Genomic DNA, 123,851 nt, shown 5'->3' with positions numbered 1-123,851 from the left:
GGAAAAGATAATTCAAGCAGTCTGAAGAAAAACTCAGCATCCCAGATCCTTCTAACTAGACAATAATATGACACATACAGCCAATTCAAGAAATAGTGGACGAAAAACACTGTGGAGTGGCCAAGTCTGATGGGGAGGAAACCTTCAAACCTTAAAGACATGGAGATAATTGCAGAACAGGAGTAGTTCCATAGCCTCTGCTGAAATCTGATCAGTACCATGAGTGCCTATGACTAGATACTTGTGGCTTGGCTCATTACGGATGAGTAAAACTTTCAAATTGTGGCTCTTTAAAGAACTCATGCATTTTTTGTGATGCTGTGTTTGTATCTTGTGGGAAATAGGAACACAAATCAAATAAATCTAATCTATCTTTGATGTTGATAAATGAGAATCTGATGTTTCTGACAAGATATAAATGCAGCAGTTCTGAATGGACTGGACAGCAGCATGATGGCATATTCCATCTTTACCAATGAGTGCAACTTTCCAACTTCCCAGTCAGAAAAATAAACTGGAGTGACCCCCAAAGAAAGTTGACTAAGACTGAACTCAAAATTCCAACAGGAGTGGCTTCAGCTTAAAGTGGTGATAGTTGCACTTATAAAGGGTTTATTATCATTTCAACCAGTCTGTGTCGCATTTAATTAATCAAAATAAAAACTATATTGCTGGCAAACCCCTACTGTAACAGCGAATATGTTGCTTTGGTGTTATCTGAAAAATACAGCGTAATGTGTTGTTATGAGCTTCTGTCAAAATTCTGATCTCACTCTTGGTATAAAATGCATTTTCTAAAATGCCAAAACTGCTCCTGAAGTTCTCATCCATCTCATGAGTATGAGCGCAGTGCGAGCAGTAAAGAAGGGTCCTGTTCAATAGCTGGATGTCAGCCTGCATTTGTAGATAAGAGCCTAACTTGTTACTAACCAGAGCTGCCAGGAAGCTTGGAGAAAACAATCAGCCTCAGTTGTAATTAGGCCTGATTGCTCAGAGGGGAACACAGCTGTTATCTATCCTTTGCTGACGTGAACCATGCTTCTCTCAAGCTGTAAATATCTATGAGGAAATATGCTTCATGCTATCAGAAGAGGAGTTTGCAACACGTTGTCATGCATTACTGTGATTTGACCATCATTTCAGGGATGTCGATCGTATCAATAGAAATACACTCATTTCACAAACGCCTCAACCGTGCAAGGGACCGTAATGATTCAGCTTGTACGTGGTTTAGTGGTGACTGAGTTCACATCCGAGAAAAGTGGGTCAGAGACCAGTTTAGCCAACCACAGCAGTGAGCTAAGGGGCATCTGAGTGATTACACCAGGACCCAAATATGGCTGCAGTGTCATGAGAACACTCAAATCAATCGCAAGCCTTCCGGCACATTTCCCACCCAGAGCAGAGTTTCCTGGAAGACTTGAGTGAGTGACTGCATACCTCGTGTGAGCTTTGTGCTCTAAGCCAGACTGATCACCACAATCAATTTCCAATTTAAAACCAAGAGGCTGTCAAGGTCTCACTCACACACATACCACATTCAGAGAAACTGAATGACCTGCACATGCAAATACTGGCAACCCAACACAAATCCTCTCGAAATACTTGTTGGGAAATTATCTGCACATTTGTGAAACCATTCTTTAGGTTTTCACCTCATTTTCAACAGCTCGTCAGCAGAAAATTAAGTTGTGATAACCAATACTGCTTCTATAGTATGCAACACACGGCACAAGCATGTAGAATGTGTCCAGGCAATTAAACAACACTAAAGTCGTAAAAAAATAGAGGGGAAATTCCCTTTAGAAGAACTACAGGACATGGGGTGATTGCAAAACATTTACTCAACACAGCATCTTCTTACTAAATCTTAACTGACATGTCAGAGGAGTGCTGGCAGACTCCACTCATCTTATAACTGCATCAAAATGAAAGCAAGTATGAGATGAGAACTAGGTCGCTGCAGTTGAAATGAGCAGAGCTGCAAGATCTTACCTTTTGGCTTGCAGCATGTTCGGAGTGGTCAGAGTGAGGAAGTGGCAGATTTTATACACAGCGCTGCTTCCTTCCTTTCTGTGTTCACACAGACTGCTATTTTCTGGAGGGGGCTCACAGAGCAACTGCTGCTCTGTTACAACCTTTTCCTTAGATGCTATGCTGTGTGAAGGTGTTTTCCACAGCACTTATTGGTGCAAACAATTTATAAAAAAGAAAACAAAGTCACAAGGTCAGTGTAGAAGAGTTTTTATATGAAATTGTGTATTTGTCCACACCAGTTATTCCCACAATACTGAAAAGAAGTTGTGTAACACATAATAGAAACTTCCAGAAAGTCGATATAAAAAAGGAACAATCAAAGACTGTGTTGATCGAAAGATAATACCTGCACACACGCACACAAACATTATTGGACGGATTACTGAATGCACTGTCGAGGCACAGATGACCTCCATCCATCCATTTCCTATACCCGCTGAATCTGTCGGTTGGGTTGTGGGTGTTTGTGTGTGTGTCGGGGGGGGGGCTGAAGCCTATCCCAGCGGTCATCAGGTGAGAGGCGGGGTACACCCTGGACAGGCTGCCAGTCCATCAAAGGGCCACACAGACACAAGCAACCACACACATGCTCACACTCACTCCTAAGGAGGATTCTTAGAGACACCAGTTAACCTAACATGCATGTTTTTGGACAGTGGGAAGAAGCTGGAGTACCCAGAGAGAACCCACACACACTCACAGGGAGAACATGCAAACTCCACACAGAAAGGCCCCAGCCGGGAGTTGAATCTGAAACCTTCTTGCTGTGAGGTGACAGTGCTAACCACCACACCACCGTGCAGCCCGCACAGATGACCTGTTTTAGCTAAATGTAAAGTCCAGCTGCTGTTTTCAACCAACAGCTGCAACCTGAGAGTTACACTTCCTGATACAATTTCACTGAAAGAGACACAATGAAAGAGCAAAGTGACAACAAAGACACAAAGAGTCAACTATGGCTCAGGAAGTAGTGGGTATCCACCTGTCGGAAGGTTGGTGGTTTGATGCCTGACTCCTTTTGGTAAAATGTTGAACCCCAAACTGCCCATGTTTGTCATCAGCGATTGAAAAAGAATGGGTGAGTGGAGCTTGTATTGTAAAGCTGCGAGAGGTCAATAGGTTAACTGTTGCAATGTTTGCGGTCCGAATTTCGAAACACTTTATTTGAATGCATCTAACCGCTGGAAAAAAAAAAAAAAAAACACAGCAGCTAATCAGAGATTTTAGAAATCTGTTTTTCAGACTTAAAAACCTCTTACCTGTTACTGTAGTTAAATTTCTTTTTGAATCATCTTACCTAAACAGAAAATTTTAGCGGTCTTCATTTAACTTTGAACCAAGACCTTTTTGCCAATGGCTGTTCTCTATTTGGTTTTGAATCTTTTACTTTACTCAATGATTCAATACCTTCTTCCATATAAATAAAGGTTTGAATAAATAATGTATACTTCTGAGCAAAAGGGGGTCGTGAGTCTCAAATAAATCAGGTTACAAGGTCCAGTGCGTTGTAGCCTTTAGTGACATCTAACAGGATACAAATTAAAGACTGCAACCAACTGAATATCCCTCACCTTCCCTAGTACTCTGGGGACAAAATTAAACTCACAATCTAGACATGACTTTCTATTGAGCTCAGTTCATTAACATGGGTGTGCAACAGGGCAAAGGGGTGAGGAAGGCAACCAGCGGCATCTTTGGATATAAATTGCTTGCTATAAGGTAATGAAAACATGACGATTCTTACATTTCTGTCAATAGAATGCCGTGAATGATACACACTGAAACTTTCAAATCTCGCATGCATATAGTATACACACGGACACACAGACACACACTGAAAACTGCAAAACAATCCAGAAATTTACAAAAACAACACTGGTGTAAAAACATGACAATTCAAAAACATTTGGCAGGAAAAAAACTTATTTGTGAATGTGTATCCAGATGTGTGGAGAGATTCCTTCAGCAAAGGGTTTCCAGATGTTCAGATCCCAGCATCAAATGTATCCGTGTGGATCCAAGTTCCTCCATCAATACATGTTTTCTTTTCCCTTTTATTTCACTCTGACTTTGATGTGTGAGAAAAAAAACTTGGAAGCCATTAAGTTTTGAAACAAAATCCTCTCTGTACAATTATCTTTAAAAACATGAAACGAAAGCATGGCTTCCACACCAAGAATAATATTTTCAAATTTGTTCTGTAATTTAAAATACAACCATAATGAAAAAAATGGATGGAAGCATTTGTAATACCCACTGTTAACTTTGTGTCCCAACAGCCTGTTGACCAATATGGCTGTCTTTGGGAATCAAAGCCTCATGTAATAATGTCTCTGACTTTACTCCGTGTGTAGAAATGTCTTGAGCTGTAGCGTCTCTTCAACTGATAACCTGTCGTGATAGAAGCTGAGTCCTGTAAGCAGCTCAATGTCTCTGACTCGAGCGGTGTGAAACTGCATCCACTCCTGCACAAACTCAAATTTATCCGAGTCCTGAAGAGCAAAGATATATATATATATGAGAGACATGTTTCCAGCAGGTTTCCAGAGAAGAAGATACAAACGTGAATCATGAGTCAGTGGTGTTACTCACAGCACAGACTTCTGTGTAGTCAGGTCTGTGGGGCAGGATGAAGGACCTGGCCTGAAGTGGACCCTCACAGTTAAGAGGGCTAAAGGTCGAGTTACGGCAGCTGGTTAGGATCAAAAAGAAATGTGTCGGGATGGGAGCTTCATTCCTGTGGAGACCAGAGATGACAGTTTTTACAAACTGCTGTATTTAAATCTACAGCTTTATATGTTCATAAAAACATCTGAATACCTTATTTAGATCAGCTGAAGTCAAACAAAAAATACTGCAGGCATGAGACTTCTAACTACTGGTTATAGCACTAAAAAACCCAGCTAATCTGCCTCTCTGCAGCTGAGCATTTTGATAACTAAAAGTGATAAAACAACCCACCGACTATCATCAAATACCGGTTTGCACGATTGAGCACCATCTTGATTATGTTGGACATTATCACACTATTCAAAACTAAGTCCAAAGTGCTAAAGTAAAAAAAAAAACAAAAACAGAGACCTCCTACAGCCTTAGTTTTGGTCAAAGCACAAACTCTGTCCTCATACTAAGAAGCTGATTGAGAAAAAATATTTCCTGTACCACCTTACATTTACACAAATACATAGATAAACTCAAATGTTGCTGTGGGTTTAAACACGAAATAGTTGGGCTTTCAGACAAGACACTTACATGCAAAGGCTGAACAAATATTTCCATGTGGGCTTGCAAAAGGAAAGGTGTGGATGTGGTGGTTCTAATTATACTACTATGTATTCAGCTGTCTGCTCAGCTAAGAGTCATAAAAGGATATGGTTTAATACAAGTATAGTTAGTGGAAGCTGTGGCCCAGGATGGAGAGAGGGTCATCTACTAATCTGAAACTGGTAAGCTCAAACCCTGACTGTATTAAACAGAAATGAAGAATCCTTTCTGATTAGCCAAGAAAAAAAGTCGAGTTGCCTTCTTATGACAATGAGAATCTACACAGACATTGGACTGGAAAAGGGGTAAGGTTATATCTGCCATTGCTGCCACACCTTTGTCGTTTTCCAAATTCACATTCCCTTCAGAAATGATTGCACATTTATTTATTTCTTCACAACGCTTCACTTCAAATTCAATCCAAATTGTTTTTCCTGTGACTGCTCAGACGATAGTCTTGTAGAAGGTTTACACATAGATAAACTTACACACACAAAGAGCCCAGCAGTTGTTTACTTTAAGGCCAGTAAAAGCTAGAAGGCGGCAATGGCATAGCAAATGTACACTTATTTAGTTCAACTATTATCATAGAAGAAATCAAAATTATTGTTAACCAGGTACATGTGTCCAGCTGACTTACTCTGAAACTTTTCTGAGTGGATCCACATTTCCATCAAAGTCTTCATCGAATATTGGCCCACTGATGATGTTGACTCCATTCAGGTGATGTGAATAATTTGTAAGTATGGATAAATGGAAATGGGTCCAAACACCTGAGAAAACACACAAAAGATTTTAATGTCCCAACAGTACATCACATCGAATATGATACTACTGCTACTATAATGCTGTGATCTATCTATGATAAGATTATTACATTTAGTATTTTGACTGTACTCTACACTGCGTTGTTAAGGTTACACAGTGATCTCCTTCTCACTCATGCACAGAGGATGATGAGCCACCAGGGGGAAGCATGTGTTAGCTTACTGTTAGTCAGGCTTTAAACACAAAAGCTACCAAGTAGCTAAGCATTCAAGGGATTTCCGTCAGAATTAAAGAAAAAATACTGAGTCTCCCAGAAATGTATCCTTAACTTAATGAATAATTTCTTCTTTATATATGATGTGTAATTAAAACAAAATTAACAACATTTTAACTGAATATTTTTGTGATATAAAAAGTGTAGCAGGGCTGACTTGGGAAAATCTCCCCAGACTAAATTTTTAATTGGGATTTACCCAGGGTTAACTTAACTTAGTGTAAAACATGAGCATCAAATCAGGCTAAAAATATCTCCTTAAACAAGGTAGGTACAGGTACCTGCAAAGCAGAAATCAAGAAATATTTGAAATAACCGACTAACTTTTAAAAGTAGGAAACATTGGTGCCATGTTGCTGCTGAGGAGAGAGTCTGTCTCTGGACCATTGGCATTCAGATCTGTAGAGATAAAAACAGATGATGTGTTGAGTATGGGATTCAGTCATGAATTATAACACAAATTTCTAAAAGTGTGACACTAAGAAGGGATATAATAATTTGTGAGCTCAGAAGTAACTAAGAAATTAAATCCACAAGATGTTGGAGCTAAAATCAGGTAGTGAAATTGTCATTTAGGGTTGCAACTGATTCTTTATATCGGCCAATCACCTCTGTGTTTAAAATCAGGCTGCTTTTAACCCAACAAACAGTCGAAAACCCAAAAATTATGATGAAAGCCGGAGCCATAAACAGTTTAATCTCTTTGGTTGAAATTACAACTTGGTTGCTTATTAATTGACTAACAGATCGATTAATTTAATCTGTCACTAAATTGCACAAACCAGTGTCTGGACTGACTCTGTCAGAGAGAAAAGATATGAAAACTTTAATACAGCAATAACTTTTTGTGGTCACTCTCGCAGCTGTTGGAGGGCATTTCCTTCACTGTTTCACTTCCTTTATGGATGCCACATGTAGTTAAAATATTATTCACCCAAAATACACTGACTGTAAACCATCTCAATCAGAAGCAGCAGGATGTGTATCCCTCTAAAAGATGGCTACATTTTCACAGAAGAATTTCACTGAAATAACTTGAATCTAAAACCTGGGTGGGGACTACAAGCTGTGACCCCCTGCAACACAAACATATACAGCCACACACACTCACAGTTGGGGTGCAGCAGGCCATAGGACAGAGCAGAGTTGTCTCTGTAACGCCGACACAGCTGGCTGGCGGAAGGTGGGACGCGTACATCAGCACGAACACACGCCTCCAATTCTGCTCTTGGGGATCGGGTACTCATCTGAAAGAGGGAATAGGTCAGTAGTAGACAGTGTAGAACAGGAGTCCAAGCCAGTGCTCCAAATGTTGTGCAAGATCACTTGGCTCGGTTTGTTTTATTTGTGGATGTGGGTCAGCGAGGGTATTGCAGTGATTTTGTTTGCAGAGCTCTTTAAAAATAATAATCATTTCACATTCCACTGACATAGCAGAAAAACTGTATTTTTGTTCAGTCAAATTCTTGATAACGCTATGGTCTATGCTATGTGGTATCACTTTTATGGAACATTTGTATAGATTCAGAGAACACAGCATGTAATGGGGGAAAAAAAAAAGCTCAATGAAACTCTCTGACACTGTGGATCACAGTATACTGCTGAACAGGTTGGAAACCTGGGCAGGACTCAGCGGGACAGTCCTAGAATGGTTCAGGTCCTACTTGGAGGAGCGGAGTTATTTTGTGACCATTGGAAGCAATCAATCTGATCGAGTGGCTATGACATGTGGAGTTCCTCAGGGGTCAGTTCTTGGACCCCTTCTGTTCACCCTATACATGCTGCCTCTGGGTCAAATTCTGAAGAACTCTAGAGTCAACTACCACAGCTATGCAGATGACACACAGATATATCTCGCACTGTCTCCAGATGACTGCAGTCCTATAGAGTCATTGTGCGACTGCTTAGAGCAAGTCAAAAAGTGGATGAACCAAAATTTCCTTCAGTTAAATCAAGAAAAAACTGAGGTCATTGTGTTTGGCAACAAAGAGAAGAGGTTTGCTGTCAGTAAACACCTTGAGTCACTGTCTCTAGAAACTAAAGACCAAGTCCGGAACCTCGGCGTGCTGATAGACTCAGACCTGACCTTCAACAATCATATCAAATCAGTCACCAAATCAGCCTTTTATCAACTTAAGAACATATCCAGAATTAAGGGTTTCATGTCCCAAACAGATCAGGAGAAGCTGATTCATGCTTTCATCTCCAACAGACTTGACTACTGTAACGGTCTTCTGACTGGACTCCCCCAAAAGAGTCTCAAACAGCTGCAGCTCATTCAGAACGCTGCAGCCCGAGTTTTAACCAGAACAAAGAGATCAGATCACATCACCCCAGTTCTCAAGTCTTTACATTGGCTCCCGGTCAGATACAGAATAGATTTTAAAGTTCTGCTGCTCGTCTACAAATCACGGAATGGTTTAGGTCCAGAATACATGAATGACATGCTAGCAGAGTATAAACCCAGTAGAGCTCTGAGATCTGCTGACTCAGGTCAGATAGTGGAGCCCAGAGTTCAAACTGGACACGGTGAAGCAGCTTTTAGCTGTTATGCTGCACACAACTGGAACAAACTACCAGCAGAACTGAAATCAGCCCCAACTGTAAGCACTTTTAAATCCAGGTTAAAAACATTTCTCTTTCCGTGTGCTTATGGTTGAGTTTATATTTTTCTTTTTCCCCTCTTCTTTGATTGCTTTAATTTGTATTCTATTTTTAATTTTTTTCTTTAAATTGCTTGTTTTTATGCTGCTTTATGCTGTTCTTTTAAATGCCTTGTCTTTATGTAAAGCACATTGAGTTGCCTGTGGTATGAAATGCGCTATATAAATAAAGATGCCTTGCCTTGCCTTGCCTCAGAGCTGTGGTCCAATAAAAGGAAAACCTCATTCTAATTCCTGCTGACATTTGTACAACACTGAAAACTATTCAAAGCCTTTCATTCAGAAAATGTCAAATTACTCTGCACTATTACAAAATAACATTTTCAAGTTCTGCATTGAGAATAACTTGATAGAAAGGATGTGTTATCCAAATTAAAACAATTAAAAGGATGCTTTATTTATTGTATCGATATCTTTTTATATAACTACATATGCTGTAATCTAAAAACAGAATGTTGTTGATTGAATGTGGCTAATTTTAAACTGTTTTGTCTTCTTTGTTTTCGTCATGTATTTATCTGCCAATCTCTTATAAACTGACCAACTGATTCACTGGCTCATTCAGCAGCACTTGTATAACCTATGGTATAGTATTAAAGAAAAAAAAACAAAGAAAAAATGAAAAACCTTTTCATACGTTTGTCATAATATTTTGTAAACTAGAAACAGTTACTAAGGTTTAATTTTTTAACAACCAGTGCTGTATTTAATGTTCATGTCAGTTAGAATAAGATAATAAAATATCACATAAATTATATCAGACACGAGGAAAGAAATTTGCATCAAATCAAATCAGTTCATGTTAATTTGAATTTAAATGGACACTCTTTCATTGATATCACACAACTTTCCAGAAAACTAATCAAAAATATTTCAAATTAACTTATGAATAAGATAAAGTGTTTTTTGTGCCTAGAAAAATGTAGAAAATGAACTAAGCATGCAGATCCCTCCCCCTCCCTCTCTGCTGTGCTTCAGCTCTGTCTCCAAAGCCCCTCCCTCTGGACGAGGCTTGTATGTACATGCAGGGTAGTATCTATGGCAACAATATAACTTCTTCTGGCTCCAACTGGTTGTTTCCGGTTTACTAGAGCACGTAAACCAGATTTAACAGAATATTTGTCACATGTATTAGAATGTCAACAAATATTTTCATTTAATTTCCTTCAAGTTATTGTGTTTTGCAGCAATTGATTTTCAAATAGAAAAAGTATCTCTAAGATAGCTTTGTTTTGTCTAGCTGTTACTTAAGCTATGAATCTTTTGAGCAGGCTTAATTTTGCCTGTGCTGTATTTGGATAACACATCTACACTTACTCTATCATTCAGACAAGATAATACAACAGAGTAAACTTTCCCCGGAATGTATTACTCTGCCTGAGATCATGATTTACATGAAAGCTCAACCGCACAGTGAGAAAGACAAGAGCTGCTCGAGCAACCATAAGCAGAGGCGATGAGTAACAGCTGCTTCAGATGCTAAACAACATCTTCCAATCTGCTGCCAAGCCGTAACCACAGAAAAAAATATAACTGGGACAACCTCAACTGAACATGCTAAGTTTAGAGATAAAAGACAGATCCAAGCGGTACACTAACCAAAGGCTGGATGGTGTACGACACCCAGAGGGGCATGAGGCGGTCTTTACTGTATCCGTTGAGGTAGTCAGAGTGGTGCAGTAGACAGAAGGAGGCATCTGACTGGACAACGCGAGGGGTGCCAAAAGGTTGGTGGAGGCGACGTAAGTTGGCTTTAGTTCCTAAAGAGAAAATGTACAGTGTTACACAATCATTTCTCCAAAAGTCATAATGAATGCAAAGTTAACTTAGATAGAACTCACTTGAATTAGTTGTTGTGAGATTTCTGTTCATTTCTGTCTCCTGAAAAGAAATTCACCCATCTTGTAAGTAAGATTAGCTTGATTGTTAGTTAATTGGTTCAGGGTATTAGGAATGTTGAGAGTAAAAACGAGTTGTGTTGAGTGAGTTTTTGACCATTTGATGTCACTTTTAAAGGTTTAGGAATTTAGTTTTGTTAGAAAACAATGTTCATGGTAACACATCAAATATCTGTCAAAGACACTAAAGAAAAAGTTCGGACTTTGAATACACGAAATTTTGATTTCTATAAAAATCTGAGGCTCTCCAGTATCTCTGTTTACGATGAATGTCTGTACTAAATGTCAAGACAAACAATCCACTTTTCTCTTTGTACTGACCTCACTATATAAAGAGGCAAAAAGCAGTCTGGTTAGAACATACCACAGCCATGGTTTGGGATGAACAGTTGCAGTGCAGGTTGTCAGTGGGGGCGGGGTCAGTTGCCTCACAGGTAGTGTCATGGGAGAGCTGAGCCGGGTGCACTGGCTGGTTGACGGGATGCTTCAAGAGATGGTTTAGACTGCCGTGGGTCCCGTTGTTTGGGGCCGGACGAATACCGAGAAGATCTGGTGGACAAAGAGAGAGGAAGACATCACATATTGTACAGAACAAAGGACCATCACACGGTACAGACCAGAACATGTAGAGTTGATCGGAAAGAAAAGAAATTCTATAACCATCACAGATAACTAATATAACTTATTTAGTGAAGAAATCATGGATTACATATACAGTGATTCAGTAAAACTAGGCTACTGTGTCAAAGGTAGCAAGTAACACACACACACACACACACAAAACAAGCTTTCTTTGCTAAACAAAACCATAAAGTTTGTTTTCACTATCTTGAAACCCTTCAGGGTGCTACCAGACATGACCAAATATTACTTAAACCATATGTAGAGAAGTATAAAGACACATAAAAGAAGCATAAAATATGCAGTCCATAAGTAAACCATACTACCTTAATAAATCATCTAGAGTAGAACAATGAACATCATCTGTTGGCTGTAAACACGTGGAAGCAGCTTGGTTGTTTTTCACTGCAATGGTGCACATATTGTCTGTCTTTCCTCATTCTGACTTTCAAATAGCTGCATCTAAAATGTACTGGATTTTCTGTGCATTGTACTGAACCTGCCATTTTATCCAGTTACTCATGCTAGTGTCTCTTCTTTTCCCCTCACTTTGGTTGATGTGGTTGCCTTTTATTCCTGCTGTGCTTTTTTTGGCAGCCGAGCAGCAAACAGAGATTCGGAGAAGCATATCTTTTTCCTCTTCTAACCTGAACCTAAACTGTCAAGTATCTTTTACAGTCAAGCAGCTGTTTTCATAAAGGAGATGAAAAATGTCTCACTAAGCCATCAAAGTCAGAGAAAGGAGCAAGATTTAGCCTAACATCTTATCATGTTGAGTCAAAGAAATGTTTTGGTGTCTTTATTTTGTGGACATGAATTCATGATGATTAATGGTGATGATTTTGGCTTGTTTTGAAGCCACAGAACCTGGTCACCTTGCAGTCATTATACTGACTATGTATTCCAAATGTGAGAAGCTAAAGTTAGGCCAAAATTGAGTCACGCAACAGGACGCTAAGTACAATAGCAAATCTAGAACAGAATAGCTGTTACATTGAACCAGTCAAAGTCCAGACATGAACCTAACTGAAATGTTGTTTTAGGAGAGCTGTGCATGAATGAATGCCCACAAACTTCAATGAATTTTAGCAACATTGCAGATGAAATTGTTACAGTATGTTATTGTTATAGTTCTGTGGTGTTGCTAATCTGAAATTGTTTTTACCTCATTTTAAGAACTGGCATGGACCAGATGAGTTTTTATTAAATCCTGATACGAAGACCCTTATAACTCAAAGAGGGTGTACTTTCTTTTTCGTATGATTAAAGATTGGCATAAGTGTCTTCCTGAGCCAGTGCATTTCACAAAACATCTACTGACTAAAGAATCATAGTGAAGTTACAGGAGGATGAGGTAAAGTGAGAAGCGTACGCTCGCAACAACCACAACTCACCACACATGAGGTTATATATTTCAATGTTTTCAAAGGGGCGCACAACTGTGTTCTCTTTAAATCCTGGACCATAGCCGATGAAGATTGCCTGAAAACAACAGATAACATGATAACTTTCATAAAGTTCTTTCCAGAAGTTTTGAAGATAAAGTCTAACATTTAGGAAGCGTACTTTCAGTCAACTGCAGTCTCTAAACAGCACCGCCCACAAGTTTGTGAACTAAAAACCGTCATCTAAACTCTCTCTGTAAACAACAACATGCCAAACACTCATTACCATAATTAGATCGTGCGTAAATATTTGAAATGGACAAAAGCAGTAAAAGGGTTTTACATAACCTTGAAAATGCTATAGGTTTCTTTTCTAGGACAGATAATGGGGTGGCATTCAGCGATATTTGTAGGTGAGTAAACTATGTCTATTTCAAGCACACTTTGACTGCCCTTTTTTTTTAGAGAATCAGCAGGCCTGCAGGCTAATTATACCAAGTCAAGTTCTCGTTAAAACCATGTCTGGAAATATACTGTGACACACTGCACAGTGATGACTAAGATTAGGTGGAAATCAGTAAAGCTTAGCGTGTGTTGGCAGTAAGAAAGTGCTGAACTCAGAGCTTCTGAGTTCCTGTGTCTCATGTGTATTTTAGACATTTTTCAAAGTATTAGCTCCGATGTCTACTTTGCATTTGGTTTTCAATTTGTACAAAGTAAAACGGAAATAGTCCAGTAGGATGTGGACTCAAATACAGTGGCAAGACAAGTCATTGCAATTGTTTTAAAACATGGTCTGAAGGATCTAATAATGTCAACATCTCCATCTTGAGAATAGGATTTTACTTTTATCCTTATTAAGAGCAATTCAGTCCGATCATTAGACATACCAAATGGTCTAGTTTTGGAACAGCTGTGCCAAATTGTCATTTAAGAAATCATTCAGAAACTGATTTCTGCAAATAAAGAGTTGGTAACTTTAACACTTGTTGTGTTGAAAGAGTTTGAACAAAAAACTAGGAATCAACAGAAGGGATGAACGTTAATTTCCTATTTATTGCTAAGCATACTTGAACTGCTGAATATAAAATATATATGTGTGTGTGTGTGTTTCCCTCTTATCAGTGTTAATGATCACAACTTCCTGTTCTCTTAGAAACACTGTTATATGAGTTAATCATCAGTTATAAACACATATCATTCCTTCCTCTGACCTGCATGTTGGTGAAGATGTTATCAGAGCCATGGAAACCACCAGAGCAATACTTGATTTCCCCCTTGTTGCTGAGGAGAGAAAATAAGATTTTTTCCTTAGATGAAAGAATACGGGAATAAAAACACATAAAAAGTTACTAAAACACTACCCTGATAGCTATTCATGTGTATTCGTGTATTTCATCTCATTTTAAAGAAACACCTCATCCCATTACCCATCGAGTCATATTACAGGGCAGTTTATTGTCTGTCAAGGCAATGGATTTATTTCTCCAGCCTAAAGCAATTTTCCACAATTACATGGTTGCTATCCTTCAAAGGTTTGGACAACCTCTCTCCCCCATACTTTATTCATTATATATAATTGCAATCACTAATTACTGTAAATGCTTCAACCTCTGTTTAGGTAAATATCTTTTTCTTGTTAGACATCTAAACCTGACACCTTCAGAGATTTTACATAAAATGTGTCAGCGCCTTAAGAGTTGGTATAAAATCTATCAAACACTAGAGTTTCTATAAACTATTTGAAATAGCTAGTCTGCAGAAAACAGTACAATGACACTAAGTGCTGCATTTATGACATTTTAACAAGCTATTATTAAAATAAATACAGCTGCAGGCTCTTGATATCAATTTGAATATTATTCCTTCAGGAACAGGCCCAATATTAGCCAACTATTATGAAACCGGGTTAAACTTGAAAAAAAAAACACATCCTCTTACACTTCCAAGGTTTTACGTATCAGAAAAAAATATACATCATCTAGTGAATACCACCACAGATTAACAACAACAAATCACATATTATACCGTGGTATTATTCAATTACTATAAATGATTCTATTATCTATTATAAGTACCTTTGTTGCTTTTAACAAAACTAAGCCAAAATAGGTAGTGTGTGAAAGCACAGCCTTGCTGTTTCATTAGGTATGAAGACATTTAGTAGCAACCAGGTGCACATTCTTATTTCATATGACTGCACATCATGATAATCATCAGTTCAGAACTTCTTGAAAATACTTTATCTTGTCAGTTATTACCTGACTCAGCTTACCAACACTAATTTTCAGGCTTAATTATACTCCAGTAAACTGTCTGTGTTGAAGAGTTCCTGGCACAACCAGTTGCCACGATGCATGGGGAGGGAAAATGTCTAGAGAAGACAACACTCCAACAACACTTGCAGTATATAGAACAATCTTATAGTTGACGAGCTTCTGTTTGACTTTTTGCCTCTAAACACCACAAGTGTTGTTGGAGTTCTGACCTCACATAGAAGGGACTAACATTTTTTTTATTTTTTTTATTTTTTTTATTAAAGGATCCCCATTAGCTTGTGCCATAGCAGTTCGCTAGTCTTCCTGGGGTCCTAATTCAAAATACATCACATAATTTCAATTAAAAACCATACAGATATACATGCATTAAAAGTTCAAAAAGTCCTAGTAAAGTAAAATACATTCACAAAACAATTATAGCAAATAGTTCTAACATGCAGTGCTGCCACATTGCTTACGTCCAGCTTTGAACACTTAATAAAACAATATAAAAATACAGACTATACAACTTGAGCCATTCAACCATTCAAAAGATGCACTCTTAATCTCTTTTTAAAGGATTTTTTGCATTTGACTTCAGCTGATTTCAGAGCACAGTTGGATGAACTAATAGTAAAAATCTAAACAAAGATCACTGACGAGTCACTTACAGTGCTGCCTGCCAACCTGCCTTCATATAAAGGTGACCCCTCTCTATGCGTTTGTTGTTAGCATAGTGCATCCTTTTGGGGAGGTTTTCTTTGAGGTAAGGTCTCATTGGCTGGTCAGGGGTCCTGCACTTCAGAACAGACACAGATGAGGAGAATCAACACGCAGCAGAGAGAGAATGGGACTGTTTGTCACGAAACCACGCAAGCAGATAATTTTTCATTCTTCTTATCAATACAAAAGCCGCATTTGGAATATTTGGCATACCGACAGGTTCTTCACCAAGCCCTCATAGTTGACTGGGGAAAGAAACAAAGGACAGGGTCAGCCTTCCTGGTTTCAAATAGACTCACACCCAGTGATGTTGCAAAGTTGCAAGGAAGGTAAGGAGGGCGTTTATGACCAGAACTCACAGGAAAAGTAATCCTCTGGGAGGCGCTTGGGTCTGATGCGAGCAGCTGGGCCTTGGATGACAGTAAAGTCAGACGTCTGTTGCTGGTAATTTGCAACAAACGATGCCTTTTCACATGAAGCCTGCTCCATGCCTGTTTAAAAAGAGAAAAATACCATTTTGCCTCAGAAGGAAGTCAAATGTTACATGGTAATGAGTTTGTTAAGGCTTCTGATCAGATCATAGGTGCATTATTATCCCTTACAGTCTATGTTTTTGGTTCCTCTGTTATGATGTCATGACGCTACTTTAAAGTAGTGAAGTTTCTGCTAAGATGACTGTCTGAACTCTCAGGTTTTAAACTGTTTGCATTAAGTCCCATAGTGGTATTGTTTAACTTCATGATTGACATGTGTTGACAGTGTTTTGGGCGTGACATGTGAACCCCGTTGAGTCTGTCTTGTATTTTGTGCCTCATGACAAACTGCAGATTAAAAACTACTAGAGTGCGTTAAAGTTGAAACCTTCTCTTGGAAGTAATGCCTTTGATGAGGATGGCTGGGCATCGCCCTGGGCCACATTTACTCCGACTCATTGATCTTTAATATAATTACAAGGCTAAACATATGGTCCCCAGATATCCAGAGAATCTTCTCCTTGGAAAACCAAAAAAACCTACAAATTTTCGGCTACTGAGAGCAGCTTTAGCTCTCACATCTCGTTTGTTTATTATTGCTGACAGTGGCCTGTAGTTTTTCCTGGAAAAGGTGCATTGTCTCAACCAAGTTAAATATGTGAAGCTGACGGTAAACAATCAAAGAACCCTTCTCTGTTAGATAGTGATGCCATGCCTTCCTACTGTGACACCACAAAGTCTAAGTAATGCAAAGCTTTTAAAAAAATCAAGTTTTTTTTTTGAGTAAATGAGTTGTTGGTCTTTTATCCCCTCAAAAACAACAATTTTCTCTCTTTGTATGAAATTGTGTTTCTTGTACTTCAAAACCACCCTATATTTATTCAAATTTCAAACAATGTAAGTTCACACTGTTCACAATCTATCCCAGCTGTGTGGACACTGTAGTTATCTCACCGTGGTCAGATATGATTATTATGTTGACACACTTATGCAAGTTTCTCGCTACAAGGCCATCCATCATCCTGCCAAGAATCCTGTCGACCTTTTCCAAAGAATCTATCACCTGAGGAGAGAACAGCGCGTTAAACCTTAACACGGTCAATGTGCTGATCTGGGTGAAAAACAGTGTTTACATACAACGTGGTTTTGCACTAGAATTCCCCACAGCTTACTTACGATAATATGTAATTGACAAATATAATGAGCCAAAACGATTTGTGGGTCATTATTTTAAAACATGAAAAATGTATAAATGGAAAACCAAAAGTTGCTTAAATTTTGATTGAATGTCAATACAAGATGCATTCAATGACAAGACAGTAAACTGGCAACTATTTGAAAATCATTCTCATTTGCAGAACTAGTGTGTTTTTTACTCAAATCAGAGAGATAAGTACATATTTCAAAGCAATATATAGCAGTTTTCTAGACTTATTGACCAGTCAAAGCACGTTTACACTACAAGCCAAATTCACACACACTTTCAAACAGGACTTCTTTGTTTACATAGTTATACGTGCTCTCACATGCTGACGAATGCATCATAGGTATTAATCAGCCTCTGACGCATGGGGTTCTGAATGCGAATAAACAGTGGACTTCCTCTCAGCGAAGATTTCAGTGAGAAATGTTGATACTTTTTAAACTGGTTTGTTGTTCTTTCAGTTAATCAATAACCTGCTTACAGTTGCAGGTTTAGTGAGTAACTGACCTGTCGACTTCCTGGGCCATAATAATGTCCTGAAGTGTCCGGTTCATCCAGATACAAAGTGTAAAAGTCAGGTCTAAAATCAAAAACACAACAGTTAAGCGTGGTTTTCGTAATTCATTGTAGCCAACACTGGAAGGGTCATGATGAACAGGTTGTACCTTTCACCCTCAGGAAGACTGAGCCACTCAAGCACTGTTGACACTCTAGTCTCAAATGAGAGGCTCCTGCACACAAGAGGCTTAAAGTGATTTATGAAGGCATTACTACTTTCATGCATTATTCCTTACAGTTTAACCTAAAAACAAATATATCATAATGACATTGCTCTTACTTATCATAAAGCTTGTAGTAATTTGGAAAGGTGCCATTGATGGCTACATCAGAGCCAGGCCAGAACAAAGTTGCCGTTCTCAGCTTCTGACGCATGGCAGTGATCCAAACCTGAGGAGAGGAGAAATGGAAGTGAAGGAGATGATAGAAGAGGAGCAGTGTCATTCAGGATGATGATTAATTCAGAGCGAGCTGTAGTAGAGTAATGACAGCAGGGTTTAGTCCATTAGTATAAGTGTAATCCCTCACAGCCAAGTCCAAACTGAAGGAAATCTAACAGCCTGTGTTTAGTCTAAATCAGTTTCTATTAGATCAGTCTGTAGGTACAAGTGCTCTATTTATGCAGCAGAGTTATGAACAAGGTTTGGCAGATGCACTTTGTTGTATTGGTATAAAATTAATTTAGTCCTTCTGAAGAATTCAGTCCCGCACAGTAAACTGCTCGACAGATCTGTCTCTCCTTCTCTCCTTGGAAAGCCATAAGGCTGCTGCATGGGGGACTTTTGAGAGGAGCAACTTGTCACACAGTACAGGAATTAGATTTATGAAGCCTCTCATTCAAATGGAAACCACAAAGCGTTTCGGCAAGCACAACTTGCAGCCCCCACAGGCTGTCATTTAGCACGAGCTGAATCCATAATCATATCAAGAAGCTCATAACTGGGAGAGCAAATTACAGCACGACCTGAGTATGTTCCACAGTTCTTACACAAGGACAAGTGTCTTCTGAATCATGTTAGGTTTTCCATAAATCAGGGTGTGTAAACTTTCACAACCCAGTGACTCAAACTCAAACGGGAAGAGGAAATGTGACATATGTATTGCTCAAAATGCCAATTTGACACCTAGCTCCTTTCCGGGCTCATTTCTCCTTCCCAGTGTAAAACCTCTTTATCAAAAATTACTTTTGGCCTTCATAATGCTAATAATTACAGGACTGCAATTCCACTTTTATACAAAATATCTACAGATCCACTTACTGGTTCTCCAAGGTACCAATTTGAGTTGATTTTCTCATTAGTTTTCAAGCTGAAAAAAGCGTTTCGCGTGACATCGTACATCTTGTTGTCCACAATCCCATGAGACTCGGGATAAAGACCCTACAGGAGTCAGAGGTAAAATAAACACACAGTCACAGTGAGTCGCTTTGATACTGTAGCTACACCCTCTCCATCTTTCTAATCTAAATGTTGCTGGCAACCACAGCAGTTGATTTAAATTACAGGATTCCACTGTGTAAGACCCTCAGTTCAGTGATTTTTCCATGCATAAGTAAGCTATTGGGCCTAAACAGTGCAGAAACTTTGTACTATTTGGGATAAATACACAGTGTATTGCAGAGAAAAGCCTTGAAGTTTACTCTTAAACAGAGCAGCAGTAGTGGGAAGCCACTTTTATTAAAGCAGTGCTTTTAATTAAAAGCTACTTTCACTTCATATTTTACACTACTTTATGCTTCTACTTGACTACATCGAAGGAAAACATTTATTTGACAAATTTAATGAACAGAACTTAAAAAATATTCAGAATCTTCAATGATTAAACTAGTTGTTTCTAACATTTTAAAGTCATAAACCCATATAAGTGCTTGCATACTTTCTGTATATCTCCTGAAAGGATTTCTGTTTTCTGTTTAACCTATTTGGGATTTTGACTTAAACTTGATGAATGTTTACATTTTTACACTGATCCTGAAAGACAATAAGAGTCTTTTCTTCCATAACTCACAACCAAGCAGACAAATCCTCTCTTTGTTACCAACAAATCAACTCATGACTCCCACTGGAAAGACTTACAGTCACAATAGTGTAGTGGTTGGGGAAGGTCTTTGTAGGATAGGTAGGCCTCAAGTATGGTGTTGTTGTTCCGGCATTTCCTGCAACACAATAAAGTTCAGTCATACCAGGATATCTGGTAAAACATTGATAGAGCTTGGGAGTCGATTATTTCTATCACTTACGCAACTTGTTGATGATGGGCAAGTGGCTCTCGTGATCTTTGAGATACTTTGCCCGGAAACCGTCCAAAGACACCAGGATGAGAGGAGGCTTGGAAAACCTGAGCAGGAAAAAACAGCTGATTAATGGAACCTCTTGAGGGGAACTCTGAAGTTGGTTTGAGAAAAGGAAGTGAAATAATCAGTCACCAGGAGACGCAGATATGATCAAATTCCATCTCTTCCGTCTTTAGTGACTAAAAACTCTGCTATGACTACCAGCATTTAGCAAACTGTTCTTCTGCTGTTTGGCTGTGAAAAAAAGTTTGATGTTTGTTTACATAAACGGATACAGGTCGTTTAGGCCATTGGCGTTTAGGCCGCAGTCGTTTAGGCCCCCCTGCAGTCGTTTAGGCCGACAGAGGAGTCGTTTAGGCCACAGGGAGCAGTCGTTTAGGCCAGGCTACCTGAGCAGCTGAAATCTTTATTATTGTACATTCGTTATTATAAGATATAAGTCAGCTCTACTGGTCTGTCTGGGTAGCCTACATATCTATGGTAAATTATTTAATAACCAACTTTAGTGTGGAAACGTTTTTTTTATTTAATAAATGGTGATTTATAAATTCATAAAATTGTGGAAATAATCACATGGCCAATATTTACCATAGATATGTAGGCTACCCAGACAGACCAGTAGAGCTGACTTATATCTTATAATAACGAATGTACAGTAATAAAGATTTCAGCTGCTCAGGTAGCCTGGCCTAAACGACTGCAGGGGGGCCTAAACGACTCCTCTGTTGGCCTAAACCACTGCGGCCTAAACGCCAATGGCCTAAACGACCTGCTCCCACATAAACCATACAGAGATCTAAGTTTGAACTAAAACATAAAGTTATATGTTAAAAAATGTTAACAAAATGAAGGCTTTAGCTGATCAGAATGGGTCAATACTAGGCCTGTCACATCTAGTTATTCAGTTTAAGTTAATGGAATCAATCAGTGCCTCTTTAATAACATTAATAGACTAAAGTTTGAAAGGCTAAATATAGGGAGGACAAGATATTGTAGAAAGGTTTACAGTGAAGACGTTTCCATAACTTTGTCTCTGAACATCAAAAAAACTGTTTTTCAATCAAACATCTGAAGTGCATGTTCTCAGCTTTAATCCAGAGTATAATTTAGAAGCTATTTTCAAAGCCAATCTCTTATTTGTAAGGGGTTCAAATGTGTACAACTTAATTGGCATAACCATAAAGGTTTATTTTGGATTGGCTGCCTGAAATCTGGAACTTATCGACTCATCACCAAAGGCGTTTCATCCTTTTCTATCCTTTGCGATGATTTGTTAGGCCTTTACTGCAGTTATGTTCAGTTGTTGTTTGGTTCTTTTTGGTTTTTCTGTCTGAAGTTTTGTCTTCCCAGATGGGTCTGTTTTTTATCTTCATAAGTGAGGAATAAATCAAGATTGGTTAAAGTTAAAACTTCCAAATCTCAAAGAGTCCTATAAGTTATTGAAAGATGTTGCCAATGAATTGCTTTTACAACTGTAATGATGAATAGTAATTTTATATAATTATGTTGTGCTTTTTTAGTCTTGTTCACCACACATTGTCCTTTTGTTATAGATAATAGTATTGCTCAATTGATATCTTTTTCAAAGAAATGAGGAGATTGAGGGATTGGTACTCCTCACTACATTTCCTATTACAAACCTGAAGTGGGTGTGGCTTGTAATGAGAGTGTGGTCTGAAGTGGGTGTAAACTGTGTTCTTACACGTTGCAGATGGATCCTGTTGGAATATTTCACTTCTTTATCTTCAAAAACTTAGTTGCTTTCATGGTATCTTTTGAGTCATTGTTTATCTGTGTCGTACATCAGTGTTGCTGCATGTGGCTGAATCTGAGAGGACAGTATCTTTCTGTTAAATGCAAATTCATCTGGCTGCTTCTGTCTTCTGCCACATCATCAGTACACACCACTGACTCAGTACCACTGAAAACCATGCATGATCCAACTGGCTGCTCATGCTTAACAGATGAGGTTGTTTGATTCTGAACACGAACTGTTCCAAACTGTCAACACACTTATTTCTTAACATCATTCCAAGGCAGTTTCATCTTTTATCTGATTTTTTTTTTATCTGTCCAAAGACTCTTCCAGGACAATTGTCTTTTTTAGATGATTTTGGGAAAAGTCTAATCTGGCCTCTTTATGCTTGAGGCTATGAATAGTTTTCACCTTCTGGCGAACCCTGTATTTGCTCTGGTGAAGTATTCTCTTTATAGTTAGCCTGCCTCCTGGAGAGTGTTCTTCACTTGGCTGGAAGTTGTGAAGCAGTTTTTCTTTACAATGGAAAAGTTCACATGTTGTCATCCGGTGCTAGTGAGGCCTTTTTAAAGTTGCCATTTTACACCAGTACATTCTATTTCTTTCTTTCTTTCTTTCTTTCTTTCTTTCTTTCTTTCTTTCTTTCTTTCTTTCTTTCTTTCTTTCTTTCTTTCTTTCTTTCTTTCTTTCTTTCTTTCTTTCTTTCTTTCTTTCTGTTGATTTAGGAGTTCCTGATATTTCATTTGACCATGTTGTACAACTTGCTGAAGAAAAAGCTGCACATGGAATCAACTCCAGACCCTTTATCTGTGAAAAAAGTCTAAAGACCGAACCAGACATAAAAAAAAGAGTGTGGTTTACCACTAGAAAGCAACGTAATGAAACCCAGCAGAATGAGTGACTGATGAAAAAGGAAAACACAGACGACATTCATGGATCTGATATTTTCAGACCCAAAATAACTTCAGCCATACTATGATGAGTCTGTTTGGGGTTACTCCCATACCAAAGCAGCAACACACTAATGTGAGCTCATCTCATCCAAACATACAGACACTCACACTATTCACCAACACATGCCTGATTAGTCAGAGTCATTAGCCCAGTTTCCATAGAGACAGCTACTTGTTTTCCCAATAAAATGACTCCATCAGAAAAAAACACAAGCCATGTATTGGGGTTGTTTACACACTTCTAAAAACACAAAGAAGTACAGACTAAACTGCCAGACAGCGACAGGAAAACCTCTACTTCTCTCTGTAGTCACAGTTTAATTTCCACCAAGAGCTGCCTGCAGGGAATAATGGTTCCAACTGAGGATAACAGTGGGCGACACAGCTGATTTGTTTCATTCACAGCAGCAAAACATGCAGCAGCATATCCCTCAGAAAAGAGAGGATGAGCTGACATCATCCAAAACAGGCCCTCTACGAGCTGAGACATTGCATACTTTCAAAACTGCACCGTTTCCCACATTATAGCAATAAAACAGGAGTATTTCATTACCCAGGTGGACACTGTGGCTGTTGATGTTCCTCAGAGACCTGCATCCAGTCGTCTCCACCTGGTAGAGAAGAGGAAAGTTATGGGTGAGAAGAGCAACGTTTCCTGCTGTGCATAGTTCAATTAAATGGAATGGTTGAATCATATGACTGCCATCCAACAGGATGTAAAAGTGCACAAATGAACAGTGAAGCCAAATTTTCTATCCACAGTCATGTGATGAGGCAGAGACAGACGATGACTGAGTGCCCCATGTGCTTTCAAGCCAGTAAAGTCTTTACTTTATTTTTTTAGGAGCAAAAGAGAGCTCTTTGCGAATGAAGAGTACAGACAGACTCCATCAACTGACTCCATGAACAGATGGGGGAAAAAAATCTCAACTTTATGCCAGATTTTGCTCTGGACAGCATATGCTTACATACAATGGAAAACATCTGGATATGATTTTCTTAGTAACAAACCAGGATGAATCAAACTTTTTCCTGAAAGCAAAACACAAAACAAGTGATCGCATGATTTTGAGCTTTAGATTTGAAACCGCCTTACATATACTCATCTTATTTACTTTATCTATGTATGTATATGCACGTTAAATATAGTGAACTACAACATACCAACATTTGCTAATGTTTGAATCCTGCATTAGTGGAGTTTTTGGGAACGTGGGGGCGGTGCAACAAGCTGTAACACAATACTGCCATAAAGTAACAGTAAAATGTTTGGACACACCTTCTACTCCAAATTAATGCAACGTTTTTCCTGTAGGAAACACATGGTCCTTTAGTTCCCAAATGCTACTTTCTCTGGATTTATAAGAGCTTTTCCATGTAAAAGTTCCAGCTACTGCTACAAGACATGGTGACTGTGGGAAAATTAAGAGAAAATTAACACTAAACCTAACCATAGAAGTAAAGTCACACTTATTGAAACCAAACTGTTTAAAAAACTTAAGAACTACTAACATATATATATATATATATATATATATATTTAAATATATATATGCAAATAACATGCATGCCACATCAGAATTTATTTGTCAAGGGTGTTTCCATTTTTTTTCCAAAGAGGCAAAAAGTCCCTAAGGTGCTTGGGTTTGTGGATTTTTTGGACTTTGGATATGTTTTTCTCTTGCCTTTGTTTGTTTCTATTCTGTTTTCTTCTTGGTGTGTTGAGTTATCGGTTTAAATGAGTATCTATGTGTATTTGTATTTGTCTATTTTTTCTCTTCATTTAAAGTTACTCCAAGTTTTTTTTGTTTTGAGTTTCTGGTCTTTTCTCTGGTTTAATTATTTCTTAGTTCTTTGTATTACTCTTCTGTGTCTAAGTTGGTTGTTTCTTTGTACTCCTTGTACTCTCTGTTCTGTGTTCTTTGTTGGCATTTTGTTTGAGCTCATAGTTTGCCAGTGTTCTGGAGTAGTGTTACTTTGGTCAGTTAGTCTAGTCTTGCTTCAGTTCATTTTAGTTTCTTTCCTGTTTGGTTCTTTGCTTTACACTCACCTGTATTCAATCTATCTCAGTTCAATCAGTTTTTCCCCACAGTATTTGTGCTCCTTGTTTGGTCCCAATCTTTGTCAGATCTGTCACTCCCTCATGGTTTTCTCAGTCATTCTGTTCTACTCTGTGGGTTTCTTTTGTTGTTGCCTTCAGTTTTGGTCCTGCTTTATTTTTCATGTCATGTTTGTTTTTCCTCCCCCGCAGTAACTTTCTTTGGTTAATTTTGTAAGGTAATGAAAGTTTTCTTTCATTCCACACCTTCCAGCCTCCTGTGCAAGTCTGTGCCTGGATCCTCGCCTTTACTCAATACCAACTGTTTATTTGAATTTTGCAGTTTCTATCAGCCTTTTCTGGCAGGCAAATTCAAAGTTGGAATTAAAGAAATGATGGAAACATGACAAACATGACAACATGCTTCTTTTATTTTATTTTATGGCCAGTGGGCCCATTGCCATTCTTGGTAGCTTTTTGTTTCACTTCTAACTATAAAAGCCCTTAAAAGTTCAAATAAATCATGATTCTGAATTTAACAGCCCTCTATCAGAAAGTATTGGATGGACACACAGGACAACACTGAGTTTGGGACAGAAGTGTCAAAATAATGACTGGGGAAGACCAAATGTTGGTTTTGCAATGAAGTGTGAGCTAAGGATAAATCCTCTAAAGCTGTTACAGAGACAACAAGTTGACACAAAACAAAAAACAAACTAACTTTCTCAAGACCCACAGACAAGGTGACACCAACCAGGAAACTCTGGGCCTCCTCTTTCACCTTTCAAACAAAATCCTCCCCAACCCATCCGTCAAGTCGCCTGCTGACTGGACATATGACAGAAGGAGTCTTTGCATGTTGGTGAGAAGGCCCCTCCTCGCTGCCTGGAGCCAGCGGTGCGGTTTGGACCGAACACGGGGATGCTCTGTCTCAAGAGACAAGCTGCTGTGTTTTGTAATCCACAGGAAAACCCGCTCTCAGCATTTTGCACAAAACAGATTGAGTCTCTGGGAAGAAATGGGATCCTGGGCTATTTCTACTTCTTTTCATCTGTTTCCAAAGGCCACACCAAGAAAGCAACCTTATGAAAGAGGCAAGACGTTCCAGCGGCCCTAGATGTGTATAAGAAAAAACTGAATGTATTCTTCCCATATGGCTTTCATGTTAGCTGGGTTGGAAAAATAAGTTAGAGGAAAATGCCACAGCAGAGGGAGCACCCCACCCATGGAGACAGCTGCCCACACTCACCACCGCTGCCCCAGAAAAGGAAGAGGGGTGTTTTGGCATGGCTGTTTGCAACAAAGAGCATACTGACGCTGCTGCCCACGTTTAACCAGAGGCTGCAGAAAACATTCCTGTCTCATGAAAAAGTGTGTTTATGACATGCTTTGTAATAGTGGACAAAAAAAGCCAGACGGAAACGTATCCTGTGAACAAATCAGGAGTTAACGTTCACCTCTGTTTCTCTCTTTCGCTCGTTGCTCTGTAACATGACCCACCGCCGCTGCTCCTCTAAATACTCCCAGTTTCAGGTTTCTGAAGCATCTGCGGTGGGACTCTAGCCTCAACATTAGCTGCAGATGCAGATTTAAAATCCAGAGAAAAAGTATTTCTATTGATGCGATATGTTGATGCCTGCTTATGGAAGGTTACATTGTAGGGTTACTGGACTCTCCAAAAAATGAAAAAGGCTGCCACTGAGATCCGTGTGTACACTGTTAGGATTTCAGCACTAAAAGCACAGTACATATATTTCTATCATTTTTGCTGATTATTTCACTAATAACCTCAGCATTCTGTCTGTGGGTGTGTGTAAGTTTGCTTTTCTCATCAACCACTAACTCTGATTTCTTTCCAACTTGGCAAGGTGCAGAGGAGATATAGTACTGAGACTGGGTGTGCAGTTATCTTGTCTTAGGCACGCACTACAGCCGCCTCTACACCCACCACCACATGTTAGTTCTCAATAAATGTATAACACTGCACTGAAGTGTGGACACACTGTGTGGAAATTTCCAAACTGGATCATGATGTGGACATGGAAGATTCTGCAATGAGCTTGCCGTATGTACATTTTTTTTTCTTAAAACCAAAAATTTAGTAATTTCACAACCCAGAGATTGAAATTGTGAGAAGACAGTTCGGTAGGCAGTTGTTTTGTGTTGAGCTGCTTTGCGTTACATGACAGGAGCTGTGATAAATGAGAATTGAACCATGTAGTTCATGATATTTAGTTTTCCAACCTCAAACCTTGTATTTGGTGTGACATGTAAACCTTACTATACACATTAATTTTAACCTTAACCACTTGCAGGGGGGGCAGAGTAGAAAAGTTAGTAACTGAAAAGTGACAGTATGAAAGGTAATCTCTATCTTTGAGAGTCAGAGGTTTAACAGCAAGCCCATCTCATTGATCTCATTTCAGCTTTCTCATCTCCTCTCCCCTCTGTCCTGACTGTAACTTGGGAATTATTCGCAGCAAAAAATTCTGAAGGATTTCTCAATTCCTAAAACGCACCCAGAGGAGAGAAGAGGGGTCCACAAGTGGAGTGAGGAACTTTAATCCAAAAAATGTAAATGGAAACGGTAAACTGTTAAAGTAAATATGTGCTTTGTCACAAACAGATCTAAATACAGCTGTGTGCTGCTACACAGCAATGGTGCTGCTGTGTCTCACGGTATATTCAATGCAACGACGCCTCATTTTGTGAAATGCCTCGCACCTTTTCTCCTCGTGTCTGTCAACGAGTCCGCTGCTCACGTCGCTGCTTTGAGACATATAATCACATAATGATGGCTGTATTCAAGGCTGTGAAATTGCAACATTGAATAGTGCTGTGGACCAAAAAGTGCATTTCACTATCTGTCCCGGGATCATGTTGCACTCGCACAAAAACTTAATCAAGACTTTTGGGCCACTGTTATTGATAACTGGTAGCCTTGGCAGACCAGTCAAGTTGCTGTCACATTACATCTAACTGCAGCAAAGCTCCTTTAAGAAGATGTGACTTTACTCCCATGCATTGAATTTCGGTGGAAGTTAACATTCCTCTGGGCAAAATGGCAGAGATCAGCAGCGAGTTACAACATGTTTGAAAATGGATTTATCGAAGTTGTAAATTGTAATAAATGTTCAAAAATAACAAATATAATTCTTATATGAATCATAGGAGAATCATATTTTCCCTCACACCCCTAAGTAAGTCTTTTTTTTCAAGAAACATACTTTAAAATCAGTGTGTTTGAAAACCGAAAGTCAGTAATAGTTAAGCTTACCTGCATTAGGAGCGCCCATTCTCACTGAAATTACTACAGCCAGCAGGATAACCAGTAAGCATAGCAGCAGAACCTAAAACCCAGACAACAAATGGTTGTTTGATACACTGGAGATAATGGTTTATCAATCATAGCTGTCAAACATGGCTGAAATCATTTATTTTGAAATCCAGGCTAGAAACACACAGCCACAATCAATGACAATTGGCACAGTTTAAGAGTGACCACCATAATGCTTAATAGATGTTACCAACTATGTTCAAGCTTCAAGTCAATGAGAAGTGATAAAAAGACAGAGAAAAAAAAATCAGTTTTCAATATATTTGGAATGATATTGTAGTGAAAATAGCCTTGGCCAAAGTTTGAGTTTGAGCTAGTGTCAGTCCAGAGACACTGTCAGTTAGATGCCTTTGCAACCATAATTTAGAAATACCGCAACAAACTTTTGGATCCCTGAGAGGAGGCATAAATCACCTCCAGTAAATACAACAGAACACATGCTGAAGACACTTCTGATCTGTACACATATTCATGGTCTCTTGGGTTTGAATGGTTTTGGTGGTTCTTTTACTTTTCTTTTAGCACAGCTTAAGGTTGCCTTAACAAATGTTGGATGGATGTTGGATCATTAAAACATCCGTCACCCTGATTTCCCTCTCTAAAATAACCAAATCTTCTTTTTTTTTAAATTTACATCTTGAGGTAGATATTTGTGGTTTAGAGACTGCTGGCCCACTCAGAATATGTTGAGTTAGTGATGGGGAGGTGTACAGCTGTGTTGTCAATGACCGCAACGCCTACAGCTACAGCTGGTTATTGAGGTTGTTTACTTATCACGAACTCTGAAATAGTTTGGGAGTTTCTGTGTGGCCAGATTTAAATTTGGCTTGTGACCCAAAATTGTGACCCATCGTTACAGTTTACTGTAGGTGTCCTTGAAGGTCGAGTGTCCGTGATATGTGCAGACATTTTTTAATCCATCTTATGACCCCTCCTTTGGGAAGGTGGCAGTGAATGTTTACTTATTACATCACATGTTGAACTTTAATGAGGAGAGTCCCTGAAAAAGATTCACTTTATCTGCAAAATGTTCTCCTCCGAGGTCATAAAATGATGACCTTACTTTGTTTCAACAAGTGTCATTCTATTTTTTCCTGCCATTTCCTTTTTCATCTGTGGTGAAACCCATCTTGTGTAAAGTGGAAAAAAAGGGAAATCTGAAGCGAGGGAACGTTTGTCTTTCAAGCACAGACTTAAAGTTGTGCTGAGTAACACAAATCCAACTATCTTACAAACTTTTCTTCAACACGCGTAAAAAAACAAACTCTGTTGTTGTTGTTGTTGTGTGCTATTTGGGACCGTTTTACTTGTTCTAAGACAAAAATAACGCTCCGCATCATAAACTGGCTGTCTACCTCTACCCTGCAAGAAAGCTGTGGTGATGTGCTGTTAAGTCTCAAAAGCAGGGCTGTGGGAATCATCAACCACAAGAAATCCACGTAGTTTGATTCACACACACAAGAATTAGAATTCCTAGACAGTTGTGAAAATATGCCATGTGTGCACGGTGTCTGGGTACTTCTTTTCTTCAGCTATAGGTAAATTGACAGGAAACCTGGATGGGCTTCTCAGGAGAGACTTAATATGTAGTCTTTGTAGGTTGTGAAAGTAAACAGACTGTCTGGTTGAAACCTACGAGTCTGACTCAGAAGTAAACTTTATAACTGCAGTTGTAATTACAAGCTTCTGCCTCTGCATTCACCGTGAAAATGAACTGGTTAAACCTACGTTTGAACTGGAACATCACAAAAACAGGCCACAAACCCGAACACGGTCCTTCTAGAGATATCAAAAATCAGCAAAAGTTTAATGATTAATCCCCATGTTATAAAAAAAAGCAAATCCTGTTGTTTGTTCTTTTGCCAAAGGCTGTTGCAATAATTCTACTCAGAAAGATCTTTAAAAGATCTGAAGTTCAACAAGTACCAGTGTTACAATTACTAACAGACATAGTGAGGTGGAGCATAGCATTGTCTAGACTTTGGCTCTTGTGTATCCCATCAGTGCCAAGCAGACGGCAGTTTGTTCCTGTGGTTTGCGAGATTAAGTTTGCTCAGGAAGAGTGTGAAAGATGAGTGAACTGTCAGGTAGTTTCGAGGGCAATGACATATCGTTTTAATTTCAAACTTGCCATTTGGCGTAATAAGTCCATTTGCGTTTGTTTTAAACTTTCATAGCTCTGACCACGGCAGCCTAAAAATAAGAAAGCAGTGTGGTGTATTTCCTTGTAGTTATTTCAGTAACTGTATGATTTTAATGCTGCTATGAGTAGTCAGTTATACACTGCTGGTATTGTTGCTCAGTCAACAAACACACACAGTCAATTATTTTATCCGAAGGACAAAACTAATAAAACGATGCACTTCTTCATTTAAATCTCCCAGTTTATCAACATCTTCTCCCCTTTCCAGTGACCCAGCGAGCATCAAGACGAACTCCAACTACAGGAGAACGAGGCAGTTGCAAATGTCTGCAATTGAGCAATTGGAGGCAAACATTAAAACAGCATTGTGGGCTGGAAGGTCCAGTCCTGATTTACACCTAAAACTGTTGGTCATGTCCACCTGCAGACACACTCCTGGCCTCTGTCTCTTTGCACCAGGGTGAAAACATTTAGTTTCCAGGTTCACACTGCCAGCACCCAGAGTCTCAGCTGTGTGACAGCTGTGGATTAATGACAGTGAGAGTAAACAGTGTAAAAAGCAGAAATGAGGTTGCTGTTTTTTTTTTTTATTTCTGATGAAGTATTTTCCTGATGAATTCTGTTACAGGGACTTGGGCTGCTTGTGAAGAAGTTTTCCTATCATTGAATAAGTCTATGAAGTCTGAGTCTGTGGCAGAAATGTATTCAGCTTTTAATGTTATACAGCAAAGAAAAGCAGAAAGTTATATCTTAAAGATTCTGAACCAAAATATGTTCCATATTTGCACTATTTTTGTTTGAAAAAAAAGCTGCTGAGCAATTATTATTACTTTATTACAATTATTACATTTTTAGCTTGTTTTCCAGTTCATCAAAGTCACTATAATACAAGTATTTCTGACTGCTGAATGGAGCTTTGAAATCTGTAGATGCAGTGTAAAGGCCACATAGATCCATGGGAGATATAAAGCCAAGTGGAGCTTTCCAGTCTGGACAGAGAGAACCTACCCCAATAATGATTTTACTGTAGTAAATCCGTTTCTTTCTCCGCTCAGCGGTGATCCTCTGATTCTCCACATCTGATGTCCCAAATAAAGACGACGTCTGTTCGGACGAGCGCTCCTCTAGTTTGGTTGCGTCCATGCTGCTGAGCACAAACCTCCTGCCAATGTTTTCCAGCACGGACTGAGCGGCAGGCAGGAGATCCCTGGTGAGGAGCAGGATATGACCCACCACTCAACTATAGCACCGCCTTTTTTTTTTTTTTTACGTCTTTGAGTTGGAAAAGTAGCGGCTACAGACAGTCTATGGCAGAAGCCTGACTTTGATGTGGAGGTGTAAGGGGCTGACTTAAACAGAGGGTTTCTTTTCTCTTGGTACTGTGGTTAATTTTCTCGTGAAGTCTGTTCAACTGAAAAAAACTTCAAACGAGCTGTAGTCTCATTTCAGAAGTTTACAAACCTGGTACGGATAATTATTCTCAGAAATGCCAAACGGCTTTTAAATCCTCACGCAGAACTCCGCACTGAACTTGCTGAGGCCCATGAATTAAGATTTATAGTAAAAAGTTCTGCAGCTGCTGCCACCTTGTGGTCAAAGCACAGTGTTGCGCTCAGACTGCAAAGAAGTTCCACATTTATGTTTTTTAAATAGATAAGCTTAATACGTTGAAAAAAAAAAAAAACTAAGATATCATTTTGCACCCTTGAATGAAAGCACAGATGTTTTCTTCATTTTTCTTAAAGGTCTTTATCACTCTCATTTTCACGCACAAATTTTTAGTAGAAAGGTTTCCCTCCAATTTTCCTGCTGTAGCTCTACTGTTGTTTATTTCACCAGCTGTTATCTATCATCCCAAAATGAAATACTTCTGTCTGTCAGGAGATTCCTGATGAACAGAATAGTTTGTCAGTCTGGGAGAACTAATGTTCAAGTACTCCAAGATGTGATTCTCTTTGGTCTCACTAAATGATGATGATATCGCAATTTTTCAGTTTTAGACATAAAAAAGTTTCCCTCCAATATTTATGTCTATCCATTAAAACGCCATTAGTTCATTACACAGATGTTAGTCCGACACGATGGTTTTCACCGATGCTTGTCCCTTTTTTACATCAGTATTTGTCATGACATCAAGCAGTAAGTCCTGAAAGTGTTTCGCTGAATGATAACAAGTCCTAAATTCTTATCAGCTTCCTGTCATGACCATTATGATTAACATGCTTAAAATATTGTCCTTAAACAGAGGTCAAGTTTTCTACAACCTCTCAAGCAGCCACCTAATGGATGGGCTGGGTTTGTGCGGATTTTTGTTCGAGCTGGCCCTTATTTACCAGAAAAAAACCCAAAAGATATTCACAAGTCAATTCTTGCGCTCAGAAAATAATCAGGCTTTTCCTACAAGCACAGTTAAAAAAAACTGAAACAGTCCTTGACTGTGTGAAAGTTTTTTTTAAACTTTTTTCTTGTATTTTTAATTTTTAGGTATTGGTTAACCTGATAGCATGTTAGTATTGATGACCATTTTGACTTAATATCGTCTCAAATGCTTTCCTTAGGAGAGTTTTTGTCTAACCAGTCGTTTTAAATCATTTCACAATTATAGTAAAACGACACACAGACTTTTCTTCTATCGTCCCCCACTTAGGACACATTACAAAACTTAAAAGGAACTCAGAAATAATGTTTTGTATGTATGTAACATGTCATTATGTATGGGAGAATTAGTGCTTAATGAAGATGTCCTGCAGAAATCTGTGCATGAAAGAATCCACAAGATGGTGTTGTTGCAGCACTTTTATAATGATATTGTGTCCCATAGTAGGAATGTTTTATGTCATTAAAAGCAGTGCTATAGCATCTATTATTGCTCCTGATCCCTGACAGCTGCAACAGATTTCAGCCATGTGAGGTCCAGCTTTCCTCTGAATCTAGCGTGTCCCGTGGAGTGATAATAGAAAACACATGTGGCTGGTACCCCTGACCTCTGTGCTGTCTTGCACTCCTACACTGCCCGGAGTCACATGTTGTCGCTCTCTGTTTATCTTTGTCCCCCAGTGAGTGTGAGTGTGTGCATGTAGACTGCATACAGTACACGATTCTCATTTTGTGTTTACATTCACAGCTATAATGAGCGTGGGTGTGTGTGTGTGTGAACTGGTGATTTTTATGTTTGGAAGTGACTGTGTGTGTTTATGTTCTGAATACCTCTCAGCAGTGTCTCCCCACAGCTGTCTCCACCCCTGCTGGACATTACAACATGACCTTTAATGTTCACCTACACATATGGCACTTACTGTCAATTTACATTTTACATGAGACCCTCACAAACAATTAAATGCAAAGAAGCAGAAACAAACATATACGGTATGTGATTTTGCTGCACTAGATTTAAAAGATGTGTTTAAAGTGACCTTTTGAACTATTTTTCTCCACAGTAAATAAAAGCGTAATTTCATCTAATTTCATTTTTTCCTTAAACAAGTCAATTTTGATTAGAGTCCCCATAACACACACACAAAGCTGAAATTTTCATTCACCTGTAACAAGTTACAACAACAAGTGATGCCCTTCATCATTAGATCTGCAGTAAAGGCTGAGACTGACGAAACAATTCAAAGCATCTGGCATTACTTCAAGAGAGTTGGAGTGGCTTTAACCCAGACTCAGGCTTGATTTATAAATAATGCATCTGTGAAAAGCAGTGGTAGGTGTGCTTAAAGCACATCCGCTCCATGAGATTTACGGAAGACACTTGTAAATCTTCCATAAATTATTCATTCAGCGTGTCTCAGTCCTTGGCACAATATCGTGGAAAGCTTGTGTCTTTTCAGACATACCTGTCACTGATTACCTGTCAACCAGGATTTACAGAGGAGCTTGTAGACTGCTGTTTGCCTTTGCTGTTGGCCTGAAATAATGAGCACCTTTCAAAGATTTTGATTCCCACAACTGGGAAGAACAGCACTGCCCACACAGAGACTCATATTTACTGTATGCAACATTATTGGCTGAGGTGTTGATATAATAACTGAGGAGTTCACATTTGTGATAGCTATAAAGATATGTGGTTTAGAACTACACTGCATTACTATAAATTAGCAACAGAATACTGATAGCTTTTATCAGAACATTTCTGTACGATTTCCTTTATGTTCCCTTATAATGACTATCAAAACTCTTTACTGTAATATTGTTGTATGATTACCACTAATATTACCATCTAGAGAGGATCTATCCTATCTGCCACAAGGCAAGAGGTGGGGTACATCATAGGGCTAACAAAAAGAGACAAACAAGTATGCCCACACTCATTCCTATGGTCAGTTTAAAACTGACCTGACATGCACTGTGAGCTGGTCTGTGAAAGGAAATGTGAGCACAATAGCAAACCCATGCAGGCACAAGGGGAACATGAAAAATGTCCCATGATTTTCAAACTGTTCAGTTGCTCACTGTAAAATTTTCATTGAGTTATCGAAAATAATGTCACCTGTAATACATTTTTTTTTGTCAAAGATCGCAGTATGACACTGTTTGGCAAAGGCAGAGGTGAATAATGTTCAGATTTCACTGCAAATTTACATCAGAAGTCTATTAGACTGTGTTTTTGGGAAAGGTGGGGCCAGAATAAGCTATTTCATGAACGCAGCAAATTAGATGAATATGTTAATAGAAATTCATTGTGGTGCCGACAAAATGCAGCACAGTGTTAAAACCTTCTCTGAGCTTTGTTGTTATGATGATATGTTAGATTAAATTTGAAAAACAACAGAATGTGAAGAGATACTGTCCAGTTTTATTTGTTCCTTTATCAAATCAAATCAAATTTATTTGTATAGCACATTTCATGTACAAAACAATTCAAAGTGCTTTACATAAAATAAAAACATTGCAGCAGGGAGTGGAAGAAACATTAAAAATACATAAAAGAATATAAAGAGAAACAAATAAAATAATTTAAATGAATTTAAAAACAAGCAACTGTCCAGATAAATTAAAAGATATCGTGCAGATTCCATGCATAGACACAAGAGAAAAGAAATGTTTTTAACCTGGATTTAAAAATGTCTACATTTGGTGAAAGGTTACGAACTTGGTCAGTGATTGTAAGTTCCCGAGTCTCAAGATATTTACCAACGCTGACCCTCTTCTCTTTGCTACCAAACAGAATGATCTCAGTTTTGTCTTCATTTAATTGTAGAAAATTCTCTCTCATCCAGGTGTTTACTTCCTCCAGACACTGACACAGTATGTCTGCTGGGCTGCAGTCGTCCGGTGACAGAGACGCATAAAGTTGTGTATCGTCTGCATAACTGTGATAATTGATGTTAAAGTTCTGTAATATCTGACCCAAAGGGAGCATATACAAGTTAAACAGAAGAGGTCCAACAATTGACCCCTGGGGGACTCCACAAGTCATGGCCACTTGCTCAGATTCATAGCTGCCAATTGTAACAAAATAACTACCACTTCTAAGTGGTACCTGAACCAGTTAAGGACCGCTCCAGAAAGTCCAACCCAGTTTTCCAGCCTGTGCAACAGGATTCTGTGATCTACAGTATCAAACGCAGCTCTGAGGTCCAACAGAACCAGGACTGAAACATTACCAGAATCAGTATTCAACCTGATGTCGTTTAACACTTTGACCAGAGCTGTTTCAGTGCTATGATGACGTCGGAAGCCTGATTGAAAGTTATCAAGACTTCCACTTTCATTCAGAAAGTCGTTGAGCTGGTTAAATACAACTTTCTCAATAATCTTAGATATAAAAGAGAGATTAGAGACAGGTCTGTAGTTGTTCATCATAGAGGCGTCTAGAGTTCTCTTCTTTAGGAGTGGCATAATGGCAGCTGTCTTTAGTGACTTGGGAAAAATGCCTGATGCCAGTGAGTTGTTAACTATTCCTAGAAGATCACTTTCTACTGAGGTAAAAACAGTTTTTAAAAAGTCTGATGGTATTATGTCCAGAGTGCAAGTTGTTGATTTCAGATGCCGCACTTAAATCAACAATATTAAATTGTGACATAACATCAGAGTTATTTCTAGGTTTTAGACACAGATTAGTTTTCTTGTTTGTCTGTGTGAATGTTTTGTCAAATTGTTTTGATTTTTTGGCTAAAAAAGTTGGCAAATTCGTTGCATTTCTCTGTGGAGAGGAGGTTTGACTATTTCGGAGGATTTGTGAGTTTTTCAACCATAGCAAACAGACTTCGAGAATTGTCGACATTCTTATTAATCATTTCAGATAAATGCAGCTGTCTGGCCTTGCACAGCTCATTGTTATAACTACGCAGGTTTTGTTTGTACAGCTCATAGTGAATCTGAAGCTTTGTTTTCCTCCACTTACGTTCAGCTCTCCTGCATTCTCTTTTCAGGTTTTTGACCATAGTAGTGTTTCTCCATGGTGTTTTCTGTTTGCTCAAAGTGCTAATTCTTATCGGTGCAACAGCTTCCATTTATTCCTTTATCCAGCTTCCTTTATGTATTGTAACTTTTAGGAGACTACTCATACTTTGTTCATACCTGTCCATGTTTTTCTTTTCTTTTTTAATGTATTCATTCAGCATTTTATAGCTACTTTTGGATCATGTCAATCACCTCGTAAACTGTCACCTTGGGTCATCATCAGGTCGAAATTCAATCAACCGCAGCAGCACTTTATGTTGATTTCTAATTAGCAAGTGTTTGCATGCTGCCATATTCACTTAAGATGTTAAAGATCATCAGATAACATACTTCTGTTATGAAAGAACCTCATATAGCTTCTCACAGCATTGGCTGTTTGTGTTATTCTGCCATGCTTCTGTTTTAGTCATAAATCTCAATATTCATGCTATTTAAAGTTTTTTTTTTCCAGCATATTGTACAACTGGCACTGGTAGATGCACTGCTAATGTAAATGTTGCCCACAAAGATGGGAAAGTGTCCTCCTAGAAAAACAATATTCAAGGCACACAGCCTCATGAAAATAAAAAAGGGAGCTTCACATATCAGCTTTTTCAGGCTCTGTGCTGAACACCATGGCTGAGGCAAGCTATGTTCTGTGTCCGGCATATACAGTAGTAACGTGTTGTGCAATATGCGTCCATTTAAAAAAAAAAAAACGTTTGTGCAAGCATGTATCTAATGTATTGTTTGTGACAGAATAAAAGCCAATATTCTTTCAGTGCAAAAAAAATCTCCTGAAGTTCATGTCAGTTGAACTTTCTGAGTGTGGTTCCGTAGACAAACCCCTGCACAGAGAGAACAGCAGGAACTGTAATTCAGAGAGAGCAAGGTGACAGTGTGGGACGTATAATAACAGACAGCGGCGCACACACATCTCTCATGGGCCTATGGAGGCATTTTAGGTAAGTGTCTGCAGATGTGAACCTTTTCAGCCCAAGATGAAATTGTGCCATGTGGACCGCCAACTCTGCTCAAAAGTAAAATGCAACACCACTGTGTATCAGCCACCCTCAGTGTTCTCACCTGTTTATCTTGGTCAAGGTTTTTTCTGTTGTTGTTTTTTCTAAGCTATTGGCTTTTCAGAGACTTTACTGTCACTGGAGGGAAATCAAAACATGTCAGTATGTGTTCGTGTATGTACAGATAAAAACAAGGAAAAAGCCTGACTGCATTTTTCCTGTGAGAAACAAAATCAACACAGTTTTTTTTATTAATCAAGCTTTTAGATACGGAGGCATGCTATTAGAAAATAAAAGACATGTTGAACTTGTGCAGTGCAGCATGAGGGGAATCAAGAAAACAGCTAAATCAATTGCATGCAGCAATCAAGGCAATGAGTGTGACTCAGTCACACAGTCCCATCAGTGGAGAATTAGATGCTGCAAAAAGTAAAGAGCACTGAAAAAGAAAACAGACAGAATTTAGAGAATAAAATATCTCTGTTTTACAGATTTCTGATTTTATATTTAGGTTTAAGTTAACTGGAATTTTGTTTGGTTACAGCTGGTCATGCGCTTTCTAACCACTATTTTTATATATGTTTATCTTTTGCAGTTTTTCTGCTGTTTTAAGATAAAATGAAAAACTAACAGTGATTATGCCATTTTTTATTTTATTTATCTATCTGTTCTTTATGTATTTATATATGTATGTATACTTATACAGTGGAGGGGAAAAGTCCCTTTTTAGCAAGAAGAAACCTCTGACAGAACCAAACTCAGGAAGGGTGGCCATCTGCTTCGACCAATTGGGGGTACAGAGGTCAAGAAAGAGGCATCAAAAAGCAGCATAGCACCTGGGATACCTGCTGAGACAGATACATAAGTTACTGACAAAAATAATGTCATATGTACATGGAAAGTAAAAGAGAGGTACTCAGTGCATCAAGGGAAGTCTTCCAGCAGCCCAGGCCTATAGCAGCATAACTAAAAGAGGTTTTAGGTTTTTTCATCTGAGCCATCCATAACTATAAGCCTTATCAAAATGGGAAGATTTAAGCTTAATCTTAAAGCTAGAGAGGGTGTTTGCCTCCTGAACCCAAACTGGCAGCTGGTTTCAGAACAGAGGGACCTGATAGCTAAAGACTCTGCCTCCCATTTTACTTTTAACTCGAGGAACCACAAATAAGCCTGCAGTCTGAGAGCAATACTCTACTATGGAAAATATGGAACTATTAGGTCTTTAAAGATATCATGGAGCTTGGTCATTAAGAGATTTATATGTAAGAAGAAGCATTTAATATTCTACTCTGGATTTAACAGGGTACCCATAAAGACAAGCCAAAATTGAAGCAACATCTCTCCTAAATCTCATCAGAACTTTTGGTGCAGCATTTTGGATCAGCTGGAGGCTTTTGAGAGAATTTATTGGACAGCCCAAAAAAAAAAAAAAAAATTAAAGTAGTCCAATATCCAAGTTACATGCACTATCTTTATAGCCCTCGCAAACCTGAATTCTGAAAAGGAAACATTTTAAGAGCTCTTTATTGAAACTGACATCCTCTCATAAGTGTAAAATGGAAGAAGTAGTGTTGTGTTACGACCCATGGTCTAGTTTCTAAGTATTTCAGCTCTGCAGTTTCCCATCCAGGACTGATTGGTTTTCTCTTGCCCCACCCCTTGTTGCCCGGCTGCCTCGGTCCTCTAATTGCGATCAGCAAGACCTACACATGATATTCAAACCTTGGTTGTCTGTGGTTCAATGGGCAGCTGCCAGTCTTTATGTCAGCAGCTTGCCCCTGTGTCTCTCATAACATTGTATTAATTGTCTGGAGACGCTTGTTTTAGAAGGTGTATTACCTTTCTAGTGTTTACTTGTTTGTGCATGTGAGAGGACACTTGTTAGGGCTTGTGTTTTTGTTCTGTTAAACACTTGACAACACTTGGTTTTCTCGTTGCTCTTGCTGGTGTACCTTATACCTTATATCACTTATGACCAGGGATAGTGAGATTTTTAGAACATTCTTTCCCAAAGAATCTAAATTTTGTTCTAGGAGTGCTACTCTTGACCGCTGGGATAGGTTCCAGCCCCCCACGCGACCCGACCGACGGATTCAGCGGGTATAGAAAATGGATGGATGGATGGATGGATGTGCTACTCTTTCTGTATTTTGGTTTTTGGCTAGCAGGTTTAGGATTTTGATTTTCCTCTTTGGTTATAATTTTGTTTTTTGTATTGATTAGCTCCTTTAGCTTCTGTAAACTTTGTACTGCTTTTGGTTATTTTGTCATTTGATTTTATTTATGAAAAGATTATTGTTGTTACTTTGGAAAACTGCCTCCTTGTAGTTCTTTTCTCCTTTTCTCCAGGTGAGCTGTGTAACACATTGTCACAGATTCATACGTTTAGAGGACTCATCAATTATTTCCTGTCAGCTACATTTTCAGTATGTAATCATACATACACATGTATACAGTGGGTATGTTCCAAATGCATCTAAAATAACTTTCTCATCACTAATTGCTATTAATTATATCTAACTGCATAATGAACTATCTTAATTTTAGCAATTTATTATTGCCCACATGCACTTTTATTTTTATTCTCATTCCTAAGGACCTCCTGGTGTCTTCATCTGTGCATGATTTATAAATAAATTCCTGGTGCTTTACGTGTCATCGATCCATTCCGAACTAATTCCGAGTCAACGAGTGACCTTTTTCCCTTTAGTTTTAATGAGGGTCCTGCTGTCAGTGTTTACCATGAATCTATGGGAGGAAAATCTGGTCACATGGTTATTAATCATGGCTGAAATATTCATATAAAGAGACAAGTATTATGTAATAACACCAGACATGTGACGAGTTTCATTAGAGCTGATGTGGATAAACAGGCAGCAGGAGTGACTTGTTATGAGGAACATACGGTGGGGTGGCATCACATGTGTGTGAGTATATGCTAAAGAAGTGTTTGCCTTGAGCAGGCAAGTAGAGGTGGATGTTGTTAGCAAATAAATCAACAGCTATTATCACAATCAGTCATCAGTACAGGCATTTTTCAAAGCACAATTTTGCATATTTTTTAATGCACAACACTTGCATTTCCATTTTCTCACTTCTGTGGATGTGTTGCTTGTAGTCCCATCTACATGGTTAAAGACAATTGTTTGAGCAAAATTAGCAAAACAGCGGTTTTCTTTCTGAAAGGAACTTTACACTAGGAAAATTTCCATTAAACTGTTATTCTTATAACTTCACTGAAATTACATTTATGCAAGTATTAAGTTACAGCTGATTTTAAGGTATTTTTAACAGATTTTTGGCATTTTGTAATCAAATAGTTAATTGTTTAATCAAGACAATGATAGTTACCATTATCAATACTGAAAGCAATCCTTTCGTTGCCTAATTTTCCAATATCTGAAGATAGAAACAGGCTATCCTACAAAATACAACGACATGCATCGTTGTTCTTACAGGAATACCAACGTGTTATATAAAAAAAAATGTGACCTCAAGCAGTGTGAATCACCTTGGCAATGGGTCACCTGGGCAACCAACCAAATGGCATCCTATAACATAACTTTAGTGTTGTGAAAGAATGTTTCACAACATGCATTATTACTTCAGATTTGACCTCCCTTGATCCTGTGGAACACCTCATCTGTAATAATATACCCAAAAATGTACAGGTCAGAGGTCAAGACACATGACTCAGAACCCTTTGATCAGCCTACTTCTAAATAATACAAATGTTTAAGATATTGTACATCAGCTAATTTCATCCTACAGGACAACACAGGTGTATCTCATAATAAACAGATTCACCTCTAATTGAAGGGATGTTTGGAATAATTAGTAAATGACAGCAGGAGCAGCAGCAGAGTCACAGAGGCATAGCAAATGATGGGAAAATGAAAGACTCTAATTGAATGTCAGCGGGAAGCTGTAGGCCGCATTGAACTGCATGTAATGAGATGTGGGCAGTTGAAGGGCACCCCTCCCAAGATGCTTTCAGGGTGTAGAGAAGAGGTGGGGGTGGAAACTGTGGGTGGGATGGCTCCTGTCTCCATGGCATTGCCCTTAATAATGTCCTCATATGATGGCATTATGTAATGTGTTCTCCAGTAAAGTTTAGTCAGCTTTATGCACCCTAAGCCCTGCCAATGAGTTCAAAAGCTAACACAGTGTTGTATGTGTGCAGGACTTGTTGTGTGTGTGTGTGTGTTAAAAGATGTAGGCAACAAGTATGATAGTAAGACAGCTGCAGTCATTTTTTCCTGGATGTGATTGAGCATAATTTCACACAGACTACATAAAGAGGTAAACATGCCAATTGTGAGACAATTTGATACAGTGCAATATTCTTTTTCTGTATAGGATTTCAGCTTCACAGTCATGTGCAGTACTGAACTCCACTTTCATTAAAAGTTGTTGAACTTTTTCCTCTCAATTGGGGTCACCCATGGTGACTGATGACCTGCCTGCATCAATTGTTTGTCCTCCTAAACTTCCTGCTAAGTGCTCTTAGATTATCTGACTTGTGGCTATGTGTCTTTACACATCACAGAGAACATATTTCAAAGAGGAGGTCATCAAACCAAAGGCCTATTCAACTGAGGCCTATTGAAATGTAAGTCACAGTTTAGACATGAAGATCAAGTAGTGTGATATTCTAACTGATGTTTTCTACTTTTTACGTACTACAATTAGTAAGAAAGAAATGAGCAAAAACTGATGCATATTTCAAAAGCCCAGAGCATGAGTAAAACTTACCTATTTACAATTTGCTACTTCTTAAAAAGTGCATCAGTGTTCTTTTTGGAGGCTTCCTCTGTGATCACCCTTGAGGTTCAATCAAAGCTCTCAAAGTCTTCAGTACAGATTTTGCAGCCTCTCCAAAATCGCAGTAATGAGGGTCCAGGCTTGATGCCCTGTCCTGCACAGCCAGGGGTCAGAGCCAGAGTCTGCCATCACAAAAGATGGTCTGATGGGCCTGTGACTTCATAAAGTGCTTGATATCACGCGGATGTATCGGTGATCATACAGCGAAGGAACAAAAGATCAGTCTACAGCCCGAAAACCCTGCAGGTCTGCAAGACTCGACAGCTGAGACTGATTTTAAAAAATGACCAAGAGCCAAAAATAACAGCAAACCAGAGCACCGTGTTAAAAACTGTTTTCATTTCTGTCATTTCTTTCAGTTCAGTGAGTGGTTTTTCACTTCAGTTTCACCATCTCATTGCATCTTGTGATATAAAATATCAGCATGTCAAAAGTGATAGTGCCTATACTTATAACAACATCAAACAAAAACTAACAAATCCCATGACTAGAACTAAACCGTCAATCAAATAAATGTTGTCTTGTTTAGAGAAAAGCCTGTAAATATTGCACTGTGCCATTCATCTCAAATTGTATTATACAAGACAACAGACAAGAGACATGCTGCAGACTTGCAACTTAGCTGTACTTTTTTGGATTTGGGTATTTTAATAAAGTGGGCAGCACTGTTGCTTCATAGCAAGGCGGTTCAGGAGGAATTTGCACATTCTGTCTGTGTCTGGGTTAGTTTTCACCATGTCTTGGGGTTTCTTTCCACAGTCCAGTGACATATATTTTAGGTTATCTGTATTGGTTTTATGTTGCAAGTGTGAAAGTGAGTGGTTGTCTATGTCTCTGTGGAAGGCTGGGCACCTGTACACGCTGTACCTAAACTCTAGCCAAATGCCAGCTGGGGCTGCAGGAACTCATGACTCTGCAGGACAGAGCAGGTACAGAGAAAGGCTGAATAGCAGCCTTCTTGCACAATGTGGAAATCGTTGCTAATACCTTAAAATCATATACAGTTAGATAGTGCTTATACATAGTTATCACAGAACTGGTTATCAGTCCACACATAAAATCTGTCTTCAGGATTAGGTCTACTACAATATGATGGAGTAGAGAAGGCAATAGATGGAAATCTCAGACAATTCAGACACGGGACTCGTCAAATAGTTTTGACCATCTTACCCATTCATTTAAAAAAAAAAAAGTATATCCAACCCTTAGACTGATACAGGTATAGAAATCACTAAATCATTAAGACATCTCTCTTTCTATATTCAGTGGAGCCATCTGGTGGTTACACTCTGCACCAGCTGCGTTCGACTTCATTTAAGTCTTTTCCAGGTGCATTTGTCCCACATAATGTCTGCCCACATTCCTACAAGAAAAGGTTCTTCATGATGCTCTACATTCTTAATAATGTCTGCTTTTTTTCGCCTTTTCTGCGGGTGGTGCTTTACAGGATGCCACCATGAGCTGCATTAAGGGTAATGAACAAACAATTCTGTTGGAAGACTTGTCAGGTCGAAAACTCATCTCATACTCAATTGTTCCATCATTACTGTGGTCCAGTGACCCTCCTGCCTTCCCTTGCTTCGAGTAAATCAGTGACTGATTCCCATACTTCAATACTTTCTTTATTTTATTATTCCTTTTTATATTTTAGTTAGTTTTCTCAAAGTTAGTTTGAGAAATGGTTGTTAACCTAACTTTGGTGCACAAATGAATGTTGCACTCTGCTTCTAGCTGATCTCTGCTTTTTAAGATAAAGTTTACTATGAACAACACCTGAAGAATAGTTAGTAATGGGCTTAACGTTGTGCTGGAATGTTAGTTTTTCATAGAATAGACTGAAGAATAAAGGCTTTCTAACCCTTATAAAAGTACCTTGATCCTTTTTCTATTTAACACTTTGTTGATCTTGTTATTTCATCTTGGATCTACCAATTAACACGAAAACTAAATAGACCCTTTTTCATAAAAGGAGCAATATATTGTTTGTATGTGCTTTTATTCTGTATTTAATTACATTACTGTTGTTCATAACTTGATTCATTAAAGACTGTAAACATAATTTTTTTGTGACTGTTAACACACAATGTTGAATGTACTGTAAACAATATAACACAAAGACTTAACAAGAAGGAAATTAGAAAGGCCACATTTTGGATCTAAGTTTCGTGCATTAATTGTTGCATTGATCGACTGAGGCTCAGTACTTCAATTTGTGAAGGGAGAATAATGCAGGCTCAGTCACAGTTGACTTCACTGACCTGTTTATTGAAGCCAGAGTTATTTTTGGCCTGGCTCATAGAGAGGAACTTGAGATTAGCCAAGATTTATCAGTAAGGCAATAGAGGCAGTGAGGTGCAGTGGAGATTTTTGTCACAGGTTGCTAGATGTATAGTTTAAGATACATTACAGATCGCAAAGGATTGTGTGTTCTTTCTCAGTAATGGGTCAGGGGGAATGAACAATCAAGCTCGCATCAGACGAAAACTGACTCACTCAAAAATAAACCAAATGCATTTTGTTGTGCATGAAAAACAGAAAACATGTTTATGATAAAAAAAAAAAATGAAAGCATTTTGCTCCAAACCAATCTGTGTCTCCATCTCGCACTGACGCAAAACACAACAGGGAACTACTTACTGGAAACCAGTGACTCTATAGGTCATCAGTTCTGGCCTCACTTAAACTTTCACTTGACATTTTATTTCTATGCGTCATCATCATTTCTCTTTCTTTCTCAGCTTGAAAAACATTAAACTACCCACTCAAACACTTCATGTGCCTGCATTACTCATCGATGTAAATAATATTTTAACAAGGAAATAAAATCTCCAAATATGTTTTATTTCCCATCAAGTTTGAGAAGAAGCTTCTGGTGTTGACTTTGCTGAACTGTTGGAAGCTGAGGTCCAAGGATAGACATCTGAGTTCCTTTTGAGCCAAAGTAACAGCTGGGCTCAATAGCAAATTTGGAGTAAGTTGTGTTGATGCAATAAAATCATCTCACAGCACACATCAGTGAATGAAAAAAAAAGCAATGTTGACCCTCAGCTGCAATGATGAAGTAGGTCCGTGGCCAGCAAAACAAAACTGCAAAGCTGTACATGAAGTCTCACAGGAGTTCACATGAGTTATTCCAAAAATAAAATATCTTAATGATCCACTGAAAAATGGCCAAATGCGTGTGTTACTGTTTTGAGCATGGATTTAAAGTGAGGTTGAACTATGCTTCATATGGTTGAGCCTGTGGGTTCATGACTATTTCCTTGATTAATCAGTTATGCTTTAAAGAATAGCAAATTGTTGTGAATTCTCATTAAATTGTCCCAAAGCTTCTTATGATACATTAAAACACAATACACAATACAATACAATTATAGCTAAATTTGAAAATTTTTTTGCATTTTTTTGAGAAATTGGATCACCAGAATATTTGTTAGATTTGTTGTGAACCAAAACATTGTAATTTTTCATAAGCTTCCCATTGAATTAACTTTTTTAACTCTGTCTCCTACAAATTATGTTTCGAACAAGTTGTAACCCCCCTAAGTTAAAAGATTGAACCATGGAGCTGTATGCTTTAGCTCTGCTGGCAAAATACCTTTTTTTCTTTTTTTTTAAAACAAAAATGATAAATTTTCTTTATGTATTGTTATTGCTGCTGGCAGGGATGATCTGCTGTATTTCTTTGTATTACATCATAGCTAAAAAAGCCTCATTCTGATTACACTCAGGGTGGGTATTGTTGTTCTTTATGTTAATCAACTTGTGAACCAGGGGCTCCAGAGCAGATGCTGCTGCCCCAGTAGATGGCTGTAAAGCAGATTGCACTCTCCACCACAGACTTATAGAAGATATGAAACATCTTGGTGCAAACAGTGATGGACCAAAGCTTACTTTAGAAGTACAGTCTGTTTGGTCCCTAACTTCTGTGTTGCATTTCCAGTCCAGTCTAACTAAACTTTCAGGTATCTGTTTTCCTTAACCATCTCCACCTTTTCACCCAAGATGGAGACAGTTTTTGGCTCATTCCTGGTCCACCTAAAATTCAGAACCATCTTACATATAAATGTAAGTGTTGTGGCTGTCTAGTTTTACACTCACTGCAAAGAATATGCAGACTAGTTCTCGTATCTTTATGGAAAGAAACACAATACTGCCGAAAAACAATATAGTCTCATAAGACATTTGAAATAAAAGCTGTTATTACAAAACACATACCACATTTACCAAAACATAAAAATGCTGAAGATGAAATGACAAAGAATCATATGATAAACATATGGCAAACAAAAATTAACAACCTTAATGTGAATTAATTTCTTGAATCTTGTACACAAACAGTAGGTTTGTGGTTATTTCCTCCTTTATGATAACTCTACTATACTGCTTATGTAACCACACACTAACAATAACAGGTGGTGTCTGGTGCATGAATGGGTATTGCTGAAGAGTCCTTGTGGCTGCAACTTTCATAGAGATGCTAGATTATTTTTATCCAGTTGTTCTAGCTATGATTTGTGGGGATGAAGGTGAGGACAGGAGGGTGAGTGTGAGGAGCCTGTGAAAATACTTTAGAATAGTTATCTTTCCTTTTTTAAATTACAAACCTTGATAATGAAGTAATATTCCATAGCATCCCCAGTATATGATATACTCTTTGTGTAATTAATGTAATAAGATAGCAACAGACAAAGCATCTTATATCTAAAGCATTTTATGTAGAATATTTATTGAATAGTTGCAGTTTTGGTGCAGCAGAGCTATATCCCAGCTTAGTGTGTGGTCAGAATACACAAAGGGGCAAATACTACGAAATAAAACAGGAAGTGAAGTTAAGATGCTGAATATAAACTAATAACAAAATGTAAATTAGAAAACAGAACCTGTATCTAGAGAGATAACAACAAAATGGCACATAAATCTCAACATTTTTAGGAGTAAAAAAATGTAAATAATTAACTTAGATATCAATGTAGAGACTGACTAATAATATATCAAATTAATGGAAATGGCTGCATATTATGTCTAAAGGAGTACAGCAAGTGATACATGAATCATTCTAAATTTTTAAATCATTAAGTACTACATTTCCCTTGGAGCCTTTTTAAATAACAGTGAGCTGTTGTATTACTAATAGTATGTCAACTTGATGGGGGATTTTTCTTTGAAGACCATTTAATTTAACTAGTGCTGGGACAAAAATCCTTAGAACAAAAACCCCAGACGGATTATTTCACTCTCTTGTCTGTCTTAGCTATCTTCTTCTCCTCCAGCCTCCATAATCTGTGAAACCTCACCTACCTACTTATCACCATTCTAAGAATGGCAATCATGGAATAGTGTCATAAATACTTTTACACTAATAAGTACATCATGCTAAATTTAACCATACAATAATATCCAAAAATATCTTCGTGAGATACTGTGACAGGCTTGGTGGAACATCTTTAAGAGTGAGTTTTCAGTATGAAACTTTGGAAAGTACAACAATAGCCTTACAGATAGGTCATGCGACATGAGTATGCACATTTGGAAACTTAAATGTAACCCTCACAGCAAGTTTCAGCCATTTTCTCAGACAGCCTCACACAAGTAGTGTCTAATCCCTCACAGCTGTCTGAAACACAATGTCCTGCGTGCTGATGGCAGATATTGTTCTTATCAAGTCATTTATTGTTACATAAGTTTAAACATTTCGTGGGAAAATAGAAATAAAGATTGGAGAATGCGTGTATGGAAGGGGAGGATTCTGGCGGAGGGGGTGTGTGAGGGAGGGGTGGTGCTGAATGAACAGCTCCTCCGCTCATAAAATAATCAGAGAGCTCCTCTGCTCCGTCAGAGCAGCACAGCCATGAGCCAGCCGAGCTCCCCGTCCTCTAGCCCCACGCTGACACTCCACCTGCGCCCCTAACACACGCCAACGCCACCATGAAGAAGCAAAACGTGCGGACCCTAGCCCTCATCATCTGCACCTTCACCTACCTGATCGTCGGAGCCGCGATCTTCGACGTGCTGGAATCCCAGGAGGAGACGTCCCAGAGAAAGCAGCTGGACCTGAGGAAAGAGGAGCTGCTCGACACTTTCAACTTGTCTCCGGACGACTTTGACCAGCTAGAGAAGGTGGTGCTGGAGCTGAAATCGCACAAAGCCGGGGTGCAGTGGAGATTCTCCGGCTCCTTTTATTTCGCCATAACTGTGATCACAACCATAGGTAAGAAAGCAGCTCCTCCGAGGGAACCAATGAGTTTTATAAAAAGTTTTAACTCAACTTCAGTGGGCTTTATTGTGATTTAAACACGACTCCCTGGCAGTTGTTCTATAGATGTTGTTATATCTCATTTTCATGATGTACCTGTTGCACTTTACATTCACTGCATCTGTGAAATCATGAGCCTACAAATACATTGTGACATGTCACTGTTAAAGTATGCTGCTGCACTGAAGTATACATTTCAAATGTTGAACACCGCAGTCACTTTCTGTTGTTTAAGGCTGATATAATAAACAGATTGTTTATTCTGGGGCATTTAATCCAGTTGCAGCATGAAGAAATAGTAGCTATAAGTAAAATTTGCATGCAAATTACACAAATTTCCCTGTTCATAAATTGAGGTTGATATTAGAAGTGTTCCAGCAAACTTAAGGCATCACTGACCTGTGCTCTTGTGCTCTTTCTCGTTATTCCTACTCCAGATGATCCCACCAGTTCTATAGTCACTTAATTGCAAAGTGTGGAGAATAAAAAAGTGGTTTAGTGAATTAATTGCTTCTCAGCTTTAGTTCAGTTCAGTTCTTCTCATTAGATTATTCTTGCAAGTATAACTCCATGCTAAATTTGACATTTTGGTTACCAGAAAAGTGATACTGAAATTAAATGATTTTTATTAAATGTCAAACCCATCTTTTAGACAGTTATAATCCTACAAAATATAGCATTGAATAGATTCTTAATTACATAATTCTGAATTACAAAGAATAATCATCTAAATCTTAATCTTATGGAGCTTCATCAGGATTTGCGGCTCATTGTTCTGTCCAGTCTGCACTCCACAGTTTTGTCATACTATCCTGTAATTTATCTATCTATTTATTCAATAATTTATTAGCTTCAGCAGACGGCTAGCTATTCTGAATGCAATATCTCTAAAATCCTGGTGTAAAGTTCCTATTTAGCAGTGAACAGCAATTAAAACATTATTGATACCTCGCTGTTCAGTATAGTAGGAAACATACATTTACCCATAAATAGACCTATGAGACTGTGAATATTGAACTTGCATTGGTCACTTGGTTCAAAACATATGCTATCCAATTAATAATGTAGTTCTGTAACAGATGAATGTGTAAATAAGAAGATTTTTACTCGCCAATTTAAGATGTCAACATTAATAGTAGTTGATGCTCTTATTTCATGGTAAACTCTCTGAAAGTCTAGAGTAGACAATTACCCATTTTGGGATTGATAAAGTATCATTTAGTTTAATTGAGCTCCGTACAAATTTAACTCAACTATTTTCTGTTGCAAAGATCCCAAAAAATTCTCTTCATGCAGATTTAATATCACATCACAAGCTTCAGCTGGCAGACGCCACTGAGGTCACAGGTATAAAGGTCAAAAGCACTTTGAATTGATTCTAATTTCCCAAGAGTCCCTTAAATGAGCTGCTTCAAAGACAGCATGTTTACCTCTGACTTTGCCATTACTAGCATTTAAACGTTAACATTTAAAGGCCATTTTCTTGAGATTGTGAATCATATACTGACTGTGGGAAACATGAAAAACTAACTAAAAGCACAAAAACATATCAGATAACAACTTAACTAAAAACATGACAGTTCAAGAGTACAATTAAAGTACTTATAGTGCATAATTTCAGAAACACACAAAACATGTTTATCTTTTTCTAAACACTCTGTTTTCTAGTGTGTTGTTTTTGTTGAAATATTGAGTTTGTGGTTTTGTTGATGTTTTGAACCTCAGGGCAACCACATCAAAAGACTTTCTACTCTAAATATGTTCCGATCAAGTGTTTAAGAAAAGAGTAAAAAAATAGTTTTTTTTCCAAAAAGTCTGCATTCACTTTCAACCATTAAGTGTGACTGTGTGATGTTATTCAGAACTAAATAAATAAATATGATATAATATATTATCAGGCAGAAATGACATCTGCAGAAAGAAGTTAGCCAACATAAGCCACAGCTCATGCTGAAGCCATGTTTAAGGCAGCCTCTTTCAGCTGGGCACATCATCAGTGCTGGTCACAACTCCCTTCAGTGACACCCATTCAGCAGTTCATAAGAAGGGCATCGCTTATTTATTCTGACTGCCCTCTGCGTACCGCATCACTCTTTCATCTGGCTATTTCAGCTTTGAGATTCATCTTCATGTTCGTCTTTCCATATTCCCTCTGTGTTTATACACATGTAGTGAGCTGCTAAGCTATATTGTAATGAGGCCTCTACCTAAGTGTATTGCCAAGTTTAAAATAAGGTCAAGGAAAGAGAAAAATCTCAGGCTTTGTTGGAGGTGTTTGTTATCTAATGGACACTCTGTGCCACTCTGTGAGAATGGTCTGTTCTTGAAAATGAGTGAAATACAAATGTGTGTGAGAATAAATCTGAGGTAGTGTCCTGACTGAAAATACTAACAAATGTACAATTTGGTTTGTAAGAAAGCAACTGAATTATTTCTTTGAAATAAAACTGACAGTCTCCCTCTATAAAATTCCTCTTATCTGTTTAGCCTGTTCTTATCTCCGTCTCCTATCTGACTCTGCATTCCTGTTTGTTGTGTCCGGTACAGTTGTCGCTTCTGACCTGTGACTTGTAACCTTATCAGAAGCGGACAACTAATTGCACACTAACCCAACCCCGGCTGTCTGTAACCGCTTCTGTAATTGTGAGCCTTGAGGATGCCACAAACACAGTGATTGGCGTTTCAGCCTGCCATTAAGTATTAATGACAACACCAGAGCCTCACAGTTCCACTGGGCTCCTGGCACACAAGATTAACACTGCAGATACTGTACTGGTTACACAATATCAAGCAGCCAGGACATATAGTAGAGTCATATTCTGTAGCACAATATGAAGGTGAAACCTAATTTGTTGTAATGAATTTTAATGAATAGACATTTCTTTCTGACATATCCTAGAGAGCACCTAACAAGAGACATGAAGCAGAATCTGAAATGCTCTACTGATAATTCAACATAAGTGAGGAAGGGAGGAGAAACTGCAATCAGTTATCAGCCATCACTTTCCACAGAAAAGAGGGGAGGCATAGGGCAGGGTGCCAACTTACTCACCAACATCAGGAGAAAGATTGAGGCGATGTGAGACACACCACGTGGGGAAAATAAGTGAGCTCAGAGCAAGAAGGCAGCGTTTGGGAGCTGGATGTGATAACAGACTGGGGCTCAGGGGGCTCTACATCACAGTCATCCACCCTCTACATTCACCCACCTCCAGGGGAGAATTTCTTGTCATTGCCATGACTGTCTATAGCATGCAGAGGACAAATTCACAACACACACTTTCTTATAACAAGACATGTCTCATATATTTTGTGTTATCTAATGTGCTATTTGACAAGCGATGAGGACAGAGACACGTGATTGTAGGACAATAGCAGCAATTGGGTTCAGATGGCTATGTTTTTGACGTGTGTTGATTTACAGTAAAGTTGTCTTTGTGTGACAAGGAATATGATATCCCAGTAGGTTTACACAAGCTAAATTAAAGGGGGCGGATCTCTCAAACCACACACATTTTTCCTCATGTCTTATAGTACTGAAACACATGCACAGAGGCTTGAGTTTATGTTTCAGATTTTTCTGATCCTCACAGCATTAAATAATTATATATATATATGTATATACTATACTCTGTGGTGTTTTAATTAGTGCTTGCAGAAAACGTTCAACAGGTAATTTCAACGGGTGGTTTTTGAAGATTTGAATCAAATCAAGTTTAGCTAGTTACAAACTGTCACTTCTTCACTGACTTACTGAGCCTATAGATGGTTTTAGCTTCATTAACTGATTTGATCATATTTCCCATTGGGTCCATGAATGGAAAATACATGGAATGCCTCATATTGTGTTCTGCAGATCCCCCTCATGCTGCCAGAACAACTTTAACTTATTGGAGTGAGCACATGAGACCTTCAGAGGTGTGCTGGCAAAGGAACTTTGGGCGTCTCCTTATTGGGGTGCCATAGTCTGTGTTTTTTGGTTGTCTCTTTTGTATATCTAGACTTTGTCTCAGGGTTTGTGGTTCTGTGAGTAGTTCTGTATCCCACTCAATTTTACTTCCTCTTTTATTTTGAAAGTGGTTTTCCACTTTCTTGTCTTGGATCAGGTTTTTGGTTACTAAGTCCCAAACGTGCCATGTTATACAATACTACCTACTCTCGTCTATTTCTTGCGAAATCCTCTTCCTATATTCTCGTTTACTTTAATAATGTCTGCTTGTTTTTGCAATTTTATTCTTTAGCATCAACACAATTAATACTGTAATCTGTAATACTGTGGTCTTATGTATTTAGATTAACAACACTTTTTGGTTGTATATCAGCTTTTTGCTTGATTAAGGTTTAATATTTTTGGAAGATATTTCTGCATATTTTTTAACAATATACAACATTAAAAACATTTTCAATTCTGAGCGCATTTACTGGTTTATTTACAGAGGGAAAAAGTGCTGACAAATTCTGGCACCAGCTTTGAGTTGAACTACGTTCCAGAAATTAAAAAGTCTAAACAAACTAAGAGCTATCCCTAATAACAGCATTCATTATGAACAGCTCTTCACCTCATGATTTATCTCCAGTATCAATGTTTCGTGACAGTTCAAGTAGTGTGACTGCTACAAGGCAAGGCAGAATGGAAATGTCCACAGTTAAAAAGACGAATCTTTCTCTAATCCTAATTATACTTTTTCTAACCGTAACTATGCTGCTACATCCCTGGTTGATTTGAAAGGTTTACGACATTGGATGTTTTGCAGGGCTGTCAAGTCTTGTCTTGTTGACCCAATATTTGATCAATATAACAAAACTGATTACATCCAAATAAATAAAAACATACCACCGGTTTTATCGGTTCAAGAATGTAGCTTGGTTTAATTTGTCTGTTTTTAATATACCTATAGATTTCATTGAATGTCTCTTTTTAAAATTTCTGCTTTTACCTCAGCATCATGGTTATTGCTTAGTGATCTTATGCAGGAAAGAAAATACAGCCACATGTCCCTGTTATTCTGGTTGATCCACAAACCCCACTGTGAAAGTTTCACAGGTTATTATTATGGGACACAGTCTTTGAATTTTTAAATGCAAATCCATTGGTGGACAATACATTCTCAGTGATTTATATCAAAATCTTAAAACAAAATTGTTAAAATGAAACAAAAACAACCTCCATTGAAAAGGACAAATGAAAAACTCGGGGCAGATGTTGGAATTTTTCTCAGTTTATGTTGTTATGTGTTGTATGTTGTTATTATATATTTTTTTTTCCAGTTTTCACTTTCTAAAGTAATTTCAAAACTTTTGAAATTCAATATGTCCAAGAAATCCCTATCCATGGTTTAATTCATACAGGACTGTACACAGTGTGCTGTGTTCAATAATGTTAAGTCCCTCCTAATAAAATTGAAACAGGAGTCATTCAATGAAATGCTTTTAGGTTCCATCCTTTTATGTCTGTATATTTATGATTAAGCAGAGGTGTGTGCTGAAATTGGTCTTCAGATGTATGCTGATGACACAGTTGTTTGTGTGTCACCTGTGATGCTGTTGTAAGAAAATTGAAGAAAAAGTATCACCTTTGCTTTATCCCTCCTGCTTAACACTAAATACTGAGGAAACCAATTTTGTCTTTTTTTTCCATTAAGAATTGTGTGTCAGAATGATCAAATTAAAGGTAACCTTATCAAACAAGTAGCACAGGAGACGACTCTTGGCATAATCTTATAGAAAAACAATAAAGGCTAGCTGTGCTTCTGCTGTTTTTAAATCAATCAATGTTTTTTTTTCAATGTTACCATCACATCTGTCATATGACTTAACTATCTGGTCGCAGGCCAGCCTGTCCACAACCAGATCCATAGAATTCCTTTACAGATCATTAAAACTCCTTAATGAAAAGAAATTCCATCCAAAAGTAGCATCATTGTCAAATTTAAAGTAAATATGAGAATTTAAAGTTGAATTCTATTGATTTCCATTTAGTATACTTTGTATTAAAATGTGTTAATGCACGTGCTGCTCCAACCACTCTGGTAATGTATTAAGAAAGAACCAAATTACTAGATAATCCTTTGCTAAGACAGCTTATTTTAGGAGCACACTATTCGTTCAGTTAAAATTCACTGCAGACTTCCACATTTTTAAGTGAGCTATTAAATGTTGCATAAATCAGAAACAAGCTTGTACTTGTCTACACTGTTTTGTTTTCTTTTAAACTACGTATAGTTTTCAGTTTATATTCTGTTTTATTTTGCTGTTTTTCTTTTCAGTTATATAAAACTCTTTTTGGGACAAGTGCTGCAAATTTACATCTGCTATGAACACTATGATACCTGGATGGGAGAGCTGTTTTTCAAATGAAATGTTTTGTGTCTGTCCCTATGAGATAAACCTTTAGATGAAAAAATAAAATATGTGATCAGAAAGTTATTAACCTACATTTATATTCATAAACACAACTTCTCCAGGCAAGACATCTTAAAAGTCACCAAATGGTTGTAGTTAGATGAACAATCCCCCCAAAAAACCCTGGTTTGCTTGGATTTCTATTATTGTAAATCATGTTTTGTTAAATATTTTCTGTACGATGATCATTTAGATTTTGGATCACTGTTTCACCAGCGGAGCTCATCCTCTGTAATCTATCAATCCATTATCTGTCAAGGACAGAGAAACTAAATGCAAATGCACCCAGGACATTCAATCAGTTTGAGTCACTTTAATCCAAAAATAACATCCAGACAGGCCTGCTGGTGAGGAAGGCAACACTCCTCCATCACATTAAAACTAGCTTAGATCAGAGCACTGAAGCCTCTCGAGTTCTGGTTTAGTTGCTCTGTCAGTACTAGTACATCAGTTGTCTATGTGCTGGGCAGCTAGAGTCTGTAAGTAAATTAGTGTGTGAATGTGATATACGCTGTTGCTTTAAAAAGAGCAGGCATGCTCTTCAAATCCTCCTTGGGTCAGCCAGTCTTGTGTTTCTAAATGTGGACTGATGATGAATAAAATATTTGATTTTTTTTCTATTTTCGTAGCTGGCAGCGACTTTGATTTGGCAGCAGGCATGAATCCATTTTCTGCTGATGCATAATGAGGCCACATTCTGAATTGTTAATGGTAATTACTTACATTAGTATCATCATTATTATTCAGTCAGCTTAAGAGGTTAGTGCAGTAAGTGGTTGAGTGCACAACGAATGTAACTCTCACCAGCTATTCCATGTGGGCCTCTTCTTCATCAGACTGATGGAGAGGGGACGGATACTTCAGCTGCTCTCAGAGGGGAGAGGAGAGAGTGGTGGCACTGAGAATGAAAAAAGGCAGCAACAACAATAACTCAACAACTTAAGAGTTGTGACAATAGAAACCCTGCTACCTCTTCTTGTGATGGGCAGTGAGAGGATCAAGGTGTTTGATCAGGTTTTCATGCGTGGTGAAAGTGGTTTTAGGTTTGGGCTGAAAAATGAAGAATTGTGTCTGTTCAATTTTGGAGAATTTCTTTGGTTCTTTTTTAAAAAAAAATTTTTATACGGATGTACTATGCACTGTAGAAAACAGCCGTGTGCTTCTTTCCAGAATTTTCCCCTGAATCGCATGTATACCAGGTGTGTTGCATTATACAGATAATCACGATAATTGTGGTATTAAAAATTAAATATAGAATTGTGTTGATAGTAAAGTAAAGTTGTGATTTGGTTTTAGATCTGTTTTGGGCCATTTGTAAAGTTTCTTACATCCCATTTTGAGTGTAATTTGAGTGCCAAAAAAGGAGTCCAAAGACTCAAATTTTGTTAAACCATGTTTTTTTAAATTTATATCATGATAATATTGTTATTGTGAATGCTTTATCCAGAGTAATAGTGTAATGAAAACAGTGTGCTCATTATTACATGTTTGTGCTGTTTAAACATACAGTAAATCTGACCATGTGCCCGATTATTTCGTTTTTAGTTATTATATGTACGGAAATCAAGTTGGCAGCTTTTTTATTTTTTTGAAAATTTTGAAGTTGTCAGAAGATCAGCAAATAAACTAAAGATTAAAGCATAATTCTATCTATTGTAGTAACACAATTCTTTAGGTCTTCTGCCTTTTTCAGACTTTTCTTTGAGCATATCATCATATGTCAGAAAGGCCACTGGGGGCATATTACACGTGGCCTGATTCAAGGACTTTTGGATAAACATGCAAGTTCACATGGCATGATTGTACACCCCTTCATCCTTACTGTTTGTTCAGCCTGTTCATCCCAGAATCTTCTTTCCTATTCTTGTCCTCATGTACCAACATCAGCAAAATTCCCAACAGCAAACACAGAAAAAGTCCTTTAGGAGTGTTGACTTGAGAAGAGACAGTCCTTAAGTCCACAAGGGTGGATAATTGACTATTCTGTTATCTTGTAATTACAAGCAAATTTTTTGCTTGATTACGATTTCCACATCTTGGGATATTAGCCTTTTGTTTTCTCGAGACAATGGATGATTGTTGTGAGCTTGAAAACGAGTGGTTCCTTGTTAGCATCTGATTTCATCTTTCATTAATGTTTCTATGACATGAGGGGAGGATCTGTCACACTAAGGCACGACACGCATGTGTAATTCTGTTTGCTGGAGAGATTTTAAAATAATATTTTGACCAACTCTGCTCCACTTCAGCTACTAGCTGTCCTTCAGGCCATCCCACTGCGTAAAATAACAAACTTTACAAGGTCTAATTAACAAAATATGTTAATCTTTTATCTTGAGAAAACACGCTTATCTCAAAATAAAATCATCATGACTAAACAATTCCTGTTATCTCCAGATAATGACAGAATTATCACACTATGACTACTAAACAAGCTTTGTTATCTCAATATATCAAAATAACTACTGTGATCTTTTCTATCATGTTCCCTGCTGACTTCTGTAGAGACCAGTCTGAGACAGTTCTGTTTTTTCACTTTATTCTAAATGTAACCTTTATTTACTGCTTCGTTACATTTAGCTGACAAAACTTCAAGATATGCAATATGATGCACAAATACGTAATTTCTCTACATTATTTGAATTTCCCCCAGTGGGGGATGAATAAAGTATTTTTTAATTCTATTCTATTTTATTCTACATTTAGTTGCCATGCTGAGCACTGATACTGGAGGCTTCTATCTGCGTTGTTTATTAGTAACCTGTTTCAGTGAGAGTGGCCTCATAATTATGCAAAGGGAAACAACTACAGCCTACAAAATGAAAAAAGTTTTAACAAAGATAACTTTTGACGGGTCTGGTTGGTTCTCTCAGTGATACATTGTAAAGATCAACAAAAAAATATTTTTGCACCAATCAGAGACGTTCTTGTATGGTTATGCAGCGGTTTCATCAATCCAAATCAACCTCCAACAATGTCTCGCAGGGGTCCCATCGGTACATACTTGGCTTTGTGTTTAGCACAAGTCCAGCAATCATTTCTCCTATTCCAGAAATGGTTATGAAATGGGTGATTTTCAATGGCATGAGGAGATGCTAGAATCAGACAGTCAAACTTCACGGACTCATTCGAGTGCATGATCATTAACAATATGGTGACTGTCTGAACATGATTGTGACCCTCTGGAGTGCTGTTTTTTTTATTTTTTTTACTGTGTTTGGCTAAAAAAAATATTAACAAGAATATGGACAATTTCTAGTCAAAACACAAAGACACACAGTTCCCAGAACATATGTCCTGTTTACTTTTCTGGTCCATGTGCAGTTGTTGCACCTGTTCCACGGACATGATGAAATTCAGGCTCTTTGAACACAAATTGAATTGCACTTGAAATTGCAAAGTGTCATGATCTGTGGTTTTGGATTTAATCTTTTTTTTTTTTTTCTTGTGATTTGATTTTTATGCAGTGTTCCCAACTACCCTCCCTTTACAGCAATGCGTGGCACTCACCACCTGCTCCCCATTAGCTCACCTGCACTCAATCACCTAATTGACTCCCTCACAGAATATATACTCGGTGATTGTTCTCTGTAAGATCTTCAGCAGATTTATTGTAATGGCTGTGCTGTTAGCTCCTGTGCTGCTCAGCCTGTTCTTTACTCTTGTTCCATTTGGTTCTATGTTGTAATTTTGATTTCCTGTTCTGTTGTGTAGTTTTTTGTTCTTTCTTTTATATATATATATAATTGTTTGTCCCCAACCTCCCTGCCTTCTATTGCACTTTAGGACTCAGCAAAGGGAAACACACTTTGGCTTTACCACATGGAAGTGTAAACAAAACACCACAGATGATGTTTGCAATCTGAGTTGTCTCCTGATAGATTTGGGCAACAAAAACATATTGTTGATTTTGGGGGAAAGACCCTGAACATTAGCCTGTACAATGACAAAGTTGGAACAACTGGCAATTGCAAGTTGGCACCATGGCAAAAATGCTAGTGGAAAGTCTAATAGTGGCTTCTTTGTGAACATATTGACTTCCTCTCAGTGGTAGTATAGGGGCCCATGTCAGCATCATCAGCATGTGAAGTTTCATTCCACTGACTCATATTTCAGTGTATAGTTCATTGTTTTGAAGAAAAAAAAAAAAGGTGCTAACATAATTGGGAAAATATCTATTCATCTTGGCTTCTTGTCTCCTCTAGACGAATGAATCTCTGCCTTTAATAGAAGCTGATGTCACTAGTCTCCGTGGCACTGGCACATAGTTTTAACCTCTGTGTATCTCAACCATATAATACAGTATTACAGAATCATGCCCTTGAATTTCTTATCCATTTCCTGTGAGACCATCTTTGAAGATATCTTCAGAATTAACACTTTGCAAGTATTAGTGGCTTTTCTCAAAACTTGGCTCACTAAATTGTTCAGAAGTCAGAAGATACTACCCAGAGCATATTTACAACAAGTCAATGGAGACATAATAATTATAATCAGCAAGAGCAGTTTCAGTTTACTGTTTAATTAAATTCGGGGGTGAATTGATCTCTGTCCCTCTTGTGCAGCAGCTGCTCTGTTTCAAGTGATTCAGGGGATAAAGTAACTGTAACTCTTCCTGGTGCTTGGATACATTTAGTTTTTTTTTAAAAAGCACCAAAACAGACTGAATTACCTTGCATAACACAATGCTGCAGTCTGCCCTGAGGCTCTGCCCTCCAAACATATCAGAGAAATACTCCGTGATGTTTTCTGGTGGAAAGGAAGTTTAGAAAAGAGCAATACATTTCACTCTCTTTTATGTACAATGGAATACTATTTTTTTTCTTTTCATGAAAATGTATTATTTTAGACCAAAAACTCAAAGGTCACTGGATAAAGCTGTATGTGTGGCATATATGTACATGCTGGCAATATTTCAGTTACGGAAGTGCATTGGACTCTGCGTCTTTGAGTCAGTGCTGTCATAGGGATGTCCCTGAAAGCTTAAACAGCTGAAACGATGACTAAGTTCCTTTTCCATAACTAACCCTGCCCAGTGTCACTCAGGATGTAAAAAGGTCATAATCCTCAAAACAAATATGGCTGTTCGGGCACGCTTAAGATAAAGGAAAAGAATAAGAGGAAGTATTTACACAAAAGTAGAAGGAAAACTGTCCTCTCATTAAAGCAGTTGTTGAAATTGCAGATCTTCAGAGGTAAAGCAGCTCAGGCCAAAGAGCTGTTCAGAACAATGTTCCGAGCCATTTTTGGCTTGTAACCCTTCGACGAAACACAATGAACTTACTACCCTCCCTCCTGTTATGTCTGTAAGATGTGAACCTTTCAAACAAGTCAAAAAGTGTTTCATCCTCTCAGATTGTTTAATCTAGTTTACAGGGCATCCTCACATCACATGCTGCTTTGTGCTGGCAAAATTTGATTGGAAGTTGGGAAATCTCTTTGAGTTAGTGTGTTTTACTACTGGCAGACCTGTTTGATTATCTGGTGAGATATCCAAAATATACCAACAAAAGAAAGACGTCTCCCTTTGAATCCCCTTCACTCCTTACACTGAGACTAAATGCTGCACTATTGATTTATAAACATTTCCCTAAACTTTGTGGTCAGTGCTGATTGTCTGTAATTGCAGACAATTGTTTGTACAGCCTCAGTCTTTTACCTCAGACAGCAATTATTCCACAGAAATAAGTGTCTGTCTTCGTGTGTCTTGGTAGAAGTTCACATTTCCAGATCTTAGGACCTCTGTCTAAAGCTGCACATTATTTAAACAAAGCTTTTAAAATTCCTCTTTATAGTTCGCTTCTTTACATAGAAATTGAGACACACAGTGAGGTCTCAGTAAGAGGAGAAGCTCTTAGCTGCTTTTATACAACAGTCTCACAGAAGTTCATCAAACTGTCACAAACAGTAATCTATTGATTCATGTCCCTGGATTCAAATTTCTCTCTTTTTTTCCCATGCTTGTGGAATTGCACAGGGGAATACAGTCTGAAAGAATTGTGTGAAACTGTCAGGAAAGGAATGTGGCATTTGACAGGCAAAAACAGTTAACGTTTGGACAATGGGGGAGTTGGTGGTGGAGCTACAGGAGACTGCAATTTGTTCCATGATACTCCCAACCGGGAGCATTATACACTTTATTTTTACCCTTCATTTTTGTTTTTAAGCACTCCTCATTTCCTCTCTCCACCACTTGAATGTAGAAACTAGTAGTTACATGGTTAGGTTTCAGCAGTAAAAAAACCTACTTGGTTAGGGTTAGAAAGACATCATGGCTTGTGTTAAAGTGGACACACTTGATGTACAACAAAAAAGTGGGTTATGGTTAGGGTTTTTTTTAATTGAAAAATGGTCAGTGTTTTACAGTAAGTCTGTCCTACTCTTAAAGACAGACCACACTGTTTGACTTCCAGTGAGCAGATGAGAAGGGAATGCTTAGCCTGAAACAGAGAAACGTACTTCTGCTGGATTTTAAGGATTTAGAACCAGCATTGTTTTCTCTTTTAAAATCATCACTAAACTATGAATGATAACCGTTATGTCCTGAAATGAGTGTGCAGCATACCAAACTAACTTCTTCATGTTAGGGCCACCAGCAGCTTTAACAGCCAATAAGGAATCTGGCAGAAAAAGCTTCATGCTTCAAGAATACATCCGTAGCACATTCACTTGATAAAATATACAGTCGTCAGCATCACATCTAGATTATCGTGCTTTAACGATGTGGCAGTTATACTGATCTGATTAATTTACGCAATCACATTGTAATTGTGACTGATCATCGGATGCCAAATCTGTCTGCTTTACACACCTAGAGTCGGAAAAACCTGAGGTAACTTAACGAGTTGATAACCAGCATCATAGTGCTATGTACTGAGACCTGCTTTGTACTACAGGCCCAGTCTTATACCAAGTTTCAGATGGTAGATAAAGGAGCTGAATCCAAAAATGGACACTCAAAGAGATGATCCACACCTGCAACAGAATAAGCAATAATCAACTGAACACAAGTTTGGAGGAAAACAAAGGAAGAAAATGAACAAGCGTACAAGCACAAAACATTAAAAATAGAACGGAAAGGGAGAATATCTTAAAACCATGGCTCTCTGATGAAGATCCACTTAGTAACACATTAGCCACCCTACTAACCTTTTACATGTGTGTTTGTGTTGGTTCATAAGACTTTTTTATTAGCAAAGTAACTTACAGGAATAACTTTTACAGAACCACAAGAGTGTAAAACCTCTACACTATGATCTCACTGTGTACAAAAATAAGCCATAAAGCAAATGGTTTCTTGTGTCAAGGTATTTCATTGTATTCAACAAATAATTACATGTAATTGTAAGATACAACTCTGTATTTTTCAAATAACGCTGCTCACATTTTAGCAATCTTTAGATGTACAGAGAGTGTACAAAGAGAAATGCAGAAACATCATCAGCTGAGAGAGCTCTTTGCTGGTGTGACCGGGAAGCAGAAATGTCTGAAAGTTAACAGAAGTGACTCTCATTGCTGCTTCTGCTTTGTTCGCAGGACCACCAAATGTTTACCTCTTGTTCGTCTGCTTAATGCTCCACTGCCTCAATGGAAAGTTGAGTGCTTGCCTGACTCACTAAACAAAAATGACATTGTATTTATTAGACTTCATCATACAGCAGGCCCTGACTGGAGTTTAACCAAACATAATAGTACACAGTAGTGAGAGCTCAATCTCCTTCACTTGACGTTTCCTACTGATTGTCTTCCAGAATAAAAATACACAACATGCTGCATATAAAGTCTCAGCTGGATCATTGCAAACTGACTCCTGGGAGGTTTACTTGATCAGAAACATGAACTCTTTCCTCTTTTTTCCCTCCTCTTTGTGGAACAATGCCTATAATCTCATGTCCTGCAATATTGAATTATGTGCCCCTTTCCCAACCCAGAGCTTTTAGTGAGGGTTGGTCACAGGCTTGATTAATGTCCTAATCCTTCCAGTGGTAATTTGAGATGAATGAGGCAGGCCCAGTGCATCAGACACAAAATATGTGTCACAACTCCATCAACATGGTAGCTGTGAAAATATAAACAACTTTATTTCTTATGAGAAAGAATTTGTAGAACTCTAAATTTTCCCCTACAGATTCTGCTGATTTAGTTATAAACAGTGGCCTCATTAGGTCAATACAGCAGTCTACCTCTATGTACAGGATAAGGTACACAATACTGTGCATTCTGCAGACATCAGATTGTTTGAGAGAGGGGAAGGAAGCCATATATACGAAAAAACCTTTTCTAAACAACTGTTGTGGGCTTCAGCATCATCTGTCTGATGTTAGTAATGCTGCTCTGACATCTTTCCCCAGATGGTTTCATCATAATATGCACTTAGCTCAAGTGAGACCAATATCTCATATGGCCAGGGGAATAAACAAGAAACAGGTGATGGTGTCCCTAACAACCCAAAGAACGGCTGAGCGGGTCAACTACGCATTTAATATGTGACCTGACCACTGGTTACATGTCTGAATCTCCTCCTCAGTTTAGAATAAAAAAGACTGCTGGATGAGAGATAGAAATTCCAAAAAACTGGCTTCTGATTGAATACTACAGTTGAGGTTATGCATATTTGGGATTTGTAGAAATATAAAAAACATCTTTTTCTCCGACACCGTCAAATTTCTTGACCGGGCTTGTGTTTTCCCTGGTGCAATATTTAATCACAAGGTGGCTCAGTGGCCTGTTGAGGCATTTTCTATTTTCTTGTTTTCTCTTTTAATCAATTTTTTGAAGACTAATCTTTGCTTCATTTTGATTTAATCATAGCAATATGAGAAATGTCAAATGAACCTCTGAGGAGAGTTAAAACTGTCAAGGGGCTGTCTCTTGAACAAGCCCGTGTCACTGTGTTTCTCCTCTTGTGACCTGAAAAGGAAAGGAATTGGAAAACTGTGCAGACAGTCAGGATGTGACTCGAGGAACAATGCTGATAGTAAGACAGTGAATATTCTGGCTCTTTGTTATTCTAACTGACAATTCCATGAAGAGGCTCTGCAGGTAAAGTTGAGGATTTACACTTACATTCTCATATTGTTCATTGTTTTTTTCCCTGTTGAACAAATATTTCATTACCTCTGATGCAATCTCTCATCTGACATTTCTTTGAATCTGTAAAAGGTTTTACATTCTATATTCTGAAACAAATCTGCTCCCATTACAGTGGTTTAACAGTTACTTATTCATTCCAAACAAACAACAGGTCACAAAAAATGTATTCAGTTTTATCCAGATCACAGAAACTAAAAAAACATATCATCTGTTGTAATCTTTTATCAATTATTTTTCTTACAAACCTGTATGAACCAGTCATAACCATTCTTATGGCGACTGTCCTCTCCAAAACGTTCATTTATGGCAGATACGACTAATAATTGCGTTCAAAGAATATGCAACGTCTAGTGGTTGTGAGTGCTAACAAATGTGAACTTTTTCAGTTTATACTTTTTTCAGCCCTTACAGAGGTTATGTTACTGTCTGAATCCAACCCGGTAATGACTAAAGTGTTTTACTACAGTGTTGTCGTGTTATTGACAGAACATACAGTAAATGGCTCTCAACCTCAAGCTATACAAAGCTCCATAGTTGAAACCGTTGCAGTGCCATCCACTCTCATCCTTCCTCCATATGAAGAGTTTGTGGCTTCTTAAACAAAAGATTTTAGAATGATGCCTGTTCTGATGTGGAAAAGCTCATATGAGCCATATTTCCCTTCTGGTGCTTGTAGCACCCCTAGCAAACCTGTAACCCCCCCAATATGAGTCATATAGAAGGTTATAAACAAATGACATGGTCATTATTTGTTGGAGGACTTTTTGGGCAAAAAGGTGTGTTTACCAGTTTTAGAAACAACACAACTGTCATAAGACTTAATATGGTGTCCTCTCTAACTCAGTATTTTGCCACTTCATTTCACTGTTTACATTCACTTTTAGTTTTGGTTTGACACAGTTTAGACACCTAAAGCATCTGGTTACATTCAGGTGTCAACGTTTTCATTTGGTTTAGGCTTTAAAACACAATTGTTTAGGTTTTGGCATGATAAACTATTTGGTTCCTCATGTGATGACTTTCCTTAAAACAGATAACACAATCTTATAGGATAAAAAAAATTGAGTTAAGTGGGAGGTTTGGTTCATGTTTATAACCCCTTAACGCCTGAATTTATATAGCTGTATATAAAAAAATGTTTTGTGTGTGTTTTAGCCTTTAAGTAGATGCTAAATAATGCTGAGATTATTAATTTCACTTTTGCACAAAAAATAAATAGAAATATTGGTATGTTGCAAATTTGCAACAACAGACATCCTGGTCAATTTGGTATGTTTGGTATGTAATTTGGTATGTTGCTTATTTGCAACACCAGGCATAATGGTCAATAATAAGATAACAACAACACAGTAATATAACAGTGAAAAAACAATGTTTTTTTATTCACCCTTTTTTTTCTTTACATATTTATTTATATAAAGGTTCCTAGGTCCGTAGTGAATATGGACTAACCGGCTTTGGGGGAATAAAGATGCTATCTCAGCTAGTTGATTGAGTCAAATGGTTTATAGCATATATGCGACAATAGGCGTTAAGGGGTTAATATGCTGTCTTTGTTTTGGAGGGGTGCGATACTTCACGCAGTAAGCCAGGAAAACATTTTGATACTGGTCTTTATTAGAATGCCTGATGTAATGCAAAAAAGTGAATTATTTGTGTATCTAACTCTCACTGCATAGTTTCTAATGCATAAACATAAAAACGGTGTTAAAGTAAAGTTAATTTAAGAAAGTACAGGATGGGACTAGAGTCTAACTCATAGCTTCAGCTTCAGAAAAAAGAAAAAAACAAACATACAAAAATGTTTTCACTTTTATGAAACTCTGCAATAGACCCTGTCACAATGTCTAGCACATGTTGGAATGATTTACTGACCTGACCGGCCTAGCTCCATCTGTAAAACACAAGTATTGAGGCACAAAATAAACTTTAAACACATAGGTCACTAATCACAGTCACATTACAGGCATTTAATTCTATAGAAATGATGATAAAAATATGTTGTTCAGGCTGCTGCAGCACATAGGCAATGACAACATTAATATATAAAATCCAGGCGAGCCATTTCAGATAAACTGCCTGAGAGAACTTCCATTGTGTTTAGGAAATTATGCAGAAATGTGGGAGATGGCCCTGACAAAAGCGTCTCAACACTTTCCCTCAATGATGTTAAAGAGAGACTGTATTACAGCATGCACTCAGCTGCAAATTGTGTTTATTTCTTAGAGAATTGCCTGAATACTAATGGGAAATTCTCACAAAGAACCTCATTATGGATTTAGTGGTATGTGTGCTGTGTTTGAACTTTTTACCCCGTTTGATAAAGATTAGAGCTACTCTGTATGGCCACAGCGGTAAGATGGTAGTACATAATGCAACACACAAATAGCTCATTGCACCAAAGTCAGTTACCAAGAAATGAAAAAACAATGACGGAAAATCAGAACATGAGATGTTCAGATGGAGTTGATTATATCCCCAAAGCACTTAGCTGTCGCCTTCAGCCCGCAGAGATGGTGGAGCCTCAGTAAGTAGCCCAAGCTTTTCTGCCTCACTACGTACACGTGCCAATAAAAAGTCTTTCCACATCACGTGTAGTCAGCTCCTCAGCTGTGTGAGTGGTCTAAACACTGAGCTGAAAGGTGTGAGGTTAATACTGTATGTTTATGTTTCAAAGAAAAAAAACTAGCCTTTTCCTCATCAATCTTATCATAACAACTTCAAGAGATTTTCTCACAGCTCACTTGCTCCTGATGCCTCCAACCTTCTCTGCGACCAGAGATGGATTCTCTGTTGAATGCTTTGGTTACCCGGGTGTTCTGTTAGCTTTACGCTTCTCCAACTGGCTCCAAGCACAGGAATGATTCAGCCCGACAGCGCCAAGCGACTATAGCTCAACCGGCTTATGTACCGTGTCCCTGGGGAATTTGTTTTGTAATTTCATACCAGCATCTGCTTAATCTCTCTACAAGCCAACTTGGATGAAGTGGACTGTCACACACCGGGCATTATGATAATAATAACAGTGATAGGTGGGTTGTGTTTACCCCCTTGGTGCCTAAAACAGAGCATGGGTTTATTAGTATGCAGTTAATTCAAAGCCCAGCTCCTGTGAGAAACATGGGGTGAAACAAGAGGTTGCTAAACTGTTTGTTCCGCAATTATCCTGAAATCCCAAATGTCAGGTGATGAATCTTCCCGCCAGGTACATGCTGATGTACGATGATTCTAATGATGCATGCAAAGTGTTCCTGCTGCTGCACCTATGACATCAACAGCAAAAACTTCTTAGATACTGCATGTAGTGAAATGGTTTTGTTATATTTTCTCTTGTTTTTTTTAAGAGATTGAATGAGAATTATATCAAGCCTACCATCACCAGAAAAATCCTTCCACTCCCATTGCATTAGAATTCCCATGGAATGAGAACTGCTAACAACTGCAAGTTCCAGACAGGACTGCAAGTTATGATTTATCCAATGTGCCAGTGCTGGTAATGGTGCATTAAGTAGTGTCTCCTAGTTATATAACAAAGCACAAAGTGAGCATTCTGACCAATTGCTTTTATAAAAATATGGTGGATGGTGGAATTTAGTCAAAAGGACAGATTAGAAATGTCTACTGACATTAAGTTTTGTGGAAAAAATTTAGTACTCAGAGTATATTCTACAGTAAATCTACCATTTGGGCAAAATTAAAACACAAAGAATTCCCCTAACTGAAACGATTATTGAAATGGTAATGTGTTCCTACCCTTAAATATGACCCATAAGAACGTTCTGTGAAGTACTGCCCCCCACAAGTGGCTGGGGGAAAACATGATTCATATGAGAGTTTCCACCTGAGCAGATGTCATTCTTAAGTATTCTAAGTGTTTATGAATGGTATGATGTGTTCAAGACCAGCACCTGAGTGGGTATTTCAATTTTGTTCAATTAGTAACACACAGCAACCATTTAAACTTTTTTGGCACTTCGTGGTTGGGTTTAAACAATGATACTTGGTTAGGATAAGAACAAGATCATGATTAGAGCTAAAATAAATCCTTTTTTGTAACGCAACCCTCAGCCTTAAGAATGCCATTTTGCTGGTTGCCTTGCTAACATGTAATTTCAACGTGTTACAATTGAAATTTTCACTTCCTGGGTCGGTTTAGCCAACAACATCACTTAGTTTGAGTTAGAAATAAAGACTAAAACAATCATTGTTAGGGCTAAGATACAAATTCTTATAATGCAGCATTACTTTAATGGAGACCATTCTTTTTTCTGTTCATCATTCATGCAGTTGCTCTTACTACCACTAGAAGTTGCATATTCTACAAATGTCAAAGGTTATTTCTGCCTGCATGAACACACACCCAATGAGGACAATTTATGGTGAAGGTCGAACACATAATTTGTCTTTCACTGTCTTTGACAATAGATTCCTTTTGTTTGTTTAGCTCTGGTTGGTTAAAGGCAGTAGATAAATAAGCACATAAATTAGGTAGATTAAAACATAGAGAGTAGGGGCAGGTCATGGTTTTGTTGAGGTAATGATTTTATTGGGTTTGGGGTACTATGACTTGTATGATGTTTTAAAAACAAAACAGGAGGAAAAGTAAAAAAGAAATGCAATGACAACATCATTGTAAATGTGGAATATTCTTTCTAGCTCTTGTGAAAACACGGGTTACTCGAGTCGTGAAGTCTGTAAAGTGAAAAATGTCCGTCTGGCTTCAGAAAGCTGACTCATTTCTGCCCAGCATTGTTTCAGTCCATCTATTCCTGTAAACTGTGTTACTTATTGGATGCTAGACAGAACATGACTTTTACCGGATATGTTGCGTCCATCCACATTTGGAATGTTTTGATAAAGCCCACAAGTTACACTTGCTTTTGTTAAGCTTACGTGAAAAGGCAACAGGTTTTATATGTTAAGAAATGTAAACACAATGCAGGAAGCTTTCTCCTTCTTTGGTACTAAAACAATAAAGGCATCACCAAAAAGATATTTAGACGAGCATGCCTGTAATCCCTCAAGCTATCACTGCAACATTAAAAAGTAATGTTTGCCAAAATTTATTGCCTTCAGTTACTATGCTCTCTGTCACTGCTTCACAAAAAGACATTTAGGAAGCATTTGGCCTCTTACACATGTACAGATCACAGACTATAAAAACGATAGACGTAGATTCCAGTGTCCAAAACATATCAATAAACTTGGTGGCTTCTTTCGCTGCTAAAGTAGAAATTTATAGTGAAATTGTTCCTTCTCCCTTTATTGTGATCTCAGTAAATATTTTCTTAACAAGTCAATGGTTTAAATCCCTCATTTCAAATGGTATTTAGTAGAGTGTGATGTCAGTTTTGTGAAATATGGTTCCTTATGGAGGGAAAAAAGAAACAGCAGAAAAAGCAGGGTACACATTAAGGCAGGGTAAGGAGTAACATCTAAGTACAATGCATATGAATGCAATTCTTTGGTTAGAGCACAACCAAAACTTGGTTTGCTTGAAAATGTATGTACTCGATCTCGGTTACAGTTAGTGACATACAACTGATTATGATGATAGATGGTATAAAGTTATGTCCACGTTTAGTTTGAAATGGAAGATAAATTGGTCTTTCCTTGTCCAAAGTTTTGCCAAGTTATCCATCCCACACTGATGTCCTCCTTATCCAGAGTTAACTATGTTACCTCAGAACTTTGTTCCTGATGCAGCTACTAAAAGACTCTGTCACAATGAAACCTGAGGATGTATTGATGCAAGATAATTGCTCAAAAGACCTATTTTTCTATCATGAGTAGACAGGCTCACAAATGAATTCTGTTAGTAGAGCAAGTTGAGCTTCAGGACTATTTTTATCTTTAAAAATCCGACAGGACACATTCTTACAGCATCATTATTTGTTTCTCTACATTACTGTGGTTGTCTGACAGGCTTGGACATTAACCTGACTACGTCAGTGGTTTGCTGCATAAGATGCAATGCACAGCAGTAATCAGATACATGGTAAAACAAAAGCAATTTAGTAGAAAATGTTGACACATAATTGCAGAAGTATTATGCTGAAGCTCTCAGTTTCCTTAGTCTTTGTTTCCAAGTAGGTTACAACAAATCTCACAGATGTATCTCCTGGCACAGTGAGTCTTGTGTGGTGAACCTGCAGATTGATCTGTCTGCTCTGGCCATATGGGCACCCCGAGGCAGTTGTTACCTCACCAAGGTGACAGGAAGACCTGGATGGTCATTTTGTGATATAGTTTTTTACAAAGTTAGTGACACACTTGGAGATAGAAATGGGAATTTATTCTCACATGGTGTACACGTGCATGTAAAGTATTGGCTGAAAAGATTCTACAACAAGGTCTTTACAACAGGGATACATTTCTTTTTTATAGAAAAACTGTGATGATTACAGTAATTTGGTCAAAAACTTGTGAAGCTAACCTTGCATTTTCCTCATGTCATTAAAGATAATGTAAGTACAAGGTGAGCAAAATGGAACAGAAACAACAAAAATCTAACAAATGTGTTTCATCTTACAATGACACTCAATTCGGTTGAGGCCTCTTTGTTTTGTTTCAAGGAATTTCGGTCAAAGCACTGAATGCATGGTGCGAATGACAGCACGACTCTATTATGACACAGCTCTTAGCCGAACAGCTTTTATTATTGCCATTTGTTCAGCTTCATCTGTCAGTTCTGAGACAGTAAAATGACATAAGAGCAAGATAAACAGCAAAACAACATCTCAGTGCAGAAGATGTGAAGCAGTAAGTAATGCAGTTTGGGGTTCAAATAACACCTTGATAAGATCAATTACTTGATTTAATTGCCTCTGCTCATTGGGTCAGGTGCCAGCATTCGTCTCATCCTTCACATGGCATGTCACATGATAGCTTTACAATGTGGCAATAAGCCCAGTTCTGTCAGAACCACTCGTCAAAACGAGACGAGAAACAGAGATGAATTTCAGAATCTTATTCTGAATGCATACAATTTGTGTTTGGCGGTATGGCTCTGTTCGGAGGAAGTTCCCGACTTTTCCATGAGCTCCATGGAAGCCAGACAGGGAACAGCAGCATCTTCAGGTGGAGTGCCTTCCATTTGCTGTAAAGGCAACAAACCCCCTAGAACAGAGCAAGCAACGATGAACAACAGTATGACATTGTTGGCAATGAAAAATCGGTGGAGCAGGGGAGGTGGTGGGTGCAAGCAGAAAGCAAAAAAAGCAGTGACAGCAAACCAAGTTTAAATGAAGTGCCCCAAATGCCAGCATCCAATTACAAGCAGGAGCTGATTACCCATTGAGCGCAGCTGGTTGTGGAGCCATAGGGGTTGGGTTGGCGTCGGCCAATAGGCAAGGGCGCGTTGACTACGTGGTCTGCCAGAACTAACGCGATGCTCCATTCAGACAGGATGCTGATGGGCACTTGTGTCTCCAGTGAAGCTAATGTCAGAGGACCACACATCCTCGTGTTCCCGTGAGAGTGTAGATTATTTGTAAAAGCAACCACACATTGCCTCATGTTGGCTTGTGGTTTGAAATATTTCAGCAAAATATCATTTTAGAAAATCACCCTTAAACTGCAGAGATTAAAGCACAATTGAGACACCCACATATTTCTGATGGTTGAGTTTTACATCAGTGCTCTTCTCTGGAAATTTTAACACTAACACTGTGTCTCCCAGCTCAGCAAACCTTTATATAGCTTTGGTGTTATAAATAACTCTTGATCCAGGACTTGCATATTTGGTGTGAATTACTTCAATTTATGTAGCTGCTCTTCCTTGAATTTGGCATTAAAAAAAATATGACTTGCAACCCACTACTTTTAGTAAAAAAAGCTAGCTAGTAAAGCAAGAAGTGGTTTCAAGCTGCTGCTGAAACTCACAGATTTGTTTATTATCAGTATATTGAATAGTTGGAAAAACAAATAGATAATAGGGTAACAACTACTAACTTATTCTTTTTTTTTGTTTGTCAGCTGTTCTCTCTCCTTTGGCTGCAGAAGCCGTATTGATTTTCGTTTTTCTACCTGATAGAAATATTTGACTGTGATTGGTCATCTCATGCCAACTTCATCTGTTTTACATGAACATACGCATATCCAATGTCAGGAAACTTATGGAATATTTTAACCAGATCATCTAAAGATACCCTGGATATGTTGAACCTACATCGTAGAACAGGCCATATATTTTTTTTGTGTTTTGCCACAAGTAGCTCCGGATGAGACAACCCCGTCACCTATTCCTTCACTCGCATTATTGGCCCTGCTATTGTCAAAATAATGTTACATGTCACATACTGCATAAATCACGGACAGAAACGAGCTGAAAAAAGCCACAGCAAAGTAAAACTAATCAGATAAAACAAGCGTCCATCTAAATAAGCTGGAAAAGCAGCAGAAAATGTGGCTTGATTTATGTTAAGCCTGTGACAGTTGTGCAAGTATTGGGTCAGAATGATAAATAGCTGAACAGGCTAATAATCTATTTGTGTGCCATTAAATTATTGCAGAGGAAAAGGGTGCGACAACATGATGTAACCAAAAGGGCAGCAGTCCAAAATCAATCAAACAAAAAGTGGTCTGACACGGCGGAAGTATGGCACGTTACTCCACAGAGATGTTCTACTGCAGCTATTTTCAGATTCTTCAGTGGAGCGGAAGCCTCAATTGGCACTTAAGTATGTTTCCATTTTTTTCATATAATTTCCGCTTCAGCTGACCATAAAGAATTTTTACTGTTTCCCAGTTGTTGTTGTTTTTACTGTTACTTCAACCTCTTTTCTTTTGCTCATGTCATGGTTTCTGCATGTGAGTGTGTATTTTTTAACGGCACATAAGAACCAGTCAGTGAACATGCTCTGCAATGATCTTCAAGCTGTAGTCTCACTGCCTATTGACGTGTTGAGGTCTGAAATATTGCTTCAGTTTCAGCTCTGGTGGAGCCGAACTTAACACATTTACACTGAAAGCTTAAGCAAAAATGTTTGGGGGAATCTTGGCCAGCATTCGCCCCCTCTGACAGATGAATTGGCCTTTTGGGGGAAAAAAAATAATAGAGAAGAATTCTCTTGCATATGATGTACCGTTGAACTAGTTTCTTGTATTATAATCAGAGCAAAGGCTAAAACATTCAGAGATGTATTTCTTTGCTGCAAATATGAGTGAAGTAGAACTGGATAAAGAAACAATGACTGAAGAAGCACATATGCAACACAAAGGTCAATTTTCCATTAAATGTATTACAAATGCATATCATTGTGAGTCTGAGTGCTTGTTTGTCTCAATTAGCCCTAGGTTTTTCCATATTGTTGTCCTTTTTGCAGTGTAATGTGATATTTGTGCTATAGTGCCAGACTATGGTGACCCCACCCTCACCCTCTGCCAGCACATGTAAGTTTAGGATAGCAGCTGCTTTCCGAGAGGAGCTGAACGAGTTGAACAGGGGCCAGAGCGAGCGCACACATCTGTGGAATCAGGTGACGGAGGCAAACATGGGCTACAAAGAGAGAGCAAATGCTCTCTGAATGACTGGTTGATGGGTCAGAAACAGAGGTGAGAGGAAGGAGTCAGCAGTGAAAAGAGGCTCAAACGGCTTTCAACTGAAGACAAATGACACAGAGTGTACGTGAAATAAGCATTAAGGCTTACACATGGTTTGTTTTTATTGGCACAGTACTGATTTCATAGGAAATGTATTATAAACTGAATAAGAGAGACCTCTCGGATGTTTCAGAAATGACAACCACAGTGTTTGTTCTACAGTGCTTTTGCATCTTTACATCACGAGACAAACATAAAACTCTTGTGCAAAAGGATCAAAGAAAATTGATAGTTTCTGTATTTCAGTAATTATCTCCTCACTCACACTTTTCCCATTTCCAAGCCTAAATGTAAGTGTCTTTGTCCTTTATATATTCCACAGAAAGTGATCCCTGTAATCCCCATACCATCATCCTCAGTGACACCTGGAACTCGTTTCTGTATAGGCCAGTCCTCCCCAACTTTTTTGTCTGATAGTCAAACAGTAGCTTAATATTTTAATTTCCTGTAGCATATTACACGACAAGTCCTCACTTCAGTTTTTTTTTCTGCTCTTACCCACACAAGCACACCTCTACAGCAGATTGCACAAATTGAGCACTTGAAACGGATATGTCTGTCATTTGAGTAGACCTCCTAAAAGCTGAGAAAGCAATACCAACTCTGAGTTCCTACATTAGCAATGAGTACAAATGCAAGACTTGCCACCAAAATTAACATTTTAAAGTATCAGATGGTCTACCTTTTGAACTGGTCTATTTTATATTTACTACAGTGCAGCAAAGAATGAGATGTGCTCAAACTGTTCAAGCCTTCATTTGTATTTCTTAATCTTACATATTCTTGCTTCATTTCCCTTAACATCTCATCACTGTCCACTTCTATCCTCTGTTCCTCCTCCTGTGCAGTTTACATCAGTAGAAAGAACTATTTAAGTCCAGCTATGTTGTAACTTTTAAACAAACTTTATATCAGCTGTATATCAGGTACAATAAATCACGTGATTTATTTAATTAGCTCATGCTCCCAAAGATCTCACACTCAGCTTGGAATGCCTTGCTTACTGACCTCATGGAAAACTGTGGCCTGCCAAGGTTTCCACTCATATCCCCTAAAAAGGAACCTAAGTTGTACATTTGGAAACAGCTGCTGATAGCGTTCTGTTTTATTTATTTTCTTTTTTTTTCCGTGAAAGCAAAACATTGGCCGAGGACACACACAGTCACAGATTGATGCTTTCGAGTGTGTGGATAAAGGGGCTTTAACAGTGTGTAGAGATTGTGGTTGTATTGCACAACGATAAGGTCTTACTACAAGACAGATAATTCAGAGCAGTGGCAGCTCTCAGGTCTAACGCCTGGTTGCTTTTGTCTCAACGCTTGTGACGCTGCAGTGTTTGGGTCTCAGCTGCATGCTGGATGAGAGCACATGCTCCCAGGCCCGATTTGGAGCCTACATAGGGCTAACCGAGTTAAAGTTAACCCAGACAGACGCTCTGCCAATGTCCCGTGTCCTCTGGCGTTACATCAGATTGCTTGTGATAAATACATCCTGCGTCAACCTTTTTCTTTCTCTGTGTATGTTCATCTCCCTGGACAGACTGGACAGGCTCCTTCTTCACTGCTGAAGCATATAATGAATGTTTGATTGGAGATATTACTCTTACCATTTAAGTCCACTAACAGAATTAGCAGAACATCGTAGAAGCTGACATTTCTGACATCATTATAAGTCTTACATGAAAAACATCAAGAGGTACTATCAGTGAAATGTATGCATATTAATTAGTACAAAGTGAATGGACTTTTAAAGAATATTACCCTTCGACACACACAGTGACTTCTAGAAAAGACACTCAACATTTTTAATACTGTGAGATCACTGAGTAGAACATTATTCTTTTCAGTATTTAAGTTTACTGATACATTGAGTAAAATTGTGTGTGTAAAAAATGTAAAGTTTGAGCAGCCCAAGAGATTTGAGCTCTCAGAAGAATCTCAGACCTCAAGCCATAATCACAAAGCAGAGGACATTAAGAAGAAAGCAAAGTGTTTTGGGGGACTGTTTTCTTCTAATTAAAAAATGGTAGTTAACAAAATTGGCGGAGGCCAAGTTGAAGCCCAAAGGACAAAGAAAGCTTCTAAAAGAGGTAAGCGCTAGTAGTGGTTGTGCAGTTACTCCTGCACAAATGTGTCATCATGGAAAAGTCATCAGAAGAAAACCTGTCTGGCATCCGCACCACAAATTTCAGGGTCAGAAGTTTGCAAATGGTTATTTAGTGCATTCTTTAAAAAAAAAACAAGTCTAAATTTTGATGAAGTGACATTTTTTGCTCAAGTTCTTAATTTAGAAGACCGACCTAAACCATAAATGTCTTCAGATAGATATATAAAAACCCTGATGGCCAAAGAATCTCAGAAGCCGTTTGCAGGAAGGATAACCAAAAATTTAACCTTAAAAAGTACCAAGTTTTACTTCCATCACATTTCTTTATTGGATATTACATGTATATTTCTTACATGTTGTGTGTTTTTAATCAGGTAATCTTTTTAATCTTATTGAAATAAATGTTGACCAAACTTTTTGGGTCTGAATCAACAACTCTACAATTAGTTGACTCAGTGCTCAACCTGTTGATCTGAACTAGTCTCCATTAAGATTCTAATTTTAAGCACTTTGGAGTGACAAAACAAATTGACATTCAAATAGTTAGACTCAAGTACCAGGTACTGTGTACACCTGGTCACCATTTAAGCCAAGACTGTTGTATGTGCTGGTGCTATTTTCGCAGGTTAACAACATTTACCAATGTCTTCTAAAACTGTTCAGCCCTCATTTACAAAAAGAAAAACATTCTCTGATCTGTTACAGCTGAAGTTAATGTTTGGATAGGTTTTAATCTTCTCTCTGCCATCCAAAAAAAGTCAGTTTAAACCTGTGGGTTTGAAATCAGTTAAGACCTTAAACTGACCCGTTATGGAAAACCGTTCATTTGGGTTAAAATAACCATTTGCTTAAGGTTAGAAAATGATTGTGGTCATGGTTAAAAGAAGCAAGCCTTGACAAATGTCCATCCATTACATGCTTTCTGGCCATGATTTTGTTAATGAGTTGTTTCTACTTATATTAGCTTAAAGCTGTCTTCATCACTAAAACATTTGTTCAAGCACATAAAACTGCCTGCAGCAGGCATGCATTTTGTTTTAGGGACCATTTGTGGTAATCTAAATGACTGAGGAGCGCAAGTGTTGTTTTAGTTCATCAATTATCTTTGAAAGTGAATAAAGAGCGCAACATTTGCCCTGACTGGATGCTTTCACAATATTTCCCACTCTCGACGCACTGCCATGTGTTATTTTTTACCTAAATGTGTGGGTAACGACGGGAACAATTCCAAAAGTCTCCTCCAAAGATATTTATCCCCCAAACAACACAAAGCATTGTGTTGCTTTGTGGTGAATTCTTCCCTCATTTTCATAAAGTTCTGTGTTTACTGACTTTTCTACAATCCACAGAAGTTACATCAAGTCTTTAAAATGACATGAAAAGCTTTCTTTGTTGTTATTATTCATGACCCATGTGACTTTAATCTTTTTTTCCCCAATAAGATTACTTCCTAGAATTCTGGACATTACACAGCAGTTGTCAGTGAGGCCTTGTGGGTCAAAAGCTAAACAGTGTACTTTGGGGAGGTGGGAGGACCAGAGCTGTGTTTGAGTGCCTGAATAAACAATCACAGGGTCGCCTGGAGTTTGAGGTGTCTGTGAATGAGAATTGATGGGGGTCTGCGGGTCCAAGTTTAAGATGGAGATGAGACTTTGTTCGTGGGAAACAGCATATCACGGTCGTCTTTTAATGTAACATCTTTGGGTGTCATTAACAGAAATGACTGCTGTGTACAAGTGGACGAGAGTTACAGTTTTGTCCGGTTGTGCAGTGATATTTTTGGCAAGATATAGCTGAAGATGAAAGTGAGCTGAGGAGAAGGCATGCTGGGAAGCGGTGCCGACTATTGCTCAAAGACGGCCTCTACCAAGCTGACGACTTGATCCGTGTTTACTCATATGGTTGAACATAACATTCCCCAATCTGTTCAGCATTTTAGGGATGGCGTAAACGCAGATAAGGGTGACATCAGACCAGGATGCTTCCTCAGGCCACCTGTATGGTGAAGAACTAGGCTGGCCATATAGGGCTGAATACCGTGATTGTGCGTAACGCCTCTCGACACACTTCAACTTTGCAGAAGGAATTTGTTTACAGACCACTGCAGTGTTACCAACAGTCGTGTCCTCTTAGTGAAGCTATAAATTATAACCTGTCACTTTGCCCCACTTTGTGCATATACGACACAAAGCTTGGCATTCAGAAAAATTCTGAAATACTTTGGATAATGATGTTTTTGCACAAATGTACACACATGTACTCTCACACACATATAAAGGGGCGATTTAGAATTTTGTTCTTGTTGATTTGACAAGCTGTAAGGACTGAACTATTCATCATGCAACCAATATCCGACATCTCAACTGAGTTCTCTTAGTAGACTGATATAAAATCGCAGTTAATTACACAGTAAAGTGCTGCCTTTGCCATCGAGCAAGTAACTTTAATCATTACTTATTCTTCTCTTTATTTATTACCTGCTGTAAAGCACTTTGGTACATCGTAAGGATTGTCTGTAAAGGGATTTTAAAATGCAAGTACATTTACTAAAACAAGACTGGTTACCCATTACCATTACTAACAGGTTTGTTTGTTTTTTGTTTGTTTATTTAAAGCAGGGACAATACATATTAATGAACATATACATGTAAATATGCAAGATTATAGCCAATGGCTAATTTCCATCTTTAGTCCCTCCAGCAGATTGATGTCAACAACATAGGATAGTAAAATCACTAAAACAACAGTAACAACAATTAGAATAGTTAGCCTTCATGGCCAGTGTGAAAAGAGGGAATAATTACAGAGAGAAAACACAATAGGACAGAAAATAAAAGAGAAAAGCAAGAACAATGAAGAGTTTAGTGGATCATAAAACACATACATGTTTAGGCAGGATTGTGGCAACAGTGCTGTTCCTCCAATAGCCAAGCTTTAAGATGTTTGGTAAAAGAGGTCAGAGTCGGGAGTTCACATATTGTGTGTGGTATTGAATTCCAAGTGTGAGAAGCACGAACAGAAAATGTGGTTTGACTAAAGACACTCTTTCTGAAAGGAAAAAGTTTAACATCAGTGGTCTCAGGTCTACAACATACAAACAGACCTGGACTCACATCCAGAAACTACCTATATCCCTTGAAAAGCTTGTCTGCTACAACATGGTGAAGGGATGGCATCCCACTGTAGCCCGTAGGCTGTGTTGTTGCTACTTGCCAATCTTGTTGGGTTCCCATTATTGCCAAAGAGCTGACGAGTACCTGCGCCTGCGTCTGCGTCACTTGATGCATGACTGAGCAAAAAAAGGGTTTAGGTAGGTCATCTTTTAGTATTAGTATTTCATTTGACAATTGTCAAAAAGTCTTTTATACTTAGAAATCAGAAGTAGAGATTACTCTCCACCAAGAAAATCAAAATCTATCTTTTTTTGGCCTCACATAAACAATGACTGGTCCACAGAACAAGAGGCCATTAACTGGATATTTGTTATGCATTATCTGGCTATCTTCTGGCAACACCAGAGGTTGATAAATATGGGCTGTTGCTCACAGAGACTGACCTCGCTGAGGGCAGCCTGGGTTCCAAAACAGTGGCAAGATTTCCATTGCCGAGCTAGCCCTACTCTACTCGGTTCGATATAGACTACACGGCACGGCACAGCACGGCACCAGTACCATTTCCTTTTCCACACAAACCGCGACCTGGAAGTGGGCAGAGTCGGCCCGTTCACCACTAACGTGACGTCGGTTTCAGGCGACTACAAAGTGTCCCGCCGTGGTTAGTCAAAAGTAAACACAACGATGGAGTGTAATGTGTAATGCAGTTGACAATTCATATTGTTTAGTTAAACCAAGCTCTTTATTAAAAAAGACAGTACAAAAGTAAACAGCAGGAGTTGTCTCAGATACAGGCGTCGACGCCAGTGTTGGTGCCGGTGGAATGCAGATAGCAGCTGTTGCCTCAGCTGCAGATTGCGATGCCAATTTCGGTTCTGAAGCCTGCGGGATTGGAGGATCTTCGCTGACCTCAGCAACCGAACACTCATCGGTTATACAAAGGAAAAAAAAAAAAAAGTGTGAATATACGAAACGCATACACGTAACTGCATAGGTGAGACACTGTGCTAGCCTTCCAAAACAGCGTTGTTTGCTAGCTCACTCAGAACAACTTACATGAGACACCTGTGTAACTTTTTACACAAGTTAAAGACTGAACATGTGTTTGTTACGATATAAAACATGCATTTGTTAAGATATAAGCGTTGCACCAAGGGGATAAGAACAACACTTACCATTTTCCATCGCCTCCAACAAAGACGTCGGCGTATCCACGCCACTCTCCTTGCCCCGGTTCGCAGTAAATGCTGTCCATTTGGTCGAACCACTTCCATGTCTTTCGGTTTGACCCACTCCGGCTGTTGTGGTCCTTTACCTGCCGGTAATAGCTCTTCAGCTTGTCTCAGCACTGCTGAGAATTCCAGTGATAGCCATTGTTAGCCATCAGCTTGGCTATCTCCTGGAACACCTTCTCATTTCGTGTCGCTCCGTCCAGTTCCTTCTGTATGCGGTCCTCGGCCACCACACACAGAAAGGTCTGCAGGTCTCATCGTCCATGGGTTGGCTTTCCTTCTCTGGTCTTCCATATTCATAGTTCTGTTTATTCTCTGTTGCTCTCGCAGGTGTGTTTTCATACATGGCGGGTAATTATTTAAAGCTCCCCGAGCTTCGTCGCGTGTATGATGTAATTTCACCTGACCAATCAGTGGACAGCACTGATCACGTGACATTTTAGTATCGGCTCGTACCGACTAGACCCACCTCTGAAGCAGGTACTAGCCGGTACTAAAAATCGTAACGGGTCCCACCTTCAACCCGCGGTGGAAAAGCTCCCAATCAGGGTAGAGTCGTACCGTGTAGAGCCGTACCTTTACAAAAATGTTCGGTGGAAAAGGGGCATAAACTACGACAGTAGAATTGCTGCAGTACAGACAACCATGAGCTGTGTGATGTTAAAATGATCCAAATACAGACACAGGAGATGCTGTGTAAATCATGGATAAGGTTGTGACAAATAAGTGACATATTTTACATGATATGTATTCGTGTTTTATTTTGTATGTTCTTTATTTTCTGTAACTGTCTAGTTTGTAACAATATTGGTAGAAGCCCAAAGTGTATGGGGTCATAACTTGTACTTCATGGTCAATTTGTGCAATCCAGCAATGCCAGTTACTTTAACTTAACATTCACCATAAATCCTTTTTCAAACAGCCTTTCACACATAATTTAACTTTAGACTATAGCTATGAGTGTCTGAAGAGGGAATTCTGATGTCTTACAAAACAGTTGTAGAAAGTACAGTTCGAGTAAAAGATGAAAACTTGTCTCCTTTGGTCCCTCTAAAAGGTAACTCAATTATGAGGACACAAAGAAAACAAAACTCAGCAGGTGACTGTTTCCATCTTTTCATCTTAAGTTCTGAATGAACCCTCACAACATGCACACACATATACACATCGAGTGTATTATAGAGCATGGGACTGCCGGATCTCGAGATGTCTGAGGATATTATTCTTCAAGCCCAGAGCGGGAGATGCTGTCACCAGCATTTCTGTCCAAGAGTCTGCATCTCTATGGACACCGTGGAGACTGGTTTGATGTATGTGTATATATTGTAACATAACATGTAATCTCACATCTATTATTTGTTTTTGCTCCTCGTTAACAAATGACTGATGATGTAAATAATGAATGCCCCTGGTGAATGTACCACCTCCTTCAGAGACCTTCCCCTGTTGCACTTAACAAATGGGTTGTGCCCTTCATCTTGTTTGGTGAGAATAAATTGTACCTTGTAATCAATGAAAATTTAATTGAGTGACAGAGAACTGGAGCCCTAGGAGCTACATTATGCCATTCTTTGATGTATTTTCAAAGCCTGTTTTTATCCCAGGCTAATTTATCAGTGTAATGGAGACTTCAGATGCAGTGGACATTGTGGGTGGTGCTGTGCTCTTGAGCCAGACACACAGGGGAGGGAAGTGTATACACAGAGCTGTCATGTTTGGGGACAAACTAGCTCTTGGAGCACAGAAAGATGTAATGACAACTAGAAATAATTTCGCATCTGCATTGCCACGGATGAACCGAGTTAGAAGATATCAGGCATTCCATTTAGAAAATCCGATTGAGGGTTACTCAGCACAGAATTAAGCTGTGCAACCTTTCGCTAAAATCAATATGGAAGGATTAAAAATTATGAAATGAGCTTGAAGGTAAAAATGTCCAACAGACTTGGATTAAATTCTTGAAATTAAATCTCTTGATCTCAGACGGTTGGCAGTATTTCAGAAGGCCACAGCTATCATTAAGGAATATGTCTCTTGCCTGTAAAATAATAAGTTTTGTGGCATTTAAATTAACACAAGCCAGTTGCAATAGGCATGAACTTACATGATTAGCTGTGAATTCTGGTTCCTTAATGAGAGGCAGGAGCGAGGAGGGAATGAGAATTTGGAGCATGGTGCACCTGTGTTCTGCTGAAGCCTCCTCGCCTGTTGGTTTTGCCTAATAAGTCTTTTAAAAGCTCTTATCTCCTTTCGGTGTTATGCAATTTTCATATTTTCTTTCACATGATAATTGCAGAAATTAGGTTATGAGACAGCCAGCCTCGGGGAGCAGCAAAAGTCTTTGATAATAATTTTCTATCTTGCAACAATCCCAACACAAATTGAGAATCTGAGCTCATTCCAGAGAGAATTAGTGTTTCCTTATGAAAAAAATCTGATAGCCTGTAATTTCACAGATGTCTCCCCTCTCTTTCCCTCATCTACCCATGAAATGTATACAATTAGTTGTGGCCATTCCCTCATAATGACACTGCTATTTTAAAACCAAACATATTCAGTGTTAATGTTTCGTCTCCTGACAGCAGGGTGAAGAGTCTGAGGTTCTTCCGAGGTCAGTGAAACAGTGTAAGCAGGAGCATTGTTTCTTGTACCTCCGGGACACTGGGGCACATGCTCTAGTATTGATGAGCTCAAAAATCTCAAACAGAGACTTTTAACAAAGGATCTGTACAGCCTTGCACATCGTGTGCCACAGTGTGCACGTTGTTGATGCACAAAAGTGGCTTGTACCTAGCAGTCCATTGTTTAAATGAGGAGTTTGAAACCCACATTAGGAGTGAAGCAAAGGGTGACACTTCAGGTGCATTTTGTGATTAAGTGTCTTCGATTACAGTTGGATAACAAGGTAGGATGACTAATGTAATAAGCTACAAGCTAAGCTCAGGGATCTTTGTGATGAGTGTTGAACGTTGACTCTCCTCCTCTGCCTGAGCTGCCAGCCACCTGTCAGCTCAACTAACTGAATACGATTTTGACTATTTTAGTAAAAGTTCAGTTTCTTTTCTTCTGATGTAGCTGGGGTTTACTGTTTAATGTATAAAATAGACAATAGGCTGAAATGTTGGAACAAACTCGAACTCAGATAAAGGATTATTTCACTTACATTCACCACAGTGAAAACCGTATTGACATATTGTTGTAAATTCTATGAATGAATGGAGGTCATAGTTCATAAGATTCCTTTTTTTGGGGTATTGATGTAGGATGACATAGAGAGGTGGGTGAACTATCAGGGAAAAGACCACATCCAGAGGATTAAACCAAGGGAGCAGTTGCCAGAATAATGCAAAACATCTCACTTTCTCATTGTTTGTACTTGCAGAGTACCTCTTTTGTGTCTATATGTATGCAGAAATATATTTTTCATAATGATTAATATCCTCTATTTTTCCTTAACCAGAAAAAAAGAGAAGGTGCTGAAGTTCATTATTCTTCACATTTCATGTACATGCCTTTTTAATGAAAAGAGATGTAATTTGAGTAACGGGGCTTGTTCCCCAGCAGAGCTTTATGTCTTGCCCATGTTTGAAGATACAACTTCCCTCTGTTAGTGACTGTAATCCAGATACATAAGAAGCGAATAGCCCTCGTGGCTTCTCCTGCATCCAAGGACAAGCAGCAGTGTAGACATCCTGTCTCGTGATAACATTGTCACTGTTAGGGAAGCGGGGGAGGCTGTGGGAGGAAGAGCTTGTCATTTGGGACTCCTTCACTCCCCCATACCATGCTAGCACCACTTGCCTTGTCGCCTCCGGCTCCAGCGTCTGATGTTGACGAGCGCCACTGTCACTCCGGTCGTCCCCATGTCTCGATAAGCTGCTCCTTGCTCCAGACAGCTCGTGACAGGCCTGCAGCATTGTCTCTATGCTCACCTGAACAAACTGTTCTGCTCACTCCATGGTATATTTTTGATAAGCATTTCAGTCTCTCAAAATCACAGCTTTTTACATGCTGTACTGACATCTTAAACAAGGCATTAAAGCAAAAACACAACCTAGCCCTCAGAATTAAAGGTTAGATTCATAAAAGGGATTTGTGGGTTTTTCCCCAGCAACCTTATTTGGAGTCCTGCAATTGAAATGACAAGTTTTTAGTTGAAACTTTTCTCTATTAGTGTTGTGTAGAATGTAAAGGAAAAGGAAAATACCATTTTGTGTTTAATAAAATGTCTTTGATACAGTGCTTGAGGGGAGAGTAATAGATTAATTGAAATGAAGGAAAAAAGAGCGTTGTAAATGGCACCTTCTAAAATGGAAGCAATAATGCAAATTTTCCTCAGAAAGTTATGATTTTAATATATAGTCATAAAAAAGAGGACATTAATATTCAGACCTGAGTTGCAACGTGAGGGAGCAGACTGGTCAGATACTGCAGACTTATGCATTTAGCTGCGTCTGCAGAGATGTGTTTGTGTGAATGTGGCTTGTTGTCTAAAAGTGTTCAAAGTGGTCAATAAGACCTTAAAAGCGCAATATAAATGCAGTCCATATTCCATTTCTTTTTAGGAAACACATCCGTGTCAGCTATTGTCACTCAGTGAGCTGTTCATGGGAACTTTGAAACAGGATTAAAAATGTTTATCCATACATTGAGAAGCTGAAACACTTGAACATCGCATGGGGCTGCACAGCAAGGTTGAATTTTATTTGAAAAAGCAATGTACAAACAATTTAACTACACATTGTTCAAAGTAATAAACAAAACGATACATAAACACATATTGTTATTGTTACAATCATTGTCAGCTAATGATAAACTGTTTAAATATATGAAAGCCAAGTAAGGTTAAAATACGACCATTTCCACAAAAGTTAGGATGCAAAGTGAAATATATATAAATTTACAATAACTGGTTAATCACCCTGAACCCTAAATTTTCTATTGAAAGTAGCACAAATAAACATTTCACCTGTAGTCTGCCTACTTTGTGTACAGAGATTTCTTTGGGTTTCCTGAATCTTTGAAGTTCCAAGATATGATACTTTAAACTTGAATGTGGCAGCAAACAATTACTTGCTTAGTGAAGATATAACAGGAACAGTAGGTGTCGCTGTTAAGAGAATAATCGCACTGCTACACAGCTGAAAAGGCACTTGAATAATACAAACAGGAAGCACATCATTCATTTAGTAACTACACCGTTTCATCCCATCCCCTTTACCTTTTACCTTTTACCAGGATTTGATGTTTTTGTAAAATTTGCAATAATTGCACTTCCTTGGATTTTGATGGGTCCCCTGTAAGGCGGACCTGCTCACACACTCCTAACTCCAGCTCCTCGTGCTTTTCAAACCCGCCACTCTCACAACCTGGAGCAGGTTACAAAATCGAAAGGGGAACGCCTGTCCAAAATTCACCAAAGCACCTGATATCCCAGGTTTTATGTCAGTTTATCAATCAATCAATCAATCAATCAATTATACTTTATTAATCCCCGAGGGGAAATTCCAGTTATGTGGGTTGAGAAAGATTAATATGATAATTAGCTTTAGGTTCACACTTAAGAGCAGGCATACGTGAATATGCACACAAAACTCTTCCAAAGTGAGTAAAGTTCCGGCTTTTCCTCCACTGAGTCCAACAAAGGGCTGTTTTCTACAAGAAAGAGAAAATAAGATTTCTTAAAGGCTGCACCTTTTGGATTTGGCTGTATTTATTAGGGTTTAAGCTAACAGTAGGTTCCACAGTTTGTATGTTCAAATTGTTTAATTATACTGTATTGTTGATGATCAAAATTACTTGTAATTTAAAATGATAAACATTACTGAACAGTTGAAGTATTTGCCCAAGCAGTTAAGTATGTTTGGATGCTACCCATAGCTGAATAAGCCAACTTTGCCCACATCCAATTCGACTGGTTTGAGTAAGGGGGAATGGCTTCTAAAGTGAACATGATAAACAACATGGATGGGAGTGAAGTCAAAAGGTCCAAATCCACCTTAAATGCTGTGCTGACATCAAATTCAAGATGAGCATACATTTCTTTTTTTAAAGAAACAAAACGAGTGCTCTCTACATTTTGTCTTACAATTTCTAATTAAATACAGTATTATATAGCCACAGAATCAGTCCTTCAGTTTAAAATTACTGGGCTTTTTTGAGTCACTTCCTTGTCAGTGACATTTGGGTAAATTTATCAGTGTGGGTTAGATTAAAAACAGATAAAGCAATTGGTTTTGGACCTGGTGAACAGATCAGGTTTTCCCTTCCACAAAGAGATGTATCAGCTATCAGGGCTCACGTTTTGGCAGAACAACCCGGGAAAGCTTTAAACAGATCATACAGTCAGATAGAGGGCTCAACCACCACAGATCAGCGTGACAACAAAACCAGAGCCTCAAAAATTAAATCAATCCTGGACTAATTGCATTCAAACTGTTGGACAACCTCTTCCATATGTGAATCCTGTTATCAGGGACATCTTCTCTCAGCTCCGATTTGCAACAGGTCCAAATGTGAGGAGAATATTTCAGGCAGTAATGATGTTGCATGTGAGGGCCTCGTATCCTGCAGGGTAAGACAATTGTAAAGCATGAGTATGCACAAATCCCAATGACTCAGCCCATAGCTGAAAGTGGTTGGTGGTGAGAACATGCTGGAAATTATAATGGAGCCCTTTCAGGAAGTACACATGTCCCTGACTGTTAGTGAGGATCAAAAATGTTGTTTTAATGGGGATAAATTGATGGACATTTTATTTCCCAAACTTAGACATGTCATATTCTACAACATAAATCTGGTTCTTTATTAACAGTTTTTACACTTCTGAGCTTTGTCATTGTTCAAAAGACTCAGTGGCGCAGACACAGCACACACTGACTCTCTTTGTTGTACTGGAAGAGGTGTTATAATTTCTATAATTAAATGCCTTCGGGACAGAGTGATTTTTGTTTCTTTCACAAGAACAAATAACGAGCAGTATTTGAAACCTACCCTTTGGTGTCTTGTTTATTTGATCTGGAGATATGTTGATTCCTAATTAGGCGCAAATGCACTCATTACCTGAAGCCACTCTGCAGAGACCATTTGTCAATGAATTATTCAAACCCTCTCTCCCATACACGACATTAATACTTGGCCCTTCCTGCTTCCACACTACTGTGCATTCTCATCTCCAATTGCCTTCTGTCACTGTGAAATGAAGTGTTTGAATTTGTCTGAAGCTGCTCTGAGAATACAAATAATCTATATCTGGAGTCCAGGTTTGACTATTCCTCTATACCTCCAGCCTTCTTTACTTAGACTCCTCCTGTCCCCTGCACTGATTTAATTAGTTCTGCCCTAATAACCCAGCTTCTTTCTCTTTCTTTTCTTCAGGTTATGGCCATGCAGCCCCCAGCACAGATGTAGGGAAGGCCTTCTGCATGCTCTACGCCCTGCTTGGCATCCCTCTTACCTTAGTTATGTTTCAAAGTGTGGGTGAGCGAATCAACACTTTTGTCAGGCTCCTGCTCCACCGCCTGAAGAAGTGCCTTGGAATGAGGCGCACCGAGGTCTCCATGGTCAACATGGTGATCATTGGTTGCACATCCTGCATGAGCACGTTATGTGTGGGGGCACTGGCCTTCTCCCAGTTTGAAGGGTGGAGCTTCTTTCATGCTTTCTACTACTGCTTCATCACACTTACCACCATCGGGTTTGGGGACTATGTGGCGCTGCAGAGTGAGCAAGCCCTGCAGAACAAGCCCGAGTATGTTGCCTTCAGCTTCATCTACATCCTGACAGGTCTGGCTGTGATCGGAGCCTTCCTCAACTTGGCAGTGTTGCGATTCATGACTATGAATGCAGAGGATGAGAAGAGAGATGCAGAGCAGAGGGCTCTTCTCTCCCATAACGGTCAGGCAGGCGGACTCATCAACTGCTCTGTAGACCCAGTCTCCCCCTCTTCCTCACCGTCCGGCTGTGGTGGAGGGAGTGCAGTTGGAGGAAGTAGTGGTGGAGCGGCGGGTCGCGGCCTGCGAAATGTTTATGCTGAGGTGCTCCACTTCCAGTCCATGTGCTCCTGTCTTTGGTACAAGAGTAGAGAGAAGCTGCAGTATTCCATACCCATGATCATCCCACGTGACCTGTCCACCTCAGACACCTACATGGAGCAGGGAGAGGCTTTTTCCAACCCTCTCCACTCTAATGGCTGCATGTGCAGCCTGCAGCGCCACTCGGGCATCAGCTCAGTGTCCACCGGCTTGCACAGCGTCAACACCTACAGAAGACTCAAACGCAGAAGCTCCATCTAAAAACCAGTTGGACTTTGTTTCAAGATCCACTTGTGTGTACCGTGAGATGAGGAACGGCATCTCCAACTTTAGTGCGAGACTTTCCGTGGACGTCAAGGGAGCACATCTCCAGTCCTAAAGAGATTCAGCACTCTTGACCTTAGCTCCAGACACGTATTTAACTTCCATTAGGAAAGCACAAACCATTTAACAGTAACATTGCTACTGATGCCTCTGAGAGATAATGCCAATGGTTGTTTAAGGAGCATTTGCTACACAGCTTCTGATGTGTTTTCTGTTAGAAGACAGAACATGTGCATATCTCTTCACATCTGGATTGTCAGTATCCTAATACTGAACTCTGTATTTTCTGTGTTCATGAGAAAACTTTAGTTTGAAAGTTCTAAAAGAGAGAAAAAGCACTGTGAGAGGGTTTTTTAGACAGATTGAGAAGTTTTAGGTGTATATAATGTCCTAATAAGAAATATTTTACTGAATAAACTTAAATCCACTTTTTCCAAAAAGACATTCCAAAAGAAATCTTTGGGAGTCAGTAGCATACTTGCGTCAATTAAATGAAATTGTGTATATATTTGACACTTCACTTATAGGTTTTTGATGGAAAGCCTATTTTTTCAGTGAGAGTTTTCAAAAAATCAAAGATTTCTGTGTCTGTAACTACAGTGCACGTTCAAGACAAACTTTCTGGTCTCTTATGTTATTTCTGACTGGGCATGACTGGGTGGGTTTGGCTTTATTGTCTTGCTGAAAAAGAGGACATTATGGACATTTAAGATGGGATCAATAGATCTTTACCCACTAGGTCTCCCTCCCACCTATTTCAGACCTCACTACAAACCACTATGATTTTATTTTTCATGTTTTTTTTTCTTGTGCATTTATCTATTTATCTGCTTGTTGCTCATCATGTGTTTTCTTATAGCTCGACTATAATCTGAGACTGAACTCAGAGCATGTGAGTCACTCGCGTATTGCAGAAAGGTATATCTTATTCACTGCTGCACCTTAGAGGACTGCTGTTACGTGCTTTCAGACACTGGGATTCAGTGCACAAGTTTATTTTTTTTAATGAAATCACATTGTGTTTTCTTGTATAAATAATAAGCCCTAATTAGTTTGTTTATGTGTTAGAAGTCAGAGTTGCTTGACTTGATACATTGTTGTTAATCAGTGTCAGTAATAGCAGCGCACCTCACAAATAAACAGCCTCAGAGTTTGCACCTCTTGCACTTAGGGGGCCTTTGCTCCAGCCCCACCTAAAACACACTCGACTCAGCCGACTAAGGTCTTTGTACAGTTGTAATTTTAGGTTCTGAAAGAGCATCTATTCTTTTTGTGTAGTTTAACTTTCAGGTGGATCATTTCGGTCCCATTTTTTTTTCTTTACTGGAATTCTCTCTTAACTGCAATATATCTGTTAACATTGTTCAGCACTTCTCATAAACAGATGAGTTATGAACGGTTGTGTGTGACCATTCATTTACGTGTTTTTTTCTTTTCTTTGACCATAATAAAATATTTAATTTAAACAACAGATTCACGTGAGTGTTGGCCGGTATTATTTGTCACTCGCTGTATTGTTTTTCATGTTAGTGTTAAGTCCTCATCCGTGCCTGCTTACTGTGGCTTTGAGGTGCAAAACACAACAACACTGGGCGAAACACGGGGAAAACACAGCAGAAAGCAGAAGCACAACGTTTTATAGAATATATTATACACAACCAGAAATAAAAATGCAATATTAAAAAAAGATAAATAATAACTAAAGAGAAAACACAATGGCATCTTGGAAAATACAAATATTTTCGAGAACACACGTCAACACAACAAAACAATTTTAGTAAGAACACCATTAAAAAAAAAAAATTCACAAAATTTTACATGACACGACAAAAGGAAAACAGTTAACACAACACTTCAGAAAGCGTTGACAAATTATGGCTGTATTGAATTTTGTTTTCTGTTTTGTTTTCTGAAGTTTTCTTCTTTTTTTTTTAACCACAAGCCCACGTAGCTTAATTATAGCCAGTGTTCTGTGAAACAAAGCCTGAGGCAATCTTTTTGAAAAACTGCATAAAGGAAATGTGAATCAGACACATTTCAAATTGCTTCTTGGAACAGATCCAAAAGCTAAACTATGCAGTGTTTTAGTGCTCGTGGTTGAAATCCAGGAGAACAAGTAGTTGTTCTAAACTAAAACAAGAGGGAAAAAACACCTACGACATCTGCAAAAGGAAAAATGAGAGCTCCTCAGGAATTATTTGAATACCTGGGATATTATGTCATAACCGATAAGACACCTGTCAGTCACTTTAGTACGTTGTTTGCCGGCTCAGACCACAACCGGCCCGTGAGAAACTGAATTTGAATTTTTGTCAGGTCATACATAATTTGCAAAAGTATTTCCATGCCCCCTAACATTTATGAATTTGTCGACAAAGTTAAAACCACCTCAGGCAAATGCATTGAATGGAATTTTCCATTAGTGGAGGGTTTTTTTTATCACCTTCTACAATCACAGTAATTAGAATTATTTGGCTAAAATGTGTTACTAAAGTAAATTACTAAGAATACAACAACATAAAAATAGTCCTGATTACACAACCAAAAAATAATTGTTTTTATTTTCTGTGCAACAAAGTGCCACTATTAACATCTGCACCTTAAATAACAAAAAAAAACTGTATCGTTCTAACATTTTTGGCCCCTTTTGCTTGCTTTCTATTGCCTGCGTTGAGTTTTCTTTCAGTGTTGGGTTTTATCCCTCTGTAAACCACTAATTGCAGAAAAATCCCTCTTGTTATATCGTGCACACACCTACTTTGACCTGATATTGTTGAAACCAATTCCTGAATTTACATTCTTCTTTCATCACGGCTAACTTTGTAGCCTCAGTGATGAGTTATGTAACCAATGCAAAAATTAAGGGATTCAGAGTTTTTTCACCCCAGTTATGATATTTATTATGCAACAGTCACACCTTCACTGCTGCAGATCATGAACACTTCCACTTCACTTCCAGACGAGATCTTGGAGTCTATTATTGTCTTGTGATCTGTGGCTACACCGTGTTAGTGTCTACTCTTACTTTGTCTTTTTATATAAATAGATTCATTATTTATATCCTAGCTGTCAATGGGCGAGAGGCAGGATACACCCTGGACAGGGCGCCAGTCCATCTCAGGGCCAAACAGAGACAAACAAGACAAACAACCATCCACGCTCACACTCACTCCTAGGATCAATTCAAAGTCACTAATTAAACTGACATGCATGGTTTTGGGTGGTGGGAGGAAGCCGGAGTACCTGGAGAGAACCCACGCATACACTGGGAGAATATGCAAACTCCACACAAAGAGGCCCCAGCCGGGATTAGGAATTACCATATTTACAAAAATGTTCTCCGGTTTTGATCATCAGGACTTAAAGTTATTCATTATGGATGTAATTGATTTGAGTGATAGGCAACTGCTGCCAATATCATAACCTGAATTTTCTTGATATAGTCTGGATATGCGTGAGGATGGCTTCAAAGTGAAATTTTGTTTTATTTTCCTGATCATGTATTTCCAACTCTTCAGATCATGGAGTTCCTCAGTGAAACGTTGCCTGTCGTTTAATAACCATATGCTGATGAGCATCTATAATATTCCATTTTCTTTCACAGCTCGTATTTTTTTCCCACTTCTATTTTTTTCAAATTAAGAAAGGATGATGAGATTATAGCCATCTTTATTTTTTTTTCAGATATTCAGGTGCATTTATTTTTGTTGATAAGCGGAGTCATCCAGATTCTGCAAAACTCTAGATCATAAGCAAGTTCTTAATTAGCCTTCCTTCACATTGCTTCATTGCATAGAGCACAAAAAGTCTATAAACAGTCTTGTTTCACAAGTCAGTGACAGGTTTTAAAATAATCTGAAAATGTGTTATATTTGTGAAAACTCCTCTCCCTTTTGCATAATTCATGAAACAAAACCGAGGACATTAATAGGCTCAGTGGTGGCTACTGTACAATCATCACAAGCATGTTTGAAATGTTTATTTAATCACTGATTCGTTCGATCATCTAGTTTTGTACTGTGGAATGCGAAGTGTAGCAATAACCTCAGTACCAATGATGAGCCCTTTTCCAGGATGCTGAATCCAAAACAAACTGTACAAAATGACAGGGAGAATCCATGGATGAATAAGTTTTAGGACACAAATGGGCCCTGACAGGCCACAGCTCTTCATGCTTGGATGGCCATGCACTACAAAATGTACAGAAGAAAAATTCAATCTGAAGTAATGCTTCTGCTTGTGTTGTGTAAAACAACAGAGACAGTTGATAACAACTTAATTTCACCTAAGAACCCTAAGAAAAATCTTTATTGTGTACAAAGATTTTTAAAAGTGACTGATGAGGAGAAGTAACTTGAGGCCAAATCATTGCCAACTAAATGTTTTCCAGTGTAATTGGACAATAAATGGGGAGCTGCTATACATCAGATTCAATGTCAATTCTTTAAGTAATAAATCGGGGTGGAAAGGGTAATCTTCATTTCATCTGTCAAAGTGGGAAATGCTTGTGACACTGACTGATCAGCACACTGTCAAATCAAGCCATTGATTTTTAAGAAATATGATTGTTTCTAAGTTAACAAGTTGGCTGATGGTCTGGTTGGAGAAGAAACACCATCTTGTACTTGAACCATGGCTATTTGAGAAGACATTTTTATGCTTGAAAAAGGGGCCACTTCTCAGAATATTTTTTTCATATTTGTAAACCTCCAATTCCATATTTTCATCCCCTCTTCATGCTTCACTTTTACATTTCTCTCTTTTGTCTCCTGAAATTGGCAACTTGTTGAATAAACTGTCATTATTCTACAGAATCATCTCTGGATTGGAGTCCTTTTCAGGGTTAGCAGAGCGTATCCAGAGGAATAACTGGAAGTGGAGAGGCTGAAGGCAGTTGTTTAGAGGGTTATTTTATCTTTCTACATCCTCTTCTGACTGCCCAGTACTTAGCTCCTCTCCCATCTCAGTCTTACTGCATGAAGCCAATTCATTTTTCACAGGAAGCTGAAAATCCGCCTGTGTGCCATGTCCTTTATCTCAGGAGTGGAGAATCCCATTAATGCCCCGTCCCCGTTCTGCTGTTAATCACATGGAGAGGAAATGTCTTTCTATGTCCTGTACACCATCTGTTCTTAAGAAAGCAGCAGGATGCTGTGTATTACCAACTGACATGTAAAAAAAACTGAAGGACAGCATTTTATTTGCTTTCTCAAGGCTGACCACACAGAAATTCTTAAATCTCACATTAATTGTTGTCACTCGCACAACATTGTGTCAACCATCAAACAGCTGTGGACTTTCAGTCCCTGTCTTAGAAATGTGAATTTGTATGTATTGTTCTTTTTATTCTTTCTTTGCAACTGATTAAAAATTATGTTAATGTTTTCTCTCTGTACTTGACTGCCTCGCATAAATATTACGACATGTCAAAACTAGAAAATTGGTGCAGTATAAAAACAGTCAATATCCACAGAGTATGTGGTTGAAAAACATTATGTAGGACAAACGCCCATGAATTAAATCACTCATGTCTCATACTTATTTATTTATTTGAGCTTGAAGACTGAACTATTGAACTTTGATAAGCAAACTGGCGTGATAAGTCTCAACAAAAGGTCATAAATGACTTGACAAATAGTGACATCTGCAGAAAGCGTATGCAAGAAAACTAAGCTGTGGTCACATGGCTGGTTCATAATGTGGTCATTATGAACATAATTTCTAAAATATGTGGTTTATTTTCAAGGTAAACACTTTCTTTGATGTTTTCATGTGCGTGACCTATCCTATCTTACCTAAGGTTTGTTTTCTGCTGATTCTGAGCTTTGTACATGATAGAACAGCACCAACAAGTGCACTCAACTTACACACATCCTTTTTTTTTTATTTCAAGCAGACATTACATGAGCTTTGTACATGATGGAACAGCCCCAACAAGTGCACTCAACTTACACACATCCTTTTTTTTTTATTTCAAGCAGACATTACATGGGCTTTGTACGAGCAAGCTTTTAGTTTAGAGATTGTCTAACTCGAACATTTGCGGTATCACCCATGGCTGCTTCAGACAGTCTAAAAAAACATTCAGCCACTGGTTAACTGTTAGATTATAGAACATTATTGGGTGAAACTTTTTAAAAATGACACACTACAAATGTTATGAATTTATGGCAGAGTTCTTACAGTGCTGCTCTTTTAACAAATGTAATAAAACATAATAATTGGGCTGTACCCAAATACGCACCTATTTATGTTGGTATCTCCTTTGTATAGACAGCCATGTGATTTTTTTTTTGTCAGATTTAGCAACTTTTATTCCATTTGTCTACATTTTTTGCTGACAAGCTGAAAGTACTCCTGTTGTTCCTTTCTCCAGTCAGTGGCAGAAAGGAGAAAGCAGCAGTACTCAGCAGTGAATGAGCTGTATGCACATGAGCCAAGTCATTCATGTGCGCTCTTTTAGCAACAGCATTGCCAGACTTGTGATAATCATCAAATTTGTATTATACTGTCCTTTGTTCAATGTATGATTGCACTGAGAGCACGGGGGAAGAGAGTTTGAAGCATTTCTTCGTCAGGAGAATTGTGAGGTCACTGGCAATTAAAATGGATGAGTTTGGAGTGCTGATGATGACACAGCAGTAATATCGGGATGCAGTATTTTTCACAGACATGTGGCAGCAGGAGCAAGTTCCAGGACTCCGTTGCTACTCTGAACTGTTTTACAGCAGAAAGAGACAGCAGACAGACAGTTAGTATAATCTTGAACCTGTTATTGACAAGGTCTCTTCACCCCAGATATTAAATTGTTGGCTGTGAGTTTCTGTTAATACTATCTACCGAGAGAATTTCCCCTCTTTACTTGCCGACACAGCACATAATGTCATCAGTTCAGTAGTTGCCAGGCTACCGACACAACACCCCATTGAATTATTGGAGATCTCTGGTAATTTTAATCACCCCTTTCTCTTCTACATTTCCGACTTTTCAAAAGTTGAACTGGTTTTCATTTCTTATTATCTTTTCATTTTTCTTTATTTACCTTTTCTCAATTTATATTGCAACAACATCATTTCCATTTGGGGATTCAAAAAGCATTTATTCATTCCTTTATTCATTCATGTTTGCTCATGTTTGCTCATTCTCTGGTGTTTGGGCTTTTCATCCTGTTGTGCTTCGTTACCACCACTTTCCTGCACAGTCAAACTCATCTCGTTCTTAATTCTTCCCATCTTTTCAACTGAAATCACCTTTTCAAATGACCCTTGCATCCAGTACCGAGCATTTTAGGACACCAAAGTCATTATTCAATCACTTTGATGTAATACCAGCAAATTGGACATATCACTCAAACAATCAAAACTGTAAAAATTCAAAACTGTCTTCCTCCAAAAATGTGCTTGTGATGTGTCTGTTCATGCGGGCAAATACGACCTATAATTAAGTTATACGAATTAAGAATATACAAACTCCAGTGGTCATGAAAGCAACTGCATGTGAAGTGTTAAAATGGCGTCAAGGTTTATGGTCGCATTGTAGAAAGAAAAAAAACGCCAACCCAACCCGGAGTTGGTTGGGTTTAGACCTTTCTCCTTTTGAAGACTCCGTGGCTTCTTCATCAAAAGATTTGAGATTGACATTTGCTCCACTGTGGAATAGCTAATATGAGTTGTATGTCCTCTTGCCATTTGCAGGAGGAAAACTCGTTGCTGAAAAAATCCCATAAAGAGTGATCATTTGACCATTTTGTCAGTCCAAGCAATGTAATTATAATATGGTGGGAAAAGGTCATTTCCTCATGTGATATATCTCCCCAACTTTGTTGTAATGCTGTACATGACAAATTGTCATGTGAGGAGTACAACAAATCTTCACTACATGAATATGATTGACCAGCTGGGGAAAGTGGCTTCACTTTCTTTAATTTGATTTAATACATATATTTCTTTATGATTTTTTTTTTAGCTTCTGGTGTCACTTTCTTTCTTTCATTTGATTTGATCTAATAATTTATTTTTTAATTATTTTTTTTGTTAGTTTCTGGCTTTTTTCACCTTATTTGCAACAGTAATGCAGTGGAGGGAGAGAAGAGCTGGCATGAGGATAATGCCTGCCAGTGGGCTCAAATCCAGGCTGGCTGCAGTAAAGACTTCAGCTTCTGTGCTTTTTATTTTAATGTTTTGCATATGACCTCTTAACTCAAAATACGATCACTTTAAGCCTCTTCAACAACACTTTCAAATGTCTTATTGGTAATGCTTGGCTGTGCAGTAGCAAAAACATTCTGTTGTATCTGGTTGTTTGCTACCGCCTGTCTTAATGTTGCAGTTTTACATTTATCATACAGACATGATCTTACATCGAACTCTTTTAAACACTCATTTAAATGCAGCAACATCAAAGAGAATATAATTAGTTATCATAGCTCATAAATGTCTTCTGTTCCTGGTTATCAGCTCAGTTGAGTTTCCTATCTTTCTCTAGTTGGAGAATACAACAATAACCCCTCTTGCCCCTCTTCATCACTGTAAAAGTAGATGCTGTGAACAGATTGAACATTTTCTTTTTTAACAGTAAGATGTAGCCAAACACTCTTTCATTTGGTCTCTTTGTCACTTTCCTGTATGTCTATGAATTTAAATTAAGTTAAGGTCAAATTGTTTTGCTGGAAGGAGGAGACAGTCAAAGTTTATTACATTTTCAAACCTATTCCCTGTGGGGATAATTTCTCTCCTAATTCGGCAATATCAAAAAAGCAGGAATTCACAAAGATTGACAGCATTCTCATTTTTCTCCATCCAACACCTGGTGCTTTTCTGTCTCTGTCAGCAAATGAAATGATGGGGTACTATTCATAATGGTGGTTACAATGAGACTGACTTCCTGACTCCTGCTCTACCTTTGATTTCCTGATGTGATACTGCTCATGGGGGAAATGTATAGTCGTACTACATATGCTAAAAAAGGGAGCGAAAAGAAAAAAAAACAACCTTAAAAACAGTACATATTCATCTGTTTTAGCTTTATTTTATGCCTAAAACAGCTGAACACACTTGTTTAAAGCAGTAAGCTTTCATATTTCAGATCAGCTGTAATATACATATTTTTAACTGATGTAAAGAAAGAATGGGCATCTAGGAACATGGTCTCATCTTATGTGAAGGTCTGACATTAGTGTTGTTACATAACTGTGGCCGCCGGCTCTGCTGCTGCTGACTCTGGTATAGTCACCCCCCAGCCCCCCAACCTCCCCTTCTTCCATGAAATCATTCTGCTTGCATAGCTTCATACATGAGCCCAGCTTTGTGGTCAAACAAGCTGTTGGCACTTGCTGGGATGTTCCTCTGATTATGGCCGATGCCTTCAGCTGAGATGCGAACTATCAGGGACATGAGGCAAAGCGTGCAGAATCGGACTGAGAGGCATGTTACTGATTTCACAACAACCACTGATGAAAATATAAGGCTGTGTTTGCTACGATCTACAATGTAACCAACACAGAGCCACTACTAAAATAAGCAAGTCGATTTTAATAGAAGTCTTTGAATAAATATCAAATATTCATCAACATATTCTCAAGGTCAAGATTAGCATGCCGATGTTGATGAAGCTGATGTGTTTGCACCATGTTCATAAAACCCAATAGGAAACCTTTTTTAAACAATAGACAATATGGTTTGATTACTGAATGGGGCTGAAATATCCGATGCTTTACACTTTAAAGGATACCTCTAAAAATGTCTCTTTTAACCCAAACCAGGATCTTATTGCTTTCAGGTAGATTTGCTATAACAAAAAAAAAGCCATCGAAAAACCCAAAGTGCAAAGTAAAATGAAAGTCTAACAAGGTTTCTTGTTTACTGCTGGGTCAAAGACTTATAGAGGCAGACTTTGCCTGATAATGCTTTTTCCCATTTATCCACATATTTTCAATGCCTAGGTGATGCCAAATGTGACAGTAACACATTCCCCTATCGACCTGCAGTTCTATTATACATTAAGCCATAGCGGCTTGCTAAGTTTAGCATGTTTGCTTACTAAATAGCTTACTAAATAAATACAAAGACGCCAGCCATACTATACTTCTTCTGGCAGCTTACAGGAATATTTAGCAAGCTATAAAATTAGGCGCCTGAGACATGGCAGCAGAGACTTTTGTCTTGGAGACATGATTGTAATACTTTTTTGCAGCAGTTGGATTATTGCAAGATTTTTGTGAGCACTGGAGAATCCATCAAGCTACCCGTTTGTGGCAAAAGCATTCAGGTTTTGGATGATTAACATCATATACTGGTAGCTATGGGAAGGTTTTAATCCCCTTCAACGGCAACCTGACATTTGGCCAAATCAGTGAATGTCAGCTTCCCCTGTCTTTTTAGTATGTAACCCAAAGTCTGCATTGTCAGTCAAGTCAATGTTGGGTTTTTTTCTTTCGCATGTTGAATCATCATTGGATCTGTCAGAAAGAAAACTCATTCTGATTGTCTATTCAGTATAGCTGGAGAATCCATGGTTTCACCCACTTAGTTTGGGTCCTCTAAATTTTTGTTCTATGCCTTCTATCTTTTCCCACAACCAACAGGCGAAGAGATGCTTATTCCATGTCCCCAACAAAGATCTCAGAAGCCGTTTGCACTGGAGACTTATGTCCTCCTGTGCAGGCTTAAATGGTATTTCCTTGTTTGATTTTGGGTGTGGTCTCTGCGATGTGTTCAAGTGTGAAATTGAGGAGAACCAGGAGGAAAACCTTTGGTATATAAGAGCCTTTAGGCATGATGACAGGTAACATTGATGGCTCTTGTTAACCAACAGGCTCAGCTTGTAGAACCTTTTTATATAACTAAATGGTTCAAGGTATTGAAGACAGAGGGATTTAAGTTCTACTTTCTCCTTTCCATAAACCTCCAACAAACCCTCTGGCACATCCGATTATTTAAATACACTTTCACAATATTAATCTTGTATCTTAAAAATCCGGCTGAGAGATACACACTGTGACGGTAAGGAGTCCCAAGAAAGCGCTGGTATTCATCAAGTCTGTAAACAAATGAGTTTAGGTTTATATGCCTTTGAATTAATTATTGTTCTTACCTGCTATTGGCACTAGATGAAATGTCACCATACAAGCAATGTTGAGATAAGTCGCAGAATGAATGAAAAATCTGACCTACAGCAGGCCAAGTGGAAAATTTCCCACTCTGATGATGTGTACTCACGAGGGAACAACCTGTTAGATCATTGTACTGATTCTGTTCTTTCTCTCTGTTCCTCCCTCCCATTTTTTTCCATCTTCAGTCATCTTTTATCCACACTAAACCCTGTTGTTTCTATTTCTGTAAATGGTCTGCATACGTCTCATCAGAACTGACATGGTGAAGAAAAGTAGAATCAAGCAAGGAGAACATGGATTTCCATGTGAGACCTTTGCTGATTGAAGTATCCGTTGGATCATCAGCAGGTCTGCATGACATAAGAATTAATGGATGAGTAATGGGGTGGTTTGCCAGGTTGATTTAATAGAAAATCACTGCTGAGAGATGATCAAAAGAGAGACTTATGACCATGAAACATCAAAAAACCCATGACTCAAAAAAGGAGAGATGACAGGATCTAAGAAAAACAACCTGAAACCTATCACTCAGTAGCTTAATTGGGGATTGATGCTGCACGAAGAATTCGTGTGACTTTTTACGACACTAACATTGTTTTCTTTAAATCATTTTTAGTTGTTTCATATAGGTTTACAGTTAGTTACATACTTTATTAGGTTCTGTCAATAAATAATGTTAATTTCAGCATGTTTTCTCTCTCAATTGTCATAATGAATTGAGTTCAAAACTTAAAAAGCAACACTCACTTTTCCATCAGTATGGAGCTGCAGGGAGTCTTTGTCATATGTCAACCTTGGAACCTCACGTCTACTTTGACTGCCAAAAAAATATACACACATGTGTTTGATTGGGTGTATTTGTATGTCATTTGTACATTTCATCTCTAAAATCTGCATATTTCCAAGAAAATTTTGAATTAAGAGAGGAAACTGATGGCGTGCAGGTTGAATTCCTCACAGTAAAATTTGCTTTTTATATTCTACAAGGGCAACAAAACAAAACATTCAATGGCAGCTCTGTATGACAGGGTAAACCTGCATGCAAACAAGCTACATTGGACTCCACTCTGCTGCAGATTTCAGAGATACAATATTTTCATGCATCATATTTTTTCTCCTCACCTAAGGTGTAAGTAAATGACTGAATTAGGTATCACAACACAACAATCGGGGGATCATTTAAATTCTGTACTTTTATCTGGAAAGAAGGGTGGCGAGCCCTGAAAATGCTTCTGACTTCAGCATGGATTAACATCAAATTTGCAGAGCTGCTCCTATGTCACTTGTGATTAGATGTCCTCGAAGAAGATCTGCAGGAAAATTTGCCAGGCTCTCTGTACAATGTAGACCTTGGTCATGTTGAGAAGCTCCTCAGCGTTAGATAATCAGTCCAGATATCATCCGATGTGTCTGTGAAATCTGTATGCACAGCTTACTTAAGATCAGAGGAGTTATTCTGGACAGTGAATGATGATCTACAAATAATGATCTTGCAGCTGTACATAATGAAAAACACTAATTATATAGTACAGTGCTAATTTTATGGCTTTATTGAGGACCTGTGCTCAGTGATGAATGGATAGCAAGAGAATTAAGATTTTCCACTCATATTCAAGTTTTAGTTTATGACCATTTATCCAAAAACAACGGTTGAGTGACTTTAAAGATGGGGGTCTCAGCATCCTTTTTTCAAACCATTGAGCCCTTTTTGAAATTCAAGCTCTAACCTCTAAAAAATTCTCCATATAAATCCTTGGCTCCATCAGAGCGGAAATTCGATTTCAATCAGCCTTTCATTGCCCCCGCACACACACACACACTCACCCCCCTTCCCTTTACAAAGTCAGTTTGCCAGTCTTTTACTTTTAGTGAAAGTATCTTTAAAAGCGTATCTTTTTATTATCCAGAGAAAGAAACATTTCTCAAAACAAACCCAGTTGGTGGAATGAAATGTAATGCATATGAGGTACGTCTCGTCTCAACATTTCTTACCCAAAGGACCTCTTAGCACACTTAAATACTCTGTTGCTGAAGTTGAATGCAGGATTGTCAAAAGCTGTTATTTTTCCAAATTATGTTACTTCTGAACCAAGTTTTCTCGGTGCCTATATAGAACCACTCCGGTGTCCAAGGTGAAACAAAGAAAAGAAACAATGCCGTCATACTGGACCCAAACCACGGCCTCCAGATCAAAGGTCTCATGATGTATTTCAATGCGACCTCTCCAGCCTCAGCCAGGGTTTGTTTTGGTTTGGTGATTATGCACACTCACATACAGGCTGTCACAGCACTTGCTGAGAAATGCTGAGATTCATCATTCCCATGCTTTGGAAAATGTAAAATGGGCAGATTTGAACTCTGATGATGTGTTGTAGAAACTATTGGTACAGTTCTATGGCATCTTTGAAAAGCTTGATTATTATTAGATGGATATATTTGCTACCTTGTGTCTCGTTGAAAACTTGTACATTTCCTGATTAACATTAAAGTCCTTAAATAGTAATAGGTAACAACAAAGGAGAACTATAGCTGATACAAACTATACAAACATACTGAACTTTACCTTCTGAGAGTCGATGGCTGTATTAACTAAGGAAGCCTCAAAAATCAAATTAAGGAGAAAAAGCCTTGAAGAAGATGCATCAGATTTCATTTTCACAATATGAACCACTCATATGCAGTTTGGACTGAGATGTGCAAAGCTGATTGCACACTTAAAAAGTACTTCATGTGACAAATTCAATTTTTTTTTTTCTAAAACCAAATTGCACATGTGAAAGTTTAGTCAAAGTATGGGAAACAAAACTTTTGGCACCCTCCTCTGCTCTTCCACAATAAAGCTATCCACTAAAAATTATGATACCACTTTCTCTGATATGCAGAATCAAATTTAGCTTTTTCAAGTTGCTGCGATTAGTATGGAGAAATAAAAAAAGAGCCTCTGGATTTGATTTGATCTAATTTCAGCTTTAACTGTCATAGGTTTTAGGATGGATCCCCACCTAAATAATTGGTCAAGTCATAAACGCATTGTTTTACGTATTTAGAGCAGACGATGCTAACTGATAGTAAGTAAAGATGAGAAGAGATTGACCAACTCCTGCCTATCTGCCTCAGCCAGCAGCTGCTCAGACAAATGCAGAGGTAGCCCATTTGAAACAAAACAAGCTTTGTAATCACGACGTAACAAAGTAATAAACTTGTGATCCTGAGATAACTGGATTCAAATATAATTTCTTGCACAAGTGCTCTCGGCTTCTGTACTGACTTTTTAATATCTGAGCATAGCTTGAATAATTGAATCAAGAATATCAAACCATAAAGATCACATTTGAGGCAGGCATTTGCTGGATCTTATGACTGGCTTTATTTTAATGCCGTGTTTTAGCGATTTGCTGATCTCACCAAGCCAAATGCTGATTAAAATGCTCTATTATCTGCACATGATTAATTCAAAACAATACATCTCTTCTGAGTACTTTGAACTAATGTCAAGGGGCTCAGTGTGAAAAAAATGTAATAAAAGTACAATCGCCGTTTGACAACCACTAGATTTTCTTTTGTGTCTCATGAATACTTTATGTCTTCCTCATTGTTTAAAAAGTTCTCAAGAAGATGAAATGCCTGCTAATTTGTCAAAAGTCACATTTGCTCTATGGCCTCTTCATGTCACTCTGGGACTGGTGAGTGCACAGGTTTCCAGCTCCCAGCACACTGAGCACCACTGGAGAGAGATTGCATAACCAGGGACAGCCTTCAGCCGCTGATGCATGATCATGACAACTGTCCTGGTGTGTTGCTGCTACAGTAGTTAGAGAGAAGATGAGTGGATAGTGACAACAGCAGGTTACAGGTCAGCCGTATCTGCGTCAGAGATTATGTCATATTTTCAAATACAAAGCATTTTAAGCCAACGGTGAAGATGTGTTACCAATTAAAAAAACAAAAACATGTAATCAAGCAAGATGTTTTTAATTTACTCTCTTGCTGCAAATATTGCTTTTTCTCCTGCAAGGTTTTTATAAAACAGTATTCAATATTAAGCATACACGCTTCGGGGTTTGGTTTCACTGAAATAAATAACAAATGTCTCCGTCATTGTTTGTCCATAAAACATCACTAAAGTCTAACCACCAGTGGTTTATAGAACGCACCAAGTTTCTGCTGAGACGGATTTATGGTCGAGCAAACTCACCCTCACACAGAGAGAATCTGTCAGCAGAGTTATTGTTGCCAAATATGGACGAGTTTTTGACCTCACGTGTACTGCTGCAAGCCATGTTTTGTCATGGAAAAGATATGAATAACATCTCAATCACTGACATTTTTGCCTTCTGGAAAAAAACTCAAATTGAAAACACAGGTAAGTTTTCCAGTGAATAGTTTGGCTGTAGATTTGCAATCCTGGTTTAACTTTAATTTAGCCTTATTTGCCCTTTCATGGAAGAGTTCCACTATGGAAACAATGATATTTAAATGAGTAGCTCTGCCCCGAAGTCTTGCTTTGTCATTTTATGGTACAAATTGTTCTTATTCTTTGTTAGTATCAAAAGACAAAAACTTTCAGTCCAGTAAATCCACACACAAGCAATGCTGGTAACAGGGGGCCATTCTTTCTACCAGAAAGGCTATATGACCGCTACAGCATGAAATAAAACATCTTTTTTTTTTCCCAAACCAGGGCTGCTCTAGCAAAAATAAACAAACAAATGAATAGATATATGATAATCATAAAATCCTTGTTTTAAAGAGGAGATAATAGGGCTGAAATTATCTTTAAAAAGTCAAATATGAACTGCACTAATCCTAACCCTAACCCTAACCCTTTCTGGATTAAATTTCATAAACTATACATTGTTTGAAGGCACAGTTGTTGAATTCTCTACTGCTGATTGGCTGAGCACACTCATGTGGGCCTATAAAAACCCAGAGGGGGGCAGAGTACTGGTCTCACCACAAGCATCAGTTTGAATCCATGTTGCTGCTGATGGTGTTTTCCTGTACTTATTAGTGTTTGAGTTTAGGAGAGCAGCCTGTGTGGCTTGAGGCCTTCTATTTGGTTTTATTTAGGGATGGCAACGGTAACTAGAAATATTAATAAAAAGTTGAAGAATGTAAAATGCTACACAGATTTAAAGACTGAGCTCCTATGTAATCAGGTGATTTGGGCCTATTCAGTTTGAGTGTCCGTTACATTCTAGCGTAATGGTTGTCAGATTTGGCAAAAATTTGAGTGTGTGAATTTGGGCCAGCTTTGGCTTACAATTTGGCCCATTTAGCTACATGTGGGAAGACAACGTGCCACGTATAGTTTCCTAAATTTGGAAAAGGGGGTCAATGTGTGTGGGCCAGTTCAGGGACATCGTTCATGCTTTATTTAGTCTGAGTTATTTCTTCTGTCCTTATTAACTTGGGTCAGTATGGGGCTAAATCATTATAGTTAAGTGGGCAGTTAAAATAGTCAGTTAATACTGTATATATTGTGGCAATATGTAACTAAGGTAGAATGAATGGCATTAGCAAGTCCTCCAATAGATATGTTGTTATAGATTATTTGTTCACACCCTTGAATTTGACCCGTTGCGGTGTCATAAGAGCCCATCAGAGCAGATGTAATTCTCAAGTGGCTCCTTTAGGAAGCCATAAAAGTTCTCATAAGAAGATACCAGTTTGGTTGGATTGCACAGCTATGCACAGCACTTCTAATCCTTCATGACTTAAATTAAAGGCCAACATTACAACAGCTGTTCACTACTGAGTTACGTTCACAACAACATTTTGCTTAAAAATTGGTATAGACTGTTTTGCTTTAAGCATTTCTAGAAAAGGAATGGGTGGAGTTTGAAAACGATCATGAATAGGACCAAAATGCATTCTTTTGACGACTTATCACATTCATGGATGCCATTTTTCAATTCACATGCAGTTCTTCTCATGACCACAGGCTGCATATTCTATAAAGGTAATTTCAGGCCATCAGGCCTGCATGTGGTCCGTAAAAGCACCATAAACGTCCGTTTTCAAAATCATCAACTCACCGGAGTGGTTACTGGTGTGCACTGGTAATCCATATCAAATTTTGTTGCGAAAAGTTGCTTCTGTCGTGTTTTATTTGGCAGCTCGTTCATGCTCGCACTATTTTCTTAGCGGTGGCGGAGTAATATCAACAAACATCCAGTACAAAATGTCAAATAAAACACGACAGAAGCAACTTTTCGCCACGAAATTTGATATGGATTATCAGTGCACACCAGTAACCACTCCAGTGAGTTGATGATTTTGAAAACGGACGTTTATGGTGCTTTTACGGACCTTTTAGGACATGCACATGACTTGCCATTCTGAAGCAGGTTGAGAAGAATCACAATTAGGCAAATACCGGAGACAGCAGTAAACATCAAAAAAGCGGTGAGGGGGGTTCTAAAATATTGCAGACGACTCAGAAAAGAGGCTTAAAGCTGCGGTCGGCAACTTTTTTTTAGTCATATTAGCTTGAACTGTCATGGGATTCTGGAAGTAGAATATTAAATAGGCTGTTTAGGAAAAATAACGAAATCTGTAGCTCCCTCTGAAGCCTGTAATCATGCTTGCAAAAACCGAGCACTCCCGGCTGTTTTTAACCAATCAAGTTAGGGTGGAGGAATCCTATCTGTCAATCACAGCTTGTGCACACGCTGCTGAGCGTGAGTCTGCCCCAGCTTGTGTGCGCTCACACTGGTGTGAACTCACGTGCACAACCTCGTCCACAGAGGGGGAGGGGTTTGGGGGGCGATTCGGAGCTTGTTAGAGGTTGGGGGAGGGACCTGAAAGTTGTATCAGTTCGAATTTTCCGACTTTAGACTCGCAATTTTGAAAACCTGCCGACTGCAGCTTTAATGTTGAAAATACCGCAGTTACCCTTTAACTACTTTAACAAAGCTAGAATTGTTAAATATTTTGAGCTCACTGAGTAGGTGTTTTAACTTATCTGATACAGCTGTATGTCATGTGAAACTACCACTTCTTAATTATGCAAATTACAAAACCAATTTCTAGATCAGTCCACAATGATGGCAGTTTGCCTTATTTACATGTTTTATTCAGTGGAAGACATGAAGAGCTCTTTTACTCTAAGTGTCATGTAATAACCTTTTCATTATTTAAGCCACACAATTATATTGTGTTCTTCTATGCACTTTTAGTATGTCAACATCGTGACGCTCTCCAGCTAATGTTCTCTTCACATGAACACACCGTGGGTCCAGGTAGTGAGAGGTGCAGGTTCATTCGAGGATAGAGTCCAACAAAACTGAGTAGAGGAGATTGAAATTGTTGACCACTTTAATCTTAACATGAACATCCTTTTTAGCCGTTATAAACCTCTTATAAACTATTTAAAAGTAATATGTGATAGGTTTTACCACATTAAAAAACAACTGTAGCTCACATGACGTCAGTTTACAACTATATAACAGTGTTTAAAAAATAATTTCCCAATGGCAGATTTGTTTTACTAAAAGGTAAAGTGGGTTAAAATTAAGTGTTGATAGCATTTCTAGCTGTTTGTCAACCAGAATGAGATGTGAAATGAAATGTTCACATGTTTAAACAAATGGGATTTTGGTTGCCCTGCTTGAATTTGAAAAAAAAAGTATTTTGTTGTGTTTTATGAGTAGATTAGATATTTCTTTCATGTCACTCATGTTTATAATGAGGAAGAGAAACACTGTAAATTTTAGGTAAGTTACAAGTAATTACAGATAATCATACTGCTCATACTGAGCCTACGCTGTCATATACAACAGCACACAGTCAGTGTCCACGATGATAGCTACGTGCATGTTCAGGTAAGCTGTGATCATAAACTGTGGTGACCTCAGTTTGCCTTGATACTACAAGACGGTAGACCGATCTTCCTTAACGTACTCTGAATAAACCATGACCTGCCTCACTTTGTTCAGCTGACCCATGTGACATTTCTGTGGCCTCACATAGGCTGCTCCCCCGCCACCTTTGCCTTCCCACAACCTGACACCACCCGAGGCTGCCTGTCAATCAGATGTGTCAGGGCCATTCGGCATTAAATGATAATGCTCCTAGGCACTCTTTGCATTATTTTTTGCATGAATGTTACAGATGTTGTAACTCTTCAAGGACAAGGACACATTAAGAGAGTAACAGGTTCACTGAAGCTGATGTCTCTTGGTATCCCACAGTACATGCTTTTAATAATTGGTTAAACTTAACTTAATTTTGTTTTCAGTGGCTGGAGGGCTCAGAGGTGTTAGTGCTAGTGGGTCTGATGACCTTTAATCTGTCTAATCATGTTTATGTGCAGAGCAAGACATATTGACACCTACTGGCCAGACGAGACGACTGATGATTGAATTTTTTTATAATATATAAGTTATTATGGTCATTGAAGCTAATCAGATCCTACTTGTAGTGAGTAACCATGTGTTGTAAACAAAGCATTTGTTTTTAAGTGTTTATTTGAGCTCTTTGGTTTTTAACAACTTGGTTATAAACATTGTGCAATGGAAATTATGCATGACTTATAATGGTATTATCTATGCACTGCGAAGAATTAAAAGGATGCATATGTATCCTTGAACCATGTATCTTTTCTTTTATCAGATCCATTATTTCATTTTGCAAAAATTCTCAGGGTTAAGGTTACTGTGGCAACAGGCTAATGAAGGAGCCACATGACTCTGCTCCCCAGTAATATTTTCCCATTCTTCCTGGCATTCAAGGACAGATAACGTACATTACTTTAAGCAAGGTCACAACCTTACTTGGTGTCTCCTCCAAGATATTCAGAGAAAACCTCCAACTAATGCCACACCAGTCCCCCTGCCAAGCTCATGCTCCATTTTTCATCACTTTTGTATAAAATACTTATAAGTTGCTTTTTTGCTTGGGGCAGCAGCTCACCACAACACAAAGGAAGAAATCCACTATTTTCCAGAAGAGAATCAATGTGTCAGACTTGGAGGTAATTCTTCTCCCTTTGGTTTGGGAGCTTTTTTTTTTGTCGCCAGTAACGGCTTAATGTAAGTTTCTTGTCAACAAATATATGTGTCAGCTTGATACACTCTGCCTCAGGCTGCATGGAAGGGTCTGCCAAGGCAAATTTATCCCAAAAAAGGGCCTTAGTAAGAGGAACTCACTGACCCTAATGAATAGGCTAACAATGAGCTTCAGCAGTGGGGCCCCTCCTGGAGTTAGACCTCCGAGGTGAGTTCACCAGTGAAGTGCTGGGCAGAGCCTAAAAAAAAAAGTCATCATGTGAGCCAACTACAGGCTGGATAGGCATTGGGTCAGGTGTGTTATACGTCTTACATACTGACTCCCCACATCACACAGGGTTATAGGAATGTGGAATATTTTGTTTATCAGTTTTTCTGCTGGTCACTACCATATTTAAAAATATTGGTTCTGCACAGATGCATAGAACATACAGGCTTAAATCTATCAGTAGATTTGCAACAAATTTGCTGATGACATTCATGCTTTCAAAATGATAAACAATCCAATTTACTTAGTTGGTCAGAGAATCACTTTGGTCTACATTAAAATATCTTCAAATTAGGTGAGGTGTTATTCATTTTCATGCATACATCAGTCACCAAACGGTAAGTCCAAATAACTTTAGGATCCCTTGATGGACATTGTTTTTGTTAAAGTGTCCTCACTTTTGTGATAGCTTTGCATGTCAACTAGATTCTCACGAGAGTCGTGATACCATGATCAAATAGAAAGCTACAGTGTGTGTGTACAGCAAAGGGACGGTTGTTTTGGACCACGGTTCTATATCAAATGTATTTACTGAGATTTTTGCAACTAGAAGTTCATTTTAGCTGTGGAGACAGCCAACAATGGTATTTCCTCCTGAGGTCAGCAAAGAAGCAGGTGACCATACCTGTGTTGACAGAGGAGCAAAGATTGAATCTGATAGCTTTCGTCAATGCAAAAGCTGTTTTTTGCTTTTCCCCTGACTTAGTTCTGCAAGAGTTTGATTTTACCTACAGGCTTGATTAATTTGATAGTACTTTTTGTAGTGCTTGTTCTTTTCCAGTGACAGCTTTCAGGAACATTTTGTGTGCATTAATTGCCACGAAACATATTCAGAAGACAAAGCCTACACATTTGAAACTCATTCATATTGTAGTTACAAAACTAATTACATTACCTGGGGGATATATATTATGATGTAATGGATTTCCTCTGTAGTTAACAAACATGAGCACTTAATCTAATCTGATTCAACTGTACAGCATCTTCTTTTCTGTTATGTCCTTATCCTGCAGTAACAATAACTTCTCTCTTCTTTTTGCATTCATATCAGCACTTGAGCAGAGTTATGACAGCTAAATGTTAAGTGGAAGTTGACAATAGGTTTTCTGCAGAGAGGGGAGAGATGAGACACTTCACAGGGAGTCATAGAGCAGACGACTCCTTGTTCTCATCAGGTGTCTGGGAATCACCTAGAATCCATTTTAGCACCCTCCAATACCAGAGGAGCAAAAGCTGAAAATATACCTGCAATAAAAACAACCTATTGAGTGAGATCTTAATTTCCTCTGGCTGGATAAGAAGTGATTATAAGCAATGCATCACAAAACAGGGTTGATTTTAAGATGTTTTTCCAAGTACTCATGGTTGAACTGGCGTGACGTGGCACTTTGAGAATGACAAATCTATAACCCAGCTCCTTAATTTAACTGAAAATCTTTTTTTAAATGACGTTGACCTATTCTTTACGTGCTTCAAAAAGCCCCCGATTGGCCAAATATGGAACAACATCCTAATGGAAAGTAGAATTCATGTTCTAATTTTAAGCCGTGTGAGGCCACACAGGGGAGAATGAACAGTGGTCCCACTTTCAAATCTTAGATGGTCTCCTAGTCTTTGACTCCACCTGCTGTTAATCCACCATGTCTTTCATGCTGCGTTTAAGGTCATCTTGAACATTTCTTTTTTGTAACTCTGCAAACATGAACTCTTGAATTTAAGTTTATTGAATCACAAATAATGGCTTAACAGAATGCTTAAAATATCCCTTTATCTGTTGCCATTTAAGAGTATAAAACTAATATTTGAGTTCAATGAAATGGTGAATTTGGAAAAAAGAACATATAGCTGTCCTGCTTTTGTGCTGAAGCCACAAAGGACATTTGTTTATTCCTTAATTTACTCATTTTCTATACCTGCTTCGTCCTATGCAGAGTTGTGGGGAAGCTGGAGCTTATCCCAGCTGCCATCAGGCAAGAGACAGGATACACCCTGGATAGGTCGCAAGTCAGCGACAGCTGAAAATAGTATACTGTTTCTAATTCATCCTTTTTTAAAACTACATTTTGTAGGGTTTTTTCTGCATAATGATTTAAGTAATCACTTTTCATATGCAGGGACTATAAGAACTACTAATACTGGGGTAAGAATAAGAGGTCCCGATAAAGGAAAATTCCACAACAACTGGAAAAATACTGTTTTCTGATCAAAATGGTGTTATCTTATCATAGGAGATAAAATGAAAAGCAAGGAGACACAAAAGACACAAACAAAACAAAGAACAAATGTTACACAACAGTAACTAGATGTAAAATGGCTAAACAAATTAACGATATAGATCTAAAGTGACCTTGAAGAGACAAAGTCACCAAAGTGAGATATAAAACAATGACAAAAGTAAAAGGAAACTGCCATGATACAGTACAAAGAAGAAAATGACAAAATAGAGTTTAAAAAAAACTAACAAATACACTTAAAACAATTGCAAAAAAAAAGGCAAAACAGAAACTCTCAACCTTAAGAGTAACAACAAAATACATACAGCAACTCTCTCCTTTTTAGGAGAGTTGGAGACCCTCTTAATGCCTGTGCACATGCCAGTCTAGTCAATGCCTTTAATCATTTAAATAACCCTGAAAGTATGTTGACAGTGAGCTGGCAACTGTAACTAAAGCAAAATACTTGGGTCATATTCTTAGAAATGACTTATGTGATGATGATGATATTCAGCGTCAGTGTTGCAAGCTGTATGCTCAAGCAAATATGCTGGCACGAAAATTTTATATGTGTGCGAAGGAGGTCAAAATATCTCTTTTTAAAACTTACTGTACTCCACTATATACAGCTCATCTTTGGTGTAGTTACAGCATAACTAAGATGAATAAGATCAAGGTGGCTTATAATGATGCACTTAGAATTTTGCTTAATGCTCCATGGTGGGAAAGTGCAAGTGCTCTCTTTGTCACTGCAAATGTGCCCAGATTTCAGGCTCTAATGAGGAGCCTTATGTATAAATTTATGTGTAGATTAAATCTATCAAGAAATGGAATCATAAGGTGTTTGTCTAATATAAAGGAAAGTGACACCCAATGCAATTCTGACATCTGGAAATACTGGAAAAACCAATTGTATGTGGGCCTATCCCCAATCCAATTTTTATGAAATTATTGTCTCTCTCTGTGTGTGTGTGGGGGGGGGGGGGGGGATGTCTTTTAATGTACTGCATATTCTTATCTGGACCTTGAGTCTGTGAAATAAAGTTTATTATTATTATTATTATTATTATTTAGCTGAAAGCAACTTTTCCACATGGCTCCACTAATTTTCCCACAATCACGAGTTCGTTACATTGTTTCATTTCCGAGTGTTCGTGAAGGCAGCATACGTTTTGCGCAGTGGTCAGCTGACCGTCATGTGGCATTCACTGACTTAGGTGACACAGCGGAGAGAGCGTGAATAAACAACCAGGGGAACCTTTAGAGAAAATACAGTCTGGTGGTCTTCGTTTCCAGGTTTGTTTTTATGTGTCCAGCATGGCTTGGACAAAATACCAGCTGTTCCTGGCGGGGCTTATGCTCACAACTGGCTCCATCAACACGTTATCGGCCAAGTGAGTGAATATAATGATGTTTTATTTATGTTTTTCTGTGTTCATCTGTTCATAGTTACAGTTAGAGCTAGGTCACACAAATAACAGCTAACAATGGCTTTTAAATGTAGTGCTTTTTACTTATTTAGTTTTTTGCTTTTCCCCCCTCGAGTTAACTGTTTTTACATATATATTGCATAGACAGCTTGGTTTTCCTGTAAAATATTAGCATGTAACTAAGGTAACGTAGATGTAGCTACTGTATATGCTAGCCGGTAACATTAGCTTAGTGAGGACATAATCAGACATTATTTTGTGAGGCTGCTGTCAGCAAACAGCAGATGATACTATACTAAGCATAATCTAAGCTCAGGTTTCATAAAATCTCACAAACTCGCACTGCATCGATGTGTTCATCATTGTCATGTGCTATTTGTGTTGAACAAACCTGCTCTGCTGGCACGGGACTAAAAAATGTTCGTTGAATAATTATCTTGTTCTTCCTCCTGTGTAGCTCACATGTAAACCCATTAAATCTGAGCTGTGGTATCATTTGTTCGTGAGAATCATGAAAAACGGCTCCACCACAATGGGACGATATCAATATCAGAAGCTAAACATTTACTTTAAGGCTGTTTAATTTACATTTACCTCTTAGAAGTAGCATTTCTTTATTGTTATATATTTCCCTCCATACATGACTTAAACCTAAGTCCCGGTGTTTGATAACTAAACACAAAACTTTTGTGCAGTAGCTTTCATTAACATTGTTGCATATATTCAAAAGACCTTTTCAGCATTTATCTTCAACAACAGGAAATGGGACGCCCCACAAACCTTTGAGCAGCAGTTAACTGAAAATATCCATAAATATGAGTTGTGGTTATCTGTGGCTATCACAGTAGACTTCAGGGTGAACAGTCTTGTACTGCAGGCCTGAGATCGCTTATGGCAACAAATAGAAGTCATTTTCACACAAGAAATCTGGCAGAATTAGGTCTACAAAAAAACTGTTAAAGATTCAGTTCAATTTTTAATACACATAAGTAAGATCTGATAACTAGGTATGCAAATGAATGAATAGCTACACACACACACACAAAGAAATTGCTGTCCTCTCCAGGTGGTGTGATTGGCTCTCTGTTCCTTGCCTTCGGTAATCATTTACCTTCCACATTTAGTTTTGACCTTTTGACCTGTAAAAAGCCAAGGGCAGTAGTGATGAGACTAATCATGGTTCTGCATCTGTAACAGATAACAGGCCAAAACCTAAGTAGTACCTCATTGGTTCATTTATAACAAACACGCAAACATATTTACTCAGTTTATCAGTTTTCCTTTCATTTCTAGAATAGTTTTTCTTTTACCTGCAGTTTATAATCTAAATGTAATCATGGCATAACAATGCTTTCACTTCTGTGAATTACAGATGATCTAAAGCGATATCGTGTTAAAGCCCACTCATCCTGTCGTGATAGGATGAAGTTGGTCACGTTAGTGAAACGAGATACTCAGCTTTTTTAACTTCTCCAATAATCTGTTATGTCAGCTTTCTCCTGCCTGACTCACACGTCTCTGTCCTTTTTGTGGGTTTTGAACAAAACTCAGCCCTGCCACTGACTGTGAGTGTGTAGTGTGTGTAGACTCTGAGTCAGACAAAACGTGCTGTGTCATGTCGCTTTAACAGGAACACAGCAACTAACAGGTGAAGTTTCACTGCAGTCACCTGATACTTGCCCTGTCAAAGTTTCGCCTCCCAGCAGCTGAGAACACTTACGGCTTGTAGGATTGATAGTTTCGGTGCTGGCTTACATGTTGTTTTTTTGTTTGGTTTTTTCATGTAACTCTGTGCTTAGTAAAGATCTTCGATCCAAAGCCAGTGGCCACAATAAAAAGGATAATTACTGCAGACTTGGATCAGCTGGCAGGACTGCCTTTAGTCTCTGCTGTAAATTGATGAGTTCACAAGTTTGACGCATTTCAAGGAAGTGTCGTGTCATCGAATTTAAATGACAAGACCCTCACATGTCAGTCATGCTTCCTCTGACTGTTGGACTATAAAAGTTTTATGCAGACATAAGCACTCATTAACCCCACAAGTGAGACACAGTGTCATCATCAGTGTCTGACTGGGATATAAATGTAAGGCATTTAACGGGGAAAGGCAGAAATCCTTCACAGTTCACTACAGTGCAGTCAGTTGCTGCTGCTCAATCACACAGAAATTAGTGTTAGTTTCTCTTTCTTATAGTTCTTAAAATGAAATCTGCCAATATGGCAATCGCTGACACATTTTCTGGGATGTTGAGTGTTTGTTTGTCTAAAATATCCATGACAGAGTTGTAATGATGTCCTTTTGTCTGGCAGATGGGCTGACATGTTCACTGCAAAGGGTTGCCATGATGACCCCGAACACGGCTTCTCTCACCCATTTGTACAGGTACAGTAATAAACTGAATGCTGTCTGCGTTTTGTAGCACTTTGGACAAAGGCTTAAGGATTGAATATTGAACCTTGGAACTCGTTCTGATACGTGCCTCTGAAAAATATCGACAACTGTCAAGTCCAAAACTCTGGTCAAACATGTAACATTTAAAAGGGAGTTTGAACTTTCATCAGGCTAACATGGTTCCTCTAGGTTGAAAAATAATCAAAAGTCTAAGTACGACATTGTGTTATAGACTGATAACTACTATGCAAAAAATGTTCATAAACTTTAAAATAATCACAAATTCTTCAGAAAATGCCAGCTTCTGTGTCATTTCCAACAGAAGTCACAGCTAAAACTAAAGCTCTTTGTTCGCATTTGCTTTGATGCGCTGATGTATATATCATATCTGCATCCTGATGCTGTAGTTTCATTTCCCGCTCCCAAAATCCACATTCTGTCTCTTGGTTGCAAACATGTTTTCAACAACAAGTGGCTGCAGGGGAAAGTGGAATCAAAAAGTTCACTGAAAACAAAAGTGATGTCTGTCCTGGTAAGCATGGTAACGTGAGAGAGGCCAAGAAGAAGTCTCACCATCGAGACCACCCCGATTAATGTCACAAGCTCTGCCACCGACGTTTCAAGGCAGACACTGTGCAAGGTTGGCTTCGATGCGCATCAACTGAGGATGGCACCACAAGAAATGAATTACAGAGAACAATGTCAACATTTTGGAGTGGCCAAAGTCAGAGCCCAGGGCTAAATCTCATCCAGAATCTGTGTGATGAGGGAGCCTTCAGGCTTTAAAGACCATCACAGAAGATGGGTGGTTCAAAATCCCAGAGGAGACGTGCAAAAAAACTGTTATCAATTTTAAAATACTGCTTTAGAGCTGTGTTGTCAAATAAAGCGTTTCCATTTATTGCAGAGAGTGTGTAATGAATTAAGAGCATGGTATCTTTTGTAAAAATGGGGAAAAAAACCTCACATAGATCAAATAATTTGTTTACATGTCTTAACACAATATCTTACCATATTTTGCCACGAGAAAAAGCTTTGGTCAAATGAAAAAACAGCATCAGTGCATGTTTACATTTTAAAGCAGCAAAAACATTTTCTTAAATAACTCTGAGGTGAAAGCGTGTTTGAAAAGTGCTGCAACTCATTAGGAGCCTCCTGACAACAAGATGATGCATCTGAATGAGGCTTAAACCTAGAACCATACAAGTTTGCTCAGTTATCTGCCCAAAGTGAATCAGATCAGAGGAACAACTGTCTCTCTCTGACTGTCTGCCTCTGTGTATTTCTGCAACGCTCGCTGTCCAGGCGGTGGGAATGTTTCTGGGCGAGTTCAGCTGTCTCGCAGTCTTCTACATCTTGGTTTGCCATGACAGACGCAGCCCAGAACCAAAGATGATAGCCGGCCAAAGCTTCAACCCTCTCCTCTTTTTCCCTCCTGCCATGTGTGACATGACGGCCACCTCCATCATGTATGTTGGTAAGTGACCGCAACCTTATGTGCTTGGCAATATGGAGGAAGAAAAATATAATTGTTTTTTGTCTATTTTTTCTTTTTAGCTGGTCCGTTTATCTCTGTATATTTCTTAATTATATCTACAATGAAAACCTTCCTTTCTTCTTCCAGCACTTAGCATGACGAGCGCCTCTAGCTTCCAGATGCTACGCGGCGCAGTCATCATCTTCACCGGTCTACTTTCTGTGGCTTTTCTGGGGCGTCGCCTGGCGCTCAATCAGTGGCTCGGCATTTTCATCACCATCCTGGGCCTGGTGATAGTTGGCCTTGCTGACTTTGTCAGTGGGCACAAAGATGACTCACACAAACTCAGCGACGTAATCACTGGTAAGATCTTTATTGTTTTTTTTTTTTGTGTAGGTTTCATTAGCTTATAAATAAGGCACGGTTTTCTGCCCCGCAGGCGATCTTCTGATCATCTTGGCTCAGATCATTGTTGCAGTGCAGATGGTGCTGGAGGAAAAGTTTGTCTACAAACATGATGTCCATCCTCTTCGAGCTGTTGGGACTGAAGGTAAAGAAGTTCTTTGTCTGCAGCTCCACATGCAACAGGTGTTTACACTCACACTAACTCAAGGATGGATTTTCATTCCCTCAAATCACAGACAAAAAGAAAAGGAAAACCAATCAAGCGAATACCTTAATCACTGATAATTAGAGTAGTCAATAATGAGGAGGGCAAAGGTCAAATGGCAAAAACATCAACAGAAGATTCTATCGTTTCCCAACAGATAACGTAAAGTCACACTTTAAACAGCAAAAATATGCACATATGAAGTATTTGAATGTCCTAAATTATTTTCCTACATGCAAAAGTATTATCAGCACAGAGGGACAGAAAGTTGCTGTACCTTCTCATCATAGTAGGGCTACATCCTGGACATGTCGTTAAACACTCAGGGCCACTTAACCTGCAATAACTTGAACGTCCTTGAACTGAGCATGGAAAGACATGTGACCTCCATATAGACACGTGGAACTCCTGAAACTGGCTTGGAGAGCCCGGGGGCTGAGATCCACATCATTGCTCCTCACCACACCATTGTACTTTACAGAGTACCAGGTCACACACCCAAAAACTAGATAACAGCAAACTTTCATCATAATAAATAAAGTTAAGAACAGACCCTTGTCATAACAAAGTTGTGGGCGGAAAAAAACCAGATTCAGCAGAGAGACCCAAAGATAAAGACAACGGAGGAAGTGAGGAAGAGATTAAATGTACACGAGACAAGGATAAATATTGGATTGTATTTTACTGTTGGAAAGAGCTCAGAGAAAAAACAGGATGACAGACGGATTTAGAGTGACCTTTGTTGTCGTAATGGGATGCTGATCACAGATTTGCTCTCTTGTTCTGTTGGGACTGCTTTCCTTGAGTCTGTTCCGAAAGTTGCCCACATGCGGGTTTATAATCATGAAAAAAATTACCACCATGATCATTTCTTTATTTATTCTGTGTAGGTTGTAAATCAGAGAGGACTGAAGCTGTGGCTGATTCCTGTAATTAATCTAATGAAACATGTTTATACACTGGAGACATTTACTCTAGTGCTCTGTGTCAGGGCAAAGAGGAAATACACAACATTACAACAGAAAATACTAAAAATGTTTGGTCAGTTTTTGCAAATATACGCCAAAGCTGGATGTGTAAACAAACAGCTGTTTGCTAATAGTTTGCAGCTTCATCGTGTGATGAAAAGTCTGCGGTTTGCTCCAAGTGGTTAAAACAAATGGGTAAGGGCAGCTTTATCGTATCTGGCATAAAGAATGAAGGTGACAAAGAAGTTGTTTCACAGCTGCTGTTTAAACTTCTCACTTAAATGAGACGCCTCCTTTGTAGGTAGATACAGGCATGGTTAATAACCATGAAAATGAAACTTCCACGTCTTGTCTGCCAGTTTGTACCCACCAACGACCCCTTCGCAGTGATAAGCACCCTAAAGTTAATTCTTCGCTCTTGACTGGACAACAGTTGTGCTCCTCTCTCTTTGTCATGTCACATTTATGCCATAGCCCTGTAGGAACACTTTTCATTCCTACATTCTTCAGTTTGGTGGGTTAAATGAGGTGTTTAGAGTTGGTTGCAGTCTGCCGTTTGTGGCTCTAGATGTCTCCATATCCAACACTTTGGACTTTTTGAGTTCAGGAAAATCTGATTTTCAAAAGACTGTTTAACGATGAACTCAGTGTTAACCAAAGTTAACCAGCCAGCAAAATCAGGTCCCATAATGAATCTGAACATTGGAAAACACATCATTTTGCCAAAGTTTTCAGACTTTTTTCAGTCTTGTGGTTAACCAGAGGATTTTCCAGTGAATTGAAACACTCTGGTTGTACTGAATGTTGTTATAATGTTGTTGTTACTGCTGTTATTGGTCCGAAATAAATTGTGTTTTCTATTTTCAGGCCTCTTTGGTTTTATTGTCCTGTCGCTGCTGCTCATCCCCATGTACTTCATCCATGTTGGCGACTTCAGCGGCAATCCTCGGCAGGTTCTGGAGGACGCTATCGATGCCTTCTGTCAGATTGGCCACAAACCTCTCATTATTTTAGCTCTGCTGGGCAACACGGTCAGCATTGCCTTCTTCAATTTTGCTGGGATCAGCGTCACCAAAGAGATCAGCGCTACCACCCGAATGGTGCTAGACAGCCTGCGTACGCTGGTCATCTGGGCGGTGAGCCTGGCGCTGGGTTGGGAGAACTTTCAAGGCCTGCAGGTTCTGGGTTTCTTGGTCCTGCTGCTGGGCACAGGGATTTACAATGGACTGCACCGCCCCCTGCTGGCCAGGATACCATGCTGCGCTGCGATGGTAACCTTAGAGGAAGAGGACAGTGCAGAGGAAAGAGAGAGACTGCTGAGAGACGACAGGGTGCTGGCTGAAGATACATAAAGTTTGTGAATGCGCTCAGCACAGACACTGCACCTTACAGGATTGCTGTCGGTCACTTTTTACACATTTTTCTGTTCACACCTCAGGTTTTAACTCAGACAATGCTGTAAAATGTGTGGAAAACATTTTTAAAGAAACAGTTTGATATTTTGGGAAATGCACTTATTTGCTTTCTTGCTGAGTTGAAACGGATGACTCATACCACTCTCATATATTGGATGTAGACTGAATATAAAGCTCAAGACGGTTGGCTTGGATTAGCAAAAAGCATATTCTTTGTTCTGATTGCAGTAACTTGCCAGGAAATGGAAACCTTCTGAGCATCCAAACCTCACTCCCAGTACTTCCATTGCAAGAAATAAAGAAAGCACCAGGGAGATATTTTATCCCCAAACATGCCCCTGCTCAGGAGCCAGTACTTTTAAGACTTTTACGGGGGACTTTCAGGGTAGGGCTTGCAAGCTGAACATATCTTATTGGTCAAGTACTCCAATTTCCACCTTTCTGTCTTGGTTGTCTCATATTAGACCCCTGCCATAGCTCAAGAAATCTGTTTACTTTGAAGTTTACTGCAGGAATTGTTAAGACTTATAAAACAAAACTTTCAAACTTGCACGTTCATGCCTGGTTTACCCAGCATGAGTTGAACTGTGCTTACACTTAAACGCACAACTGAAAGGCACATGTTTTTTTCTCAACTGTGAGGCCTGTCAGATTGTAAATTGTATCGTACTCATCAGCCTGTAAGGGTTCACATGGTCCCTCCACACGGCGTTTATCCCAAATATTTGTAACTGCTGCCCAGGCACCTGGATCAGTCTCTAACCAACTGATCAACAAACCAGACAAAGAAGACGAAGAGCAGACCAACCATATTGACGCTTGTTTTGAGGAGAAACCCTGCAAGAGCATTGCTTGTTACATACCACACCTCTACATTGTAATGTAGACAGATTATATGTCCATATGTGGGAAACTTCAGCAGTGTATATACCGATCGGTTTGTGTGAGTGGACCTGGAAAGCATGTGCTTAAAGCCTAAGCATCATCGTAAGTTTTTCTGAAGCTGCTGTGGCTGCAGCTCTAATCTGCTCTTCAGACAGACCCGCAGCCCTAACACAGCATCAAGAAAAGACGTTTTAATTCACCAGTGGAATAAAGTAGTAAAGGAACTTTATTAGTGCCTTTAACATTCATGTGACAGAAAGCATCGTGCACTTTTGGTCAAACCGTGCCTAAAAGATGGCAGATTTTGTTGTCATCTGACATGGCAGGCCGGCACTAACTAGCTAAACAAACCAGGTTCCCTTTTTGTTCCACACTTTTTAGAGTGTTGTCAGTTAACACATCCATCATTCTGCAAGACAGACAATGTGTTTATATCCCAAAATGTCAGACTATTTATACAAGTAAATAGATAGAGAAGAGGGCAGCCTGACTAAGCTGTTCTCTCATACAGGTTTTGAAGGGATTTTTAGGGACCGAGCAGTGAAACTGCAAGGACCCTATTGTATCTGTAAGGATTATTATTCCGTCTTCTTCTTATTCTTTGCAAAAAGGTATGCGAAAACTCAGGAAATTTTGCGAGCGCCACCTGCCAGTCGACGACATGAAAGAATCTAAACTTTATATTTTTGGGAGTCGCTCATTGACTCTGTAGCGCCCCCTATAATGCTTAAAAATGACGGTAGCCGTCCACTGTTCCGGCACGTCAAGCCGTATCCAACACATTCAATTCATTTTCAATGAAATCCGGCCGATCGTTGTCGCCGTGCTCGCAAAGCATGCTGGGATTCCGGCACGGCGAGCGGGGGACCTGCGGCACGTCAAAAAGTTGGGCTCGCTCGAAGTTTATGCAAATTTGCCACGGCAGACGGAGTGCGTTATCCAATGACAGTAGATCATGTGATCTCCTGTGTCGCAGCAGCAGCAGCACAATAGCAGCTCTCCTCGCTCGCAGATCCGGATCCATGGTGCAATATGAAATAATGTTCCATTGCTGACGATTTATACAAATTAATTTCCCTCCAAAACTCAAATTTTTAGAGGGAGAAACTTCGGTTGGTTAAAATCACAAGTTATTTACTTTCCACCGGAGCCATTCTACACGCCCCTCTGTACACACCCACTGTAGTAGCAACACGGCGAGACTAGGCATCCAATCCGGCGAGTTAAGTTGACATGCCGGAACAGTGAACGGCTACCGTTAATAGGATTAGTTTTGCGTGGGACGACGAAATTTGGTACACTCATTCATCATGCCCAGACGCACAAAAAAGTCTGGGGTCGCCATGGTCCCACGTTCACAGGAAGGTGGCCATTTTGGATGGAAAGTGCGTTTTCGTGCCATTTTTGCCAAAATTCATGCCTGCATAAGATCGAACTTGTCCTACAGATTTCATGCTACAGACTTCAAACTTGGCCAGGTTACTCTTTAGACATGGGGGGAAAAATTCATGGAGAAACTTTTTCAAAACTTAAAGGGCGTGGGAGCCTCAAATTTATGACTCGCCATAAAAAATTAAATTGCTTATAACTTCCACATACATTATCCAATCTGTCCCAAACTTCATACGGTCATTGCTGGAACCAGTCTGAACTCGCACATATAAAATAGTGATATCCACCTACAGCGCCACCTGCTGGTGGTCAAAAACATCTTTTTTTTCAAAACTTGCATTTTATTGAACGTCTCCTACAGATTTAATGGTAACAGCTCCAAACTTGGCCAGATTACTCTTAAGATATGGGGGGAAAGAATCATGGAGAAACTTTTTCAAACTCTAAACGGTGTGGGCGTGGCCAGGCGGTGAAAATCGTGTGATGGCGTTTGTGATTTGAAAGCCTTATCATCATCGCAAGGTCATGAAACTTGGCACACATGTCCACCCCGACGAGCTTGTATGTATGTAAAGGGTATCGTGTGTGGGCGGAGCAAAATGGCTCAGTGGCGCCCCCTAGAAATTTTCAAAAACCCCTCCGCATTGGGGATATTATGTGCTCATACGTACGCAGAGGGTATCGTGCGTGTGGGCAGAGCTGCAGCTCCAACGTCCAGCGCATGCCCCAACGTACGCACATCCCAACGTACGCACACCTCGGTCCCGCTCACAGCTGCTTGCAGCTTTCTAGTTTTTCTTTCTTTCTTTCTTTCTTTCTTTCTTTCTTTCTTTCTTTCTTTCTTTCTTATTCTTTGCAAAAAGTATGCGAAAACTCAGGAAATTTTGCGAGCACCCCCTGCCAGTCGACGACATGAAAGAATCTAAACTTTATATTTTTGGGAGTCGCTCATTGACTCTGTAGCGCCCCCTACAATGCTTAAAAATGGTCCCCGCAAAAGGATTAGTTTCACGTGGGACGATGAAATTTGGTACACTCATTCATCATGCCCAGACGCATAAAAAAGTCTCATGCCGCCATGGTCCCACATTCACAGGAAGGCGGCCATTTTGGATGGAAAGTGCGTTTTTGTGCCATTTTTGCCCGAATTCACGCCTGCATATGATCGAACTCGTCCTACAGATTTAATGCTACAGACTTCAAACTTGGCCAGGTTACTCTTAAGACATGGGGGGGGAAATTCATGGAGACATTTTTTCAAAACTTAAAGGGCGTGGCAAATTCTCAAAGTTTGATGGCTCGCCCATCACTCGCCACAAAAAATTAAGTTGCTTATAACTCCCACATACATTATCCAATCTGTCCCAAACTTCATACGGTGAATGCTGGACCCAGCCTGAACGCGCACATATAAAATAGTGATATCCACCTACAGCGCCACCTGCTGGTGGTCGAAAACGTCTTTTTTTTTCAAAACTTGCATTTTATTGAACTTCTCCTACAGATTTAATGGTAACAGCTCCAAACTTGGCCAGGTTACTCTTAAGACGTGGGGGGAAATATTCATGGAGAAACTTTTTCAAACCTTAAAGGGCGTGGCCATGGCGACGCCTCAAATTTCTGACTCGCCATAAAAAAT

The 123,851-nt window shown here is 38.7% G+C and overlaps 3 protein-coding genes across 3 annotated transcripts in view; 2 read left to right on the top strand and 1 right to left on the bottom strand.

Moving 5' to 3' along the window:
* Window positions 1-2,233: 2,233 nt before the first annotated feature.
* Window positions 2,234-31,838, bottom strand: enpp1 (ectonucleotide pyrophosphatase/phosphodiesterase 1). The gene is made up of 23 exons (XM_075459095.1): window positions 31,655-31,838; window positions 28,444-28,516; window positions 23,682-23,739; window positions 20,366-20,463; window positions 20,202-20,281; window positions 19,386-19,505; window positions 18,407-18,516; window positions 18,234-18,299; window positions 18,076-18,148; window positions 17,319-17,427; window positions 16,251-16,382; window positions 16,105-16,136; window positions 15,840-15,967; window positions 14,125-14,194; window positions 12,920-13,007; window positions 11,269-11,453; window positions 10,848-10,887; window positions 10,606-10,766; window positions 7,455-7,590; window positions 6,668-6,742; window positions 5,942-6,074; window positions 4,630-4,774; window positions 2,234-4,529 (listed from the first exon to the last, which is right to left on the bottom strand). Exons 1-23 carry the CDS (start codon window positions 31,787-31,789, stop codon window positions 4,377-4,379), a joined length of 2,400 nt encoding a protein of 799 aa, XP_075315210.1. The 5' UTR covers window positions 31,790-31,838; the 3' UTR covers window positions 2,234-4,376.
* Window positions 31,839-48,723: 16,885 nt separating this feature from the next.
* On the top strand, window positions 48,724-90,479 carry kcnk3a (potassium channel, subfamily K, member 3a). Its single transcript, XM_075458949.1, has 2 exons — window positions 48,724-49,090; window positions 88,062-90,479. The coding sequence occupies exons 1-2, from the start codon at window positions 48,808-48,810 to the stop codon at window positions 88,976-88,978; spliced, it is 1,200 nt and encodes a 399-aa protein (XP_075315064.1). The 5' UTR covers window positions 48,724-48,807; the 3' UTR covers window positions 88,979-90,479.
* A 22,385-nt stretch (window positions 90,480-112,864) lies between these two features.
* The window catches only part of slc35f6 (solute carrier family 35 member F6), a 12,250-nt gene continuing 1,263 nt past the window's right edge, over window positions 112,865-123,851 (top strand). The window contains exons 1-6 of the mRNA XM_075458845.1: window positions 112,865-113,037; window positions 115,384-115,456; window positions 116,771-116,942; window positions 117,090-117,305; window positions 117,382-117,492; window positions 119,388-123,851. The exon at window positions 119,388-123,851 is cut by the window's right edge and continues 1,263 nt beyond it. Of these exons, the coding sequence (XP_075314960.1) occupies window positions 112,961-113,037; window positions 115,384-115,456; window positions 116,771-116,942; window positions 117,090-117,305; window positions 117,382-117,492; window positions 119,388-119,872 (1,134 nt within the window). The 5' untranslated portion in view covers window positions 112,865-112,960 and the 3' untranslated portion in view covers window positions 119,873-123,851. The remainder of the gene's footprint in view (window positions 113,038-115,383; window positions 115,457-116,770; window positions 116,943-117,089; window positions 117,306-117,381; window positions 117,493-119,387) is intronic.

Source organism: Odontesthes bonariensis, chromosome 24 (assembly GCF_027942865.1).
Source record: "Odontesthes bonariensis isolate fOdoBon6 chromosome 24, fOdoBon6.hap1, whole genome shotgun sequence".
In the NCBI taxonomy this organism is placed as follows: domain Eukaryota; kingdom Metazoa; phylum Chordata; class Actinopteri; order Atheriniformes; family Atherinopsidae; genus Odontesthes; species Odontesthes bonariensis.
The sequence above is the reverse complement of the archived record's forward strand: the minus strand, read 5'-3'. Positions and strand labels throughout refer to the sequence as shown.

Bases quoted from the DNA above. Each gene is read 5' to 3' on its own strand.
- kcnk3a (XM_075458949.1), top strand. From the start codon at position 48,808: ATGAAGAAGCAAAACGTGCGGACCCTAGCCCTCATCATCTGCACCTTC. The intron at 49,091-88,061 runs GTAAGAAAGCAG...TCTTTTCTTCAG, and splicing joins AACTGTGATCACAACCATAG to GTTATGGCCATGCAGCCCCC.
- enpp1 (XM_075459095.1), bottom strand. From the start codon at position 31,789: ATGGACGCAACCAAACTAGAGGAGCGCTCGTCCGAACAGACGTCGTCT. The intron at 20,282-20,365 runs GTAAGTGATAGA...ATTGTGTTGCAG, and splicing joins GCCCATCATCAACAAGTTGC to GAAATGCCGGAACAACAACA. The intron at 6,075-6,667 runs GTTAGTCGGTTA...GTGTTTTCTCAG, and splicing joins AATGTTTCCTACTTTTAAAA to GTGTTTGGACCCATTTCCAT.